Source organism: Trachemys scripta, chromosome 4 (genome assembly GCF_013100865.1).
Source record: "Trachemys scripta elegans isolate TJP31775 chromosome 4, CAS_Tse_1.0, whole genome shotgun sequence".
NCBI classification, from domain to species: domain Eukaryota; kingdom Metazoa; phylum Chordata; order Testudines; family Emydidae; genus Trachemys; species Trachemys scripta.
The window spans coordinates 25102712-25246890 of NC_048301.1; the positions used below are offsets into that span (position 1 = coordinate 25102712).

At 41.1% G+C, this 144179-nt stretch overlaps 1 protein-coding gene across 5 annotated transcripts; it reads left to right on the forward strand.

The window, feature by feature from the left end:
• Positions 1-13581: 13581 nt before the first annotated feature.
• BCL11B (BAF chromatin remodeling complex subunit BCL11B) lies at positions 13582-113876 on the forward strand. 5 transcript variants are annotated; one of them, XM_034768745.1, is made up of 4 exons: positions 13582-14391; positions 28183-28551; positions 59634-59849; positions 109081-113876. In XM_034768745.1, the coding sequence occupies exons 1-4, from the start codon at positions 14334-14336 to the stop codon at positions 111090-111092; spliced, it is 2655 nt and encodes an 884-aa protein (XP_034624636.1). In that variant the 5' UTR covers positions 13582-14333; the 3' UTR covers positions 111093-113876. The 5 variants fall into 5 exon arrangements, with proteins under 5 accessions (XP_034624636.1, XP_034624637.1, XP_034624639.1 ...); XM_034768746.1 differs by having other exon boundaries at positions 28186-28551; XM_034768747.1 differs by lacking the exon at positions 13582-14391 and adding an exon at positions 15949-16005 and having other exon boundaries at positions 28186-28551.
• The last annotated feature ends 30303 nt before the right edge of the window (positions 113877-144179 follow it).

Genomic DNA, 144179 nt, shown 5'->3' on the forward strand with positions numbered 1-144179 from the left:
ACTGCCATGGACGAAGCATGTACTCCATGCTGTGCAGTGCCAGCTATCACAGCTAGTGAAGAGAGGAAGGAATAGACTGTGCCATATCTAATCCCTATACCTATCTTCCGTACCCCTGACCAGTTTCATGTGATCGGGGTCAGGAAATAAAATGTTAGCCTTCTGCCAGCACTCCTACGTGTCACACCTTCATTATACGCAGCCCTCAAGGGAAGCTGGCACTAGCTTGGAACAGTCCTTGCACTCAGGGACTGCTGTTGTGCCTGGTTCCTGCAGAGGAAGCTTTTTGTGCCCTCCCTTCCCCATTGTGCACCTGCACATTGCCAGGCGTGACTCAGCCCGCAATGGCATGGTGGCTGCTCTTTGTCAGCCAAAGCCCTAAGCTCAGCTGCCTGCGGTGACAATGGCTGGTGGCTCATTTTTGCAGTGTTATTATGCTAAATGACAAGCTGAAGCATGTCAAGCAAGCAAACTGTGGTACTGGCAACTGTGAGCACTCAAAAATCGTGAATTTGGCTGCCCAAAATCATGGGATTGGATTAAAAATCATGAGATGTTTTAAAATAATAAAAGTTGGATTCTTTTTTTTTTTTTTGCCTTCTGGTTGCTGAGCCTTAAGGATGCACTTGGATCACTTTCTCAAGCTTTTCTCTGCTAGAAACTTAACTTTATTTTAATTAAAACTGAGATTAACATGTAATCACATGAATCTGGGAGCTGGAGCTTTCAGAAAACTACCAAATATCACAAGACTTTCAATATAATCCTGAGAGTTGGCAGCACTGAAACAGTGGCTAGCCCAAGGGCATGGCTTATAGTCTCATTGAAAGTGCTGATGTGTACTTTTGAGAGCTAGGGGCTATCATATGGGAGTGGAGCATTTGTACCTGGTCTGTGGAAAGCTAGTGTGCAGCAGATGCTTTTGTAAGGGATGATACTGCTGTCTTTGAACTTTTATTCCCCTAGGTCCAGAGTTATTATTGTTTCAGTCCAGAGAGACACAATTTTTTCACCCTTAAAAAAGTCAGTACATCAGTACATCAGTCATCACAGTGACAAACAGCAGGGACATACTCTACCTCGGCTTCGAGTTCTGAAGTCTCTCGGTGTGTTGGAGCTGCTACTATTGTTATAAATGCTGTTGCTGCTGCTGGCCTTGAATTTTGTTATTTGAGGTCTAGAGGGATGCCCACCTCTTGGTGCACTGGTGTTGCAGTTCCTCCTGCATAACAGGTAAACAGAAGAACAGAGAAGTTACATCACCCCACAACCAGCGAGTGGCTGAATCCAGCTATAAAACCTGGTGACCATGAAAATGAGGGTATGAGCAAAGCAACAGATGCTGCCATAGCATCATTATTGACTACTAGCCTGTCAACCCCACTGGGGGATTTCTCGCTGGCTGGGCAAAGTTTAGGCATGTCACCATATGTCGAGCTGGTGTAATGATATTGGTGGTGGCATCGGCTGGAGAACTGAGAAAGCTGCTGGAGAAGTGAAAGAAGGGTGGGAATGGGCTGGTAGCAGCTGCAGAATAGTTAAGTACTCTAGTGAGCTATGAAAGTGTGCATGGAGCTCTGTCTAGCTATCAGTAGTGGAGTGACTGATACTTCCAAGCCCTCCCATAAGCACATCCTTGAGAAGTTTTGAAACATTTCCTTCCAGACTGCCGGATAAATGAAAAGCATGGCAGCACAGCACTTTTCCAGAGTAGGTGAAGCTCAAGGGGATAATATATCTCTGGTGTGGAACATCCATCAGCTGCCTAAAGCCTGTGTCTACCTCCTCCACCAGTAACAAAAAAGGCTGCAGACTCAGTGCCATCACCTCTCCCGTTAGCTGTGTGACAATCAACACCACAGCAGTGGGAGAAGAAAGAGCTCTCCTTGGTCTTGACCTGAAAGGACTGCATCATGGGGGGATTATTAGGCAGGGACTGGCAGGCTCTAATGCTGCTCCTACTGCTCCTGCTGCTACAGTACTGTGCCTCATCAGAGGGGATGCAGAGGCGTAGCAGGAGAGCAGCAGGAGAGTAGGATGCCACATGGCGAGGGGGAGGAAAAGAAAGAGGTGGAGGAGGAGGCAGACCGGAGATACAGTTTAATGTGTCACGCCAGGCCTCCACTGCTGCTTTCGTCTCTCACGCACGTTCATTATGCACTTAATTGGTGGGAGTGGGGTGGAGGAATGTTGTTAGCATTATTGTGTTGTTACGTTGTGAATTCATATATAGGGTAAGCATTGACAGCATGCTCAGCACTGTACCTAAAGGAAAACATGGTCCTTGCCCTGAGGAGTTTACATTAAAGGCCACAATTCTCCCAACACATGAGTGATTTTATGCCCAAGGGATCCCACAGTGCGACTACCCATGTATATAAAGTTACTCATGCTTTTGTCTTCACCTCAGAAGGGATTGTTTTTATATCATGGCAGCTCACTCAAGCTAATGGAGACAAAGGGCACTGTAGATTTTACTTCAGGGTAGCTAGTTGAGGTAAACCCCATGTGGGGGGCGGGGTACAGCATTGAACTCATCTGTAGCTACACTGAGGTAAAAACTATGGTGCCTGTCTTCACTGGGATTTTACATCAAGATGCACTTTTTTGCACTGAAGATGTAGTGTTTGCAGAGTAGGGCTCCAAATGGCAGTTAACAGCAGACACCAGGAGGATGTTTCCATTTGTGAGGAGAAGAGAAGCATTTATGGGTATCACGGAGAGAGCTACTCATTGGTTTGGGAGGGTTGTGGGACAATTGTTCATTTGCCTAGGGTTATTAATATACTCATTTAAAAATTATATTTGGGAAAAATGTGGGTCCAATCTTAGAGTGATTTATACTCAAAAAACTCTTTGGTTTCCTCCCATTTGGGGGATTGATTTTGAATTTTGGGGGAGTTGGGATTGGGGTCAGTTTTTAAAAAAAAAATTATTGTTTTAAAAAAAAAATTTGAAAACGTAACCCTGGCACTTGCTGCAATGGTCATCGCCTTTAGCAGAAGTTTCCTGGTCTTGGTAGCTGCAATAGCATCACACAAAATCTACCTACCATTCAAAAGCAGCCCTTAAACTTGGACCAAAAGTTTGTTTTAGGTGTATGCTTTTAAAGGCTGCTTTTGATGAATGGATCTGAATTTTTCAGCTCCCTGCCATTCATTACATGCTGCTGTTGACCCCTACCTACCTTTAACTTTAGAACTTAGTTTTCATTTCCATTTATTTTGTATGGGGGCTGGTGATGAGAATTTTATTTTTAAAACCAACTGCTGTGTGCTATTGCACTGTGGCTGACCCCCTGCCTACCTTATGTTTCCTGCCATAAGTGTTTCCAGATTCAAATATTCCTCCATATCTACTGAAAAGTAGGGAACTTGAACCCGTATATCTTGAAAATCGGAGACTTAGGAGACTGGGGTTCAAATCTCTGCTCCATAACAAATATCCTGTATGACCTAGCACATGTTATTTAGTCTCTTTGTACTTCATTTCCTCAGCTGTAGAACGGGGATAATAGCCCTCCCCTACTTCACTGGGGTGTTCTGAAGATAAATCATTAAAAGATGGTGAGGTGATCAAATACCATGGTAATTGGGGCCATGTAAGTCCCTAAGATATCTGAATATTGAGGTATTCACCCATCTTCAACAAGCCAGTCCAAATGCATGCACGTATCCAAACTTTCTGCAGTTGTCTGACTCTCCATCTCACACATCTCATTCTTCTTGCCAACACTTTTAGGCCTTATCTGCACAGCTAAAAAGGTACATTTTTACTATGGGGATAACTAACACACATGAGCTATCCTGATATAAAAATTCAGTGAAGACAGGCACTTTAGTTTTACTATGAGATAAGCAGACCTCTATCCCCTCCAGGTGTTGACCTTGGTGAATTTACCTCAGGGTAAAACTATAGTGCCTGGTCTTCACTGTGTTTTTACCTCAGGATGGCTCACATGTGTTAGTTACCCTAAGGTAAAAAATAGACATTCTTTTAGCAGTGAAGACAAGGCCTCAGATACTTCTTTATACTGCTCTTTTCCTTCACACAATTGCTACCCCACTGAGCCCCAGACCTGTTTCCTTCCTCTTTCCCCTAACTGTGGTTGGTTTCCTGTCTAACCCCACTGGCTTGGACTTAAAAGTCCACATTGTCAGTTCAGCCCCCCCCCCCCCCCCACACACATACACACCTCTTTTCATTCTCTCTGTCTCTCTCCCAACCAAGTCTGATCTGACCCTCTGATTCCTCTAGTTTCTTGATATTCCCTCAGGGCCATTGGAAGGTCCTCACAAAAAGTTTCAGTAGTCCAGGAGGCTGGATGCAGCATTGCATGCTTCAGGGCATCCTCAGACGGAAGGATTTCTAAGGGCAAGTCTACCCTACAGCACTACATCAGAACAGCTGCACTGATGCAGCTGTGTCGCTGTAAGCACGTCTGGTGAAGATGCGCCATGCTGACAGGAGAGTGCTCTCCCATTGGCATAATTACTCCACCTCCTCAAGAGGCGGAAGGTATGTTGGCAGGAGTGTCTCCTGCCGACATATCACTTGTGTGGACAGCCCTTAGGCCATGGTAACTTCAGATGCTTAGGGAGGTGTCTTTCTCAAATCCCTGAGTGATGTAAGTTACATCGACATAAGTGGTAGTGCCCTGACCTGCAGTAATGGCAACGGAGGCAGATGTAAAGACAGCAATTGGCCAAGCAGAGCCTTCCAGACCAGATGAGACCTCACAATGGGCACCAGCAAAAACAGAATAAGCTGAAGGAAGAACAGACCTTGGGTGCAGGGTGTGTGTGTAGCTTGGGAGAACGTACCTGAATCAGCTTGTGTCATTGAGAATGTTCGCATTAACTTCCCTCATGGAAGGGTTGAAGTTTAAGCCAGTTCTTATTACTTGTCAACCAGTTTGCCCATTCATAGATCCTGACTGTATTATTCGTAATAGGAGATATAATGATAGTGGAGATAAAAATTAATTGCATATCATCGGGCAATAAAACAGCAATTCAACTGCCATTGTTTAAAAGGAAGGCTCATCATGATGCCACTGAGAAATAGGATTATTGATTAGAGCAGTGGTTCTCAATCAGGGGTATATATACCCATGAGGGTATTCAGAGGTCTTTCAAGGGGTACATCAACTCTTCTAGATATTTGCCTAGTTTTACAACAGGCTACATAAACAAACTAAAATTTCATACATATAATGACTTATTTATACTATCCTATGTATTATACAATGAAATGAGAGTACAGTATTTATATTCCAGTTGAGTTATTTTATAATTATATGGTAAAAATGAGACAGTAAGCAGTTTTTCAGTATTAATGTGCTGTGACACTTTTGTATTTTTATGTCTGATTTTGTAACCAAGTAGTTTTTTAGTGAGGTGAAACTTGGGGATACGCAAGAGAAATCAGACTCCTGAAGGGGCACAGTAGTCTGGAAAGGTTGAGAGCCACTGGATTAGCATACAGGACTTGGCCTAAATAGTCCTGGCCTAAATAATCACAATTCTGCCACAGACTAGCTATGTGGCCTTGCCCAGGTTACTTACTCTCTTTATGCCTCATTTTTCTCACCTGAAAAGCAAGTATTTCAATCCATAACCACACTTGTAAAACACTTGGAGAGGAGAGTGATATATAAGTACACAATAATAATATTATGTCTTATTACTGTTATTTCCAGTGGAATCATTATGTACTTGCCACAAAGTAACACGTATGGTTTCATATTAACTATGTAATAATTTCCTTGTGTCGTGACTGTAGGTAGGACACAGACCCCGCTCTTCAATAATGTCTCTCTTGTCTTTAATTAAAGGTGAATGCTTTGTGTTGGAACTTATTCAGTGAATGCACATGTTTACAGTCTTCCAAGTAATTTACCATTCAACACTAATGCAAATCAATGGCCTCAAACAACTTATTTATTTTGTCCTGTACATGCTTGCACCTCTCGCTTTTAATTTCCAGTTTCTAGTTTTACAAACTAAAGTGTTGAATTAAATATGTTCAGAAATATTTGCTCCAACCATCTCTCCTTTTGATCTAGGGACACGTACCCATCTATCTCTATGTCCTTCCCTGGAACAGTAACCCTGGGGGATACAATAGAGCATAGAGACGATACAATTTAATAAAGTCACAATAAAACATCCAAGGCCTTTCATACTTTTTCACTTTCTTTAACTCAATTTATTTTTCATTTCATGGATAGAGATTTAGTCCTGGTATTAGTTTATGATTTTGCTGAGAGAATTACTCAACACATACAAAAGGAAATATTATTTTTATTATTTATTTTGTGCCATGTATACCATAGGAAAAAAAACAGAGTTGAAATCACTTCAGTACCGCTGTGTTTTTCATTACAGAGTTATTACATATAGAAATTACTCCAAATTATCTGAAATGAATGGAAATTATGAGGTTTAAATTCCCCAGGTTACTGCAAGCACAGCACTGGAAATTTATTTTGTCATCTTGCTGAACATAATTGCTACAACAAAATTTCTTCCATTTTACTACCACAGCATAACTTATTTATACTAGTGTTGTTGTAATTTTACATCAATACGATGCATGGGAAGGAGTACACAGGTGGTAATTGAAAACAATAATTTGTAGTGTGGTCCAGGTGGAACAGTTGGCTCAAAAAAGACTTCAGTTGCTGTTCTGTAAAAGCTTTGCATCACTGTGGCCTTTTACCATGATATTATCAAACCTCTGGTCCATCAGGCAGGGAGGTTGCCTAATCATCCTAAATTACATTTCAAAGTGTCAGCTGAGGTGAGGGGAACATGGGAGCTATCATTATGGCATTGACCTGCAGACCACAAGCAGGAGGCAAAAGCAATGTGTTTGGGGACATTGTAAAACTGGAACCAGAAAAGCCATAGACCTGATCCAGAAATCAGCAGGGACTCTGGTAAGTCAATGGAGTTACCCAGGTGGAAAACTGCAGTAAAGGGAGATCAGAATCCAGCACCACATGAAAAAAATGGTGACAGCCAATCGCAGACACTGCTCCTTATTTTCCTAAAATATTTTCCTACCACTTCCTATTAGCATGAAAAATGCCTGCTTTTTGGTTGTGAAAGGAAGTACTATTATTTGATCAGTTTCAATTAAGAAACACAAACTCTATGTTAAAGTGTTAAACGCATCGATGTTTCCTACATCGCTCCACTCCTTACCAACACGAATGTGCAGTTTGGGTGCAATATACAATCACTCCCAGGCCAGACATGCTCACTTTTAAGTTCCCTAATTGTTGATAGGAATAATGAAGCTGCAGATGTTTATACTAAATCTAGAGACTGATGAATTTGCCAGTTTGAGTTCAGTTGCCCAAGTTAAAAAAAAAAGATAAAAGAATTACCATAAATCTGCCCTATTTAAAGACCACAAAGCAGGGAGATTTTAGAGAATAGGAGAAAGACAAACGAGATGTCTTTCTTTTGTGATGTCCAGATTCATATTTTCATGATCCTTGAGAGACAGGCTGAAATGTTTTTTGTCATAAGTTTAAGTGGAAGATTTTATTGCCACATCGATATCCTAGAGGCCTTTGTTATTTCAAACAATTCCAAGTAGTTTAAATCCCCGTGAAATCATGGCTGGGGGAAGCTGATTGAAACCAACATTAGAAAGCAGAGGATGACAGGATCATCGCTCTGTTTCCCAAATTTCAGGATTTGTCAGTGCTGGATTGAGGAGTGATTTCCCCCTCCCTCTCCCCATGCAAATTGAGTCCCGAGATAATGTTCCGATATAGTTACACCATGGGACAACTTTTTTAAACGGGCTCTCACCAGGAAGATACCAGCCCGTCTCTAATAGCGTCCCAACTTTTCGCACAGTTGTGCCAGCAGCGGGACCTCACAGCGTATCTGTCCTCGGTCTATTCCATGGAGCCATCCATGGCACTTAATGCACAGCGTTTTGCAAAGATGCAAGCAGCAATCCCTGCCTTGCATTCATTAGCAATAGCGAGCACGCCAGCCCTGCTGATAAAGGCCCCCTCACACCCCCAAAACAATGGAGAACTTTACCGGTCCCCCTCTTCTTTGGGTTTCAGTTAGATTCGGAAACCCGGGTGTTTATTTCATGGCATGAAAGAACCCAAGTGGCATCTTCTCGTGATTCACGCACTGAGTCCCTTTCACTGGAGGGAGGGGGTTGATAAAGTGCCCCCCCCCACACACACACTCCCTGTAGTTCATCCGATTGTCTTGCTTTTGCCTGGAAAGTGGTACAGCAAAAAACAAACACACAAACAAAAACCCTAAGTAGGAGAGACAGAAAAGGAGCTGCCTTCTGGTTAGCAAGAGAGGCGCTCGGGTCACAAATGCCCTACCCCCTTTGAAGTCAATGGAAGTTTTGCCACTGCCCTCACGGGGGGCAGCCTCGACCATTTAGTGCTTGGGTCCAAGATACAAACAGGCTGCCTTTGTGTCTGCAGGGACCTGTCTCCCACAGACGCGGAGGGCCCGATCCTGCATGGCTGACTTAAAGCAACGCTCCCGTCTGCTCCAGACTTAGATGGGTGGGTTTTTCTTTGTTGGAGGTTTGTTTGGGGTTGTGTGGCTTCCCCCCTCCTCCTTGATGCGGGAGGGTGGCAGGATCAGGCCCCCATATTTCAGCTGTCACTCAGTGAATGTTTGGAACGAGGATGGAGGCACAGAATTCAGCTGGAAAGGCAGAAGATTCCCAAGGAGCAGAGCACTGGGGATAAGCGTTGGGGATGTCAATGTTGCCGGGATGTTGCTTCCCAAATCCGGTCCCGAAGACGTCAGCAAATGACAGAGACAAAAAGTGGGACAACCCCAAGTCTAAAGAAAGAGCGAACTTTGCATCCCTTGTGGCTCTGTCAAGAGGTCTGGGGAGTGGTAGCAGATAATGTGTTATCCCCCTCAGCTTTCATTTGACTGACAGCCTGAAATACGCCAGTGTTCTCATTTAAGGCTCATCCTACCTCACTCATGACAAAGAAAATAAGGTGTCTTAGCGATGCTCTCTCCCTGTCTCATATTAATGGCTATCAAAGCCACAAATGAAAGAGACCCACCAAACTGTTCCTCTGATTGATGTTTTGCAGCCCCATTTACTGCTACAAAGTGATTTGCTACAAAAAATACACATTTTGAGTTATTATATCACACACAAATTTGGTGCTACAACTATATAATTTTCAGAAATGATGTAAAATCATTGCAGACAAATATACAAGGAAGCCCCAAAGACCTCTTTTTATCTTTTTCTGTAATGGATCTGAAATGAGAGCTCATGGAGATACTTGTACAATATGTGAAGGCAGAACTGCCACCACGGGAGCTTTATGTAAATATGATCTAGTTAGATCCTGTGTTTCTATATCTCCTCGCAAGGCAGAGCGGATAAATAAGCCGATCGGACCAATGCCCTGTGTTTATACTCCTGTTCACAAACACCACAACTTAAAGATTCAAAGGGAACAGGAACGAGTAGACTTGTTTAAGCTAAGGTTGATTTCTCGCCCACTCTGCCCAGATCTCTGTAAAAAAACATTTACTTCTAACTTAGCACGAGCTTTTCGAGTGAAGCATGTGAAGAAACCTAAAGTCACATCAGACAGACTTATTTGCAGAAATTCTTATTCTGCTGAAAAGTTGTTTGGCCAAAAGGGAGAGCGTGGAGACGGATTTAAAATGCGTTCAAGTGACAGATTCATCTCATCCTCTTGCAAGAATATTGGGAGTTCCTCTTTTACATTGAAGTTACAGTTATTTATACCCACGCCAAATTTCATCAGAAGACATCACATGCTTAAAAAAAAGCGGGGGCTGGAGGGCAGGGGACTCAGGAGCTAAACCACGTCTGCATGTCGAAAGCTCTTGACTCGCCATGCCTTGTTGCATATAGAATAAAATCGAATATTTAAAACTGTATTGGTTTGTTTTCCCTTAAGGAAGACGTTACTGGGTGAGAGTGATTTGTTATGATCCGTGTTATAGTATGAACAGAATGATCAGCACGTTGGGGCAGGGTTTTTGTTTTGCTTTGTTTCTCCTTTAAAATAAAGAAACTAAAATCTGTAAAGCCTGTACAAAGACAGCGCTTCTTTTTTAATGTTATTTTTCTTGTTCCTTTTTGTTAAGTGGCAAGCTGCCTTTTCTAGCTTTAATGTTCGCGTGTGTGTTTTTGTTATGTGTTAAAACAGTGCGATGGGGGGGGGAGAGAGAACAGAAAAGGAACTTGGACAAAGCAGTAAAATAATCAGTGGGACAGAAATCCTCTGACCATAGAGCTATTGTGGCTGGCCGCCTGGGGGAGGGAGAACTGGGGGGGGGGAAGTTCAGCTAGCCCCCAGAGAGAAGCAAGCCCCTCTTGTTTGTCTGCTGTCACCGATTGTGACTTGGATATCGACAGAGTGGGAAAACAAAACAGTGGGCCAGCTGCAGATGGAGGCGGGGTCGAGGGATAGGTCAAGGTTAGAAAGAGACTGCTATTGATCTGGCTTTGAACGCGAGACAGGGAGAGCAAAGAGACTAAAGGGGGAGCTGTGAGACAAGACATTAACAGCTTTCAGTGCTAATGATCACAAGTGCCAGACAAGGGAGAAAAGAGGAGACTGAAAAATCACTTTGGAATTTCCCCCCCATTGGGATATATTTTAGAAGGAGGAGGAAGAGAAGGCAGGCTTTACAAAAATGGTTCAGAGAAGCGATGTGTAAGGCAATGCCAGCTCTTACACTAGACCTGATCGTACTTCAAAGGGAGAAAGACCGCGTCCATCCCAGGCTGAACCATTAGAGGCAATAAGGGAACGCAGCATGGTCAATCATTTATGTGTCCTTATCTTTGATTTGAATGGCCACTGTAAGACAGTGGTGAATCAACAAATGATGCCCAGGAACTTCCTGATAAGGGTTGCTTCAGGTACGTGCAGGTTCCTGCAACGATCTGAAACCGTCCAAAGTAATGCGAGATGGACTTTGCACCCACCCCGCTCCCCTGGCTGCCAGCAACGCCATTCGCGCTGCACCTTTAAACCAGGAGCAGCCAGTGGGTTTGCAAATGCCTCCCCCAGAATCGCGAGACACATTTTGTATGAGAGTCACACACACAAAGCCTGTTTGCCACGCCAAGCAAAGTGCAAGGAAATGGGGGGTGGAGAGCATGGAGGGACCAAGAAAGAAAGAAAGACAGACAGACAGACAGAAACTCTTCTTGGAATGAATGAAAGCGAACCCTTATAGGAAATGGCTGTAGAAATATGACTCAAGTATCTAGAAACGCATGAAGTGCAGTATGTGTGTGTGTGTGTGAGAGAGAGAGAGAGAGAGAGTCGGTAGAAATATTTTAAACTTTTTTTTTCTTTTTCTTTTTTGTATTTTCTTTGGACTTTCAGCTGCATTCCTGGAAAGGCTACAACCGACCCCTGTGGCATCCATCATGTTGACACCAGGTGGGGCTGGTGCTTTTCAAGCTTTAGGTAAAACGGGGGTGGAGCTGCAGGAAGAATGGTTCAGCAAAAGATCCACTGAAAGGCACGGGAGGGGACATTGCTGCTCCCCCAGCCCAGGTTCCGCTGAAGGCGTTTTTCCTCCCCTCCTCCAGCTGCAGGCTACCTCGGATCTTTCTCCACCTCTGGCCCTTGCTGTGCCCCCCTTTTCTCACCCGATTGTTTGCACAACTTTTTGACAGGGCTCCGTGTGTGTTGGGGTGTGTGTATTTAAAGCAGCCGCGGATCTCTGAATTCCCGCCCAGCTGCTGCGAGTTGTGTTACCACCACACTGTTCATTTTCTTTGTAGGACCCTGTTAAGCAAAACAAACAAACGCCAGGAAGAATCTAGGCAGCGTGCTAGGAGCTGAACTGGCTTTTCCATAGTTAATTACTATACTATTAAGGGAGAACGATGGCTGAGCAGGGAGAAGAGGACATGGCAAGGTTGGCCCTGTGCCCGCCAACAAAACCCATCCCCAGGCCTGGTGGTGGGATTTCCTTGACTTCCCCATGTGAAATCCCCAAGTCAGAACCAGGATCTATGGAGAGAGTGGGGCTGACGAAGTAGAACTCATACATCTGAGAGGGTCTCGCTCTCTGTAGGGGGAGGCAGATTTCCCGACAGTTGCTGGAGGAGGCGAGTGTAGCTGGTTAGCCAAATTCTGCTCAAAGCAGATTAAGGGCACGGAGATGACTTTTGGTCCCCCAAGGCTCCCCTGCGACTTCACATACAGAAATATTAATTCAACGTAGAAAGCGAATGACACGAATGCGGAATGTCTTGCCCAGCGTGTTCAGGGTGAAGGCTGATGATTTTTATTGGATTTCACTGCAGCCCCCATATCTGGCTTCAAAGTCCTCCCCCCCACACACACACTTCCCTCGCTCTGTCCAGACCTAGTGCTGAAAAGCACTTCGCAAAGAACAGTTTGCTTTTCGGGGGGGAGGGGAGAGGGAAAATACAGGGGGGTGGGAAGAAGGAGAGGGCGGGGAAAGGAAAGTTTTGTTTCCAAGAATCTTAAAGTTAGAAGCGCACTCAGCCGGGCATTTACCTGCCTGTGAAATCGAATGAAAAGTACATGCAGTGTCTTGTTCCGCCGTGATCTAAATGCCTCTGGATTCTCCCTGTCTTGGGTGAGTGCCACTAACTCACACAAAGATCTTCCCTGTCAGGAATTTTCACACGAACAACCACCATCACCACCACCAAAGGTCCAAGAGGTGTGCGTGTGTGAGAGACACAAAAAGAGTCTCCCGGTAGCATCACTCATAGATTAGGGAGAGAAAAATCTTTCCCCAGCCCACACAGATATTTATGTTAGTGCAAAACTGTTTGAAATACACTGGGGATGTGCCTGCAGCTGAGTACCTGGGGTGCCGTCTGAAGGAAAGAAGCCCGCCCCAGCCCTTCACGCCAGTGATCCTAGAAATGGACCACAACGAAGCAAGACCCAGAGTCGAGCCCGGACCATGGAGATCCTATGCCATCATTAATAACAGAGCGGAGCGATCACTCTGCCAGGACCCCCGCCTCAGTCCCGCCGCCTGCGTCGCCCTGAGCTGTCCACTCCGATCCTGACCCCTCTTAGCCCGGGCGGCGGTGCCACGCTGCCTGGCATAACCCCCTGGCCGATTTAAGTCCAATCGAGGCACTTTGCCCCAGGGAGATCCCCAAGTCACTCCCCTAGTGAGTCCCCGGCCGGGGTGAACGACCCGCTAGAGCTGGTCTCAGCACGGACAGGACACTTAGAACAGGGTAGGGGGAAGTTTAGTTTGCATGATTATTATTTATCACGATGGTGATTATTGATCATTATTATTTCGCTGGCACTCGGAGTGCCGGGGAAGGAGGCAATGCACAAAGCCCGGAGCTGCTCCCGATCCATGCATGTGCTTTAGTTTGTGTGTGTGTATGTGTGTTTCTTGTTCTCTTGCAGGGTACAATGTTAAAAAGCCACCGCTAGTCGCCCCCAGTGCTCCTACTCTCTGGGTCTTTTTGTCTCTAGTGCAGATTAAACGTCACGTCCGCACTTGAACTTGAATTTTATCCCATTGTACAGAGGCAGCCCCAGCCATAGAGAGACAGAGCGCTCCCAGAGAACCAGGACTCCGCCATCTTCACATTGCAATATATAATAGTAATAGCCAGCACCAACCCAGCTGCACTGGGGGCTTCCTTCCTTCCAGTCCCAGTGCCAGGCGAGGGGGAGCAGTGCAAAGTGGTGCAGAGGCATTGGCAATCCAAAAGCACTAGGGCAAAGCAGTGCCACTTGAACTGGGAAAGAGGAGACACAGTTTTGGCTACCCCTTTAAAAAAACCCAGCAAGGGTCAATTTCTGAAAAAAATATTTTTGGGGGCATTTTTGTGTGTGTGGGCAATCCCCATTCTGTACTTTAAAAAAAAAATCCTGATTTTTTACCCTCCTGGTGGAAGAAGTGCACTTGCCAATTTGCCAAGCACTCTGGAGAGAGAGAGGAAAAGTGTCACTGTTGGTGCAAATCCTCCTAAGTTCAAGAAGAGATTTGGAAGTCCAAGTGACAGAAGCAGTGGAGAAAAGACAGTGAGAGAGAGAGAGAGAGAAAAAAGAAAGAGCTTTTCCTGATGATGTTTTTTTAATTCAGGGGGATATCCCACCTGGTGCACCAGAACAACAAAAAAAGAGGGGGTTTCTTGTCTCCATTTTATTTTATTTTTTAAAAAGAAGAAGAAATCAATAAAGAAGACGACGAAAGAGTGAACGAAAAAAAGAGGAGGAAGATCCGCCCCCCCACACATCCCCCCCAACCCAGTACAGCTCTCCGGGCGATGCCAGTGTAAATGCCAGGGCAATGTCCCGTCGCAAGCAGGGAAACCCGCAGCACTTGTCACAAAGAGAGATTATCACACGTAAGTTTGAACTTGAAATAAGAACGATCAGAAATCAAGGCTCAAAAGGGGGGAAAAGTCCAGGAAAAGCCAAGTCTAGTAAGTCACTTTAGAGACAGAGAGAGAAGGGGGGGGGGGGAGAAAGAAGAGAAGGGAATTAAAGGGGGGAGGGTGTGTGTGGATGGGAGGAGGGGGGACTCGAGAAAACCAAAGTTTGCAGTGAATTTGCAGGCTGTGGCGGCGCGGGAGGGAGGCGGCAGGCGGCGTGGGGCAGAGAAGGGGCCGGGGAAGGAGCTGGCGGTGGGGTCTCGGTGTTTTGGTTTGCAAAGCGCGCGTGCTGGCTGCAGTGGGAAGAGCCGGGGAAAGTTGGCGAGCACACGCGGCGGGGTGACAGCCGGCCGGGGGAAATGCGGGGAAGGGGAGCCGGGGGGGGGGGGAAGGCGGGCAGTGGAGGAGAGCGGCGGGAGGACGGAGTGGAGGAGGGGGGGACCCACGGAGAGGGAGCTGCCGCCGGGGAGCCCCTCTCGGCCAGCGCGCTCCGGGAGGAAAGGAGGCGAAGCCGGGACGGTCCCCGGCACCATGCGGGCAGGGGGATGGGGGAAGATCGCCGGCTGGGGGGGCTGAGATCCGGGCAGCCCTTGGGATGCGGGCGGGGGGAGGCGAAGTCGGTGAGGGAGAGCAGCGGGAGCCCGGAACGCTTGTCAGGCTCCAGGTAGCTGGGAAGGCGGCTGCCTCCCCTAGCCCCCTACGGAAGGACCTGCCCAGGTGCCAAGGCACAAGAGGGGGCTCCTGCCCTTCTACCGGCCACCGACCCAGGCATGGCAGCGAGCGGGCCGGCGTGTTCCGCTGCGAGCCAGGACCCAGTTTGCAAGGGGGTGGGGGTGGGGGTGGGGGTGGGGAGAATTACCCCACGAGGGATCAGCTGCAGCAAATAATACTAATACTGCTAATAATCACAATCACAATAAAGCAACTAGGCAGGAGCCTTAGATCCACGCTGGGAACCCCTCCCCCCCCCAAAAAAAAAGCCAGGGCAGGAGTGGGAGCTGCACTTTGCAAAAGCGCCCATTGTAAAAGAAAGAAAAGGTAATTAGATGTAACATCTCTACGAAGATCCGGGGGACAGTGCAGTTGTGTGTGCGTGTGTGTGTGTGTGTGCGCGCGTGCTACAGAAGCGGCTGCAATTGCACCTTCTCTGTGCACGTTCCCTCCCCTCCCACCCCTGTTTTTAGCGTTTATTTCCCTAATTCGCCATGCACAATTTTAGTGCAGTAAAAATCAAACCTCTTCTATGCAATGAAGATTGCAGGCAGGTTTTTCCCTTGCATGGCTCTCCGAAATCCCACCATCTGATGTGGAGGAAAAAATGTAGCCAAATAACAAGCAAACAGCAACAACAACAAAATAAGTCCCGAACTTGCTTTTAAAGGAGTGTTGCGCATGGAGCAAGCCAAGGGCTGAGTCTCAAACGCTGCAAATCCGAATATTTATGTTATATTTTAAAAAATTTAAATAAATAAATATATAAATATATACGAGAGTCTCCCCTCCCCTGAAAACCAAGAATAGAAGCCATCTGCCAGGAGCATTTGGTGGTTGCGATCTCTCCTTTGTTACAGCTGATAAATTTTGTTTGTAAGAATTTGTTGGAAATACTTTTTTTTATTAGATATCTTGGGTGGCGTTTGCCTTCTGAAATTTCAATTTCTTTTTTTTTTTTAGCTCATCTGGTTACTTCGTTTTTTTACTCCCATTTTTCCCCCCAACCAGCACCTGGTGCAACAAAATGAAGATGCATCTGATATTTGACTCTTTTTTTGGGCGGGGGTGTTTTTTATTCATTGTTATTTTGCAACCAGATTTGCATGCCCATTTAAAAAAAGGTGACTCTCCTCCCATCCTTTTGTTATTTGCATTATTTTTTTTTTAAAAATCTGGTTTGGAAATTGCATTTTCCTTTTCCTTTTTTGTGCGTGTGTGTAGGGGGAGGGTGATTGTTGATTTTTAAAAAACATCTGCATCATCAATTGCAATTTATACTACTTATTTTCCGTCTCATTTGCAAGGAGATACTTGGTTTTGAAAGGGGCCGTGGATTGTGTGGATAATCTGGTTTGTTGCGCACGTTTGAATTTGTTTAAAAGGGAGAAACATATTTTTTGGGGGAGGGAGGGGAGCCAGGTAGGTTCGTTCTTCAATTTCATCTTGTTTTCATATCGCCTTATTTGAAAGGATATAATGAGACAGGGAATCATTAATAAGGGTTCCAAGAAGCAGCGGGCACAATGGGTTTGGAGGGGAGCCTGTGAGGAATGGAAGGCAAAGCTGCATGCAGTTTCCCTCCCTCCCTTCTTGTATTTATCTATCTCTCCATCCTGAGGAAGCTGGCGGAGAAATCAGGATGCATACTGAATAGTGGCAGAAAAAAATAAAGGTATCAATTGGGGGGGGAGAGGGGGAAAGCAGGAAATGCGGGCATTTTAGCACACATACACTGAGCCTAAGCTGCAGACTTTCAGAAGGGTGTTTTGCCAGACAGGAGTAGTCCTACCAGTTTTCAGGAGGCTTTAATTCATTATTAAAGAGCCAGTGTTTGTCCTGTGAAAAGGAGAGTTTGGAGAGTAGCTGGGGGGGAAAAAAGCCTAAACTAATAACCAAAACAACAACCCGGAATGAATTTGATATTGTTTCCTGAGATGCATATATTTGATGTTTACCTCTGCCTTTTTGGCATCTGTCTGGAGAAGTGCTTTGCAGGGTGGATAGGAGTTCTGTGCAAGGTGCAAAAAAAAAAAAAAAAGGTTTTCTGACTCTGTTCCACTGATATTTATTGGGTTTCAGGTTGGTGTTCAAAGAAACATTTAGATAGTGAATGTGAAACAAGCAAGCAGGCTGCAATATATATATAATATATTTGTTCCAAAATTGGAACAATTATTATTATTTATAATCTGCAAAATTGAGTGGCCTATTTGCTTCACTCTAGGTTCCTCATACAGTGTTGCAATAGATATACTTGCAATGCAAAAAAGAGAAAAGAAATTTAAAACAAAAGTCTTGACCTTTATCCAGTGTTGGAGACAAAAACTTGTACCTGAGCTAGTTAAATTTATAGACAAAGTGAAAAAAGGTCTTATACAGAAGAGATGATGGTATGCTGTAGAACTGCTCCATACCAAGAAAGATTATTTTGGTTTGATTAAAATTGCTTATTTTCCAATTTAACAATTTTTTAAACTAGAGAAATGTGTTTTAAAACTAGAATTATTTTTTGGAGTTGAAGGAAATGTGAAAGAGAATCCATGTAAAAAGCCTGCTTCTACCAGTTTTGCAGAATAAGGCAAAATAAGCAAAATTAATAAAACAGTAGAAAATATGGAGGAAAAAAGCACAGTAAAATGATAAAATTCCAGATAGAGAACTAGAGTTCCCCAGCGAGATTTCTTTCATAACTGGTCAACAGGTTCCCTAAGAAGATTAATAATTTACCCTATTAATTCGTATATGTACAAAGTAATTTAAGTAAAAGAAAAAACTAATAACATTTCTAGTACATAAAAGTTTTGCAAATTGCTTCTAAGTGCAAAGAACTCCACTTAAAATGCATTTAGATTTGCTGCAATTAATGCGCTTTTTGCCTTCAAAGAAAACAATTTCACCTAGTGTTACACATTGAGAATGTAAGATATTACTAAAAAATTAGCTAGGAAATGATTTTTGGAGATGGCTGTGTTTTTCTTAATACACGCATAGCTGTGCATACAAAAGCATAATGTGTTTTTTAAAGACATGTTACATGACAGCTTTAAGTAAGGCAATACAAAAGATGTGTTCTTTATCACTCTCTGGGATGCATTTTATTTACATTTATTTGTAATTTACTCATGAGATAAAAACAGCTCATTTTCATAACCTTCCTGGCTTTAAAAAATAGCATATTTTAAAAAGCCAACACGTTGTGGCTGTGTATTATGAATCTGTATTGCTTCCTAGTTTTTGCTTGATTTGCTTAGTGATTTAAATAGCTGTACGATGGATAAGAAAGCGTTTCACGTTGTTTCGTTGGTAGACAAATACAGAGAATATTTTGTCAAGCCTATTTAAACATTTAGCAAACAAGTCTAAGATTTTCCTATGTGGCTGTGTTTAATAGTAATGGTTTGTTGAATCCTTGTCTAGTGCAAAATGTATCTTGCTATGTTGAACAAAGGGATGTCTAGTGGCATATTTGACAATAATTATGACTTAGATGAGTGTGTGCTAGGTAAAATAGTACAAATTATAGATATCAGTGACTGACTTCCATTGACACCTATTCTGTTGTTTTTATCAGAACTGAGTTTGCTTTTAGCATAATCTTTTTGTTTAAAAATGCTTTGTACAAGGCATTTATTTCCCTTTCACATTTCCTATCTAGATTGCTTTGCGCTGTGGATTGTTTGTTGATATAAAATACTTTCCAAAATAAACTTTGCTGGCTTTTAGTTGAATTGCAAGTCTCAATTGTGCCCTCTGGCTTTAAGTGACATGTGTTGACAACTAGGGGGAGCTCATAGTCTGTATCATAGTAGATTATGGTTTGAATCATCCAGTACTGTAGTACTGGTGGGTGGGATACAATGGCTTGGGAAATAATAGCTGTATCTGAGGCAGTTTATGTTGCTGCAAAATATTTTAAGTGTAAAGTTGAAGTATTGATTTTCATGCAAAGATCTATATAGTACTAGATGAGTGGGATTGCAAGTTAGATAAATCTATTTTTAAACAAATCATGACCGATTAACAGACTCCTGCAGTTAGAAGTTTTTAATTAAAATTAGTTTTTAACCGTGTCTTTTATCATCAATATATAATTTTTAAATTCTCAGTTTGTTGTTGTCAGATAAGGCTGATGATAGCCATAGGTATGGATTCATCGTAAAAAGACATGTGCATCTATTTATCTGCTTCCAGCGTATGTATAAACATACAGCAAATATTAGATAGAGAAGAAGATTGTGTACACTAAAAATGAACATGCACATTCATACAATTGTATGTGCTTACATTTCAGAAAGCTTGAAATCCCACTCGATTGTATCAAATTTTGGATAGCTTGTATTGCTTTTGATCCTTGAGTCCTTTTAACATACAGGCCGCAGTTCCTGTAAATAAAAATACGTCTTTCCCTAAAGAAATAAACACAAATCATATACAACGTGTAAAACTTTCCGTGGAATGAGCGATAGGCTAATATACAGGCTTCTACCATTCACTGTTTTAGTTTGCCCCTGTGCATTGTTGATAGACTTTAGTGGGACACTTTCTTGCCCAAACGTATAATTTAATGGCATACACATAGAAAGCTTTGATCACTGGATGTTAGGATATAATGTTTACCTCCCCAAGTCCGAGAAATTCATCAAGTTATAGTTTTGTTAACATAGCAATGACTTATTCTTATTTTAGGGCACAATATGTGGGTGGAGGTTATCCCGTGACAGGAAAGAGTGTTTTATTCTAACCTGAAAGAGAAATAAATTAGGTCAGACAAAAGATCAGGGCTGTCATCAACTGTAGAAAAAGCCTTCACTCTTGAGTACAGAGGGCCAGCAATTTATCTGATGATTTCTCTACTTCATTTAATGTTTGAATTGAGCTAGTTGGAAGCATATAGACAGCAGCCAGCTCATTTGACAGACCTGGAAGATGAAGAGCACAGTGGCTCAAACGCTGATGATGCTAACATTCTCCAGCTATGGGAAAACCTTTTCTGCAGAAACCTCAAACTTTGCTGATTGTGGCTTTGCTTCAATTCCACGACTGTAAATTTTGACTAAGAGACATAATACCTCCCCTCCCCCATACATTATAGTTGGGTAGAAACCCCCTGAGATTGAAACACGTTTTAAAAAGTCTCGCTGAAGAGACTTACTACAACCAAAATGGCTCTCCACTTCCGCTGAACATTTTCTTCTTTTGGTGGTTGTTCCGCAGCGCAGCAGTCTTCTTTGGTTCTCCACGCCCAACACATTGTGTTAGAATTGTCTGTAGAATTTGGTCTTTCAAGGTTAAGAGACAGGTAGCCTCAGAGACGGCTAGAGGAAAAGTAAGCTGCCTTTTGGGTCTGAATCATGACGCATAGTAAAGTTACGGGTGCCAGAAAAGCGCCTTGCGAAGTGTGTACCGCTGTTATATGCAGATAGATTTATATATATCTTTGTAATGAGGGGGGAAAAAGACATCAATAACAGCGGGAAGCATTGATAAATGTATGATTCATTCAGCTGCTGCTACCACAGCACCTTCCTCTTTCATGTTTATTTACTTTCATAAAATGTGTCTATGCAGGCTGCACACTACGCACTGTTCCTTTGCACCCTCAAAGGCAGTTGTGTATTCAGAGTAAGTTACAGCTTCTAAACATCAGTTAAATTTGCTCACTGCTTTCCTCCCTAAAAAGCTGTTGCCTAGCCTATACCGTATCCCCTCGCTAGAGCTCTAAGCAGCAGTAGCTTTCCCCAAGGAATATATAAAAAATGCCTAAAGCAGGCTATTCGAAAACAAATTAAAGCAGAGGGACGCACTTCACGCATCGCAGGCACGCGCCAATGGAGGGGGTTAGAAGAATACCATCATTTTACTGGCAAAAGTGACACCAGATCGGGGATTTGATTAATGGTATGGCATTCACAGGGACTGAGTTCTGTATTTTTGACATATGCAAGTCTTTTGTGTAGTTGCCTCAATGGAAGAAATTCAATTTTTTTTGTCTGAAGCAGCTGATAATTTGTGTGTGTGTGCTGTTATGTGACCAGGGTACTTTCCAGAGACTCAGTACTAGACAGCAGATTATAAAAAGGGAATCCAAAGTTAAGGGGGAGAAAAAAAAAATCACTAGTTTACTTAACTTTTTTATGACCCCTTCCACTAAGCCACTGGCATAAGCCATAAATTCATTGAATGTTATAATGAATATGCTTCAATGAAAGTCGAAAAAATGGCTCGAGAAAGTTGTATACGAGTAACAGTGATTTATGCCTCATTCAGAACAGAACCTCTTTGGAGACTGAAATTTTAAAAAACAATATAGCTGTGTGTTTAAATCCACACGAGAAACAAAATACCTAATTTCCATCATGCTTTTTAAATATTTTGTTAAGCGTCTGTAATTCAGGGATTCTTTCCCAATACAGTTAAAAGCTTGTACCTCAGTACAGTTTTTTTTTTCTTTTCTTTTTGTGTATCCAGTATCTTTTCTGTATGTGTGTTTAGTTTTAAATAAAACAAATCTATTCACTTGGGAACAAAGAATGCTTTTATATCACATCATCACAATCCCTGTTTTATCTGTGAAGATTTACAGCTTTTGTGGTCTATAAAAGAACCGATGCATTTTAGGCTCTCAATAGCAGTAAATCTTTATTTTTTTTTCAAGAGCATCTAGTTTATTTAGGAAAGCATACATCACCCCTTTCTGTAACATTGTGTGTGTGTAGCTTCTGATTAAATTACATCTGAGACATGCCCAAGATTCAAGTACACATTTGGATATGCCTGGCTTTTGTTTTGTTTGGTATTTACATTGTTATTACTATTTCATTTCCGTTTGCATTTTTCTTATACTGTAATCCTTATTGCATTTTCTGCAGTGGCAGAGAGGTTTGTTCTGTCTCAGGTGTGGACTGAGGGTTAAACTGCGCTCTGAGAGGTTCAGGATACTTCTGAAATAGGTGTTTGATGTACTGTGTTGCAGAAGAGCCCTGAAACTCACAGCTGTGTGTTCTGTTTGCTAATGCATTAGATCTAAATGGGTTATTCCCCTCTCCCCTCCCTGCATACTAGTCCCTGTGCTGTCTAGTGATCGAAAATCATTAACATCTGAAGGCTGTGCAGTGGGCTATATGAAGCAGTGATCTCTGTCCAGTACCTAGTGGACAGGTGTTCACATCATAGCAAAAAACGCCCCTCTCTACCACAGTTGGAACTAATTGGCATGCTTGTGTGACTGTCTTAGCAGACTGAATGGGCCAAAGAGACTGAACTGTCCTCTACACCCACAGATTGTCCCCATAGGTCAAGGTTGAGGCACATTGGCCGGGCAGCTTGGGGAAGCTCATACAGCTGCTGCCTGTGCTGTTCTGTGGATAAGTGGAGAATCTGAATCTCTTGGGCTGTCATCATGCGCTTTTCACAGGCATGAGGTTCACTTAAAAGTAATACAGAAATATGAGTCTCTCTGTCAGTAGAGCTTTATTCCCTGTTGCTGCTGTTTTTCTCTTTACTAATCCATCCCCAGCTTTCTTTTTATGAAGAATTGATTTTTAATCATGTGGATCAGAAAAATTAAATATTGATGGCAGCTAAAACCGGCCATTGCTGCTGAGTGTGATGTTGGTGCAATTTAGACATAATACAATATCTAAACACTGCAATTCACAGCTGCGAAGATGAAAAGAATCTGTATGCAGGTTATTGCTAGACTTTGGATGGTGAGGAGATGAAGCCTTTGGTTTCCAAAGTATTAGTTGTAAGCAGGTAAAATCATGACACTGGGTGCTTCCGATAACCTAGCCACAGCGTGTGTTGTCTGTGCTATTTCAATAATTCAATTTTACAATAAGTGTGACATGCAGGTGTTGTCAGTGGGACATCATTCTAAAGTCTAGTTTGTGGGTAACACCTTAAGGCAGTGGTTTTCAACCTTATTTCATTTGCTGACCTCTAAAAAAATGTCGAATGGAGGTGCGGATGGAAATCTTAGACATAGTCTGCGGACTCCCAGGGGTCCGTGGTCCACAGGCGGTGAACCACTGTTCGATAGTTATGACTACCTTTCTCGGATCTCTTAGACATAGTCTGTGGACCCCAGGTTGAAATCCACTTCCCTGAGGGCCCAGTCTTTCCTTTGTGCCTTTTTACCAGGACAATGGGTAAAACATTAAAAGTAGGGATTTGGTTTCAAGGCACTGTAGAGTTTCCTGTGTTTCAGTGCAGTGACTGTCACATGAATCATGCAGCTGGTAACTCCACGTACATGGGGCATAGGCAGGAGGGAGCGTTTGCCATACCCTTGAAGGTAGAATGTCCCTGTAGATGGGGTGCAGCTGGCAAATGCCGCAAGATTTATCAGTTCATCATTACAAGTCGCAGTCAGATCTGGTTAATCTGAGCTCTGCTCATCTGGGACTGTGGAAGATTTACATGGTAACCGATCTCACAGTACCCATGGCAATTGGGGCACCCGCTAGCGCCTCTATAGTGAAGGCTGTGGCAGTGTTTCCATCAACCTCTGCTTTTATGGATTTGCTACTCAGCTGTAGAAACGGTTCATGGAGAAGAAATTTGACATGCAGGACCTTGTTCTGCAATCAGTTTTTTCTCTCCCACTTCTTTAAACAAAATAAAATATATTAACATTTCTTGTATTTTATGCTGTACGATAAGGGAGGGAAAATAAGAAAGAGGGCAGTGTATTGCTTTTGAGTTCTTTTGTATTTTTAGTATTTAAATACAACTAAAATATAGAAAGAAATGTAACACTCCCTATTATAGGACTCATCCAAAGCCCAGTGGGAGTCTTTAAATTGAGTTCCAAAGCCTTTGGATCAGGCCCAAGGTGTAGTAGCTGAAACTCTCTTGGTATTATGAATGAGCTTGAAGCATCTGAAAGTCAGAAACCATTGCAGGTGTAGTAATTTTAATATGGTGTGTTGGATAATATACACATGTGCATAAATGCTGTAATGGTGCCACCAGGCTAAGAATTGTAATGTCAATGGTATTGTGATAGAGCCGTTACAGTCTTGGATGAAAAAGCACTTTATTTTTAATGCAGATTGGTGCGATAGATAGTAACAGTGCTTAGAGATGCCGCTAGGAGTCTGACAAATACAGTGCTGTGAATGAACATTGTTTAAATACATTCACATGAAACCATTGAATGACACCAGTTTCAGAGGGTTCCCACTTTGGACACCATCTCTGCTCCATGGATCGCAATATTCCCTGTGAGCGATTACTGACGGGTTACTTGGAGAATGCATCGGGGTGTGGTGAGAGGCTGGGCACACCTTAACCCACCTGGCTGGAAGCAACTAGTTTTCACTTTGCCCTTTTCCATGTGAGGGCAGCTGGTGTTTTTTAGTTCCTTTCTTTTTTTTTGTGGTTCAGCTTTTCCTCCTTTTTAACATTCTGTTTTCAATAAATAATAATTAGAAAAAAACCTAAGTAATGGTGAAACCCAGCAGCCCAGCAACAGAAATGAAACCACAGAAAGCAAAGTTCAAATAATGCGAAGGAGCATCTCATTTTAAACCCACAAGCAGAGTCAGAGTTTTTGTTCAGAGTCTGGCCTAAACTGCCCAGTTGAAACTGCAGGGATCTTAAATGGTGGAGGACTTAACTTATGGTGTTATCCAAGCTTGGCACATGAGTTAAGGCTGGACGTTTAGCCTTTTCTGTCCTTACCTTTGTGAGTTTGTCTGTCCTGTAATGCTATTTGAATGTAGGTTTTTAGTGGCTTATCTTTGTTGAGAGGGAGCTTTTTTTGTTCTTTTCTGAGTCAAAAATGAATATGCAAATTGATATGGATAAAATGCATTTGAAGATATAGTCAGTGTTTTGCCTGACATTATTTTATAACCATTTCCAGGCCCCAGAGAAAGCCGTGTGTGTATCTTACATCGCTTTGGATTGATAGCTATCAGACCGATCTTGTTCTGGATGATTTGTTAAACTAAAATAAAAAATACAGTGGCGTGAAAATTATTGAATACTTTGGAACCCAGTTACTACCGATCACGAGGGCTTAGTGCACCCAGAAAATGAAAAGCTGATTTTCTGTAATGTGAAGACTGCCAAAATACGAAAGAATACCAGATGTTATTTTAAAAAATACTAGTGCAGAATCCTTGGAAAAAGAGAGAGAGTATAAATGAGCAGACATATGTGGACGTAACTAATATTCAGATTAGTTGTAGAATTGAAAAGCAGGAATTTTGAACAATTTTAGCAGCTAACAACTAAAAGATACTTCATATTTTCCACCCAGGCATAGTCAGAACCCTTATCAAATGAAGGGGTTTTGCTACATTTTCTGAAACAACAGGGGGAAAAAATCCTATACATCAAAAAGATAATAAAGTTGAGATCCATATGTGTTTTTATTTATCAGTAACATATACCAGGGTTAAACCTTTGTAATTTGAGAGACATATTTAATCTGAAAGCTGAACAGTGATGTTATATGAACCTGGTAACAGGCATTTTTCCCCCTCCGTACCACTTTTCCTTAGTTCAGTTCAGTTCTCATTTTTATTTTGTCTTTTGCAGGTCTTTGTCCCATCTCCCTTTAGTTTGTGTTTTAATATTTTGACACTCTGCTCCCACTTAATAAGAATTCTAGCCAGAAATGGTGCACATATTTCTTAAAGACCTTTTTCACAGTCCTTTTCGTTTGGCTCTAAAATTATGTATATACAATTGGTAATTAAAGGTGCAATCTTTCTTCAATATAAACAATATTGTTCAATGTTAGATCATTAATGGGAACAGAAGCACTAAATAATTACCTTTTGCATTCTGACACACTGTTCACAGAAATTCACTCTCTCCCCAGCAATCTTTGTTCAGCACAGGGTTATGATTACATATTCACTATGGCATAGCATCTTTTCAGAAAATAAATTGGTAAATTAATTATGTAGCATTGTCTTCAAACTCCTTTTAAACTTAGATTAGGGGGGAGGAAGTAATTAATCGTTTTCAGAAGGTGTATTATGCCTAGAGTTTAGTTACCTTGTAGATTTATTTTGTTATAAGTTAGTAAATTCAAAGCCCTATAGTATATATCTTCCGTCGATAGGATGTGACTTGCTCAGACATTTGTTTCATAGGATGCTAGTCCTATTCTTATTACCGTAGATATATGAAGCATAGTATTTTTTCTCACTTTGCATACTCTAAGCCAGTGGCTTTCAACCTTTTCAGACTACTGTATCCCTTTCAGGAGTCAGATTTGTCTTGCGTACCCCCAAGTTACACCTTATTTAAAAACTACTTGCTTACAAAATCAGTCATAAAAATACAAAAGTGTCACAGCACACTATTACTGAAAAATTGCTTACTTTTTCATTTTTACCATAATCTTAAAGTAAATCAATTGGAATATAAATATTGTACTAACATTTCAGTATATAGTATATAGAGCAGTATAAAAAATCATTGTATGAAATTTTAGTTTGTACCGACTTCGCTAGTGATTTTTATGTAGCCTGTTGAAAAACTAGGGCAATATCTAGATGAGTTGATGTGCCCTACCCTGGTTGAGAACCACTGCTCTAAGCTGGTAGTGAATCCTGATGCAACTTGCGATACAGCTGGTGGAGGTACTAATCAGCAATTTATCTTGTAAGGGGAAGGCAGGGGAGAAGCCTCCTCTAAACTTTTTCTGTGGCTCAGAATGTTTAGTAACTTCCTAGATATAAAGCATATTTCTCCCATTTCTCCATCCCTTTTTGTATACTTTTTCTGCAGTTTGCTATATATCTGGGCAAAACTCCCATTGACTTCAAGGGAGGAGGATCCAATTCTATATTACGACATGCTGTTTACCCACTGCTTTAAGAGATTTGCACGTCTTCCCTTCTCCAGGAAACTGAAAAACAAAGCACTGATGCTAATGTAGAACTTTCCCCCTACTATTCCCTACTCCAGATTCAATAGTGTTGTCTCTCTACTTGCTGATTTACATACTGCTAGTTATCTATGTACTGTTTGGGCCAAATCCTGTACTCCTTTCTTAGGTAAAACTCCCTCAGGTAAAAGTCAATGGAGATTTTTGCCTGAGTAAAGACTAAGGTTTGTGAGTTTTGTCAGTTCGGCTGTAGAACAAAACAAAACATTTTGCTCTAGAAGAGGCTTGTCAACTACAATTATTTTAGATGTATTAATTAGCTTAGAATACTTAGTGATTGATTATGAAACTAATAGAAATTACATGTTCCTTCGAAACTGACTTGGGTGATCGGATAAAGAAATATTTTTTGAGGCTGAAGGTTTTAAGGTAATTATTTGAAACTCACACACTTTAATTCTCTATCAACTTAATACGAAAATGTTCTGTAAGTTGTAGAACTGTACTGAAATTTGGTGGTAGTAATAATGAGCAGAAAATTTAAAGTCCAGCTAATATTCCTACATGGAAATAAGTGAGTCTCTCTCTCTCTCTCTCTGCATAGGCTTTTGAAAAGTCCCTGACTTCTCACCACAGGCCATATCACCTTACTCACTTGAGTAGGTTAATGTAACTAATGCTGTTTGGCTGCCACTTAGCCTTGCTGCTGTCTATGTGTTTGGATAAGAGTGTGCTATAGGGAGCTCAGCCGTGCATTCCTCAAAGCACCCAAAACACCCATGGTAGTCAAGTGAGAGTTTTGAGTGTATAAGGATTGCTGGAGTGGGTCTGTGCTGGTTGGCAGGGAGATGCAGTAGGAATGAGAAGATGGGACAAAAAAGTAACCCTTTCAGAACGAAACTTGAGCATTGCAAAATGGCTCTTTGCTGATATTATTGCAGTGCTGGCAGCAGTTAGAAGGAGCTGTCAGGAAAGCTAGGCCAGGTCAGTCTATCATTTTGTTTCACAGACAGTCTTGGTTGCAAAATGTATTGAAATCATTATGGGGCGGGGAGGAAGACATGGAAAAGAAAAGAAAGATACAATCAGGCTGTTTTGGCTGACCTCATGGGGCATCATTCAGATTCTATGAACATTCAAACCAATCTCTCTCTCCTCCCCACCCCCTTTCCCTCTTTCTTCTTGTCCATGTAAAGCAGAGGCTGACCATGTGGAAACGGTGCTTGCTGACGAAGATGAGAGCCTGGCAATAGCGGAGCCGGGTGGCATCAGCATCGCCCCAGGTGGGACAGACCCCGATTTGTTAACCTGTGGACAGTGTCAGATGAACTTCCCCCTGGGAGACATCTTGGTTTTTATAGAGCACAAGAAGAAACAGTGCAATGGCACTGGTGGTGTCTGCTATGAAAAGAGCCTGGATAAGAGCAGCCCTCCCCCCTCCTCCCGCTCCGAGCTCAGGAAAGTGTCAGAGCCAGTGGAAATCGGGATCCAAGTCACACCCGATGAAGAAGACCGTCTTCTCACGCCTACAAAAGGAATTTGCCCCAAGCAGGAGAACATTGCAGGTACAGCATGTTTTACACTCAATCAGCTACCTAGGTAATCTTTTAAAGCAAGCCCTCTAGAAAGTGCTATGAAACGAAGTCTTCAATAGCAGGTCTTTATAGAGCCATTTGCCTGTAGCAACCTCACTAGTCAGGGCTGCAGAAATAATATTGACCAATTTTTAATATGGCAATAGCTTTCTGTGAAGGGCCAGCTGTCAGTGAGACACGACTGTTTTCAGTGTTTGAAGTTGGTCTTCTGGGATAGCTGTAGATACAGCCTGTACACACAAATAAAGTTCAAGGCCCAGGGTCAGAGAGGCCATTTTGGTGGTGTCTTCCCCAAGTCGGAAGGCAAATAGTTCCGCTGGCCCAGAAAGACAACAGAACATTACACACTCGGGAGATTCATCCCAGTGCAGAGGCCTTATGCAACACTTAAAGCCTGCGGAAAGGGCCAAATCCTGATGCCATTGAAATCAATGGCAATATTCCCATTGATTTTAATGGGAGGAGGATTTGGTCCTGAGGAATAAAGTGGGGCTTACCTGGTGTATAGGGCCTTCCTCACTCCTTCTGCAATGGGGTGAATTTCAGTCTCATTATCCAAATGACATGTTGATGGGGCTGTGTTTACCAATGCCCTGTAAATCCTGGATTTTCATAGATGTAGGCGGAAAGGAAGGGAGCTATTCAAAAGCATGCCCCAAAAGGAGTTTTTGAAAGTAGAGACAAGCACGCGCTGGCCTGGGAGAGCAGATTACAGGCATTTCCTTTTCTAAAATGCTTGGATTTCTTGGAGAAATTGGATGGGTAGGTTAAAGCTGCCCCAAGGCCAGCACTTATTCAGCAGATCACCAGTGGTCTCACTGACCAGGACGTTACAGGGGACAGTATCCACCTGGATGAGCTGTTCTGAAACCTTTTCTGCAGCGTACACGGCATGGAAAAGCTTTTCTATATCATCAAGTATATAGTGCGTTCCTTTGCTCTGCACCTATGCTTTCCTCGGTTACTAAGCACACACTGCTTATGACAGTTATGTGACTTGCTCTCTCTCTTAGTGTGCGGGTTTCCTGTACTATCAGAGCATGGGATCTTGAGTCAAACTTGTCTTCTTTGTGGAGTCCACTTTCTCCATCCAGTACCGAAGAGCAACAGGATGTAGTTATTGCTTTCAGTATGCTGGCTTCCATAGGAATTGCCATACTGGATCAGATCCGCTGGCCCAGTATCCCTTCTCCGCTAGTGACCACAGCACAACCCCAGTGGGGTCAGTGAGTATTACGTGTCCTCAGCAGGGCTTGAGCGACAGAAAATGTGTGTCGGTTACATCCGCTAGCTATAGCGGCTGTCTGTTTACTTTGAGCTACAGAGACTTATGCTGTTAACAGTGGAGGCTGCTGGTTCAAGCCCTGGTGTCTGCTGTTACATAAGTGGGATTTGAACTAGTGTGGGCATCAGATGCTCCAGATGAGCTTCCTCTGTTGAGAGGAAGTATGTAACCACTGCTGGTGTGTGCTATGCCGCCCGCCCTGTGATAGCTGCTATCTTGGCTGACACTGGAGAGTGAATCGGGGAACCTCCAAAGCTAAACACATGAGTCTCTATCAGATGATCTGAAGAGCCAGGCTCTGTAGCTAGGCACTGTAACAGACACACGTCTTCCCCTCAGTTAATGCACTTAGCCCCCAAGTTAGATCTTGAGCAGGTACTTTTCTGTCTTTCCCATTGGAATGTGATTAGTCAGAACATGCTGTCCCCCCATTTCCTCACAAGAGTGCATTAGCTTTTGAAGTGGAGCATGTGAATGTGGCAGTTTTTTGGGCATCAGAAGTAGCAGCATCATGAGCAGGTTGCACTATGGTAGTTCTCCCACCCGTTTCCCATGATTCCAAGAGGGCCTTGTGAATGCATTTCCTGGCAGATAGGGCTTCTTTGTGGTCTAATACCTTATTAAAGGGCCAGATCCCATTGAAATCAGTTGATTCAGGCATTGACTTTGATGGGAGCAAGAGAGAGCTCAAAGTGTGCCCTTGGCACCTGATTTTGCAGCCACTGAACCCATATTGCAAGGTACTGAGCACTCTCAACAACCATCGACCTCCATGGGAGTTGAAGGCATTTGGCACCTTGGAGGAGGTGCATAGTGCCTGACAGGATTGGGCCTAGAGTCTTTTCTGACGTTGCCAAACGTCATGCCCAAATGTAATCCATCGTGAAAACACACCGTTGGCCAATCCCAGACCAGAACCTAGTGCACCATTTCATGATGCTTTGGCTATTCTTTGGGTCAGACTCAGGGCAGCCAGGGCACTGCCACATGGAAGATTTGCAGAGGGAAAAAATGCTCACACATAAGTAAAAGGAATAAAAAAAAAAAGAAGCAAGCCAATCCAGAGCTCCTTATCTCTTTCACACTAACCTGAAGATCAAATGGAAATGTGTATGGGATATTCTGAATTTACAAAAATAAAAGGGGTTTATAGATTGATTGGGATTTTCTCTACACTGCACTCAGATAGGGACTCACCACTAAATACTGCAGTAATAATGCTTTCTCAATTAGGAACTGAACTCTCAGATAAAAAGGTGGTGTCCTTCTATTTTTTTTAATAGCAGAGGATAGTTTTCAATGGTAGGATAAAAGCCTCACATTACAGCCATGGAGGGTAGCCATGAAAAACCCACAGAAGTCATTCACTGGAAAGGCTTTAGTGGGATATACCAGGCCCCTTATTTATATTTCAATAGAAAGGCTTTCTGCATTAGCCAAGAAAATCAGAATCTGCATTTAACATTAAAGGTATTTCCCAGTGAGAGGCTGTAGAGCATTGTTGTTAGATTTGTTAAAAAAAGAGGCTAAATACGATTTCATAAAAGGGAAACTTAATCTCTAAGGCAGCTTTCCCCTACCCCTGCCCCCTCCCTTTAGTTTTTTTTTTATTTTTTTGGTAATAATGCAGCAAGCCTACAGTATTTTTACTTTATATGTGACGAAAGATATTCTTAGCCCTTCTGCACTGTGACAGGAAGAATGGATTTTTTTATTCCACCAAGAAATATGTAAAATAATCCCTTAGAAGTATGGGGAGATATGTTTGTTCAAAGCATTTAAAATGCTATTTTAATCAAAGGCACAAAACACTCTACATGCTGTGTCAGCTAAAGGAGACCATTACATTTTAACAGCAAATCATGCTCCTTTTTTTCCCCTCTTAACCAACCCCCCTCCGCACACACTTTGAAACAAACTTTTTTTTTTATTAAATAAAAAGGAAAAGATTAAAGAATAAAAACTTCAGTGGCTCAAATGTATAAAGTAATTTATTATGGCGGAAGCATTAATTATTTTAGCTTAATTGAATTCTGAGGACTGCAGTAGTTGCATTTTTGTAGACAAGCTCTGTTTATTATTTCTGTGTGTAGATTAACAGTAAAGGAAACATAGATAACTTTCAGTTATTTATTGTAAAATAAACGTGTCAATTCATGTGTAAAGCAAGCTGTTCAAAGATAATTGAGTCTTTATATTTGAAGAGAGAAACCAGAAATCACCCACTTGCCACTCCGGCTCCCTGAAATATGCTGCCACCGCTGCTGCCCTCAAATAGGTTTCAGCTACTCTCCTTGATCCTGTGTTGTTTTCGTAGACCTTCTTGTTCAGGCGAAATGATTTGTGTGGCCTTCTGCTGCGTGACTTAAGCTGCACGACATTACAGCCCTCCGTGGCTGAGCGTAGCCAAGGTAAGTCAAGCACCGAGCTTGGCTGAGCCACAGAACCCTCTTACTCTCTGCGTACGTGGGTGTTTCCTCCGGAGTGCCGGGAGGCAGCACATTGTAAAACTTTAATTCCAATTCAGGGTGCTCTGTAGTTGTGAGATTTTTTCTTTTTTGGAATGGTTGGGTTACAAGGTTCCATATTGCAAATTTCCAGCTGGATTCACGGCCTCAACCTGCCGAAGCCCTGAATTTTGTTCTTTAACATTCCATGATTTAGCCAAGTTCTTCTTTCTTTGATAGACCAATGGATAGCTTTCTTTCGTTCTTCCTTTCTTCACAGCCTTCATCTGAAGCCAGGTGTGACTCCACTTAATATGCTCAATGAATCCTACTTGACCACATCACTGGTGGCTTCACAATACTTGCATAGCTAACAAGAGACAAGTGGATCCTGAGGATCTGCAGGAGAGTGTGTGTGCGTGTGTGTGTGCGTATGTGTGTGTATAACACAAATCCAGAACTTTTGGACTGCCGTAACTTTGTCTCCTGAATCAGGATTAGATTTTAAAGACCTTTTGATATTGAAGTCTGTAGTGTTCTCTTAACTTGTAATTTGCTAGGCCGAACTTTGTTTGATCAAAGAGCTTTCTTTTTGTTATCACGAAAGCTGTCTATAAGATATGCTTTTGAGTGTTACATGGCCAATGTAAAATCATGACTTGACTACAGGCGGTTTATTCTGCAAAAATTTTTTTTATTTTAAACTAGCTAACCTGTTTGGAAACCCGTTCTCGCTCTCCTGCAGAAAGCACTGTATTAACAGATGCTTCAGATTGTTCCACAACAAAATGAAGCCAGGCCAGTGAATTAGCTAGGAGTTGTCAATCACGGCATGTATTTTATAAATGTCAGTTGTTTTAGAAGAAGTACGAGAAATACAGTGGTGTTTTGTAGCTTGTCTTGCCTTCCTTGGATAGGTTCTGTGGTGTTTGTCTCTAGTTCACAAGTGTAGACCAGGAGCCATATATTTCCAAGCAGGGTGACCAAAACAACAGCAGAAATTCATTAGGACAGTGGAGTTAATTTCTGCAAAGACAGTGCTGGGAGTAGGAGTTAATTTGAATTCCTTGTCCATCCAGTTCAGGCTACCAGTACTGGGTTCCATCCATTATGGACTCGAACTAGATGTGTAAGGTGAAAAAAAAACAAAACCCTCCCTGTCAAATGTGGGATTTAACTGCAACCCCTGCTCCATGAATGTGCATTTCAGGCTTTTAAATGGTAAAACTGCCTGTAGAGAAACTAAATAACCGGCATGTGCTGGAAGCCAGAGATAAACACTGCCGCAGGTTGCCATGAAATAGGCTATTTGATATATTTAGAATTGTTATTTTTCTCCAAATTAAGATTAGTTAAATCCATGTGTGTTGTGTGAGTGATTGTTAACTCAATGGCATGGATTATCCTTTTTTCAAATCATGACAGCTAATTATTATTGCTGTCTAGTCTGAGACATTTACTTACAATGTACCATTATGGGCCCGTGCACCCATATTAACTATAGGACTCAGTCAGCCGTCACCATGCCTTCGTACGCCAGCAAAGGAAAATGCAAGCTGAGAAATCCTAGTTTGATCGCCCGTGATGTCAGACAGGTTGGGAACAGGTGGTCTGAGCAACACTGAGCTGGCATACGGCGCTGGAAACCAGTCAGCATTGGCTGATCTTCTCTTTAGGAAGTCTGCTGTGGCACCTGATCCCACCACCAGTAGCTCTTCAATACAGTAGCTGTAGCATGGATAATTTACCAGAGCAAGGAAAGCTGATGGCTAGAAACTGTTAAACAGGAAGAAAAGGCTTCCGAAAATAACTGATATGAGGGCCTAAGAAAACCAGCTTACTGTAGGAGCTTTTTCCTTAGGCTTCTAGAGAAAACATTACGGGCTTGATTCTCCTCTCATTTTTGCCATTTTCCTCTGGTGTAACTCCAATGATGTCACTGGAGTTACCTTGATCTACCCTGCTGTGAGACCAGAATCAGGCGCTGTGATTTTATCAGACGTTTATCAATATATTTTGCTAATTTGCATATCTAACATTGGAAAACAGAACCCCCCACCCCCAAGAAACAACAAAACACCCCAGCCATATCAGCCCCAAACCTGATGAGAGCAGCGGGTGCAGTGTTGCAATGGTTTAAAGAGCAAGACTTTTGCCTCCGGAGACCTCGGTGGAGGCCCTGACTTGGGTCACAAGGGGAAAAACAAGTTGGATGATCTCATCCTTGTTTGTGCACATCACCAAATGAGTGCAAAATAAAGCATGTTGAGGAGTCTCTCTAGTCCAGAATGAAGAAGAGAAAATCAGTCCTGAGGTACATTCGTACAGCAAAGTGAGAACAATTGCACTGTGCCTGCCTGCATCATTCCTGGCTCTCTCCAGTGCCATAACTATGGTTCCACTCATCTGTAAGCTGTACACACTAATTCTGGGAGGGGAATTTCTCCAGTAGCAACTGCAGAAATATACTACAGCATTAAGGGTTTAAACCAATTTCTAACTGTGAGAGACCAGAATCAGACCTATGTGAGAGGGCAGATTATCCCACATCTGCCTGTTGCGGGGTTCTTACACTTTCCTCTGCAGTCTGGTGGTGGCCACTGTCAGAGACAGGACACTGTCTGATCTGATCCAGTATGGCAAGTCTTGTGTTCCTAGAATAGATTTCTTATTGGTTCCTCTTTGGCAGGTTAGCTGCTCAATAGTATAAAACCTTTGCCTGGTTCAGTTTCCACTGCCATTGGCTTAGTCAGGAATTGTAACTCTTCTGATGGATGAGTTTCCACTTCTAAACACAATGCAGAAGTTGTCCCTGGAGGGGACAGGAAAGCTAATGGGGGAAGTTCAGAGATACTCTTGAGCTACGTTCTGCTATTGAAGTGGAATAGGCTGCAACGGGAAAGCTTATGGCTGGTAACCACAGTCATGGTAGTGCTTATAGGGTAGGAGTGCACTATAACTTGTGTTGAGGGTCAGAGACCGGGTGATGAGAGGATGCAGAGAGTGAAAGGTGGACTTAGAACTGGACCAGGAAAGGGGAAAACATGCGTGAAAAATAAAAATATTAACCTAGTGCCCGTTAATCCTAAACCTGCGAAGAACTACACATACAGATACACATTTAACACTTAGCTAGACACACACATGTGCAGTTGTATGGCATAGTGCCTTGGGCAGGTGTTTGAGGAGACACATGCACAGAGCTCCAGCACAGATAATCACAGAAATAACGGCTCTCATTTATTTGTCAGTATACAAAGTGTCCTGCAAAGGCACAACAGCAAATGTAGGAATCCTGGGAAGAGTTAAAGGTGAGAAACCCGCTTATTATGAAACCTTTTCTTTTCTCCTTTCTTGAACTTCTCCGCACCCGTTTGACACTTCTGATGTAGTCTTTGATGGTTGTTTTTCAACTATCCCATGGACAGACTAGACACCCTCTGCCCTGTGAATTGTGCTCGGTGTCAGGGGTTTCAGTGGCACTTTAACTTGTGTTTTTGCCAGTAGTCCATCCGATCAAAGCAAGCAAGGAAGCCAAATCCTGCTCTCCTTACTCTGTCGACAACTCCTCTTGATTTCAGTAGGGGCTACTGCTGAGAAAGATGAGAAGGATTTAGCCTGGATGGTGCAACATTTCTCCCAAAGTGGCTGAAATTTTGCTATTTAGATATTTTGGAAGAAACATTTTTTTAAAAAGAATGCTGCTGTCTATCAATTTGAAATCTAGACAAAATAAATAAAAGTAATTTCAGGTAAAACACCCACCTCAGATTCTCCCTGCCAATTTTTGTGGTTTTATAATCACATTTTCTTATATTTCATAAATGTTTTTGTCTCCTATTGCATCATGATAGACCCACACAAACAACAGGGGAAAGTGGCTGTCTGACTGACTGGTCAGGAGGAATAGTGAAAATGATTACTCACAAAGGGCAGGTACATCACTGCATTACTCCACTTTCACAACAGGGTAACTCCCTTGAAACCAGTGATGTTACACTGAACTGAGTGGGATAACGGAGCAGTGATTCAAGCCCAGCAAGCTGTCAAATGCACAAAGTAAAAAAACTGAAAAAATAGGAACAAATATAATTTTTCCCTCTAATCTCTTTCAGTTACAGTCATCTTGTGACAATACTAGGTAAAACTTTTTCAGACAGAAATGTGATTTTTTTTTTTCAAGTTGGAAGAAGGTCGTACAGTACTGGAGGTCAAATTCTCTTCTGATACCAATATAAATCTTGAGTAAATCCTCTGTGATGCTGGTGTCAGAGCAGAGTTTGCACATTTTTTTAAAAAGAAGTGGGTTTGAATCCCCCTCATTTACATCAGCTTTACACTGGTATTACTCTTTTGATTTCAGTGGCATGACTCCTGATTTGCCCAGGACTAAGCAAAATCAAAATCTCCCCCATTAAAATGTTTCTCTGCCTTCATTGGGACCTCTGTTGCAGTTATATAGGGCGTGTGTGTGAGATGAGTGAGCATGTCTGATAATTATTACTACTGACAGGTTGATAGATTTTTAATGACAATATGATGGCAAAAGATGAACAAGTGCTGGTCATCCAATCATAAGTCATTTTCCTGATGTTCTTGCAAAAAAACAGTCCATTGCAAAATAAAGACATGCCCAGTAATTATAAAAACCTGCTATGGCGTTTGTTACTGCATGGAAAATAATAATAAAAATACTTTGTATGATTAGTGGAGTATTGACTGTAGGAGTGAGTTTGCTGAGGATTTAGAGGCTGCGCTGAAACCCTAGTTGGAAAGGACATTTACATGCACACCTTGTATTGTAGAAAAGCCAGCCTGTGAGTACAAATTATTGGATTGTTTGAGAATGATGGATGATCAATAAAAGCCACGGTTATGGTTTTACGATAAATAAGTAAATAAAAATAGATGCTCCTTTGCCTTTGCGGGACAGGACTGCCGTACCACAAGAGTGGGCTCCCATCATGTCTTGTGGAAGACTGTAGTGATTTCTCGGTCCATGTTTGAACCTATGCTGCCTAAACACACTGTGACCAAATCAGCTGTGACACAGGTTGCCCTTTCCCAGGGAGTCTGAGATTGGAACATTTTTCTATTGTAGCTAAAAATCATGAAATAATCATACATTTTGTACTAGAAAGACTTAGATTTCTCTGTCATGTCATCTCCTATCACTCAGAGGGCATTGATTTTAGGTTGAATTTCAGACCTGTGAACATGTAGACGAGAGAAGGGAGTTGGGGGCAGGGAGAGCAAGAAGCAGAAGGAAAAAAAAGTCATATATGTGAAATGGTGTTGCTTAATTGACAAAGCTGGAAATAAATCCAGAGCCCCAGAGAAACTGGGTAGTTCGCAGTTTGAGAGACGGACACATTGATTTCAGCAAAAGCATCTGTCTTTAGAATCACTTCTTGTCCCCATTCCCTCCCACCTTGGTAATTGGTGGGCTGTGCTGTATAAATCTTTAGAAAAAGTGGGTGGGGTATCTGGGGACTTAGTGTCTAAGCTCAGGAGCTAAGCCGGAAATCCCAGAGATGTAATGAAAACAAAACGGACTTTTCACTCGCGCTGTGGCATTCTGGCAGTGAGAACGCTTTCGTGAGCCAATGTTTTCATTGTAGGTTTTCTCGAGAGAAGTAGTGGAAACGAATCGTTAACCCCTTAACAGGAATAAATGTGGTTGCAGCAGAAGCAAAGCATTCTTGCTCTCAGTTGGCATGTTGGAGGGCTCTGGGTGGGTGAAGAAGTTGGGAGGAGACGCCACTTGTAAGAAATTGAATAATCTTAATGGCAGATATGAAGTGGTTTCTTGGTGGTTGCTATTGTTTTCTTTTTGCATTTTGCATGTTTGCCTTTGCAGAATATTCGAGCAAGCTCAGCACTAACCACTGTTGAGTCCAACATCTCAGGACCTTCAGTATTGTGTTCTTGTGCTCGTTAGTGTATTTCTTGAGCGAGAAAGGGGGGACACGCTGCTTGTTTGTCTTTCAGCAGGGTCATGAAAGTCACAGATGGAGAAGACCAAGTTGTTGACCCTTGTCCTCTTTGCAAGAGCAGGGTATCTCTATCTATTGCATCCTTGACAAGATTACAGGACCAAGCACTTTCATAAGGACACATTAGCAAAAAGAAGATTTTTTTCTCCCAGTAATTAAGCTAATTTACTTTAGCAGCTGGTTTTTGTGAAGAAATCATTCCCCCCTCTCAGCTGATTATACGCATTTTATTTTGATATTTTCTTTCACCTTTTGATCACGGGTGGCACTTACCATACCGCTCTCTCTCTCCAGTCTCTCATTAGGGTCTTTTATCTGCATTTATTCTTGCAAACAGTGTGGAGCATCAGACCCTTTTCTAGCTAGAGAGCATCTAATCTAGCCTTTAGAAACTTGCAGAGCAATTAAAATCATTAGACACCTCATTCCTGCTGTCCTAGATCCTCCTGTCCAACCTCGCCATGCTGGTTCTTGGAAGTGCAGTGCCATGCATAATTTGGGCATAATTGCACAGCTGCTGCAAGGGGGCTGTGTCTCTGCAGCTGACCCTGGTCAGTGAGTCTGGCCTCTGAATAGATGTTCGCCTTCTTTCTTTCCACTTTGACAGCTTTCCCCCCCTTCTCCTCGCCACCCTCTTCCCCAGCCCACTCCTTGTCTGTTCTCATTCTATAAACACCAAAGTGGAAAGGTATTCGTGAAGAAAACTGCCGTTGCAATGCACAAGGGCGGCTGGCGGATGGAGAGTTCCAGCTTGCTCTCTCTCTATGTACTTCCCTTTGGAACATTTAAAAAAAGAATAAATGTTGTTATTTAATAAATGACTCATCTGGATTTTTACACCAAGCCAATGTTTTTTACTGGTCATTTAAACAGGGCGGGGTGATGGGAGGAGCGGATACAGTAAGACAGCAAACAGGGATTAAACTGCCAGTCTCCTTTTAAGACATTTATTATTTTCAGAGTCAAACCCGTAGCTGGCTAATATAACTGTAAAAGTTGCTATTTGAATTATTGGCTAGAAATCCTGAAGTATTTTATTATAGCTGCTATTATTCTGCGCAAACAAATCCAGATTAGAATTTAGCATTTACTTGTTTTATTTATTAAAAAGACTCTCTGCTAATTTTTTCCCTCTTAACCCCTCCTCCCATTTTCTAGAGTGCCCTGTTACTAGCTCATAAAAAGAGTTTGAAACTGAAGCAAAGTTTCCTGAGTAAGATTTTCTTTTTCTTTCTGCCCCCCCGCCCCATGGTGGTAGCTAGACTTGGCCCAGTGCCAACCTGTCTTTCATCAAGTAAAGAGCCATTCCAAGTTGAAATTTATAGAGCAGAGTCCAGGTTCAAGGGCTGAAGCCCGCCAACCGCTCCAGCCTCTTTGTTACTGATTAATTCTGCAAGCAGTTCAGCTGGTTTGCTCACTTTTGCCTCCTCTTCACAGCGCTGCTGCATTGCTTCCTAGGCAGCAAGCGGTGGCTGCTGCTGCTTCCCCCCCACCCCCCTTTTCAGCAGCGATTCCCCCTTCTCTGCTTCGTTGTTTTAACCACTTGAGGGCTGAGTTGTGCAACAATGTCTTTACATTAAAAAACCAAAATTCTCTGCCGCCTCTTATTTTACCACAGCTAGTTGTAAGTGTCTGGGGCTTCTTTCACATCAACTCCCATTAAGGATTGCTTCTTGGCAGCGTTTGGACCCAAAGTTCCCATGTTTTAATTAGTTTATTCAGACGCATGCAGCGGGGTGAAATAGTTTCTTTCAGCTTTACCTGCAAAGGATGTTTCCTGTCACAGCGAGCGGTTTCCTGCATGGTGGGGTCTTAAAGAGGGGCCTCGAGGGGGGAAAGGGGCATAGGTCAAAATAGCAGCAACAGAAGGACAACTGCAGAAAGGTAGCTTAAAATGGGTATGGCCCTAATCCTGCAACGACGTTAGTGTGAAAACCTGACCCTCGTGAAGTCAATGGGAGCTTTGCCATCAGCTCCAGTGGGGCCTCAGTTTCATCCTTAGCGTGCACTTAGCTTTCTGAATGTGATCAGCGTCATTGAATTCACTGGGATTACTTGTGCATAAAGCTAAGCACGTCCATTAAGTGTTGGCAGGATTTCTGGCCTGCGTTCGTATTTTCAGCCCAAGTGGACTGTGTGTGGGAAATGCATAAGGGTAGATAAGGAAGGTGTAGCGGGGCCGCCATGTTTAAGTGCCCTTGGGAAAAACCTGTAGAGCTATTACAAATATCCAAGGACTAATGTGTTGCGAATTGTGACACGATTAAGTTCTTAAAAGTATCCCAAGAAAATAAAAGACCAGTATGAATGGCTGGAAATTCATACCTGTTTTTCACTTCTTTTTATCTTTTACATTAATCAGAAATAAAATGGAGTGTAGGTGGTCATTTTGTTGTGGGCCTTTATTACCTCCAGGTACAAAGGAAAAAAAAGTCTACTTTAAAATAGTTATTTAAGGAACTCAAAAGTCCTTAAAGAACCCCCCCCACCCCTCCCCCAACCCCAAAACAGTAGTTTCTGAATCCCCTGTATGCATCCTTACAATGAAGCTCTTAATTTCTTGTTTACACATTTCTCCAAAGCTGTTCCTTAGGAAATAAAAAGGTACACTGTTTGCCTATAGCAGATTAAAAGTTTACCTTTAATGAGACCGCTTCTTAAGTCTAGTGTCGGAAGCATGTCTCTATTTTATGATATTGTGAAGCAGGTCTGGACCAGACACAATGCATTTAACTAAGAGAGAACAAGGTAGAATTTGTATTTGTTTTATTTTTATTTTTATGGGGTATAATCAGAGATCTTTTCTGTGTCTGTCTGTCTCTTAAAACTTTTAAGTTTACAAATGGCAAGCACATGTAAACTACACTCAAAAATGTATTAACAAACAGTTAACCTTAAAAATCTAAAGTTCGGCAAAACTGAACTTTTTTTAGTCTAAGGACTGCTCTCTTTAATGACCTGGCAGAGAAATCTGAAGATGGCTTTTTTTTCTTTATAAAACATTTATAATTTCAGCACTGGAAAGTCAAACACACACAAACTCTAAGAAAGCTTTCACATCTGTCTCAGCCTGTGTGCTGATTCCCTGGGGTCCCATTTATAACAATCTAACAAGATAGAATCTGCCTTTGAATATCAGTAAATATGGCTAAAGATCACAAAACTGTACTCATAATTGTTCGAGACTAAAAGGCAGAATATAGTGTTTGATTAATGTTTATGGTACAGGGCTTCTTTGCAGAAAAAGATAAATCACTTAACCAACTTCCCCTCCCCCACCTCCCTTCCCCCAGCCTCCACCGCAGAAACCCTACCCCATTTTTGCAGCGTTCATCGTTTAGGGAGATGTGCTTTATTTTAGATTTTCAAGTTGATCAAAGGTGCCTAATTGTATGGGGGAATTTTTCTTGAAAGAGAGGCATTATGTGATTTCACTGATACTGTACAGGATCTGGTTTATTTACTGGGATTTATTTACCACCAAAATTACCATCAGTGTTCCCTCTAAGTCAGGGTACGTTGGCAGAGGAAGTCTGGCCTGATGCTGTCCTTGCTGGATCTTCCCTGTGGACTTCAGTCTCAGGAGCTCTGGATCAGACCCCTAAAATTCACTAAAAATATTCATTAGGGGGAAAAATGCACAGAAATGGTTATAAGAGGTCATGAACAAGGACACTTGTTTATGTTTGAAGGGTTAGTGTTTGTCATCTAAGTGCTTATATTGTTGCAGCCTGTACAGCTGTTATCAAAGGTTCCGATTTGTTCAAAGGGATCGAGAACTATAGCATTAGTTATGTGGGGGTGGTATTGTACAATCTTGCATTTAGTTTTTTTCAGTGCCTCTCTAGGGATATTTGGGAACGGATTCCCATTGTCTCCACTGCTCATCTGGAATGCTGTATTATTTAGGGGAGAAATGCAAACTCTATCTATCTATCTATCTATCTATCTATCTATCTATCTATCTATCTATCTATCTATCTAATCTCTGCTAGTTAGCTCTTCTGAAAATCTTCTTAAAATGGTAACTCGGACTTTAAAATAATACATTTATTGGTGTTTAAAATTTTTGGCATTTCACAGAGGGGATGAGGAGAGGACTCAGAACTCTGCTCCATTATAAATGCTGCTCTAGATTCCCTTGAACTGATTTGATGAAGTGGCAAAGATGGTTTGCCCTCCAGAGATGCTGTGTATGCAAAGAGGGGGATAGATTTGTGCAACAGCATGTACTAATGTATATTCAGTGCTGTTCTGCCTGTGCAAACACAGGCTCTGGCCCTACCAGCAAAAAGTCTGCCTGGAGGAGTTGGGGGTTGTAGTCTAGAAAAGGCTAGAGGCCGCCTGTGCAGTCCAGGAAGTGGGAGGGGCCTGTTGTAGATGGGGTGTGGCTAGGATACCCAGCAAATGAGCTGGCTGATCCATGGTGAATTTAACAAAGAGAAAGGAGTGTGCTAGGGAATTAGGGTTAAAGAGGTAAAGCCTGCAGGGCAAGAGATGCGTATTTCCCAGAAAAGATTGTTTTTTATTGGAGAGAACAATGTGACTCTTCTGGGTGAAATGGTAACTAATATGCAGAGCGCCTTCATAGCAGAAACACCTTCCCCAGTATGCAATTAGGTAGGAACCTTTGCACTTTGAAAATCATTCCTGAATATCGCTGTTTAGCACTTGCAGCCAATAGGATATATTTGCCGATTTTCCCCACTGTGGCTACGACCCAGGCAGTTCCACCAGTAGTAGCAGTGATGGAAGCTCTAGTGTAGAGGTCTCCATACAACTCCCAGCAGTTTAAGCTCAGAGCAGGATTACATGGCTTTATGCTTTAAAACACCGGAGGCCATTGGTCCTTTCTCTGCACTAGAACTGTCCCTGGTCCATGGAGCAAGGGTGGGACGTTTCTGTTAACATCTAGTGAGCACCAGAGTTTATGGTGCTTCTTCCCTTCCATCTCTTTAGAAACATCAACAAATCATGATGCCTATGTGAGGAAAGTATTTGCATCCCCATTTTATAGACGAGACCGAAAGATGGTAATGGCTTGACGTTCAGAGGTGCCCCCACATGGAGTGAAATTCAGTGGGAGCTGCAGGTACTCAATACCAAAAGTGACATGTCCAAAGCCACGGAAGGCAATGGGTGTCAGACAGGATTAGACCTCAAGAGTTCCTGGCCTTCAGTTCTGTGCTCACATTGCTAGACCACTCTGCATGTTTTGCTATTTTGAGCAGCAAGACCATATCCCTCCAGGTTTTAGTGCTGTTATTGTGAAAACATAATATTCCCCCCTCCACACACACACCTCCCCAGCACATGTGAACACAGGTGAAATAACAGACTGAAGTTTAGGACCCTTTCTCTCCTTCCCCCCCTTTCAGCCCCTCCGCTGGTTACATGTATAGGGTGAATGCTGGAGGGGGCTTGATGTGTCACTTCTCAGTGGCACAGCATCGTTGCTGCTGTGGGCTCAAAGCCAAAAGATGGTTGCTGCTACGTAATTGAATAAGGATCTAAGTAAATTTTCACTCGGCACCTTCTGCAGTCAAAGAAAAAAGGAATACTTTGCCCACACACAATAATTTTTCTTGTAGCCATGGGCTACATCCTGCTTCTATTGAAAACATTGGGAATCTAGCCATTAAGTTCAGCAGGTGCAGGATGGGATTCTCACCTCAACCACGTACACTGGTCCAAAGCTTGAGTCAGGATTCCTGCACTGTAGATACCCACAATTCATGTGCTAAGGGAGAAAGGGGGAAAAAAAAAGAAAAGATCTGTGGTAAAATCGTGCGACGCCCACGTAAATATTGTTTGTATGAATTGGGTCCTTCATCTTTTGTTAGCAGCAGCTTGTTAATTAACAGCAGATTAGTGCTGCTTTCTTCTGACACATGAATATATTTTGGGTTAGAAAATACTTGTACTCAATAAAACTGTGTGACTGAACAATTCAGAAAGTACTAGCGAAGCTCTGTAATGGATTCTCTTTTTATGCCTCCACAACCGCCCCCCCCCCTTCCTTCTTTAAATGCAAGCAGATTTCTGCAGTCTAGTGCAGAAGAGACACGTTAAACACACCTAAATAAATCATGTTTACTCTTGGCGTTCTTGGTAGTGAAAAACCTATTGGCTGTTTTTACTTCCTTATTTCTCAGCATTTGCTTCCTACCTGTTTTTGAGTGAGTGCCCAGAAATAGTAGTTTTGTCAAAGGAGTGGATTATGCCAACCAGCAGTTTGCTCTGCCAAGTAAGCTGCTGGATTGCAAAACCCAGTGACTTTTTTTTCCCCAGTGACACTGAGCTACCTCCTGCCCAAAGAAATTAGGATGTAGAATATGGGTATTAAAACCTGCAGTATGGGGAGATGTAACTAGATACTAGTAGTTTGTGAGATCAGTTTAAGAAAATCAGAACATATATTACAGAAGCTTTTTTTTTTTTTTTTTTTTATTAATCAAACTATTTGTGATTGTGAAGGAGGAAGGATTGGAGATAGCAGTAATAGGAACCAGACATTTTTCTCTTCTCTTAGTCATTCCCTGACCCCCATCAGAATAGGTATGGATATAATTTCAGTGTTTTTTTTCTCCTCCAGATACCCTCTCAGATGTGAGGAAAAAGTGACTAAGCCTTTATTTTAACTGAGTTTTGACTCCATCCTCTCCTCAAATGCTCTGCTGTTGTGAAGAAAGTGGGTTGTTTTTCTTTTTGTTATTGTGCCTGTTAGGTTTATGATGGGGACTGCCATTCCATTTCCTGTTGGATTCCAAATGGCAGGCTTGATCCTGCAGTCTGTCTTTACTTAGGCAACACTTCCACTGATTTTGACAGGGGTTTCACCTGCGTACGGACTACAGGATGGGGTCTGGGCTCACACCCTAGAAGTGGAAGGAAAGTCCCTTTTCCACAAAGACATACAGGGCCATATTCATCTGTGGTGCTGCTCCGTTGTAGTCAGTGAACTACGTCCTGTAGAGATGCCCAAACATGCCTGGAACTCCAGACTGTGGGCCAAATGCTGCATGATCGATTCAGGCAAAACTCCCACTGATTTGGAATTGAGATTATTTTAACTGTAGGACATTATCCTGCAGTCCTTTATGCCAGCAAAGTTACTGTTGAAACCAATGGGAGCTTCACATGAGTCAGCGCCCTCGTGAGTTTACTCAGGCTAGGTCTCTGCTACAAAACGTATGTTGGTATAATTATGTTGTTCAGGGGTGTGAAAGATCCACACCCCCGAGCGATGCAGTTATACTGACCTAACCCTGGTATAGACAGTGCTGTATTGACGGGAGAGCTTCTCCTGTCGACATAGCTACTGCCTCTCCAGGATGGTGGATTAACTACGCTGTTGGGAGAAGCGCTCCCATCAGCGTAGTAGTGTCTTCACTGAAGCACCACAGTGGTGCAGCTGTGTTAAGTGTAGACCTACCCTCAGTTTGATTGAAAAGCTAGAAAAATACTCCTTTCCTTCCCGCCAAGGCCTCAATTGCGATTCTTTGGTCACATTGGACGGGTCTGTCCCTTCCCCCATGGGAGCCAGTGGAAATTTTACCTTCGATTTCAGTGGGAGAGGGATCAGGCCCTCGACGAAAATAGGAATTTCTGTGGCGTACCTAAAAATCCATCATTGTATATTCACCCCAGGGTGGAGGCTGCTTTGAGGCCCTTTCTACCTGGCGAGCTTTTTGGGGTGAGAGCATAAGGTGAGTGGCCACTCCGAGGGGCGTCCATTTCCTGCACATTCTTTTGGTGCATGCTGCATAGTAACTCTGAACAGGTTGGTGCAGAATAGGGGTGATTCTGTGAGCAAGCTGAAGTCAATGGCTGTGCTCTGTCCATTGCTGGGAGATGGTGAATTCCATATCCCCAGTCCCAACTCAGTTCCCTGCACAGAACTCAGGCTTTGTTCTTACACCTTAACTGAGCTTATTATTCGCAGTAGATTAATACTGTAAACAACCACATGTCCTGAGAAGCCAAATTAATTTCTTCCTTTGCTTTACTAAGTCCAGAAATGCCTGATCAGTTTCAGAACGGGAGGAAAAATAAAACAGAATCAAAGTTTGTATGTTATGATTCCTTTAAATTTCTGGTGGGAATACTCTGCGATCAAAATGATATTTCCATGGAGGCTTTTGCTGCCAGTTTGTTTAATTACATTAAACAGTGGTATAAACCTCAGCAGAACAGAAACCTCTCTTACAGCCAGTCAGTAGAATATTAAATCATAAGGAATAATGATACTAGTGTTAACGGGTTATAACATTCTTTATCAAATTAGTGCTCCAAGGTGTTACTTTGTTTTACCAGTTCTGATATGCATACACATTTTGCCTGATCACCTGCTAAAAGACTGGAAAACGGATTGAATTCTATTACAGAAAAATCAAGAAGTTGTTTTGAGTGATACATCAGAACACTGTGATTTCGCAGTCTTGATTCCACTCATCCTTTAAGGAAAGGTTCACAATATGTATATTGAAATGCCATCTACATCCAGAAAATCAGGGTTAAAAGGACTACTTTGTTGAAACTAATTACAGGGCGATTCAATTTTTTTAGTCAGTGACATTTCAGAAATTTGGCTTGAAACCTAAGAGGCCATAGAAAGATTTTGTTACAGTGTGATATAAAGCAGTAAGCTCCATTTTGAGTGTATAGACACTTCCATCAAAAACAAAACAAAAAAATCCACTGGCATTTATTTGACTAGGATAATAAAGATGAATTGACTATAACTTCCTTATGTTGAACATGGCTAAAATGGTTGTCTTTTGCTTGCCCTCTGATGGTGCAGTACTTCCGTCTTGTTCTCAACTTGGTTTTATGTTTTTAAACATCTTTTTTGATTCAGTAAATCAGTTTGGCTTCAGTTTCAGACAGACATACTAAGAAAGGGCCTGATTTGGCTGTATTCACAGTGGGACTATTTGCGGAGTAAGATACTACTCAGTATGAGTAAATGAGGTAGAATCAGGCCCAAAGAGAATATAATTACAGCGGTATGTCCTGTGGTGAAATGGTTCTCGTTTTCTTGAGGCTGAATTTGCTGTTATCCATCTGCCCTGGTTGTGAGGAACAAGGGGTTGTTTCTTGATTGTGCTAGTCTTTTACCTTCCCAGATGGAATTTGATCATCCAGTCTTCATCTAGTCAACATTCCTAAAGAGCCTGCAGCTGCTCTGATTGAAGCACTGGGCAAAACTATAATTGATTAATTTATCTAACACCAGGATTGGGTCCAAAATTTGTAACACATGGCTTCCTTTTGCAAATAAAATTTGATTCATTCCTCAATTATTTCACCTTTTAAAACTCCTATAATACCCTTTTCCTGCTTTTTTTGTCCACCTTAGATGGCTAATCAAAACCAATCTGCTTGGTTAATTTTCTTTTCATGTATCAATACTTTCTATTCATGTATCATTTTGTTATTTATTCAGATTTGTTGGCTGACCATTGAATTGAGAATTAAGCTTTTGACTTTTAAAATCCTCAGCACTCTTATAGCTTTGTGGATTGTATCAAATTTGCTGTTGGTCACTTTACCCACTTCATTTGTACATTCAAGATATCAAACTTTGGCACATTTTAAGTCCTCACTAGTGGAGTTTTCTCCCCAGAGAGAAATCAAAGTCCACCCTTATTTTTTAAATCTATATTGAATATTCCCCCCCCCCCCAACTACTTGCCACTCTTTGCTATGTTTTAGTTTGCTTATGTGAAATGTCAGGGTGATTGTGAATAGCACTATATACACGGGGGGGGGGGGGAGAGTGAGGGGGAAATTGTGGTTACAAATTTGTATGTAAAAAGTCAGGAAAAGCAAAAGTGAAATTGCTCGTAGTATAATTAACTCATCCACATTGTACGTGTATGCAATTTTTGATGACTAGAGGGACTATAAAATGTATAGCTTAATGCCCACATTATAAATACTGGATAAGTTAACATTGCTATCAGCAGGAGACTGGAAAAAGAAATATGTGGTACTCTCACAAACTTTGCTCACAAACCAAGCCCTGCTAAGTTGCAGCCTCTGTAGATATCACTTACAGAAGATAGCACGGATCTTCTTGTGCATGTGCTCTGCATACAGTGATATGAGCTGATCATCCTCCCTCCACTTTCTTGAGTTAACAGTGAAACAGTTGACATTGTTGATATTTAAATTGTTGTCATTAGTCTTCAGAGTTAACAGCTGCTGAGCTGAATTGGGGCAGTTCGCAGCTCTCAGAGCTAGTGTTTCAAAATGTCTGTAGCCTCTGACAAACAGCACTTCATTGATTTACATCCCATTCAGAGCAGAAAGTTCCATCCTAGCCATGAGCACCTTAACATTTCCATTTCATTTGTGCCCATTCTTGGCTTTAACATTGCATCGAAGGGTTAAACATTACATTCGCTTGGTTTCTTTTAAGACAAAAAGAAGGAAAAGAAAGGAGGAGGGGCAGAAAAAAGAGACAGAATACCATAACTTTCTGCTCTTGTTCATTCCCTTCATTCTTTTGTTGGTCCTCTCTTCTCTCTTTGCCTCTCCCTTCTCTCTCCAGCCTTCCTTTCTCCTTAGTCTCGCGCTCTCTGTGCGTTTCACACCACCACATTTCTTGTTCCTTAGATCTCCTGAGATTCGCCATAATAAGAAAACCACTTTTGAGACCAGAGAGCTGCTTAAGCCCCACTACAGTCTAATTCTGCCACCAGGTTTTTTCATTGGTGAGGGGTGATTTGTGGGGGACAGATGGAAAAAGAGGGGGGTAGAGGAGAAAGGAAAAAAGGGGTGAGGAGAATGGTATGGGGACAAATTTAGGGGCAGTTGGGGGAAGGAACTTGTCCAAGCCGCAAATTCCTTCTGCTTTCTTCTTTAAGGGCCAAATTCTTGTGTGCATTGAAATATGAGCAGCTGAGAACAAAATTTGGTACCAAATGGACAAGTTCAGAAGCCAAATGGTCAGCATAATTGACCACTGGTTAGTCCAGGCTCCTGCCCTGCTTACTCATGTCCCTTCATTTTTGCATTTTAAAATAAGATCTATCTATCGATCTATCTATTGTGTGTGTGTGAGTGTATGTTTGTATCTTTGCCCACATGCAGCCCTGATTTCACCCCCTAATTCCCTCCATTAATTCCAGGATCTGTTAAATTGCTCTGATCACCTATTGGGGCGATTATATGTTTTAATTATGATTATATCAAGAATATTTGCTGAATATTCAGGACTAAAAATGTAAATCCCCACAAGGATTTGTATAACTATTGAAACTCCTCAGGATTTAATTATGAGAGCCAGGGAATGAAATCAGGGGAAAATTCATGCACTGTTTATTGTCAATCCTGTATTTAAAAAAAAAAAACCGTCCACAATCAGAGTGATTATTATTATTTATTACTTTATTTCAGTAGCACCTAGAGGCGCCAGCTGAGATCAGGGCGCCATTGTGCTAGACACTGTACGTGCACGTAGTAAGAGACCCCGAAGAGGTTACAGTCTGAATAGACAAGACAGACAAAGGATGGGAGGGGAAACAGAAGCAGAGAGAGGTGAAGTGACTTGCCCAAGGTCACAGGAGGTTAGTGGTAGAACTGGGAGTAGATCCCCACTATCCTGACTCCCAGTCCAATGCTTGCTTTACTAGACCACACTAGCTCAAATGAGAAATGGTTTTGATGTCCTGTTTGTTAATGCTAGACACTTTAGGCCTGATTCTGCCCTCACTTACCCTCCCTTCTCTTCCTCCTGTCACTCCCTGATATTTAATACACCCTTATAGAAATGTAGGCAGCTACCAATGATGCAAACACTCTTGTCTTGAGGAGGAGAGAGCATGGTTTAATTTGGACCATAATAGCTTTGGGTTTTGGTGAGTAATTCTTTTCATATATTTAATGGGGGGGGATTTAAAATAGCAAATATTTCTTAATTATTTTGCATTTTAACTGTGAGTGATAAAAAAATAACAAAGATAAATGAGCAGGTTTGGTTCAGTGATCCAGCTGTGACATTAGACAAAGTAGAATGTAAAGTCTTTGACCTGGTTCTCTAGCCAGGTCTATTGACTAGGTACAAGAGCCCCTGCATGAGATCCAGAGTGTGTTTTATATGGCTACTGATGAGTGGCATACAAAATACGCACTGTGACATCAGTTGTTGCCAAATAGTGGGACAAATAAAAATGAACATACCTGTCTTCTAAAGGGCAGGGTTTGGCACTCGATAAGCAATCTTCAGGGATATTAGGGGTCATCTGTGAAAATTCAGATGGTTTGTCGGGTAAGTAAAAATATCTTCATCCTACTCTTTAAACATGAAAACCCAAAATAGGACACACAATTATATGGATGATCAAAAACATAGAGATGTACTCACAAAGAGGATTTGCATGCACAAAACGGATATTTAGGCCTTTAGTAACCTCACGTGGGGTGTTTTAAGCTCAGTTTATTTATGTTTGTAAAGTGCTTCCAGAGCCCTGTATGGAAGGCATTAGTGAAATGAAAGTTGTTTATTATTAATTATTATTATTTGTATTACTGTTATTATTATTTATTTTATTATAGCATCTGACTACTACTAGGACCCTACAACTTGCATGCACAATTTGGGGCCGTTAAATTTAGAGAGTGATTTATAAAAACGTGACCCTCATACTTTTCACATTGACTCCTTGTACTGAATGTGTATTCAGCTGATCCACTGAAAGATCATTTTCTGTCTAGAAGTGAGTAAATAGGATGCCTTTTAAAGACAGCTTAAGTAAATCTTTACCTTACATATAAATATGTGTTCTTATGATAGAGCATAAAATCTCCGAAGACAGAGCTGCAAAGGAACTGACTGTGTGAGCTGTTAGTTGCTTCCATGGCATTTAAAAAAAAAATACTACTATTAAAACAAAACCAAGGAATTGCATAGACAAAAGACAATGTTTACATTGTGTTAAGGCTCTGACATAAACTAACAAAAGTCAGGAAGTATAAAGTTGAGGTCACATTCACTCTTTTTAACCAGCTCTGTTGTGCTTAACCACTGCAGCATATATGTTATGTAACGTAATACTTCAGACTCCTACAAATGCTTAGACACAACAGGGCATGTTAGGAAGAGCTTGGCATTGTTCAGAAGACAAAGTCTCAGCTATAACTTTGCATTTCCTGAATGATGATGTTTAATCTTAACTTTATTTACATTTAGGCTTTTTTCCCCTTTACAGTGCTTAAATAATAGATATTTTTTTGTCTTTCTAAAAATGGATCAGCTATGGGAGAAAATCCCATCAGATCCATTCTGCTTTTTTAGAAAGGCTTCGTCTGTGGTGATTTTATGCAATTTGTGGCTTCATCCTTGTTCTTTTAAAAAAAAATAGCATTGAAATGATACATTCTGAAGAAATCAGATAATTCTTTAATGATTCCTAGAATATGTTTTTTAGATTTTAAAATATGGGAATAATTAACCAGATTGTAAAAATCTGCAGAAAAGTCAAACAGGCCTGTGCAGCCCTGGGATCTAATAACAAAGAAGGTGAGTCCGATTTCCGCTGTCTTAAGAGAGACCCACGGAATGATGACCTACATGCCTTGGTCCCTTGAGCAGCAGGTTAGAGCTCAGCTATCTGGTGCTCAGTTAAGGTGGCACTCAACTTATCTGGTATTGGAAATTTCAAAACAGTGGATGTTGTCTGCTGTTAATTAGATGTATTTTAACTGCAAAATGATTTTGGCAGCTAATACTGCTGTTATGTGCTTCAGTGTGAATCCTTAGTGGAACTATTAAAGTGTGAGAGCCTGAACTTACCAGACATTTTGTAAAACTGCTGGATTTTTGTAGCATTGTTCAGAAACCCTGTCGGGAGGGGAGTCCCTTTCTCACTTGGAGAATGTTGTATGCACATTTCCAACCAACTAATCAGTTGGTTGGGACCTTCTTGAATTCCTCTTTGCCACCGGGCTTCCAAGGATGCTCACTACTCCTTACCTGGTACGTTTTTTTGTTTCCAGACTATGGCCACACCCAAGGATGGACTTTGTAGCGTAGGGACCACACATACTACTATAGAGCTTGATCTGCTTAGTGCAAAGCACCCTCGACTCCTGCCTGAGTCACATACAATACGTTGAGGACTTTCAACATTTTTGTAGCTCTGACTTCTAGTCCGTACCTCACTATGCAAGAGAATTATGCAAGAACAGACACCTAAAAAGCAATGCCCCAGAACAGACAGGGGAGTTATTCTGTATTTTCTTATCAATTTGTAACCAGGAAACTCCCAACCTTTTCCAGGGTAGATTTGACAAAAATGACTCGCACTTAATAAGCAAACAGTACATTTAATTATGGGGATATTTCTCCCCCCCCCAGTCTTACTATATAGTTGTTTTCCCCCTTATAATTTAAAATAAAGTGGCTGGTACAATATTGAACCAATGAAAAGAAACTGGATTTGATTTTTTTTCTTTATTTGCTTGAATTTGAATTGGGTTATCTGCCTATCTTGTTTATGAAATTTTGTGCTGTCTTTGCTGCACAGACTGTGACTCCCAAATCTTCCACAGCTCCATTTCCATATTCCTGCGTGCTTGTTCTTTGTTAATCACTTGGCAAGCGCTTATTTGAATATTAAAAATTTCTTTAATCATCAAAGGCAGGAGCACAGCTTCATGAATATTCATATTTTTTTCCTCCTCAGACTGGATTCTAGTTCATTACCCTGCAGTAAAGCCAAACAGTCATCAATCGCGCTCATTACAGCCGCTGGCGTTTTGATTGGCTGCCTGCTGCTGGTAGCTTTCTCCCTCCCCCTGCCCCCCACCTCTCCCCTTCCCTTCTCTGTGAGCTGTCGTGTACCTGCCAACAACAACAACAAAAAAATATCAACAGTGCAAGAATAAATTTCTCTGGTTGAAAAACAACTTTGCAAACTTGTCAAACAGTCCTCGTCACTTTTTTCTGTTTTACCTAAAAAAATAAAATAAAAAAAAATTAGAAGGGAGAAACTTGAGCTTTAGAGATGAATATTTGTCAAGAGAGTTGACGTAAGTTTCATTTGCATAATGACTTTGTACTTCTGCATTAATAAAATTTGCATATGAAGCCATGTTAATTACTCCTGATCATGCTTTTTGCATTCATGCATAGTAATTTTCTCCGACTTGTGAGAATTAATGTCTTGGCATGGGGGGGGGAGAGAAGGGGGGGAAGTTAGGGTACTGTCAAGTTTCTGTGCCAGTGTCCCTCACTCACACTCTTTCTTCTTCATACTCACAACGTCGCAGTTATTCTATGACTCATTTATGCATTATCAGTTGGAATCCTTGGGATAAAGAAACATATCTATTCAAAGGGAAGCCTCGTTTGCCAAAAAAAACCCCAAATGCCAAACAGAACACCCCTTCCTTACAACATTGCATTTCATATTTGTAGATAAAGTTTAGCTGGAGAAAGAACAGTATAAATCAGGCAGTGTGTGAGTCTGAAAAATCACAAATAGTTGTGCGTGCTTCGGCTTGTAAGGTGTCATCGCTGCGGTGTCCGTACCTCTGAGTGTTTGTGTGCGATCATGCCTCTGTGTGTGTATACGCATGCACGCATGTATATGTTTTATGTGTGTATCTGCATATGCTCCTCTGTGTGTGTGAGAAAGGGGTATTTGGCTCTCCGTGTGTACATGCCATGGTATGTGTGTTACCACTGAAAACGGTTAGAGCCTCTATGAAAAATTCAGTACTGTACGTACTCAGTGTGTGTGTGTGCTTGCTTCCGTGTGCCTGTGTGTGTCCCTATGCCTGTGTGTGTGCCACTATGCATATGTGTGCCTGACTTTGACATCTCTGTGTGTGTGTATGTGTGTGAGAGAGAAAATCCATGGTGAAGAGATTATAATAGTAGGTGGAAAAGGTTCGTATTGTAATATGTAACATAGATGAAACAATTCGTTTTAGGAAAGGCTTTCAGATCAGCGGGAGAGATTATCAAATAGATGCTCATTGCACTGTCGGATGTGTCTGACTCATGGCTGCAGCACGGTAAATACAGAATACCAGACTTCTCAGAAATAGCTGCAGGAGTGTACCTGAACACAATGGGATGGTGCAAGGATGGGTTTGCAACCTATACCCTGAATTTCCTGCTTGGGACTGATATCTGCCATTATTTTAAGAGCTATTTTATATAATGTAACTGAATCTGTCTGTCTGCCTATCTAGCTGTCTACCTGGACACGTGGGCAGAGAAGCAAGTATGTACATACAAAGGCACACATGCATTTGGAAGAGAGGCTTAAACAAATGTACACACACACAAACATACAGGCAAATACACAATTTCTGTATTCCGAGAAAGGAATACAAAAATACACACATATATACATGCACATTGGTCACAGTATAATACATAAAACAAGATCTCTTTTAATCTGGTGTCTGTCTTAAAAACTCTGATACATTACGTTCCAAGGATAGGCTACAATTCCACCCTTGTACCACTCTGTTGTGCTTAGGTACTGTTCTGTAGATGTGTCTGAGAGGATTATTTTTTTTTCATATACAATACAATATGTCCAGCCATGCCTAGGCAAGGTGAGAAGGACAATGAAAGGATAACATTTATGCTTGGATTGTGACTTTCCAGGGTTTTATCATTGTCAGCAAGATTCTTACACTCATTTCAATTTTGGGGGATTATATTTAATTTATCTTAATTTCTTAGACTCATAGACTCAAAGGTCAGAAGGGACCATCATGATTATCTAGTCTGACCTCCTGCACATGGCAGGCCACAGACCCTCACCCGCCCGCTCCTGTAATGGACCGCTAACCTCTGGCTGAGTTACTGAAATCCTCAAATCATGATAAAAAAACTTGAAGTTACAGAGAATCCACCATTTACACTAATTTAAACCTGCCCCATGCTGCAGAGGAAGGCGAAAACCCTCCAGGGTCTCTGCCAATCTGACCTTGGGGAAAATTCCTTCCTAACCCCAAATATGGTGATCAGTTAAACCCTGAACATGTGGGCAAGACGCACCAGCCAGATACCTGGGAAAATTATCTGTAGTAATTCTTTGTAAGTGTAAAAATAGTGGGGAACAAAAATGACTCTCAGATGTATCTGGGAGTCAGTTCAGCTGTGATGTATATGCAATATAGAGCCTTTTTAAAGTGTAAGGAAAAATGTCTCCTCTCCCATATGCATCGGACATCTTTTATCCAGACTGTGATCTCTCTAGGCCTGCTTCACACTATTCTACCTGCAAAACTCCCATTGACATCAATGGGAGCTACATATGCAGAATGAGTAGAAAATATGCAATAGAGATCTGCAGTGCAGGTGAGTGATTCTCCCATACTGACAGCAGAGGAGAATTAGGCCTCAAACATCTATCTATCTATACTATATACTATAGATCGATAGATATAAAATACACTAAAACAATTAGATCAATGTTTCTAAAGTAGCTTCTAAAATTGCACCCACCTTTTCTTTACATCCAGGCTTCCTTGAGCCGAGACTGTGCAGGCTGGGCGTCTAGATTTCTGAGTATCTGATTTTCATGTGTAAATGTGATTTCCTCATCCTGGTTTGAGTTTTTTATATGTACAAAACTTGGATGTGAAGAAGCATGGACACAGTTTGACAGGCCAGTTATGGACTGGGCACTTGTCAAATTTTAGTCCCAGAGCCTGCAAACCTACACGTTAGTGTGATTGGGCCATTCTGGAAGTCTTTACTTTGTTTCCACTCTGTCCCTATTCTGGCAAAATCTTGCTGTGATGAATGAGACAGTTCTAGCTCTTAGTTACGCTAGTGTCAATCCAGAGTAACTCCAAGCCATTCATTGGGGCTACTCCAGAATTATAGTAGTGTGATTGGGAGCAGAATTTATCTCAGTGGGAGATCTGCTGAAGTAAAGAATGGGTAAATGCTGAGTATCTGATCTTTTGAATTAGGAGGGAGTTCATATATTTTTAAGGCCAGAAGGGACCATTTTGATCATCCAATCTGAGCTCCTGGATAACACTGGCCATAGAATTCAAGCCAGCGATTCCTGCATCGAGACCCGTAACTTATGGCTGAGTTGAGAATGATCAGTATCTCACATCACTGTCTTAAAAGGGCAGATTTCTGCTTTTCTTGCATATGTCTGTACTTAAACTGATGAGGCGTTACCCTACCTTTGTTTTCATCTTTAAAACACTCTTTGGGCTAGGGCTGCCTGGTACCCACTGAAAATGGGTTGGATGTGCAAAACCCAGACACATCCTTAATGTACACACCCTTATTGAGGTGCTGCTGGGCACCAGCGCTGCAATTTATACAACCAGAAGGAAGCTTTGTTTGTTTAAAAAAATGCCCTAATTTTCTCTGGCCACTTCCCTTGAACCCAGTGGATGAGGTTTCGCTGCGAGTTTATTTTCCAGGCACTTTGCATTTGCCAAGGTGCCACCTTGTCTGACCCTCAGATGCTTCAGAACGTTATTAAAAATGAAGGGAGAAATGAGAAAAAAGAAGGCACCGCCTGGTCTGTAACTGCTGACAGAGGAAGGCATGGCCTTGTGCTGGTCTGTAAGCCCTGGGAGTTTTCCTCTCTCACAGCACCAATCCATGCAGTTGTGGCATTGAAGACCTGCCAAAGTTGTGTTTTATTGTTTATTGCTTCTCCCTTCTTTTCCTGCTCTTTGCCCCACTTTTGCTTTTTCCCCTGTTAGGAGTGTCCTTTTTGATACTTCATTTCCTTCCCTGACTAGAGCAGGACACCTTGGATTAGAATTTGGACCTGAGGGCTGTATTGCATCTTTTTATGATCCTGAGGGCTGTGGCTAAATGGAGCAGCTTGTAGCTACCCTGATCCTTAACACAGAGTTGTGGTCCGTTGAGATTTTAGGAAAGACTACTGTGCTTCATTTTGATCCTGACATTTGGGTCATGCTGCATGCTGGGATCTGTGCTCCTTGCAGGCCTCACCTCTGTATTAAAGCTGAGTTCACCCACAGGTAGTATAGAATTCTGTAGGCCCCTAGGCAGAACTTTGGCCACCCCTAGACTCCATTGTAAGCTTTGGTTCTATTGAAAGGTGTAAGTGACTGGAGTCATGAGACCTGTACTCCTTCTGTATGTCCCAGTCTGTCTCTTAGAAACATTATGGTGCAAACATTGTGGTGCCGCACATGGCTAGTTGGAGATCTGACTCTGATTGCCGTATAATTTTGAATATTAATGCCCAATAGCCACCGTGTGTACTCGGATATCAAGCTCACAACTCTTCTCACAACACACAAGTTCCCCAGTAACCAGGTGGCTGAACCAAGCCAGCAGAGTGCCAACCTAATTCATTATACTATTTTTTAAAAATAAAAGTGCAATTATTCAATAGCTTTAGGATGCCTTCCCCCATTCTTAGGTCTTTATTGCTCTATAAAAATACTTCTCTTATTATTGTACTTTAAAATTACAATGAAGTGGCCTCTATATGTATACGTCTGACATCTGTTTCTTTTTGCCTGGCAAACAGTCATACTCAGAATGTAGTACAGATACAGTCCAGTTAATGGTTATCTTTACCTGTTTTTGAAGCATTTGCAGTGAGATCAAACAGTTCCAAAAAAAAATGCCCCATGAGCCACAGAGATGGCTTCTATTTAAAAGCAGTCCTTGCAAAAGAGCACAAATTTTATCCTTGATGCTTGGAGCTCAAGTATTTACACAGGGAATTTAGATTCTTCACTTGTGGTTTTGGCAAAAGCTTCACACAAATGTTTTGCACTGGTGGTCTCTTAGCCATTTAAGATAAACGACAAAATCAAATGCAGTCCTTGCAGACTAACGCTCTGGATGCTGTGCCAAGGATGAAGTATCCCTATTTGCCTCACATGTGTAACTGTCAGATCAACATGTAGCCATAGTTTTCGAACTGGGACTCTTGAGATGGAGAGGATGCATTATAACATGCTGCTTCTAATGTCATAGGGCTTATGGCAAAATAGTTCTTGATGCCCGGGTGTGTATATGTTTATGCACGCACATGCATGCACAGACAGAGTTGTCACCATTAAAACGAAATAGCAACAGCGTTTGCCAAAAGATACCCCACAATTAACACACTTATTTCCTGATCTAAATGTAGGGGAAAACCTGTGGTTTCCGAGGTACCACTGTGAGGTAATTGTTGGCAAATGCCAGCTTTTGAATGGTGACCACTGCACCACATAGGTTTATTTAGAAGCTACCCTGGATTAGTTACAACTCCTTGTTGAGTAATTAAATAAAAGTTATGGCTTTAAATAAACATATAGTACCAGATCTTCTGTTGAAATACATTTGTGTAGTTCCATTGACTTCAGTGGAATTGTGCTGATTTACAATATTGTGTGTGTGTGTGTGTGTGTGTGTGAGTCTGCATGTGCATTTGTGCATAGGTATGTGTGTGTATACACATATTTTAAGATTTATATTCTTTTTTAAGTCATAGGCTCCTTTCTGACTAGTGCCTGGAGAAGAGAGGGTTTCCAGAGAAGCAGGAGAGGATTCTAAACACAGCTTAAATAGCAGAAGATTTCTAGCTGCGTTAAAAATAAATAACACAGTTTGAGGCTACAATATCATTTTTCAGCTATTAGGAAAAAGGTTGTTGCATTCTTTATAGGCTTGATAGGGAAACAGAATATACAAATGGGGCATGCAAAATGCGTAACTGGCTGCAGCTCAAATGGGAAGGAAGCACAGTGGCCCATGAATGCTTTATTCTGGGAGCTTGATTTCTGGCACCTATGTGAAGCCATTTGAGCTGTAAGTCGCTGCACTTTGTCTGCGCTGGTGGGTTGATCCTGTTTCAGCAGCAGCTCGGCAGAAAGCCTACCCAGTTTTGTGTCAGTTAAATGCATTAACACGCCATAAAACAAGATTCCCCCTTTTGATTCAGTCCCTAAGCACGTGCTGGTGGGTCTGATAACTGCCTCCAGTTCTCATCTGCACCATCTTTGACCTTCTCTAGCTTCCCTCACCGGCCACCTCATCCCCTTTCCACGTCCCCCTCCCTTGGGCCCCTCCAGTCTGAGTTTGCTTCCAGAAAATTGCCTGTAGCAATCTGTGGTTTTGTAGTTCTTCAGGTCTCTTGCCTGCCCATCCCCCCCGGCCTGGCTTCTCCTCCCCGGCTTTCCAACGAGCCACACCAGTCTCAGCCTGACATATAAATTAGTTAAATAAAAATATGTAGCGAGTTAGGCCTAGTTGCCCTCCACCCCTCCTGTTTTCCCTGATGATGCCTGCTCTATCCCTTCAAACTTAGATCCGACTGACAGTTTTTTCTATTGTTTTTTCTCCAGGGCCGTCCAGGCCTGCAAAGCTGCTGGGGGCTCCCATAGCTGCCTCCTCCCACCCTCACACATCAGTGATCACGTCACCTCTCCGCGCATTGGCCTCTCTCCCGCCCTGCCTTAGCCTGCCCTGCTGTGGTGCCCGTGCAGTCTCAGTTGGCGGGACTCAGACTGAGACTCAGACTGAGACTTCAGGCACATTTGGATGTCATTGTCAGTTGTCAGGTAATAGAAACATTTTTTTTTTTTTTTTTTTTTGCTATCTGAAGGTCAGTAGTGCTGCCAAGTGATGTCATTGTTACTGTGGGAGAGTGGTCTTCGCTGGGTTGTGTGGGGGAGGCAGTGAAAACGTAAACATTCCTTCATCACTGAGGACGGGGAGTGGGAAAAGGGGTGTGAGTCCATTCCTTCCCCCCCCCCATCTACCCACTTTCAGATGTCACCGCCAGCCACTGCTGGTCTGTTGATGCCACATTGTGAGCAAATGTCTGAGAATCCTCACATAATGTGATACCCTGGTATCAAGATTTCATCTCTGGGCTGTTTATTTTAAGCTTAATTGGATAACATTTAACATCTGAGGTCTTTTTTTCCTAATCATTTGTATTAAGGGCTTTCCTCAGAGTCCATGTGCATGCAGGATGTATGTGCTCCATGCACTTTTCTCCCCGGCTTTTGAGAAAATGTTCCTCATTAACTTTTTTTTGTCTTCATTTTTTAAACCCTGACTCTTGTCACTGCCATGAAGGAAAGGCGATGTGGATTAGTGAAACCCAGGTAGCCAGGGAGGACCCTGACATGTGACTGACTAAAGAGTTGATGCCTGATCCTGCCATTTCAGACACAGGGATCTCTTTGACATCAATGGGTGTTCTGAGTGCAGCTTAGTTGAAGGATCAGGTCTGTAGTGAATTTAGGGGGTTAGAGGTGAAAATGGGAAGGGCCTAAAAGAAAATTCAGCTAAAGCAAAATCCTAAAGTGCTTACACAGGCAAAACTCCCATGTGTGCCAAATTCTGCAGTCCCTATTTGGGCAAACAGAATAATGCTGAGTAAATATTGCATATGGACTGCAGAATTTGGACAGTCAGGAAGGACTTAGCAGAGTGAGAAGTGAGTAAAGCCTTAAGGAGTTGGCCCTGATGACCTCTTGGGAGGGCCAGCATAAGCTTGTTCGCATACAGTTTTTCATTGTAGCATGTGCAGATAGAACCCTACCACAGTATAACAGTGACTATATATCAAGACAGTCCCTATGATTCAGTTTCTTTGGAAAATACCTGATTGTATTTCCTTAAATGTCTGCGGTCTTTCACTGGGGGATACTGGGGCTGAGGGAGAAAGTTAGGAACTTCAGATTTAATGTGATGAACAGAGATCGAAAGTTTTGCAAGTACAGTATTTTAAACCTTGAGTCTTGAAGGACGAAGAATTCTCAAGAGGAGGTTTAAAAAGACACAACAGAACCTCCTAGAGCCTGATCCAAAGCTTGAAGTCCACAGAAAGACTCCAGTTGACTTCAGTGGATGCTGGATTGGGCCCACAGTGCAGTCAGTTTTCATACACCAACTTTTCTCTAAGCACAAACTCTTTATATCCAGCATGACATTGCACAATGCAAAGAATTCAAATAATGTCTGCCAGCGATACGTGAAGTTGCACTATATCCAAGTTCCCTATAAGCAGGTTGCTTTCTCGTTGGGGTTGATTCTCCACTCTGTTAATCTGGCTTCACTTCATTGGCTTCAGTGGATTGACATTGCCATAAAACTAATATAATCAAGCCCTTATAAACCATTAACACAGTGTGTGAAGGTAGGCAGTTTTCCCCCCGTAACCAGTAAAACATACTGGAGGCAAGCTCATATTTTCTGTTCCCCTCTCTTTTTTTTTTTTGATATAGAAGAGACCCGGTGTCTTTGATATGTAGGTAGTTGTAACAATGAACTGATACTCTTATTCCCTATTGCTTCTAAAACAAACATAGACAGTTAATGGCGAGAGAAGAAAGTAAAACTAAAAATAGAAAAGGAAGGAAGAACTAACTCATTACAGCACGTTGGAACACAAGGCTTTTCTATTTTACGTACTTTCATTTTATAGTTGAGCACTGCTAGTGTTTGGAATGATCTATTTGCTAAAAGAGTGATGCCAGCTTTGTGGGGAGATAGACCTATTATCATGGCTTTCTATAATTACTGCTACAGTCTATGGCACTTAGAGAATAGGTTATATCAAAGCACATGCTAAGTGTTTATGACAGTAGTTGGTCAAGTTCTGCTTGAAAGAAACATTTTCTCTCCTTGGAAAGGAGACTCATATCTACTTAACCCTTTATTGTCTTCCATGTATAACATTGAGAACATAGAACAAGGTCTTTCTTACACCCAAAATGTTTTGTGGAAATGAAACAAAAAGAACCTCTTTGTGTTGGCTATATAATAATACCAGTGATCATCTCAATGTTGTTTTCTTTCCTCTTCATATAATTATTTACACTGGAGAGTCACTTACTCCAGCTTTAGGGATCTGCTTGTGTCCCTGACTCGATTAGCTCTTTATTCTGTCAGGCTTGTTCCTGTTTCTGAGGAATTGTTTCATTCTTTGAACAAAAGCCATTAACATTACCCTCCTCTCTTCTCCCCACTCCATTTCTTACCTTTTTTATTTTTCAGCTCTTGCTTAAATGCTTAGTAAGGACCTCACATTTTTCAGTGTAGCCTCAACCTCTCTAAATCTGAGGGCAAGCAATTGCAGATGCATCTGTGGGCATCTAGTATCTCTGATTGTCACTCACAAATCAGGTCCTTAGGAGTCTGTGCAATTTGTGGCGGCAACAACCTGAGTTGTTGGCTGCATATGGGCGCCCACATGTCAAAGCTGCTGTTGAAAATTTGGTCCTGGATATGATTTGTCTTGTATACAACACACTGTTAAGTTGTGCAAATGGGAATTCATCCTGCATCATCTTGGGCTGTTTGTGGTCTTTAGAAATTTTGATGCTGATAATATTCAGTGTAGTCGATAATAACCACAACAAATGGATGCCATGGAAGTTCTGCTGTGGTGTGTGCTAGGCTACTTTTTGGTTGCTAGTTGCATATTCTGTTATGCTTTTGTTAATTTCTTTGTGTATAAGTAAACACAGGATGTAGAATTAGCAAGTTAGAGTTTACATATTAAAATATTATTATTTTACTATCTACACATATCACTGTTGCAGTGTCTTTTGTCCCTCAGAAGCTTCTGTCTGTTGAATTGGGCTCTCTTGTTTTAAACGTTTTTAGTGCCTATTTAATTAGAAGTTGGAACAGAGTCATGAAATTCACGGGGTTGTGTAGCTTGGATCTAAAATATAAATGGGCACAAAATTCACTTTGCTTTGTGTCTTGCCAGATCAGAGTGCTTTTTTAATCTTCTTTTTTATTTTGTTTAAATTAATTCTGACAGCTTAGCTTAACTGTAAAATACATAACAAAGACATGCAAACGATTATTGAGTGACATAATTATATGTAAAATTATATGTATGTTTGTGTATACAGACACACTGGAAAACTTTCACTGAAGCCATTTTTCACAATACATCTTCACTATAAATACAGGCTGCTTTTTCAAGATCTGATTTATTAATATTGTACATTGAGGCTGAGATTTTCAAAGTGGCCTACGAAACCTGGATGCTCAATTCCCATTAAAATAAAAGAGAAATGGGCTATGAAAATCTCAGCCCAAGAGTACATGGCATTTTATGACATACTGTACAAACACAAAAAGTCTCTGCCCTGAAGATGGTACAATCCAAAGGTGCAATAAATGGAATTGCAGTTGGTACATTGCAATGCATATTGAAACAACATTCGTCTTTAATTTACCCATTATACTTGTATTCCTATGGGCTTGATCTAAATCCATTGGCACTGGCCCTATGAGCATGGGTTTTATATACATATATAAAAATAATTAAATCTATCTAACATACATATATCTAATCAATCAGTGAAACAGCTTCCTTCCCACACAGACATATCTATAAGGAGGCAGAAAGCTATTGTAATACTTCAGTTGCATATTTAAAAGCAGCAAGTGGGCATTGACAGCAGTGATTAATGGGCAGGACTGTGAGGTTCAGGATCTAACACAGAGGAGCCATGGGGCCCTAGATCACATGGTAAGAACAATTTTCCTTTAATTCAAGGAATTGGCCATATTCGTTATTAAGACATTCTAATAATTACCCAATAATCTTGTAAAGTTAACATCAATTTATTTTGCTACTAAAATTTTGCTTACTGTATTATTTAACTAGTCCGGTGTTTTCTTGGCATGGATTAAAGTGACAATAAAGTTAAAAGAAATACCTGTAAGTAAATAATAGGTTTTAACAGTAGAATATTTGTCCTCCTTTAGTTATATCACACTATTCATTTTGTGTTGGTTTATAACCTGAGTCAGCCAATGAGAAACGCTAGAAAAGACCACCCTGCTGTAAAAAGCTTGATGCAATTAATACAGTCTGTCTAGAAAGCAATATTATTTCAAAAACTTTTATGTTAATGATATGGTATGTGTTCTGCACATTTCATACTAGAACAAGAAGCAAGCTTTTGTTTCATATCAGACTGGGTTTTATTAACACTGGAAGATCAATGGAAAACAAAACAATAATCAGAATGGAGAATGCAAACTCATCCTGCAAAAGCCTCCTCACTCATCAAGTCCCAGGACGATGGCTGATATGTTACTCCTCCCCCTCTTACTCAGTGGAATCTGAAAAAAAAAAATCCATCCAAATTAGATTTCAGATCCACTTCCCCCCCTTTTTTTGGAGAGGAGAAAGAGGAGTTGGGCAGTGTGTGTGTGTGTGTGTATGTGTGTGTGAATGCAGACAAAGAGCTACAGCTACATTAAAATCATTTGCAAATGTTTCTTCTCATTATACTGTGAAAAAAAATGATTCACGCTAGAGTAGAACTGACTAAAATTTGTGCTCAGAAGAGACGTCTCTATTAGTCACTGATTACTTATATTTATTTACTTCTTTTAATGAAATATGTAATGCATTTTGAAGAATTTACTTCATGCACAGTGTTTAAAGTATGATCTGTCGATCTATCTATCTCATATCCAGCCACAAACTAGACCTCATCATAAACTTATTTTTAATACATGGTATGTTTATCAAGAGACGAACAGGAGACTATAAAACAGCACAGAGGCAGCTAAAAGTAGGGCGCTTCACAGGGCAGCAGTGCTGGCAATATAAGTGAGGCTTAGGCTTTGTTCTAGAAAGACACCCTATCAGTATAACTTAGTAAGCCCTAATTATGTAAAGTTAAGAGCCAGCAGGGAAAAAGGGGTATTTAAAGTTTGCTTAAAACTAGATGCTTGCAATTTCGAGACATCCAAGGAAAAAGAAAGGTGCTTAATTGCAATATTAATGGGTGGAACTGGATCCAGTAGTCTCAAGACAAAGGGGTTCAAGGAAACATTGCCTACAGTAGAGACAATGACTCCAACGTTTAGAGAGTTAACTGGATTGCATACCACTACGCCAAGCCCGAGAGTCTGAATTCTTCAAACGTTCCAAATGTAGAGCTAAATCAAAGAATTCTGTTTCAAATCCATACAAGATGTTGCTGTTTTTCTCCTCTGACAGGAGAAGCATTTGGAAGTGCAGTTTCTTTCTTTTTTTATAGCTGTCTTAAAAAGGAGTTTGGATGTTTAGCACAGCTGGTGCTCATTACATTATGCACTATCAATAAAATAGCATGTGTAATTAATTTTTAATGCAGTGCTATATGCAGCGCTTTAAAGCAGTTACTGTATGGGGAGAGCTGACACCGGTCACCGACATCAGAAATATTAAAATAGAGGGCTAGATTTTTGCATTTTTAAAGGGTGTGTGTATGTATGTGTGTGTGTGTGTGTGTGTGTGTGAGTGGGGAAGGGCTAATTATTAACCAGCAGTTCTCTGGCCATGATCAAATTTAAAAATATTGGAACAAGATAGATGGAGGTGTTTTTTAATTTATTTATGGGAATGGATGAATTTCCCATTACTGAGGGGCTCAGTGTATGGTAAATGTTGGCTTGTTTAGGAAAAAAATGTTTTCAAAGCAGGTAAACACCATTAGGCTAAGCAGTAAATTTGGTGGATTTGTATTTTTTAGTGACCGGTCTTTGTTAAATCCTGACCACAGCTTGTCAGTATCAAGTGAGAAGCCTATTGAAAAAGGCAAAGTGGGATGTGAGGTTAAAAGAAACTAAAGGAGACGCATTTGAGTTTCTTCAGACCCCTTTTTTTTTAAAAGAGTGCTTTCTTGTGGCATTTCATCGGTCGCAATAAAAATAAACCCCAAATTTCTTCTCTTGAATCCTTTCATATTTGGAAGCAACGTCAATTTGAATGAGAGTAAGTAGAAGGATTAGGAAGCAGCACCGCTCATGGGGGAGTTGCTGCTGCTCTGACAAAGGACCCACTCACAAACAAACCCATTTACACTTTTGCTTTTTTTCTCTGCAAATTGGGGCTCATGCCATACTTTTCAGGAGACCCAAAATAAAAAGAGGACTCCCCCGCTAATAGGAATGTAGGTGGAGCTTAGGTGAATACATAGCTGCACACAGAAATCATATCAGGAAACACCTCCACTGCCAGTAGCAAGAGCAGACATATTTTCCTAGTTGAAATATTGTGCACATTCTTACTCAACAAAGAAGAAGGGATCCACTTTATTTTGCAGCAGGAGCAACAGGGTAACTACCGCGGATAATTTGTGCAGTAAGATCAACCGTTTGATTGCACTACCTTCTACCTGCCTCTCCACTCTTTCCCTAAATGCAGCCAGTCTCTTCGTAAACACTTCATAAAAAATATTAAAAACATGAAGAGGGGAAGGCTTGTGTGAAACAATAATCTGTTAGGAAATGAAGGACCAAATTAGGATTCGCACTGCCTCTCTGCAATCACTGGGCTTGCCTTTTGGCTGTGCAGTGCACGGGGTTTGTTTTTTTTGGTATTTTTTTTAGCACTGAGATTTTTAGACACACAGACACACAATATGTAGATGTTTGCAATTATTCTTTATTTCCCTCAGTAAAATCCCATTCATTTGTATGTAGCATATGCCAAACTGTTTGCTTGCATTGCTTCACCTGGCATGTGTAGTACTGAGTTATTCTGTCCCTTCAGAAATGATTTCTGTCATTGCTTTTCTTGGCACTTTCGATTTGGGGTGTGTGTGTGTGTGTGTGTGTGTGTGTGTGTAAGGAAATGTGCTAACTAGGCTTTTCAGACTCAGTGAGGAGGATTAGTGTCCTGCATGTAGACATATCTCTCACAATCAAGGGCAAGTAGTCTAATGTATGAAATATCATTTAGATGTTATCAAGCCTGCGCGTTTGGCAGTGTGAAAAGCATTGGTAAGTGTACATTTCTTTGTAAACCTTTTAGTTTTTTAGAGGAACTGTGCCAGGTTCCCCACTGCAGTACCACAGCATAACTCCATTGAAGTCAAAGGAACTTACTGAGGTACCCATGGCACTTCTTTTGATAGGTAAATGACTGTGTACATATTTGGAGCATACATTTTCGTTTTCTTCTTTATTTGCTCTGTCGTTTCCATACATTTTTGTAACATATAAGTGTATCTAGTGCACTGGAGTGTGGCATGTCCCTTATGTAATCCTCTTCTTTCTGCCCTGTGGATGTTGTTGTTGTTCTTGTTTTGTTTTGTTTTTTTTAACCAATGTCCTTGGTACTAAAGACAAGGCCATTCACCATAGCAAGGATTGGGGAAGGAAGGTCTAATGAATCAGTAAAATGTGTACTTGGAAAGAAACAGGCAAAAATCCCACTTAGAGAAGGCTTACATTTTTTATGAATTCAGCTGTAAGAGTCAGAGGTCCTGGGACTTTTGGAATGAGGTTAATGCAGGCGCTGAATGAATATCTGACGAGACACGGGTATTTGGAATCTTTCCATAAAATTGTACTTTTATAATTATTCTTTGCTAATAAGAACCTAAGGAATCCGTGGGTAGAGAGAAGTCAATGTATACAACACACCTGCATCCTTTAGGTTTGTTTAAACACCACTTCCTTATTTTGGGCCATATCCCACTTGATTACTCACATAAACGGTCCTGGTGGAGTGTAAGGGGAGCGGCATTGGGCCCTTTTTCTTTTTGTCCTTCAATCCCACTCCTTCTGTATGGGTGGTTGACTCTTTAATTTTCATAATATTGACAGATTATTTTGTTTTCTTTGTGTCTTGAATTGCTTGCTTTGAGCAGTTATAATTCTTTCAGAACACAAATGGTCCATTTTAGCATAGAGCTGTTCCTTTAACCTATTTTTGTAAAACACTCCAAAGATGATTCAGTGCTCACAAAAGCATACCCATGGCTTTTGTTTATTTCCTGGGTTTCAGTAAGCCTCTAAGTCATTCAGCTTCAGGAGGATTTTGGGTAATTTTTGAGTACCCACTTTCATGCCCTAACACTGAGCCATGCAGTAGCCTCCATGAGCCAGCAGAACAATGATCATACAGTGCCATCAGTCTTGTTGACAACAGGGGGAGCACATGTGGTACTTAGTCCTGTGAGTGTGTCTTCCTGAGAGGTGCTTTTCACTTCCATCAACTTCAGTGGTGTTACACCCGTTTATACGAGCTGTGAATTTCGCCTATACAGCCCAGGAAAGTATATAGCTTTAAATGAGAACCAATATATGGTTAGGAAGGATCTGTCATTTAAAAAATATTAACAATAAGTTATGTAAGAAATAAAAATTAACAGAACTGAATAGGATCTTAAAATAGCAGTAAACTTGCTTACATATAATCCATCTTTAAAAGAACTACTGTTATTTTAGTTCACATCTTCTAAAAGGTCTTTCTGTTTTTTTTTTCCCTCCAGTAGAACAGGGAGCGAATAAGTGCACGTATTATGACCTAGCACTGTTTAACATTTAAAGGGTGTCTAAAAATTAGGTCTGAGTGTTTACAGATTAATTAATCCAAATCCTTTATAAAAATATGTGTACCATTGATTGAGTTGGGAACAGGATATTTGTGGTTTTGCCTATACTGAGGACAACATTAAAATAAGTAACTTTACCCTTATGCAGAAGTCCTATAGAATTTAATAGAAAATAAACCCATTCTATAAATTTTTAAACCTTTTCATTTAATTAAAATAATATCCCTGTTATAAAATTCTGTAGTATGGTTATAAAAGCCCTATAGCATGGATATAACTTTCTATTACATTCAGTAGGTTTGTAGAATAATTTTGATAGAACCCTATTAAATTTCTGTAGAAACTTACTGGCTTCATCCTTATACATTCTGCAGGGCTTTGCCATAACAGGTAGGGTAAAAGATGCTATTGAAATGAGAGGCAATAGAGCTCTCTTATTCCTTCTCTTCACCATCATTGTCAAAGATCATTAGGATAAAGTCAATACATTCTTAAAAGCACAATCTCTTGAAACATTCAGTGGCCACTGGCCAGCAAGTCTGCTTTTCAAGGAGCAGGCAGATGATCCGGGTTGGGAATGGGCAGTGGAGGGTAGTTTTTTTTGTGATTATAGAATGGTACAACATAGCGTGATCCAAATCTTTGAGGGAAAATGAAGATGTACTGGGAAAAAAGCCATTGCCTTTTAATGTCGGGTTGAAGGCTGCCTTGTATAATTTTCTCTGTCCTTTCCCAGTAAGCTTGCCAGGACCATTGCACATCCCTCTGAGATGATAATCAATGATTAATTTTTTTTATTACACCAGAATTGGCAAAACCAAATACATCTTTTGTCTTGTTTATATTGTTGGTAGCTCTTTTTCTCCACCCCCTCCCTTTCTTCAGAGATTCCTGTTGTCTCTGGTTAAACAATCTGGTCTACTGAGATTGTTAGAGGAAGGTGGCCCATGTGATTGTATTCCCCTGGGGATAGCACCACACACCCTGCTTCTCTGTAGTTCTCTTGGGAATGCTGGAGCATTTTGCACACAGACAGACAGACACCCCTCCTCCCCAACAACTCATCGTGAGTCAATATTTTGGTTGCTTTGATATGTAATTAGAACAAGCTCTTCTGTCCGTGGCCTGCTTGACTTGTGGTGAATGACCACACACTTAATCCACACCTAATTTTTATCCTGGAATTTCCTATTTTGGGAACCTATTTTAGTATTTTTAAAAATAATTATTCCCTTCACTTTCTTTGATTTCTTTCACCTTAGGAAAATTTCTCTTTATTTACCCTCCCCGCATTATTTTTAAACACATTTTTCAGAACCTCCTCTACAAAAGTCAATCCCAAAGTGAAATTATTGTAATTTTTTTTAAATGGAAGTATCAACTGAAAGAAAACACAGCTCACAACATGCAGATTTATTGAGCTAGCATGAGCTTCTTTAATAAGATTTTTTTTTTTTAAACTGGAATAAGAGCACTGTCCCTTTAAATCTGAACTCAAACTTTACTGGATATTTTACAGAGCCTGGTTTCATTTATAGTGGAGCCAGACTTGCTGTGTGAGAGCCGTCCGCATGCTGGAATTAGTCTTAAGCTTGCTTCTGTGGCGTTGCCAAATTCCATGTTTGTGTTTTATTTAGAATTCTTTTCACGGCCAGTCGAATCTGTTCAGGCACACACAGGCGCTGTTGCGCCCCATGGAGAAAATAAGCAAGCTTGCGTTTTCTTTGGCATAGGCCATGGCCACAAAAGACTGCGGTCTAAAAAAACATTTTTTAAAAGCTATTTTAACCCATAACAGATGTATAAAGTAGGCACACGCATGCCAGTTTCCTTAGTTTTAATTAAAAAATAATTACAGCTTTAATGGGATGCTAGTGACAAATTTGGATGAATGGTGGGTGACATTATCTCAAGGCTCACTTCAACTTATAAATTAGTGTATTTCTCTTGGCCGATGGTACAGATGAAATTAAACGAAGAAACAGATTAATATTTTTTAAAGTCACATTTAACCAAAAGAAAAAAAATACGGACTCCAGTACCACATACTCTCATGAGGTTGCAGTATATGGGGAAAACATTTTCCCCCTGCTGATGAATGGTTGGAATGGATTTGGGCTCTGCTTTGCAAGTTACCTGTACCTTTCATAATTTCACTGGTAGTCATGTTGCCAAATTATTGTGATTAATGTCAGCAGGCGATTCTATTTATAGCTACATCTAACTAGCTGATACAGTTTCTCCAATACAGGGAATTTTAAACATAAAACCATACGTGAATTCTGTATGTTGCAGTGGCAATCCCTAGATACGTCTGCTCATATGCTGGCCTTTTGGATAGTATTGCTTTAATTCTTCATAACTTGAGGCTATTTTCAATTTGGGGCTTTTAAGAATTACCAGAGACAGTGCTGGACTTGTGTGCAGATACCAATGATTTTTATTTATGAAGAAATAAACAAGGGAGCAATAAATATTAGATGGGCTAACCCCAAATCTTATTCCAGTTGTTATTACAGACAGGTGTATGCCGAGCTAGGAAAGCAGGAGGAAAGAATTGTTATGGGAGGTGACTGGACTGGTAGATACTTAAGGAAGATGAGAGGATGGACTGCTTAATTCAAAAGGGTATATTCTCCCCTCCCTGCACAAGCCCAGCTCTGTATGGGCACTGATAAGAAAGAAGACTCCAGCGTCAGCAAATTTCTTTATAGGAGAGGGCAAAATTCCATTTCCACACTCGCATAGCACATGGGTTTTCCTCCAATATTGTGCTCCGCTGGGTAAAACTTTCCAGATACGTGCACTTTCCAAACGGGAACAGGAGATCAGAATCATGATCCACTGGGTGGATCTGTGAGGGTAGTTTTGCCCATAGAGGACCAAATCATGCTTGCAGAACTCATAAGCATTCCCACTGTCTATAGTGGAATGGCTTGGGTGCATAAGATTTGGCCTCCAATGTAAAGGCAACTAAGAGTTGTTGAGGTACATATTAGTACAGGTAATAGGAGCTCATAACAGTAGCTTATCTTAGCTCAGAAATGTCCCTCTTTCTGTAACGTTTCCTTAAAAATATATCTATTGCGTTTTTCCTGGTTAAAAAATCAGCAGATTTCATTTATGAGTTTTTTATTAGCTCATCGTGACTGGCAAGCAACTTCATGCCTGACATTGGATTGAATTGGGCACCATCCTATTCCTGTTGAAATCATGAAAGTTTAGATGTTTATTTCCAAGGGAGCAGGGTGGGGTCTCCCATGTTACCTGCTGACAGTAGGCTGCTATATCAGGCAAGACAAACACAGCAGTAGGAAGTCGTATTGTCTGGCCTGCTTGAAGAAGTTTAAATTCATTACTGTGATCTATCCTGCTTGATTTTTCCATTCTAATAAAAGCAGATCCTCTCTTGTTGGTGTCCATTACCTGAATCTAAGCCAAGCCAGATTCTCCAAAGATGTGACTCCTAGGGTTTAACCACAGTAAAAGAGAGATTTTCCTTTGTCAATTGAACGAGTATTTCTGAGGCAATGTTTCCCTAAACCTGAATTCCTCAGAAGTAAAAATTAAGTTCCAGTATTAAGAACATGAGTCATACCAGTGCAGATGAGAGTCATTTCAGCATTCCTGGAATTTTTGGAAGGGAAACATTACATTCAAGTTAATCCTTTCAATTATACCTTATTGCTAAAATAATCCACCAGGCATTCTGCAATAGAACCCCTCTGCTATTTGATTACAGTTCAGGCTTTGAAAATAGCACCTGAAAATTTTCAGACTCCTGAGATTCAATGTCTTAATTTTCTTTTTGTGTTGCTACACACAGGATGGTCTATTGCCTTCTTTATTCACTTCTTAGGATTTTTTTTTTAATAAATAGGGCTAATTTAATTTGTTCTGATGTGTCTCAAGTATCTAATTGCTGCTGTTGAGAATGATTAATGTCCAGTTGAAAGGATTCCACATCCATAAATGAGAATTGAAAACAGATGCTAGTTTGATGAAAGTGTGCTCCCCATTCCTTGTCTGCAGAGGCTCACAGAGCTGGCTGCTGAGATATAGCTATCTATCAGTAGATAGATGTTAGATGCAAAATACAGTTCATAGTCACAAACACATACACATTAAAAGCTGAGCGACCAGATAACAGCAAACAGTTTATCGAGGGACTTTAGCGCGAGCTGTAAACGAATATCCTCAGATTGTCATTCAGAAGTACTTGACAGACTTTGTCATTTTAAAAAAAACCTCCCTGGATTGATTGCAAATAGTTCTGTGTGAGGATTTGATCTTCAGTATTCATCAGTTGAGCTGTGCTGGTTAGTTGTCAAAAGTCAGATGAGTCACACAGAGCCTGATTTTCGGAGGCGCTCAGTCCTCAGGTTTAAGTCAATGCAAGCCGTGAGAACTCATGGGAAATTGGGCTCATGTTGTTGGGATTTTACTGGTGGGTTGGCAAGTGCACAAGCACTTTTCGCACAGGAAGTCATGCACATCTCAAAGTCGGTTTCTACAAATGAATGTGCCTGTGATTTTGCAATTTGCTAGTAAAACTTGATTGCATGCAAATTTGTGGAAAGGGGCAGATTCCAGGACAATTTTTTATAGTATCCAACCAGCTTTGACATGCGCACGCACACACACACACAACACGTGCAGAAAGAGACAGATTTTATATAGCAATAACTACAGACAGTACCTATTCTGTAATACTTTTCACTTCAAGAGTATCTCAGCTTTATAAATTATATACACGGCAGATTCTCTTCACCCATCTAATACAGCCATCTCTGAGGTATCAGCCAGGTATATCTCAGGGTGAGGGAGGAGAAATTTTGGCCAAGAACAAAAGGGCAGAGGCTTTTGAAAACTGGTAGGATCACCAGTGTTCACAAAGAGCAGACAGGATTTGTTTTTTAAAGTCACAGTAAAAAGATATGTGATGTGCTGTTAAAATGTTCTAGAGGGTGACTGAAAAAAAGTCTAATTTAATAGATAATTAGCAATTTGGAATTTATTCTTGAAATGGGCTTTACATTTATATTTTAGATTAAATCATCATTTATATAATGCATTTAGTTGAAAAGCTATATCACAGATCGCCAAAAGTAAAAAGTTAAATGCATGGCAGGCTATTGTCTGTGTGGCGGGGGGTTCACATGTGTGCATGAGGGAGAAAAAGAGACGGGCAGAGAGAGAGCCTTAAGGACAGTGTGGGTATTAGCCTCTTCAATGCTCATCCTCTACCAGCTTCTGTGCTGCTGCAGCAGCATAAAAGTTGCAAAAAATGAACAAGACTTCCATGGTGACCTTCCATTTACCTTGTATACGCATGGCAATGTAAGTATATTTCCAGGTATGTGAGAGCAGTGGAGAGATTTCTTTTGCATTTGTTTGTGTTGTAATATTAATGTTACTTAAATGTATTTTTTAAAAATACCTTTGTTTCTTGTAACTCTTGTAGTTGTAAGGAACTGAGCAGCAAAGAACAGCAGAGCTGCATTCTTACCATGTGGAGTTAGGGTTACCACCCCTTCTGGGGACAAAATTCACCCTTTCAGTTTGTCCCCGGCCATTATGTGCCACTTAATTCCACTCAACTATGCTGTAATCTCAACTGTTCCCCACCAATATACCCCAGGCTTAAAGTGGACTAAAATAAATGCTAGGCCTTCCACTGTCTAATAATAGCTTCCTGTTAGTTTAAAACAAAAATTTCTTTTCATCTCCCCTCTGTCCTCCTTTCCCTTTCTCCCTCTTCTAAGATCTCCTTTCTTGACATGGAAATACATTCAACTGTGGATGTTGTGAACACAATTACTACTCATGAGACTCAATAGTGAGTTACATGTCTGTGAACTTTACTGGTTATGTCTGCAGTGTATAGGAGGAGCGCTCACTAAACGTCCAGGGTGAAATCTTGGCTGCATCAAAGTCAATACCAAAACTCCCACTGACTTTAATGGGACCGGAATTTTACTGTCAGAGTCCTGGCATAGTGTCCACTGCACTGGGTGGATTCTCTTAAGGGCAGTATTGTGCTTGGTTGTCTGGTTTGGAATCCAAGTGAGATGCTCTCAGGTGACTATAGTAGGAGCATGGAGATTTAGATGATTTAGATGAAGATGATTTAGTTGGGGTTGGTCCTGCTTTGAGCAGGGGGTCGGACAAGATGACCTCCTGAGGTCTCTTCCAACCCTAATCTCTGATTCTATGATTCTATGAAAGAAAATTACCTCTTTGAGTTTGGCAGCTGCTCACTGTTCTGTTGGGCCAAACCAAATCACCAGACACAAACGATCTTTGAGGAGTTCCTTGTTTGGATTTTCAAATTTGGATCTGGATTTTGCAGTGCAGGGCCCATTGCTGGTTTGCATACAGTTCCTGAATGTGGTCAGTTGACTGGGTACCAGTGTACTAATAAATCAGAATCTTTTTGTTCCATCTCTTGTTTTATTGCTCTCCAAGGCTTTCCTATGAATAGTGTATATGACCCTCAGTGAATGCTGGAACTCCACACTGGTGGCAGTGTGACTGGTGTGGAGGCATCGAGAACTGTATATAAGCACATAGTATATCCAGAATTAGTGGTTTAGCATCAGAAAGCTCAAATCTTGTCTTCACTGGGAATCCACTAAGGGCAGAATTCTGTTCTTAGATTTGTATGGTGAATCATGACTCTTTTATATTCTGTTCTCGTCATACGTCATATCAGTGAGTTTGGAAGAGGATGACAATGGGATCAGACACCCAGAAAAGCAGTACACCCTGAGACCCAATCCATGGGAAAGGCAGCCTTAGCAAACCAGCAACTGTCCTTTAAAGCTGGGAGGAAGGAAAACTCTCCTTTCCAGAGGACCCCAATGGAAGAACCAAACCAGGTATTTAGTGAGAGCAGAATAACTGCACCAAGAACTATCATGGATGGATTTGAAAATTTGGACCTGACTTTAATTGGTGAATAATGGAAGGTGTTAAAAAACAGATGAATGGTTTCTGCATTGTATTCTCTATTCCCTAGGATTTGGGACACCCAGATTAAGGTCCCTGTGCCTCCACATGTTTCCTGTGTGACCTTGCGAAAGTCATGTAGAGTTTGTGCCTCAGTTACCCATCTTAAAATGGAGATAATAGCACTTCCCTACCCCACAGGAGGCCTGTTTCAATAAATACATTACGGATTGTGTGGTACCCAGATACTGCGGTGATGGAGGTCATCTAAGTACTTAAGACAGACATGGAGAATATAGTTAGTTTGTAGATACTGCTCTTTCTGTGCTCTATTGGATGTCATGGAAACAAGACTCAAGGTTATTGATGAGACTGATTGGGATTGATATTTGTCTGACTATTGTTTTATAATCTTCACAAGCATAAAAGAATTACAGCTGTTAGTCCCCTCTTTGTGACAACAGTGGATCAGATTCTGCTCTCAGATATAACAGCACAATCACCTTGCAAATGAAGTTCATTGGAAATCAGTGGGGTTACACGGTTGTAACTGAGACCAGAATTTGGCTTGACATTGCACTGGGTTTTCTTTGTTAATTCTAGCTTCTAAACCTGGAAGAAATGGCTTTTTTATTACAGCAGTCCTTTAAGAGACCCCAGGAAAGCAAGGTGGAAATAGTTGAAGCTGCCAATGGCTAGTGGCAGTTTCGGCCTAATAAACTGCAAGTAAATAACTTGGTGATTAGCTGGAATTGGCAGGCCACTTAAACACAGTGCTGAGTAGGTAGATGGTTTTCCCTGTCTACACCTTAATACTATATAACAGCATGGATAGATGCCTGGAAGACATGTGAGCCTCACTAGGGGCAGTCACCCAAAACTTGTTCTGCAACTACTGTGACATCTCTATTTGAGAATTATAATAATAATAAAAACAATATGCATTTATTGTAGCACCTTTTGTCCCAAGGAGCCCCGAGCACTTTCTGATTGAAGTGGGTGTAAACAATAAGCTTGAATTAGTCATTATGAGAGAGACATTTTTGCAGCTGAGAGACAGAACTGGAAGTGGAATTGGGTTCTCTTCTCATTTCTGCTACACATTCTCTGCATGAGCTTGGCCAAGTCATTTCACCTCCGTGTCTCTCCGTTTGTACAGCTATAGTGGGGAAAGCGCAAGGTAATAACACCTGTCTCACAGGAAGTGTCGTGAGGCTGAATTCAAGATGCTCAGATGCTGCGGCAGTGAGAGCAGCGTATAGAACAGAATGAACTAATATTCATAAAGTGCTTTGAGATTTGGATGCAAAAAGTGTTGCTAACAACCGTGTGTACGGGATACAAAGCATGATTGAAATGGTGAAAAAAGTAACTCTTAGGGCATGGTCCAAAGCCCACTGAAATGGTCAGAAACTCTTCCATTGATTTCACTGGGCTTTGGATCAGGCCCCTAATCCATTTGTAGTTCAGCAAACTTCATTTTTTTTTTTTTTTTTGGTGGAGCAGATTCTGTTCAGTGTTTTAATTTCATTCTCTGCCTTTCCCCCATTCCTCTCCTCTGTGCTCCCTTACATCTCTGTCCATAATGACAGCTGTCCTGAGCAGTGAGACGGAGAGGACTCTGCTGTAATTCTCTTTACAGCTTCTGTCAGTTGACGCCATTTCTTTGGCAGCATGTGCATTAGGCTCCGTTGGACAAACTTGTTCTATATCCCTCCCTCTGTTGCGATTGGTTTTTTTTTTTGCTCTTGATGCCTTTCCCTCAGGGAGATTGCTGCTTCAAGGAGCAATTCCCCCCCTCCCCTATGTAGTAAACTGAGATTGAGAAATGCTAATTACCAGAGCGGATTGGTGTTGTATTCCCGAAGAAACATGAGGCATAAAGAGCAGAAAACATTATCAGGCTCCCTAACAAGAATAATACTTCCCAGTAATGTGTTGCCTCTCTGGCAGCCACAGAGTGTAGTTCACCCGTTCTTCTTAGTCATTTCATTAGTAAATATTTTTGGTAATGTGTGGTGTGATTTTTGTTAGTTTGGAAAGCACCCTGGACCAGTGTATTATACATGTATATTGGACTGGTTTAGTATTCATAAATAATCAGCATCCTGTTGGTCTGTGAAGTCTTTTGAAATTAAGTGCAGGGTGACTGGGGGGATAGTGGTTTTTGTTGGCCCCATTTCTTTATTCTTTTCATCTTTGAAATGTGGTCTTTCGGCTGCTCAGAAACGGGATCGTGTCTCTTTAAAACCTCACAACTTTTGTGAAAATATACAGGCAGGTCATCTTTGCTGATTCTGTATAATCAACCCTCACAACACCCTGGTGAGATGGGTAAGTAGGTTTATCACCATTTTACAGGCAGGGAAAAAGAGGTGAAAACTGATGTAAGTGACTTGCTCAGAGGCACAGACTTAGTAAATAGCAGAGCTGGGCACAGAACTGAAGAATTCCCAGCTTGCAGGCCTCTGATCAGACCACCTCTCTCTCTGTAGTAAACTACACACATGGCAAAATATACAGAAGCAGAAACTGTTCCTGTGCCAGCATGTGTGCGAGATACAACAATTTCTGCTTCAGCGGGTTAAAAAAAAGGAAATAAATAACATTATGTTCTACAGATGTGTTTCTAGTGGCGTTTATAGTCAAATCATGGGATCCATTCAGCTTTTATTCTGACTGACTAAATGAGTCAGTAAAAAAGGCCATTAAAGGTTTAAGTAGAGCTAGTTTTGCCTTGCTGACACTGAGAACTAGCGAACTTGCACTTGTTGGGGAAGCAGCGTCTATGGGTTGGATCTATGGTGTGTATACCAGTGATTGTTGAGAGATCAGTAATCCAGAACTATTGCTTTGTTTGGTGTTTCTGTGCAGAACTGAGAAAGAGGTTCCAACCCAATTCTGCAATACTTATCCCACAGTGGGTATCACTTTTTGAAGCGATTAGTTGCATTGCGGGAACTATGAGTAATGTTACTCATCTTGAGTAAGGGTTGCAAAATCAGGACCTTTGTGTAATGCATAAACCTAGTAACCTAGCCACTGACTTATCCTTACTAATATTTGGGCTTATTTCCCATGGGCATTTCCACTCACTTGGTGACTATCACTCACTTCCATGCTACTCTTCCAATCCATAATTGCATCTGACTGCCCTAAAGTAACAACTGTCCCTGATGCTCTCTAGTCTTCACCACACCTTCAGGATCAGGCAATGTGGGCACTCTTTCACCTGCACTCAGTCAGGGTTTGTTTGTAGTCTGTTGAGACTGCCCACTCTCTTTGCCTTGAAGAAATAGGGAGTGGCAATTCAACCACAGCACTTGTTACTCGGAAATGGGTGATCTGTAATGCTGATGTCCCCGTCCTGGGAAGCGCACTGGAAAGGGATGATCCATGCTCAGAAATAAATAACCAAATAATCCAAACATTGGGTGTTTCCAAGTTCTTTGTTCTGTAGCGAGAAAAAATTTAAGACTGTTAGAAATACAGATTTTCTTTTTCCCCGTTTATCATGTACTTCTATTAAAGTACGGATATACCTCCCTTTTGACTTCCAGCTGGGGGAAACTGGACATCATAATGGTGGGAAATTTGAATGGTTCAGAAAAACAGTCCAGTTTGGAGAAGCATGCCATGATTAATCCTTATTGTTCATTATTTATATAGTGGCCGTACTGTAGACCCCAGTCAGGGTAAGTACCCTGTTGTGCTGGAGACTGTTCAAACAACAATAGAAGACACAATATCTGCCCTAAAGAGTTTACAGTCAAAGTTTATCCAAATTGCCTGAACTGTCAACTCTGCAGAATTGAGCTTAAAATTGTCGGTGAGCTTTCTTCTATTTTCTGGTACCAGTAGAGGTAGAGAGAGTTTTCTCATAGTATCTCAATATTTCCACGTCTGACCCTGGCCAGGCCCAGAAAGTTTGGAGGTTTAGGAGGAAAAATCATTTTAGCTTCAAGAAAAGGTTTAATCAATTCAAGTTTTGGGGGCTCCTGCTGGGTCATATTTTAACCATTCCCAGTTGCCTGCAAAAATGGAGTATGGAAGCAAAACTTGATGTAGCCCAAAGTCATCAAAGATATCCAAGGGTTAGAAGAACGTTTTTTTTTAATTCATTGCAGAGGAAGGAAGGTGCATACACATATAAAAATCTACTGATGAAAAGCACTATATAAGTTAGGTATTGTGATTATTATTTTTATTCCCATTACCCTTCTCAACAAACAAACAAAAAACAATTGCCAAATTTGCTCTTGAAATTACCCCATGGTACTCATGCTTGGCACTTGTAGAATGTACTTATAATATGCTTTAAGGTAATATTGTACCTTGTCAGTGCACCTTTTATCCTAAAGCACTTCACCAAATGTAAATATGCCACACTACTGAAATGTAGCTACCACTGGGGTGGAGGCCAATATTTTACACAGCACTGTATACAGTCCAGTGAGAGGAGATGCAATTTTGGCTAAGGACATCTGGGCGAACCTCATTCATTCTGAAAGATGCCATGGGAGCTTGTGTCAATCATGAGCACAATCATACCTGATTTTTTAAATACATCATCTGAACCCCCAGTTAAGAATAAAGTTATCTTCCTCTGAAAGAGCAGGGAGTGACTCAAACTGATCTGGATTTGAATCTGTGGCTCCAGGCATTCCTCATGTTCATCCATCTTAAACCAGTCATCTTCTCTGCTACTAAAAGCGTTGGGCCCAAATTACAAATCAGTGATCAGTTAAGATCTTTTAGTCTTGTGAACTGTCCCATGGAAATGTATGTGTAACTCCTCCTAAAGGCAGCAGTAGCGACAGACATCCAAGCGCTATTCCTTAATTATTTGCCTCCTCAGTACTAAACATTAGAACAAATAATTGAAGGTGATCTGAATTTTCTTTTATTTAGATAAAATACTTTTAAGATCTCACATCACTAACGCAATATCTGTGAAGGTTTGAACAATGCAAATACGAAGATTTAAAAAAAAAAAAACCAAGTCATTTGCAAAATATTTCCTCTTCTAGTTACTTGCCAATGCCTGAGTTCAAGATTTGGGTTTCCCCTGCAACATTTGATGTCACCGTTGGCACATAAACCAGGAATTCAGCTCCTTCCACTGGTTCAGGTGTTCATGATGGAATTGACTGCTGCAGAGAAACACAGAAGCCAGGGGTGCAATTTTGGGCCCACTGAAAACAATCCCTTTGATTTCATTTGGGTCAGGATTTCACGCCAGGACTTTGGTCCTAGTGGGTAAGGAGGAGAGGGGACTGGAGAGACAGTATTTTTGTTTCACAGCAACTTTTGGAAATTTGAGCAGAGTTTTTTCATCCCAGAACACAATGAAGGAGTCAAAGCAGGGGTTTGAACCTTACCTGTGTTTCCTACATCCCAGTTCAGTGCGAAAGCCTCTTTCCTGCTCACAAAATCTTCAAACCAATATGTCTCTGAAAGACATTTTAGCTTTGGCAACAATGAAATTGCATCAAACATGTTCCGACCAGCTCTAGTAAGGAGCTTTCAAGTTCACCTTTAAATAAAACCATTCATTTAAAACACACACGTCAGGATCTTTGTGTACAATAGAATGTAATAAAAGCTAGAAATGTATGAAGATTGTATTGCTTGGGTGATACAGTTGCCCTGAAATAGCCTTTTTAATGTGCTAAAAACAAGAAAAACATGCCATTTACCTCCCCCATGTCCTGCACATTTTAGCCAGATTCCAAATAGGATCTGAAAGTCCAGAACATGGGCCATTCAGCCCTGAGCTGCTAAGGATGCCCTCTCAAACCTGGGAGGGAAATAGTGGAAACATACCTTGTAGAATGAATGCACTTGTCTGTTGGAGAGATGTAACTTCATTTGTCAGCTCTCACAAAACACACACTCATTTTATTTCCATTGCTGCACTTTTGGCTAGAACTGTTCAAACCCTGCAGGGTTCCATTCACAATGGTGTACGCAGAGCAAACTCTGCTCTCAGGTTCATGAGGGGTTGATGGTGAACCAGACCCTTCAGGTTTGCCTGGAGGTTCAAGTCTGATAAATTTAGAACTTCAGACCTCTTCATCCCTCCTAGCCCCAACTTAGCCCCTGGATTTCTTACTTAGGATTTGTTGTCTTCAAGGAGTTCCTGGTAATATTCTTTCCTATCCTTCTACTTTTTGGGGTTGGAGGGGGAAGAAAGAGGGGTTAGCTGTTCCTCATATCTTCTGTTCTTGATGGGACTTCAGTGAGGTTGCATGAAGCTTAATTCATTAGTGTTTGTAAAGTGCTTCTAGAGCCTTGGATACTGTAGATGGTGCTACAGAAGTACAGTCATCAATTGTCATCATTATTGTTATATAGTAAGTTCAGAACCTGATACCCAGCCCCAAAATTTAAATTATATAATTGCAGATCTGGTTCTCCCTAGATAACACAATTTGAAATAAAAATTTAGAAACTACACCCCCCCAGGTCTGTCTTCTCTCTTTCACTCTGTACGTTACGAAGTTCATCAGTAGTTGTAATTTAAAACTTGTGGAAAAAATTAAATAGGGATCCAGCAAGGGCCACACTACAGAGAACAAACATTGAAGTAGTCCATAGGTGACAATGTTGCGATCTGTAAACCATCTCAGCCACCTTCACATACACGGCTCCAAGAAAACCAAATGGCAGAATCTTGTCCATGCTCCACTGCCTTGACCTCACATTTCCAAGGATCTGGCAATAATTTGAAATCCTCTGTGTGAAAGGGCGGACTCAAGCCTCATAACAGTATCCCGACCAGTTTCCTCTGCTTGAATGACTTTGAGAGGTAATTCCTTTCTCAGCTGCACACTGTCGGCCATATTCTGCTCTGACTTGCACCCTGTTGACTTCAGTGGGAAGTACACCCATGGAGCTGAGTGTCCTATTAGGGCCGAGATAATAAAAGTACATAATTTTGTGAACATTGCTGACTTCCTTTGTGACTAATTTTCACTTCGGCTTTAGGGATACTTTAAAATGTCTCCCAGACTTGGCACAAAGCGGCTCCTCTCCTCCCTGCTGCCCGAAGGCATCATAAGAAAAAATGATAAAAAGCTGTGAATGATTGAGCAGAGCAGTCTCTCTCCTTAGTTTTCCCACAGTGACAATATCATTTCTCCATTAAAGTGCAATGTGGAATATGTGGCTTGATTTGGTGCAAGCCAAACACACTTTCTCTCCCCCGATGTTAAAAACGACAAGAAGTCGAAATATTCTGGTACGGGTCTAATTGAATTTGAAGTGCATGTGCCTCGTGTGTTGTTATCGTTGCAGAAAAGAATCCCCCATCCTTGATATATTTTTTGGTGTTTCTGTTAACACACAAAAATGAAAAAGTAAGGGGGAGCTCTTCCACAACAAATATAACCACATGCCATGGGATCTTTTGGAAACAAAATCTTTTTTTTTGAATTTCTCTTCCAACTGTCCTTATTAAGATATTCATTCTTATAAGGGATGTTAAATAATTAAGCCTATGGAGGGGGCAACATCAACAAACGCTGGAATATATTTAAATAATGAAGAACTTCTTTAATTTGTACATGTAAAATAATTGCAGGCCGGTGGCAGGTTAAGCATTCATATTTATTAAAATGTACTTTCCTCCCTATTTAGAAGAGGAAGATTGTCTTTTCTTTTACTCTGCACAAGCCCCCATCACTTCAAGGCTTCCTTCTTTTCAGTCAAAAATCAATTATGCTTTGTGGTTGCTTTCCAAAAAAACACTTTGGTTGTCTGATTTTATTTCAGCTGAGAGTGCTCCAGTCATTCTCCTGGAAGCAGGAGAGAGGGTTGTAAAAAAAAAAAAAATACTGGGTCTGCTACCAAATATCTGGTGCTTCAGTATAGATTCCAAGCGATTCAGTATATTGACAGCAATCAGGATTCTCAAGCTGTTGAAACTTCCCCTCTAATTGAACTGGGAAAGGTAAACCAGTTTCAGTGCTCTGCACGCTGTAATTGCAATAATTTAATTTAGCTATTTAACCTGTAATTCAGTGGTATTTATTAAAGAGCATAGGAGAAAATGAGGCCATTAGGAGCCAGAGATGAATACATTGAAATGAAAATGAACACTTCTAACTGCTAGTTGACCTTCGTTTTGTAGCAGTTTTTATTAGGCTGGTCACGGTAATTACCGGGACGTGAATCATGGAGAAAAGTGAATAATTCTGTAATGAACATTTTTATTCATTATCTCACATTTTCAGGAACCAGGAAAGTATCGTGTAAAAGTATCTGCGATGTTCTCCTTTTGTTTGTTTTTCGACAAATAATGGTTTGTGGACAATAGCCCAGTGCAAAACATCATTCCACTGAGCGAATTTGTGTCATGCTAAATTGATGGGCCAGTGGTGTTCAGTATGCAGTGCACAGGGCTTCATGGTACACTTAGGGAGACAGAGTTGTTTGTAAATTGAATGGGAAAAACAATAGTAAACACAGGGCAATCAAGTTGCATATATTCAAAGCCAGAATAGGACATTTTTTGGACATGATTTATCAGATTAAAAGTTTGAGTGACTCATGTTGAATGAGGAGAGCAGTTCCTATAGGGCCTGATGCCATCACCTTGGCTGATGCTGAGTAGTTCCTTTCTTTATGAATAGTCCCACTGAGATCTGTGGGACTGCTTGTGGAGTAAACTACTACACAGCATCAGTAGAGGTGGCAGAATTGGTCTTGTGGGGATAGATTGGGCCTTCATCTAACACAACCTGGCAGGGAAGTAGGAGGGGAGCAACGTATCCTCCGTGCAGTTCACATTAAAGCTGCCAAAGCTACAGTGGTTTTGGGGAGCATAGATGTTTTCCCTGGGAGCAACTGGGTGAGGAGTGGGGGGGGGAAGGGGAGTCATGGCTCTGACTTGTCCACTGGTCAGGGGAGTTGGTGGCTCTGCACGGTGGAAGTCAAGGAGAAAGGAAGTATTGTGCACCCTATAAAGAAATGTTGCAAATTACTCCTCCATCCCTAGGAGCCTATGCACTGCCCTTTACTATAGCCTGTGTGCTAAATGTACAGTATAATCTACCAAGCATCCTACTCATGTCATCCTTTCGAGCCATAATGTTTCATTAAATCCTCTCTTTATATTGCAGCAAATTATTCAGGCCTTTAGCTTGAATAAGGATGAAAACTTGACACAATTTTGTCATTTGTGCTGTGATTTATATTTTGTTCATTGTTCTTGCAAACTCTGGTTGCTCTGTATATCTCCCTCTTGTTTTCTTGCCATCCCATTGCTATTTATCCAACTGAACTCCACTAGGAACTAGCCTACTTCACTTGCCATAGTTCACAAGATTTTTAAAATTATTATTATCTGCTGTGACAAAGGGTAATCAATGCGTTACGTGTTATGGGGACAGTTACTATTTGAAAGGCTGATAAGCTGTTGAAATTTCTCCAGCATATCTGCATTACTTGTGGCTACAATAATTCTAACTGTGATGGAGAGCTTATTCTTAATAATATTAATAGCAATTATGCACACAGGTATGATTGCTAACTTTTTCAAACACGAATCAGTGCACCCAATAGATGGTCCCTGCTAAACACCATTGAATCTACTTAATTGTGACCACAAAACCCATACTAGATACCATGATGATGAACCTCAGTTGTGCTGACTTCTCATTTCCTGCATTATATTTATTTATTGGAGTTTTACGTAGTTCATATGCTGACTTTTAAAAGAAATAGGGATGTGAGTGTGCTTTAAAAACCCCAAGCAATGCACACTCCTGATATAATTTCCCTAATTTCTCTCATTGTCTTTATTTTGAGCAACATCCTGGTCCCACCAAAGTCACTGACCAGTCTCCCATTGACTTTGCTGGGGCTGCAATTTGCCATCCTGTGCACTATAGGTATCTTACGAACAATTACTGTTACGCTGTGGGCCACATGCTAAGATAAGAACTACAAGTGGTGTCAGACATCAAAAACTGGTGTAAGTGTTAAAGTAGCATAACTTGGAGAGTTTTGTCATTCACTTGGGCATGGAAAATGAGTGTAACTTAAATGCTGAGGAGGCTGGAGGAGAGTTCATATGGAATAGCAATCAAGAAGATGGTGTAAGATAAAGGTTTAGCTGACATTCTGCAGTTAGCTGCTTTCCCCTTTTGATGTGTAATCTGCACTCATTCTGCACAACCTAGTATGCCAGCTTCGTGAAAACTAGGCCACTTACACCCACTTTCTCATCCAGCTATGTCTGATACGTGATTTAACCCTCTGGTTACCTCAGCAAAGAATATGGTCCAGAGACTTCCATGGGAGCTGAAGTCACCACTGCCAGTTTGGGATTAGGCCCTCTGAGTTTAAAGTGCCTTGTCAGGGCTTTCCTGTGAGCATTAGTTGTCTTTGACTCAAAGGATAACTTTTTTTAGGATAACAACACATTCTGTTGATTCCTTATAGTTGAACAGAGATGTACCAATGCATATTACCCTCGCCGCCTGCCCTCCCCCGATTTCAGTGATCAGCCAGAGAATTTCACTTCACTCCAACCTCACAGTTTCTCGTTGTATTATTAGCATTTTTCTACTGTGGTGGCCAATTAACTACTAAATGTAATATGTTAATGGTGACTTCATATTGTCTGGGTAGTCGTGGATCTTAGAATGTTTAATATAACTCAGTATTCAAACAGTGGAACAGACACTGGTCTGTATTTCAAAGCTCATTTAGTCAATTTGGCTTTATTGATCCAAATTAGTAAGAATGAAACCTTTTGTGGTCTTAGGTATCTATCTATCTATCTATCTATCTAAATGTGCGTATTAAAATGTTTTATAATTTTTCTACATATACATACACAAATATTACAGTTATGAGAGCCACATAAGTACTTATATTGAAAGAGACATAAAATAAACACACACACATGCAATATATTTCTCTCTCTCCATATATATATATATATATATATATATATATATATATAGTTTGACCAATAAAAAGATTTTGTAAACACATGCCAGTATGGGATAACTATATACTTTGCTAGCAGAGGATCTCTTAAGCAATAGCCCCTGCTCCTGGGGACTGTACTGTGAGATAATTGACCTCCAGGGGAGTTATGCGTCTTGAGTTGAAAACAAGGGTGCTCGTAGTGGCATCAAGCTCAGTCATCTCACAGTCAATCCCCAGTGGAGAGGGCTGTTACAGTTAGAACAGGCCATCGGAAGAAATGTAGTTGTTTTAAGATGTGTTAGGATACTCAATCTTTAAAAATCATGTTCCTATATTGTGCAAACAAATATTGGCGGGGGAGTAAGCTATGCTAAATATTCTGAACATTCCCAGGCACTTCTAATATAAGTGCTAACTAGCAAATTGGTGGGGATACCTGGGGCGGTTCCATTGCTGCCATGGAGCTGACTGGCAAGTGGGTACAACTCTACTTCACTAGTGGATGTCATGCACCTGTATATGTCAGGGAACAACAAAGATAATGAATATAGGTTTTAAGGACAGAGAACCAAATTCTACCTTTGCATCCCATGCAAACCCGCCAGGGTTGAATTAGGCTTAGAGCATGAGCCAAGGCTCTCAGTGTGTGTGAATGGATTTAACTCAGAAAATGGGCATGGCCCCTCTAGTCAGATCCTGATCACCCAAATGATAATAAGCTAAGCTGTCATGTGCTGGAACTTTGAAACTCTTCATCTGTCCGGTTGCTTGGTTACAGAATCATTTGTCATGTATTCTGGTAAAAGGGCGGGAGGTGTGGGGGGAGAAGATTACATGTGCTGTTGAAAATGCAATGAGCACATTCGATCATATCTAATTCCCATTTATATTACTGTGGACACCCCTACTGCCCAGCTGCCCTCTCAAAGACTCAGAGCTATGGGATTTTTTGACGCATGAATGAAGACTGGGAAGTGGGCCAGAACTCTGTTCATAGGCTTCTTCATCATTTATTACCTTCTAGTTTTAATTGTTTTCCTGCTTCTTTCCAGATATTTATCGGGGAAGAACTGTACTATGCATTGCAGATGCACGAGGTGGCAATTGGAGAGTGCTTGTTTGCTCAGAACACTATACAATAGATGAATCTTAAAAAATAGGGGAGACTATTTACATTAAAGGAAGAGGCCCATTTGTAAACCTTTTAGTACTTAAAGTGCACAAGTTTGACTTCTGCCTGTCCATTACAAGGGGGTAGAATATATAATAATCACCATATAACTGCCACCTGCATCCTTACAGCCATTGAAAACTGTTATTTCCTCGTGCCACCATTTCACAAATCCTATTGTAAATGGAGGGCTAAATTTATCCCTGGTGTAAACCTACAGTTGGTTTAGACCAGGGCAGAATTTGGTCCATTCTGCTTATGATGCCAACTGGGGTGGAAGTAAAATAAACAAAAGGCATCCAGAAAGACCCTGATTACAGGAAGTAAAATAAAGAAGTAGTTGTGTAATGGGCGGGGTGGGAATGACATTTTGCTTAAAATTATGTAGGAAACCCCGAACGGAATATGTTTGTTATAGATTTGTGCTTGAAATCTGCTCCATCCACTTGGATTTCCATGCACTTTTCTCAGAAAAATACATAGTGTGCTCCCCAATTTCCATTAATTTAAATGGGAATCAGGTATCCAAATCCCCTAGACAAATTTGAAATCTCACCTCTGTCTCTTTTGGATTCTCTGTTCACCCCATGATCATTTTTTCACTCAGGCAAAACCAGCCAATCATGTTACACAATTTTCATGCAGTTTTCTGGCTCAACTCTCTTCTGATGTGTTTCAGCATCATATAGGACTGCTTTTCCCCTCTAAAGGAATGTCCTAGATGAGGATGCAAGGTCTTTGGCAGGGCAGCAAGAGAACTTTAATTGTATCAACCAGCTTCCAGCTCCTACTGTTGACCCAAACAGTAGGTAGAACCCAGACGTGAAGGGATGGAATTGTGTGAAATGCAGCTCCAGCTTTCACTGGTTATACTGTTTGGCTTTCAGAGCTTTTATACTGTGAAGAAGATGTGAGAAGACTCTCAGAATCTTAAAGGGAGGTCAGGGTAGTTGACTGAACTAGGATTGACCACTTTGGTTTAAGTCCTCTTTGATTTGATGAAAAGATACAAGACTACTTTTATTTCTGCTTAGAGGGCTGGAGAATTAGGGGATCTTTCATGCCACAGTCCCATTATAGTTTTCAGGAAGACAAGGTAGTTTTCTGCATGAAAACTAGTTTCTTCCCTCAAATATGAGTGCCAGAGTACATTGAGAATATTTGTGCATACATTAAGAGGCCTACAAAGTGGAAGAGATTTCTTATCATTTTAGAATTAAAGACCATTAGATCTAGGTGATCTTGTCCACCTCCTGGGCAGAAGGGTTGGCTTAGGGATGGCATTTTCCAATTTCTGTAACCCAGAAATTAGTCCATTATTTCTCCCAACATTACACTGACTTTTAGTGTTTGGCTCGTACCTTGGAGTGTTCATCATCAGGATTAGTCCATGTAGTCCACAAAAAGGGTAGTGACTTAGCTGTAAATTTAGCTTCTGAGACCCAGATTTACTTACACATCAGCGGCCTGATCTAAAGCCCAGTGAAGTCAGTGGGAATATTTTCATTTACTTCAATTGGTGTTGGATCAGGCCCTTGGAGACACTGGATTGTTCTACTGCATTATTGAGAATGGATTCCTTGTGAAGAGCAGAGTCCATGGTGCACAGATCAGTATAAGTAGACATTGCGCCAGATTCATCCACCTGAAGTTACATCGGGGATAAATTTTGGCCCAGTGAACAAAAAACCTCCTCACATCCACTATGGATGGATCCAAATCACTGTAACCAAATTTACAGGTAAGAAATTACATTGCCTGCAGATATGAAATGGAATAATTCAGTAAATCTGTGAGTTATAGAACACCTGCCTTGAGAAAAATGTATGCCAGTTGATTTTATATAGTCGGTATATTTTTAAACATAATCATCAGTTTATGTGAATCAGCTTATTTGATTTAAAAATGCAAAAAATTGTCAAAATATCCAAATAGTAAATCTGTGCTTATATGTTGGAGAGAAGGGATGTCTGGCTCAAGTGAAGAATGCATTATTTTCATTTCTCTCCTGAGCTCCTATTGATTGTTACTGGTAAGCAGCATTTATATAGTACCATAAAGGCTCTCCCATTGACTTCAGTGGAGCTGTGATTTCACTGTGATTTTCAGAGTGCCCCTGAGACAAAGTAGCTCTGCTCTGCCCTTTGCTCTGGGCTTTGCCTAAAAGGCACAGTGTTGTTCAGAGACCTCATTCAGCAAAGTACTTAAGCATGTTCTTAACTTTAAGCAGGTGAATAGTTCCATTGACTCTAATGGGTTCAATGGGATTACTCTGGTGCTTAATCTTAGGCACATGCTTAAATTTGTGAATCAGGTCCATAAGTACGAAGATGGAAAATACCTAGGGAATTATGCTGCCCACCTTCTGACAGTGTAAGATTGTTGCCTACAGTGTACTCCCCCCCCCAGTTTTGTTTTAAATGACACAAGTGATAGGAATTTCATCAGTTCCCTTGAGAGGTTTATAGATCTTACTGTTAGGAAATATTTTCCTGATAATCAGCCTGTCCTGTCCTTGGCACAATTTTAGCCCATTACTTCTAGTTGAACCCCCTTGGATCACCCGAAACAGTTCCTTACCATTCTTGCTATCTACCCCATTCAGATACTTGTGGGTACTTACCACCTCACCTTCCACAGTTGTCACCTAGCCAAGCTTTGTGGTTAAAACAGGCATGTTTTTCACACTTAGGCCTGGTTCCTGCTTGCTTCCGGGTTCTTCTTGCAGCTGCCTGCCTCTTACGTCCATTCGTTTTATCTTTGTGACTCTGCTATGCTATTGCGTCTTAGATAGAAAATAACTTCTTGCTGTAGGATCATGTAGAGTTAAGCAATTGGTTCAAACTGACAATGGCAAGGCAATCCAGAGTCAAGGTTGCCACTTAATCCTCCCTTCACTCTGTTGGGTTTAGCTGTTTCAAGGGTCTTAAAAGAGTGATCTCTCTTGATCACTGCTTGATCCAGGAACAAAGGGGTTGAGTTATGGACAGTACTCCTACCTCTGAATTTACATGCTTCTGTCAGCCTTAGTTACACACTTTGGGCCAGAGTCTGCTCTCAGTTACACCATGGTAAATGTTACTGAGATCTGAATCTGATCCATGGTGTTACTTTAAACGTTATTTCAGCATTTCATTCTCTTTGGGCTTTGTTTAAAGTGAGTTTGAAAAAATAATGATTCAACATAGTGTATAATTCTGAGCATCTTGATACTGGAAAGATGTTGGTAAATGGGAGGGAATTCAGAGAACAACAGCAGAATTGATTAAAGGGCTGGTGGGCTTGATTCACTAGGAATGATAAAAAGAATGAAGTATGTATATACAAGTAGTATTACTATAAAGTGGCTGTGGGGAGGGTGGATGGGAATATGATACAAGCATTTGAGGAGCATTCTGCCAATAGCATTGTGGGAGAAGAACATTGGAGGGTGGTCCAAGGGCATAAAAGCCCCAGTTCAGGAAGCCCTTGCTATTCAGAAAGGGCACTTAAAGTCAATGGGATTAAACCACATGTTTCAAGTTCAGCATGTGCTTAAGTGCTTTCCTGAATGGGGCTCATAACCATGAGTAAAGGATAAAACGAAGAAATGAGAAATTTCGGCTCAATATTAACCATGACTTACATTAGGATTTGGACGATTCTTCCAAGTAGACGTGGTTGAAAAAAATTCTAGTTTCGACAATTTTTGAACAAACAAAAATTCTGATCAACTCCCTCTCAATGGATGGTGACGAAAGCCCCATTGCTCGGGACATTTAAAACTAGCCAGGGAAGAGCTCCAGAAGCCACACAGTATCTTTCAGGGGCAAAGGGCTGGACAAAACAATGTAAATAGGCTTTTTTTCCATTTCTAATTTCTGTGGGTCAAACTCTCAAGCCTTTTCTTACTCTGACAAAACTCCCATAGAATTCAGTAGGAGATTTGCCTGAGTAAGTTCTTGGTAAAAACGGAGGGTCTGATCCTGTCACCTGTACTTTGAATAATATAGTACTCTGATTCTGCCGCCTTTTCTTATGTTGAATAGTTCTTAACTGCACAAGCACTCTCGTTGAAGGCAACATGAATGAGCATAGCAGAATCTCACTGATTTCAATCCTGCCCTGAGTAGGGCTTGAGGATTTGGCCAATGATTCCATTATATCTCATAGTAACGTTGTCAGTGGAAATTAATGAAATACTCAGGCCTGGCCTACACACAAAGTTGCATTGGTTTAACTAAAGATGTATTCCAACTGATCTAGTGCAGCTATGGGTATGTCTACACTACCTGCCGGATCGGCGGGCAGCGATTGATCCAGCGGGGATCGATTTATCGCGTCTAGTCTAGACGCGATAAATCGACCCCTAAGCGCTCTCCCGTCGACTACTGTACTCCACCACCGCGAGAGGCGCAGGCAGAGTTGACGGGGGAGCGGCAGCAGTCGACTCACCGCGGTGAAGACACCACGGTAAGTTGATCTAAGTACGTCGACTTCAGCTATGTTAGTCACGTAGCTGAAGTTGCGTAACTTAGATCAATCCCCCATCCCCCCCCAGTGTAGACCAGGCCTTTGTGTGTGGACACTCTTAAATCGATGCAAACCTGGCTTACACTGGTTAAGTTAGCCGCTGTGACAAGCTATAGAGACAGAACCAGTTTTAAGTTGATGTGTCCACACAGGGATTTGCACTGGTTTAACTAAACACGTTTCATTAAACTAGTGCATATTTGTGTGTAGACAAATCCTCTCTTTCTCCTGACAATCATATTAGGCTGGTGAGTCCTTTAGACCCGATCTAATATAAATGGAATTTTTACCATGCAAATCTTATTACCTAACGTGCCAATGAAACTAATGGGATTTGGAGTAGAAAAAATCCTCTGGATGTGACATGGAGTTTGGAATATAAACACACAGCAAAAAAATTAAGGAACTGGAGCTGCTATTGCATAGGCTTAGTTTTGACTTAAGCGAGAGCCAGGTCCTGTGAACCCTGATTTCAATAGTAACAGAGGGATGCTCAGTACGAGGTGAGAGATACTGAGTACCACACAGGCTGCAGACATACCAATACTTGTCTCATTTGTTTCAAAATGCATTTGGGGGGAAAAGCAGGAATAAAAAATACACCAAATGCGCCACTTCAAGGACAAACATCCAGAGGAATTTATATTTTTCCAAAGGGAACCATTTTTGCTGTGGAAGTCGGCAGAAAGCATCAGGAACACAAGATACATTTGGATGTGTTTTGACAATCTCTAGATCAAAAATGGCTGAACCTATTCAGATGAAATTTTGTTAAAATAAATAAAAAAAAAAAAACCCAAAACCCCATGGCTCCAGGCTGTGAACCTGTGTGGCGTGTGTTGGGCTAAGGACACTGCAGATAGATGCGTTGTCAACCCCTGCAAAGCAAGGTTAGCAACAGAAATACTGCAGTTCTTTTAACTATATCAGTGCTACAGATGTGGATGTAACACAGCACAAGCCACAGAGGGTCCAATCTCACTGTCCTTACACAGGCAAAATTCCCATTGACTTTGCTGGGAGTTTGGCTTGTGGAAAGCTGGGTGGGGATTAGGCCTAAATCACATTTTTGAAAAACCCAATACATTAAGCTCTTTTTATGGTTCTGACTGTTATTTGGTTTCCTGTCACCCTGGAAGTCCAGGTATAATAAATAATACCATTTTTTAAATTAAATTAAATGAAACAATAAAAGACACTTCAGAAAAGTGGAGGAAAGAGGAGGAGGTCAGAGAGAAACAACTGAAATTCGATGTTCATTTTTGTGGAGTTGATGGTTATTATTCCCAAAGAAAATAACGTCCTTTTTTTATTTGCTTTTAACATTCTGCCCTTGGCATCTGTTCCATCCATTGTGGACTAACCTAGATCGTGTTCTGACAATGGGCTAAAGCAAGCACTTATTGAAGAGCATTCTCTACTTAATTACTTTTCTTTCTTCTGGAAGCTATTTTTTTATAATCACATGTTAATTGTGTATTAGCAGGCCTTTCTGATTAGTTGAAAACATAATGAAACCTTTGTAAACAACAGAGAGAATGAGAGAGAGAGGGGGATAGAGAAAGAGAAGAGAGAGAGGTGTGCAGTGGAGGCAGTGCTGCTGGAGGGGGAGTTTTTAAAGCCAGAAATAATATTAGGTGTCTAGATGCCATACAGTTTTGTACCTGGAAATTTGTCCTTTGAGTGACATCTTTCCTTGCTCAAATTAATCAGTTTACCTTACAAGAGATTAAATGCATGGTGATGCAAATTGCTGCCAATCTCCAACAGCAAGGCAGCAAATACAGCAAGTTGGAAAGTTGTATAGGACTGCAGCTGTTCCCTAACAAGTCAGTGCTATTCCTAAAGTGCATTCAGAATCCCTGCTTGTTTTTTTGTTCTTTTGTTTTTCCTTCTTCCAACCTTAAGTGGAAATATAGTGGTTGAGTTTCTTACTGATCTTTCAGTGATGTAGATTTCTTCCTCTTTTACATTTTATGCCCATTTGCTTTCAACAGCTTGGTTCTACTTCCCTGGTGCCCTCAAATCTCCCTCAGGTCAATGGAAATGTTGGTTGCGCAAGGAATGCAGGATTGGACATCAGATCTGTAGCAGGCTAGGAGATATCAGGGACCACTGTATGGTCTGTGCTGTCAGAAGAAGATCAGTCTTAGTGCCTGATCCTGGTAGTTGCTGAGCATACCCAACTTTTATTGACTTTGGTGAATCAGCAGAATCAGGCCTTTTCACTGAGTTGTTGTCTCTTTCTCTCTCTCTCTCTCATTCTCTCTCTCTCTCTCTCTAATTGTTTTCCAGAAAAACTGCATCTTAAACATAATTCACATTGGTTGTTTTTAAAGAGACCATCCTCCATTTGCAGTGCTCAGTTTTGAAGGGGCAGAAATTCCTCCCCCCTCCCTTTCTGGTGTTGCTTTAAAGCACCATGCTTACCGGGATTTTGCAGCTCTCCGCGTGTTATTAGAGAACGTGTGGCTGGGACAGTTAAAATGGGAGTGCTACTGTGTGCAAGAGCAATATTCACTGTAAGCTATCCAAGGAAATCCTGCCAAGGCAGTATATGAACAGCAGCCAAACAAAACACAGGCACCTTTCCAGTGAAAACCAGCACACTTCTGCAAATAGAGGAAAAATTGACTTTCTGATTTGGAGTGTTTCTACAACTAAGAAGAATTACTACAGTGATTGTTCTAAAAATATTTTTAGGCAGCACATTCTCAGAGGGTTTGGGATACTTAGCATTCTTTAATTGTGATTCTCTTAGGTGATCAATCTGGATTGTATAGAAATAAAATATGACGTTTGTAGGGTTTGGAGGTTTTTTTAAGCCTGAATGGGCATTTTTTTCTGCAGTGTTGTAACAGCATAAAACAGCAGTTTTAAGGAGCAGAAATTGTATTTTTTATCTTTGCACTTCAGGAAATATATTTGTCTATTAATCTTTTGCAGCTACGCTCACATAGATCACATCTAAACTGCCTGATCTAGAGCAGCCCCCAAAATCCCTGCCTCTGTGGCTGAACCTTTTTGTAGTTTGTAGTATTTTATAGCATTTTCCCCTTAATATTTATACTTCTCATGTTTCTCCTCATTCTGCTTCTCTGTTCATTCAGCCTGGGCTTTTCCTTTAGAGGACTTAGAATCTTATCGGATCAACTTTACTATAAGATGCGACCGTAGGCATTCTGGCATTCAAATAATTTCCATAATGATGGAAATTGACTGGGATTCCACAAGTTTGTTTATTGCCAAGAATAAATAATGTATGTGCTCTTTTTTTTAACTGTTTTGCTAGCCTCAGCTACAGTTCCTGCAAAGAAGTCTTAATAATGGCACTTAAAAGTGGAGTCAATTTATCTAAACTGGGCAAAAGAACTAAGAGAGACCTGGAGAGCACTTTTTCTCCCTTCAACCCCTTCCCCTCCCCCCCCATTATAGTGTAGTAAAAAAAAGACAGCAAAATTTGTCAGGGACTGATATTCAGCTAGTGCATTTCCTGTTTTTCAATGTGTGCATTTACTGAAGAAACAAAAAGTACTTAACAGAGATGATCCAAATTAACCCTTAGTGTAATGTCAACTGACGTCTTTGGGCTTTTTGCTGGGATGAACTAGGTCCTGTATTCTTAACTAACTGCCATGCAGCAGGCCAGATTTATCCCTGCATTGAAAACGATGGCCTGAGAATAGCAAATCCCAGTAAGCAAAAAGCCTAATCCAAAGCCTGTTGAATCAAAGGAAAGACTCTAATTGGCTTTAGTGGACAGTGGATCAGGCACTTAAAAATAAACAATTTTTTTGGCCCTTTGAAATTAACTAATTGAATTTAGGGTAGTATTTTTATTCTTAACAAACATTAATTTATCCAAGTTTCCCTGGCAAAGCTCACAAAATAAACTTTCTACCACTAGACAGCTCGATCCTGAAATCCTTACTTGGGCAAAACTTCCTCTGGAGTGAATGGACAGGGTATAGACTGCAGGATCAGACCCCACATGTTTGAAAGGTAATAGAAAAGGCTAAGGAGGCCCTTCTAGTTCCTTGTGCTTTTCATCATCCCCCCTTTGGGAGTATTGCAACCGTGTTCACAGTGAGAAAAATGAAGATTAAAAAGTCATCGTTCCAACCATGAATATAAGGATTGCTACCCACTGTGTTCAAATTAGAACATTTAATTTGTGTGACATATGCCATATCTAGTCACAGCAATAGCGTTCTGCATCTTTAAACCTTGACTCATAACAGTGGAACCAGGTGAGGTCTGGCCCCAGGTGCTGGCTTGTGCATGCATTGCTGAACAATTTTCAAGGCATGTAGATTGGATGGTTGTAGAAGAGAAGAAAAAAACAGAGCTTTCCCCCCCTAAATGTTTGGGTGGGTTTATCACAAGAGTGGGAAGCAGACAGATAGCACATCAATGTAATTCAGTTCTGACCTGGATCCCCTTTCTGACCTTCCTGAACTGGGCCTCCTTTTTGTACAGAGCCCCAGTTCTTCCAACCCTGGGGGATGGTTTGGTGCTATAGACAGTTGAGACCATGGATCTCATTTGACTTGTGTCCCTTCCATATTGAAAACCCGAGTTAAGTATCATTCATGGAGAAGGCCCCAGTAGACTTGCTGAGGTAAAGAGTAAGGACTGAGGAATGGGAATTTGTGGGCACAATTCCCAGTATCACTTTCCACTTCTACACAACTAGTCCATATATTGTTATGAAAAAATCACCAAATAGTGAAGGGTGTGCACTAATCCTTTCCAATATAAAACCAAAGATTTCATTTAACTATTTCACCTTCAAAACCCATGGGCAAGCATATTTGTGCCCCCTACTGTTTTTTTTTCCATCATTTTTCCACCACATTTTTTCTGCCCCCGTGACTTTACGCCCTTGGTGGCTACCCCACTCGCCCCACCCGGGTTACGGCTCTGTCCTGGCGCACTCCTATTTAAGTCAATAGGGTTGCATGAGGGTAAATTAGAAGAGAATTTGGCCTGTGATCTGAGCTGAAGGTGTGTGGTTTCTAATTCCAGTCAGAACAGTTTGATATAGTAAAAATTACCAATACACGAGGAGGGTTTTATTCAGAGACATCTGTAGGTTGGCAGCTGTGCCAGTCATGTCAATTCTTTTAAATAACTGAAGCTATGAACTCGAGAATGTTAGCGTTTTTGTTGGTGACAGCATTGTGAATATTGGTGCACTATGACAGATTTATTTTTTTCCCAAGTGGATTTGGGGGGTGTAACACACGCACGTGTGGAGGGTTAGAGGGAGGGCTAGTCTCTCTTTTTTTTTTTTTTTTTTTTTTAAAACACCTCCTTAGCATTTTGCATATATCAGCATCCTAACAGAGTGGCTTGCTAATCACACTAGAAGATCCACTTTAAATTCAGGAATACTGCAACTTTGAAACTGTAACATTTTGACTGGCGAGAATGACCAGTCTTCTTTTCTATTTTGCAGTGAGCTAGTTGAAGGAAGCTGGCATTGTCACACAGTGAAAGCTCTGCAGAAGTGCCGCAGGTTTTTCATATGGAAATGTGAAATAATGGGGTGATTAAATAGAGCTGTATATTAAAGTACATCTGACATTAGAATTAGCATAATGTGCTCTAGCCCTAGGCTGAGTACTTTATTTGCCATCTGCGTCGGACCAAAATCCCCTGGGGAAGCGCTAAAATATTCTGAATAAACTCAGCCCGAGTTCTTATTGAGAGTAAAATACCATTTGTGGCACGTCGTATTGATTCGTCTTAATTGCGGTGCAGAAAAGAACATTCAGTTGCTGATGACTTTTGTACTCTGTGACAAGTCGGCTGGAGTTATTCTAACACTGCAGTTGGTTAACCTGAACAGACTGTCATGCTCGGAGAAGGAGAAAACCTTATTTTCAGCAGCATAAACCGCAATATCATCTCTCTGCTTTACTCCTTCTTATCTTGATGCATCATCCCTTTTTATTTTTAAGAGTACAGCCATCAACTAAAAAAAAATGGGACTTAGTTCAATTAGTCCAAGGAAATTCAAATTCTTACCCCCCCACACATCCTCTTTAAAAAAAAATATATCCAGAAACATCTGACCAGCTTTCATCTAAGCGAGTGAAAATCAGTGGAACTTGTCCTTGAGGATACATCTCCGGAACCATTAGTTCAAGAGATTTATTATGTATATTTTGTAAAAGCCAAGGTTTCTCCTGTGCTTAAGCCCACGGTCTTAGTCTGTTGTAGTGGTTTGATTTTTGTTAACTCTCCACTCAAATAGGTTGCTGAATACCTTTGAAAAAGTGCTTATAGCATGCACAAAAGATAAATATTTCATCTGAAGGAAAATACTTTGATGCTTCATGCAATTCTGTAACATTCATAAGGTCCAGTTTTTACCCTATAATTGCCTATCATTATACACAATTTACATATTCAAACATTCTCTACAAACCTTAGTCTAGCATGTTTTTATTACAAATTCAGATCAAGGGAATAACCTTTAACTTCAGAGACAAATGAGACAAATTTACAAGTGCATGTCTGCTGTTTTCTTGTGTTTTATAAATCCCTGTAGACCTGAACACTTTTGCTATAACGCCACTCAGAACAATATACATATATTACTACTTGTTTGTAGTGCTTCAGTAATGAGTCCCCTTTGTATTAGATAACCTATATAATTCAGCATCTAGGCTCTCCATAACGTCAATTATCTCCTCATAGCTAAATGTACATTCCATTAAAACAAGATTTACAGCCCTTATAATACTTCTTAGGATTGAACATGGAAATTTTGTGGATTTAAAGAAGCAGAGATGGGAGTTAGCATTTGTTAAAGAAGTAATGAATTAAAACAAAAGTGCTATTTCATTTACTAGCTATGAATAGATACCTAATACCCTAAAGAGATAGTTGCAATAAAACAGACACAAGCACTGAAAGAAAAAAAAATGTAAAATTTGTTTTCACCCTTTGGCTTATTTTATTGTCTCCTAATTTACTCTTTATTTTTCCATTAAATGACATGGACAATTTCCTTTATGTCTCCCTTCAAGTTCCTGTTCAGGTTTCTGGCCTCACAATTGCTGCCTGAAAGATCAGAAAATGGCACCTCAGAAAAGTCTGCTGGGCAAAAAAAAAAAAAGCGCTTGCCAGTTTTCCAACAAAGCTACTGTATAGGAAACAGATTTAAAGGGAAGCTGCTGGCATATTTCATATGTTGTAAAAAAGACTGACATTATTTCAAATGTATTTGAATGCCTTATGCAAAGAAAAGCCCTAAAAATGTCCTTGAGAAGTACAGTGGTTTTTCATGAATGCTATAAATGGGATCCTATATATAAACCGCCATACCATAGATACGTCCAATAGCCTTTTCATCTCACTAATGGGTACATTTTTCCACCCAATATTAAGGTACTGATGATTTTCACTATTTTATAGGCCACGTTTCTAATGCATCCATCCATCCATCCATCCACTCTCTGCTAACTGGTGTATAAGGTTCATAGAACCTACCTAAAAGAAGCAAATCTATTTAGATGCTGTGTATATGGAGTCAGTTGAAACTGTTGTATCACAAAGGGCTAATTTAAAAGTTAGCTCATTCACTATTGATCTCTCACTATTGATTTTCCTGTCCTCTCCTTACCTTTCGCACCTCTCCCTTTCTCTCTTTTATAAATTGCTTTGTATTTTAGAGTTTAACACCAATTAGAAGAATGTGTCCAGAGATGACTAACTTGTTCTCCTCTTCTATTTTATGCAGTGATTTCCATTCAGGGAACATAGTATTATGAGGTGCAATTTTTGCTATGCATGTTTTCTTTTTTCCCACTACATCGGAGGGGGAAGGTGTTTCTTTCTTTTAAAAGTGCTGAGCATCCACCTTCTGTGAACCTCAGGCCCCTCCAAGGTGTGCACCCAGAAACTGAGGCTTCCAAAATCACAGGTCACTTTTGAAATTGGAGATCTGGATGTACAACACTGCTATAATGTGCTGTGATAAAAATTAAGCTGCAATGTACAGCTAATGGCTTAGTGTACTGGCCCCTGGGTGTGCAAGCTTGAAGTTTGATTAGGGCACAACTGAAAATGAGTTGTTGGACATGCAGCCCTGTCTATATCTACCAAGAAACATCTTGCACCAACCCATATTACACATGGCTCTAGACTGAGCTGTTAGCCACTGATTTTTTTATGAGTGTTAAATTTCATCAAACATATTCAACAGTTTTTGGGGGAAAAAGTTAAATGAACAAAATCAACAACACTGTTCGTTTGTTCACTCTGGGCCAGATTCTCATCCGTGTCATGTCGGTGTAACTTAGCCTCTGTGATGGAGGCAAATGGAATTACTTTGGATTTATATCCCTGTAATCGAAAGCGGATACTGGCTCCATGTACGCTAGTGTACAGTAAGCTTTACATCACTAGTTCTCCCTAGGATTCGTGCACTCTGTTCCTATTGACTTCAGCAGGAGATGCACATGGGTATCTGAGCATAACTTGGCCCAAAGTGACAGCTATGGTGTGTGATTGGCAGTTGGTCTTTTTGTTTTTCCCTGTGTTGGGTAAAAGAGTGTATTTGGCAAGAAGATAATGTTTATTATTGATTGCAATACTGATGCTTTGGTGTCTCGTTGAACATTTGCTCAGTGTGGGCCTGACCCAATGCCTTTTGAAATCAGTGGAGAACTCCAGTTGACTTCAATGAGCATAAAGAGCTGTCCCTATTTGTGGACCAGCTCGTAACCCTGCTGAAGACAATATTTTGCCACTGGCTTCAGTGTGGCAAGGATTTGGCGATACATAAAAATATTAGTATATTGGAGCAATAAGTCATGAAATCAGTTAGTGCTATTGTAAATTTTCCACCTGGGAGAAACAAATTCTCTTCTGAGTATTTTCTTATTAATTAAAGGCCATGTTGGAGAAGGGGAAGCCTTGACAGAGTTGGAGAAATACTCAGAAAGTATGAAAGCTTATCTGAAGCCTTTCCAATCACAGCAGAGCAATTATTATTATTAGTCATGTTTATTAGGGCAGTGCCTAAGGACCAACCAATAATGGGGCCCTGTTTGTGCTAGGCGCTGTACACAGAGTAGTAAACTAGGCAAGACAGATGCTGGATGAGAAAAAGGAGTATAATATGCACAAGCAGAATGAACAATGTCATAGCAGCAAATGTCATGTTAGTTCCATTTTTTTTTTAGAAGGAGGGATTTAAGTAGGATGGCAGAAACTAATGGAAAGAAAAAGACAAGTGAAGGAAGAGGGGATATAGAAGGGAAGGGAGGTGAGGACAGGACAAGGATATTAAAGGTTGGAGGGTAAGTGTGGAGTGAAGTTGAAGTAAAGAGACTGAGATGGATGGGGATGGAGAGCAAACTGCCCTTGCCCTCTTTCTACACACATTCCCATTATTTCCCCTCCCACCTTCCAAATTAATCTGATCCTTCTCCATCCCCAATTCTTCCCTTCACCTGACCACATTCCAAAATTCCCCCTCCCCAGATTCCAGCAGGATCCTTGGACACTCATTCCTGCTCTCTTTCGCCTTTACCTTCAATTCCTTCTCTCTGACCTTCCAGCAGGCACCTGTTTAAATCCCTACGTGCAGTGGATTTATCAAAACCAGCCAGTGTAATCTCTTCAAGCCCCCATCCCCCCAGGTGTTGAGGCTACCCTGTGACAGTGACATCCCAGAATCCATGTCCTCCTCCTCTTAATCCAAGGTCTCCCATGATTGAAGACAGCTACTGGCTCAGGAGAATGCTAAATCTGATGTGCTCTAAGGTGGATTTTAGCAAAGCAGGTAGGTTAGTCGGCAGTCAGGAGAGGGAATGAATATTTATCTGAGTTGGGAACTGAGTGGTTCAGGAAAGTAATAATCAGGTCTGGAGACATTCTACCGAAGTCAAAAGAGGCCAACATTTTTTGCCATCTGATGGCTGATTTGTGGTCTGTGTGAAATGCATTGGTAGTCTTAATCCTGTTTTCAATAGACAAGTGTCATTTTCACAGGACACATCAGTGCTCAATAGTCATTGCAAGATTTGAATGGACATGAAGACTATTGTCTAGTAATACCCAATGAGCCATCACTTCAGAACAAGGCTGACATTGGCTGGCTTATATAGGGAAGTATGCACTCTACTAGTCGTCTTTGAATGGACCGAAGATTTAGGGGTTGTGTCACTTTGTCAGCTTTCACTGGCATCAAACTGAGCTATTATTAAAGAAATGTAAAAGTCAATGGTTCAGTCTTCGTTTGGGGTTCAGGTTAAAGCACTGGGTTGGCGATGCTTTGGAATTGGAGATCTAGGTCCAAGTCTTGGCTTACCCACATACCACATCTCGGACATTAAAAAAAACCTCCCTCAGTTGTCCTTCTGTAAAACAGAGATTAAAATACTTCCCTACCTCACAGGGATATTGTGGGAAGAAATTAATTAATGTTTGTGAGGTGCTAACATATTATGGCGATAAGGTCAAAGAAGTAAGTAGATAAATATTCTAGCTTGCTTTGGAGAGCTCAATTAACGGCACAGTTTGTGAAACCATTTCTGGGAGAAAAGACACTAGGGGCAAAATTGTGCTCTTGGATCCATATCACAGATCTCTTCGGAATGCTCCATAGAGCTGGCATGTGGGCGATGCAAGAGAGATTCCCACTGTGGATTCCTGGGAAGGATTTGGTCCCAGCCTGGATGTGCTTTCAAATGTTATTTACCCATAGATCTTGTTCACCATGAAACACTAAATCTTTTTAATGTCCTTCTCTTTAATGTCAGCTGGTCTTATGAGGAGACTTGTTAAACCAGTGCTTTCAATTATGGCGTTTTAATTTAATAATAATTCAATTAAAGGTGTGTTTTTATTGAGAATCTACGCTACCTTTATAGGTATTATTAGAGTAACCAGCATAATAAGAAGGAGTAATTATTTAAATGCTCATTAAAAAATCAAGTGGAAGAGGGCAAGAGTAACACTGGTGGAATGATAGTAGGAACGGGATACATGTCTGTTCCTGAGTGTTACAGTTAATGGGGTCCTTTCTTTAAAGCTTGCAAGTTTCTACTTTTCCTGAACTTCTAAAGCTGCAGTAAAGCAGCATTAAAATTCCTTACGTCATAACTTTGTAAAGCATACCAGAAACATTACCTAGAATGTATTGCTAGAGGTAAAGAATGACAGTAGTTATATGGACCCAACTTTGTGTATGCCACAGTCCTAGTGAGGGTCATGCGTGTCTGATTAAAGGGGGGAGTTTATTCTCTTGTTACAGCTAATGGAATTATTCAGTCCTGCTGAGAAGAGGGTTCGTAAGGCAGAGAATGTTTCTGTAACCCAAACAGAAAACAATGAATTCTCTCAAGTTTTGGTCACACTATGATTATTGTTTAATATGGCACCGAATATCTTACAGCGTTTAGGGGGAAATTCACTCTGCTGCTGAAGGCTCAAGGTTGAGCCTACAAAGGGAGGGTGTGAACTGATTGCAAGGGGAGGGCTCTGCATCACAAAACAGAGTTGTGCATTGGTCACAAATAGGCCTGCAGAGCGCCGGTCGGGGGTCCATAATTATGCATATGCATTGGAGCAGCTGACCCACAAAATCTAGTATCAGGGGGTAGCCGTGTTAGTCTGTATCTACAAAAACAACAAGGAGTCTGGTGGCATCTTAAAGACTAACAGATTTATTTGGGCATAAGCTTTCAGGTTTTTACTCACGAAAGCTTATGCCCAAATAAATCTGTTAGTCTTTAAGGTGCCACCAGACTCCTTGTTGTTTCCACAAAATCTAGTTGCTCTAGCATTGAGCTGGGCTTTAAGCAGAAGTTCGGTTGGGTGGAATTTACTCCACCGACCTGTCTGCTAGGTGCCCAACATAAAACCAGAATTTTATGGGTGGGCAAGGGGAGAGGAAGCTGAATTTAGCTTTGTTTTGTACCATTTATTAAAAAGAAAAAAAAGTCTTGTTATTGTTTTGACATTTTGAATCAAACTTAATCAATCACATAGCAAGGGAGGGAAAAAAATGTTAATATTTCTGGCAAAGACCACCTTTAGCTATTATATGCAGAAAAGACAGAAGTGTTCAATAAATTCACGGTCTATAATTACCTACTCAGGGGAGGGGATATCTGATACTAGAGAGCTCTTTAATCTAACAGACAAAGGCATAACAAGATCCAGTGGCTGGAAATTGAACTCAGCAAAGTTCAAACTGGAAATAAGATACAGTTTTTTAATAGAGGGGATAATCAACATTTGGAACAGACTACCAAGGGAATTGGTAGATTCTGCATCACTTGGAGTCTTTAAATCAAAATTGGCTGTCCTTCTAAAAGATATGATCTAGTTCAACCATAAATTGTTGGACTAGCACTGAACTCCATGGCCTTATGCATGAGGTCAGACTGGATGATCATAGCAGTCCCTTTTGGCCTTAAAATCTATATATCTGTGAATCTGTAAACATATGTCCCCGGTCATTTTACGTTCTGTAGGTGCCCATCCTATGCTCTGGGTTCTCTTCCCACTATATAAATTACAGTATGAGGACTGGTCATCTCATCATAAATAAATACCCACCAATTAATAACAATAATAAAATAAACTCAAACCCTCCTTTGCTCCCCCAAAAGCCATTGAAATCAGAAATTTTGTCTGCTTAAAGATGATAGTATCATGCCCACATTCTTGAAATGTGTTCATTCAGGCCCCATTCAATAAAGCAACTGGCATATGCTTAACTTTAAGCACATGAGTAATCCCATGCCTGTTCAACAAAGCAGTTAAACATATGCTTAAATGTCATTGACTTCAGTGGGATTACTCATGTGGCTTAAAACTAAGCATGTGCTTAAGAGATAAAGAGAGCATGGCATAGCCACTGTAGCTAGTTGTTATAAAGTGGTTATTTAACTTCAGTGAAGTGGGCAAGAGACTGTGCCATATATCAAAAGTAGCCTTATAACAAAGAATTTTACAGTGTAGGTGCACTGCATTATTAAATATAAGAATCATTTTTGAGAAATACATGACTGTTCTTGGGCATGTTTAAAATATTTAGCAAGTTTTAGACTATAAAAATGTTCGGAGTGGATCTTCAAAGACTTTTTGACATTGTTCTGTACTTAAAAGTGAGCATCTACACTGCTCAGGGCAACTTCTAGGCAAGATAACCATGAAGTGATAATATGGAAATGAACATTTTATTTTATTTTTTTAAAAAGAGGCATCTAGGGAGAGCCTTTGAGGGTTGTGAAAGTATTAAAAAAAAAAAGAAAGAAAAAGCTGTCAGAGCCCTGCTAGCCAGGTAGCCTGCAGTCAGTTTTGCCATTGTGTAGGGGTCTCCTGAACAGAAGAGTTTAGGGGCATAAAAGCTAAATAAAACAAAAAGAAAGAATACTGTTTCTGTTATGACTGGTATCTCATAAATCTTGTCTCAGCAATAAACACTAATTTGCTCTGTTTGAAAGAAAACTAAAAAGGAGTCGGGGAGAAGGAACTTTCCTCACTTGAATTTCACAGAGGTGAAGTTTTGGAGAACAAAACAAAACATCTGAGCTTCATATAACATGTAGTAGCAAGCTCCTAGCCAGCTGCCATTTTGAGGCTAATTTTTTTAATCAGCCATTTCAGTTTTAGATTAGCCTTGATCCTGAGCCTGCCCAGGAATTCCTTTTCTTACATATGTGCCTTTTCTGAAGTAAACTTTTTTTTTTTAACCTACAGCTGATTTTTTTTGGGGGGGGGGGGTTGTTTGGATTTTGTCAGTTCTTGTACTAGATGAGCAAGCTTTTAAGAACACATACACACACACACACACGCTTGTGCACACGTGCACAAAATTAAAAATAGAATAAAATATAATGCACAGTGTGACTTTTAAAAATGAAAGAATTGAACAACTGTGGGTATTAAATTGATTAATTAGAGTGGATAAAATGGAGGTGAAGGGTGCAGAGCACTCTTTATTTGGATGATACATGACCTTGTAAGACACTGCACTTCATTTGCTATTAGATCGCACTTGAGAAAGGGCTTTATTAAAACCATTCTAGGGTGAGCTGAGGTAAAACATATTGTTAAAAAAAGCTTTTGACAGAATATGTTATATACTTCAATGTGCTTCAGTGATTTCTGTCACTTTTTATACTACACATGTTGCTGTTCAAGAAAAGTTAAAAGTCTAGACATTTTCATCATATTTCTATAAGAAACAGAAATTTAAATAGTTGAAGTAATAATGGGAGCATTTAGTGTTGCTTCGACTTCAGAGTTGACATAAAACCCTATAACTGCCTCATCGCTAAGTAGATTTTAAAGGATACTGTATCTGCTCCATTTGGTGTGTGCATGCAGCTCTTATTAATGTCAATAGGAGTTATGTATGCATGTTAAAAGGAGAATATAGCCCCCGCACTTTTATTTACAATAGCTATTGTTACAGATTAATCACAAAAGTTTAGCATATTACTCCTAATTATCTCCCCTCCGATCGCAAAATAAGAACCTGTGGGAAAAGATCATGTCAATCAAACAAAAGTGCATTCCACGTCAGGTTTGTTTTTTGTAGAAGGCCTGATTCTACCACCTTGACTCACATGAATAGGCTATTAAAATCAGTAGCAGTGCTTGTGGTGTAAGGAACTACTCCCCCCAAAATATTCTACTGAATATATAATTAAAAATAGGCCTATTCATGTGAGTCAAGGTGGTAGAATCAGATATAATTTTCTCTATTCTCCCTTTTTGTAGGGACTCAGATGCTGTGATGATAAGGCCAGATAGCTAGATGGGTAGATAGATATCCCCCATCTTCCCTCTGTCTAAGGTTTCCTGTCAGCAGCCATTTCTGGAAGCTTAGAACACTGGAATACAGTCAGTGGCAGTTATTCTTCTCATGGTGTGTTTTGGCTTAAGTTTTCTTGGTTCCCATAGGCATGTCTAAACTGCAGTTAAACACCTGCAGCTGGCCCGTGTCTGTTAACTAAGGCTCGCTGAGTTTGGGCTGTGGGGCTATAAAATTGCAGTGTAGATGTTCAGGCTCGGACTGGCACCCAGGCTCTGGGACCACATGATATGGGAGGGTCCCAGAGCCTGGGTGCCAACCTTAGCCCAAATGTCTACACTACAATTTTATAGCCCCATAGCCAGAGTCAGCTGACACAGGCCATCCACGAGTGCTTTATTGCAGTGTAGACATACCTTGTGAGTCACTTAGCTTTAAAAAGGCAGTTTTGATCGTACAGTTGATTCACCTATAAACACTTCTGTTTTCAAGCATAATGGTTGAGCAACAGGCTTCTGCATAACCTAATACCTACAACTGGAAGTGGGTTGTAAAATTTAGATCCAGAGCCAAACTCTTGCAGTTGTTGCGAGCTGGGATTTGGTTCAGTCCATTATGCATAGGGAAGGACAGGAAGCTCAGTCCCGGTTCTGAACTTCAAAAAGTTTATTGCATTTGGGGTCAGGGCTCTGGTTTAGGTCCATCATTGCTCAGAATATATTAAGTCACAGAAAGAAATCCAAGAATTCAATTTTAGTTTTTCCATAAAAGGTAGCTATTTTCAAAAAGACACATTTAAAAAAATGTCCTGAAGCGTGATTTTCAAGCTGACGTGTGTTTATGCATTTATAGGTGTTAGATTGCTGCGGGAGCACTAAAGGGGAAAAGACCACTTTTTTGAAGATAGTAAAAAGTTTATATTGTGTCCAGGGTTGGAATATTTTAGCTAGTAAAATTATGACTGTAGTGCAGACTTGTCCACACCTGTCTTTTATGTAAACTGAATCAGGGTTAAAGGAATGTTTCCCACCTTATACAGTTGTTCAAAGGAGGCTAGAAAGGCAAATAGAAAGCCATGTTTTTGGCTCTGATTACTATTTCTGCGATGGAGGGCAGGCTCAGGCTCAGAAATTCTTGGGATCCAGTTCAAGCACTGCCCGACATTTGTTACTGTTAATTGCAACTGTGCTGTCAGCTTTGATTACTGGATATTTCACTTGAGTGGCTTCTTGGTGTATTGGCAAAGAGAATGTCAAAGTGGTTTATACAGGGATATGTTTTCCAGGCTCCTGTTGACTTTAATGGGACTTGTGCAGATAAATACCCACATACTGCTTTAAAAATTTAGGGGACAGCATGATTGAAGCATGTATAAATTAAATACAGCAAAGATCTGGGGTGTCTGCTGAGTAAAGTGTATAAAAATATAAAATTAAAGACTGAACGTGATACCACAGCCTATTTAGGTACCATAAAACAGATCTACCTCCTACATCACATTTTCTTTTGACTTTATACATAGCATTAAATCCCTTTAAACAATTATTTGTACATGGAATAAATGTGTGAAGCGAGTTTGATCCCTAAATGCCAAAAATAAAATATATAGAAAAAATATATGGAGATATACCTATCTCATAGAACTGGAAGGGCCCCTGAAAGGTCATTGAGTCCAGCTCCCTGCCTTCACTAACAGGACCAAGAACTGATTTTTGCCCCAGATTCCTAAGCGGCCCCCTCAAGGATTGAGCTCACAACCCTGGGTTTAGTAGTCTAATGCTCAAACCACTGAGCTATCCCTTCCCCCCAAAAGTCCTTATGAAGGTTTTATATGATATAGTAGGTTTTATATGGTATAGTATATAAAGATATACACATAATGCAAGTATGTGTCATGTATGTCATACATATTCAGTGAATAAACATGTTGGATGAGTAAATACGCTGTGCAACATTTTATATCCATCAATAAATTGCAATTAAATCCCCCTTTCAGAAATTCCAAGAACTAAATCTGTTAACAAAATAAAGTACATGCCAATGGTATTTAAATATTCTCCACTGTATTATTTTTTGAGTGTTTTCTCTCTCTTTTTATTTTTTAGGTAAAGATGAGCCTTCAAGCTATATTTGCACAACATGCAAGCAGCCTTTTAATAGCGCTTGGTTCTTGCTTCAGCATGCCCAGAACACACATGGATTCCGCATCTACCTGGAAACCAGCCCTTCAAACAGTTCCCTTACTCCACGCATCACCATCCCTCCTCCTCTGGGACCAGAGACTGTTGCACAGTCCCCGCTGATGAATTTCCTTGGAGACAACAACCCTTTTAGTCTTTTGCGGATGACGGGCCCCATCCTACGTGATCACCCTGGGTTTGGTGAGGGTCGGCTCCCCAACACACCTCCACTGTTCAGCCCACCGCCTCGTCATCATCTGGATCCACATCGCCTTAGTGCCGAAGAAATGGGGTTAGTTGCCCAGCATCCCAGTGCCTTTGACAGAGTTATGCGTTTAAACCCCATGGCAATTGAGTCCCCAGCGATGGATTTCTCCAGAAGGCTTCGAGAACTGGCAGGAAACAATTCTACCCCTCCTCCAGTCTCACCGAATCGCACCAACCCTATGCATCGCTTGTTGAATCCTTTCCAGCCTAGCCCTAAATCACCCTTTTTGAGCACCCCGCCATTGCCACCAATGCCCCCAAGCAGCACTACGCCGCCGCAGCCTCAGGCGAAGAGTAAGTCCTGTGAATTCTGTGGGAAAACATTCAAGTTCCAGAGTAATCTTATCGTGCACCGACGCAGTCATACAGGAGAAAAGCCCTACAAATGTCAACTCTGTGATCATGCTTGCTCCCAGGCCAGCAAGCTAAAACGTCATATGAAAACACATATGCACAAAGCTGGCTCCATGACAGGCAGGTCAGATGATGGACTCTCCACCACAAGTTCTCCTGAGCCAGGCACAAGTGAGCTCACTGGAGAGGGACTAAAATCCAGTGAGACGGATTTCAGGAATGAGAGTGATCCCTCTCTGGGCCATGACAATGAAGAAGAGGAAGAAGAAGAGGAGGAGGAAGAGGAGCTTGAAAATGAGAGCAGGCCAGAGTCAAGCTTCAGCATGGACTCAGAGCTAAGTCGTAACCGAGAGAACGGTTCCAAATCGCTACCAGATGAAAAATCCCTTGTCCTTGGAAAAGTTATAGAGAATGTAAGTCTCGGTGCCATCCAGCAATACAATGACATGCTAGCTGAAAAACAGAAGAGGAGTAGCTTCATGAAAAGGTCTTCTGATCAGCGAGACCTGTGTCCTCGAGACCTCTGTCAGAGAGACACAGGCGACGAAGACTCAGTGGCAGGAGAACTTGACCGCACTGAGGAAGGGACGGTCAATGGAAGAAACTTTGGCCCAGGAGAACCCTTCCCAGGCTTGTTCCCTCGCAAGCCAACACCTATCACGAGCCCCAGTTTAAACAACTCTTCTAAAAGAATAAAAATAGAGAAAGATTTGGACTTACCACCAGCAACAATAATACCTTCTGAAAATGTTTACTCCCAGTGGCTGGTAGGGTATGCAGCATCAAGGCACTTCATGAAGGATCCGTTTCTAGGATTCACAGACTCCCGACAATCCCCCTTTGCAACTTCTTCTGAGCATTCTTCAGAGAACGGAAGCCTGCGTTTCTCCACTCCACCAGGTGACATGTTGGATGGGGGTCTCTCAGGGCGCAGTGGAACAGCGAGCGGAGGCAGCACTCCCCACATCAGTGGACCTGGTCCCGGTCGACCCAGTTCAAAGGAAGGGCGGAGGAGCGATACATGCGAGTACTGTGGCAAGGTCTTTAAGAACTGCAGCAACTTAACGGTGCACCGCCGGAGCCACACTGGAGAGCGGCCTTACAAATGCGAGCTCTGCAACTATGCATGTGCCCAGAGCAGTAAGCTGACACGTCATATGAAAACGCATGGCCAGATAGGGAAGGAGGTCTACCGCTGCGACATTTGTCAGATGCCCTTCAGTGTTTACAGCACCCTGGAGAAACACATGAAAAAGTGGCATGGAGAACATTTGCTGACAAATGACGTCAAAATTGAGCAGGCAGAAAGAAGCTAAGACCCCCACTGGGTTAAATCTGGGGTCTAGGTAACATTTAATTTGTACAGTTTAACTATTGCCAACTGAGAAAAGCTGACCTAACTTGCCTCCGTAAACATAACTTAGCATAACTATAGTAGGTGCCAGACCTTGGCACTTAAATATAACCTGTGTCTACAAAGTTCTATTAAACCTGAGGGTTGATTAAGGCAGTAAAATTGTGGAGCCTTTTAACTGTGCAATAATTTCTGTATTTATTGGGTTTTTGTAATTTTTTGGCATGTGCAGGTACTTTTTTTTTATTCTTTCTGTTTAAATTTCTTTTAAAATTTTGTTGGGTATCCCTTTTTAATTTTACCCAGTAGTAGCCTGAGATTACTTGCATTGTAGGGGGAGAGGCATATCTTTTTAAATTATAATTTTGGGGCCGCTGCTTTGTTGAAATTTAAGCTAAGCATGTGTAATTTCTTGTGAAGAAGCCAACATTTTAACGGAATTCTTTCTTTTCTTCTTCTTCTTCTTCCTTTTTTGTAAAATAACCTTGGAGATTAGGGAAAATAAAATTGTACAGCGGATAACAATCTTTAAAATTAGCACTTTCTTTTGGAATTGGATCTGATATGTAGCACTGACAATGTCGCTAAAGATAGAGGCCTTTTCTGTGTAGACTTCAACATTAAAGTTATGTCAACTAAAAAGACATGGGTGCAGGTATTTTCTGAAGGCAGCTACATTGAACAAAGCAATAACATTCTTAATTGTGGATTATTATCAGATAGTTTCTTAGCATTATTAATGATATGTACTGAGATGCCGCCATTTTGTCACTTGTTCCAGGTTCAGTAATTAAAATAACCGAAAGAATCCTCACAGTTGTAATAAAAGCTCTTTTAAGGTATTGTAGCATCCTTCTCCACCCTTGGATGAATAAAATGCCATTCTTTTAGTTTAACACACACACACACACACACACACAAATCTAAAGGCGTTTGGGATATATGTACAAACCCCTAACTTAGCTCAGTAGTATACTGCAACTAGAATCGCTGTAATTAAGGCAGTTGTAACTAGGGCTGATTGGTAGTTTCTCAATCCGCTAGAATATAATTTATAAGGTATTTGGATGGCGAGTAGAAAATATCAGGATTATCTCATATAATGCACAACGATGTTATTGTGAGGAAGGGGAAAAATTAATCATTATATGTGTAATGGGCTGATTCTACTCCCACTGAAGTCAATGAGAGTTTTCCTATTGACTTAATTGGGAGCAGGAGCAGGCCCTATATGAGCAAAGCATTGTAGGAAAAAAATGCAGCTGCTCTGTTTTCCAATTGTTTTATTTTTTAGCATATTAGGACTAATAATAACGAAGAGTGGACAATTAAGGTTAGACATTTTGATTATGTTGACCCGCACTTTAAAACTTTCGTTTGTGTTTAAGAGAAAATGGCTTCTGAACAAGAAATTACAGCATATTCGTCTCCTTGGCCCAAAGGTGGGTTAAACTGTAAGGGAACAGCTGAGATTAAGTGTCAGTGTTGCTAAGCATGGCATTCACAATACTGGCACTATAAAGAAAAATAAAATAAAAATAATTTATTGGACAGTTTTTCTACTGCCATTCAATTTGACGTGAGTGCCTTGAAAACTGATCTTCCTATCTGAGTCTCTTGAGACAAATGCAAAACGTTTTTGTGAAATGAAAAGACTTTTAAAAAAGTAAAACAAGAAAAGTACATTCTTTAAGGGGAAAAAAAAGAGCCACATTTACTTTAAAAAAATTACTGGTTGAAGATAGTGGACATGAAAATGCCATAAGACCCAATCAAATGAAGATGCATACCCAGCACAACTTCGGACATCCATTAGCTGAATTATTCTCAGCCTTTTTTTTTTCAGGACAACGCTGCTTAGGAAATGGAATGGAAATGATTTACTGCTGAATTAAAACTCATATGACACAAATTACAAGTTATCATTGAATGAGAAAAAAACAATTCAGGAACAATGGCTAATTTTTTTTAAAAGTTAAATTTAGTGCACTCTGTCTTAAAATACGTTTACAGTATTGAATACATACAAGGGTAAAAAAAATTGTGTGTATGTGTGTTTGAGCAATCTTTTTTTTTTTTTTTTCAAAGTTTGCTTAATAGGTTATTAAAAAAATGCCGTGATGGCCATGTGTATATTGTTTTCTTTTGGTGACGGGGTTTTAGTATATATTATATATATTAAAATTTCTTGATTACTGTCAAAGTGGACCAGTATTTGTAATAATGGAGAATGCTTGGGCATTTTACAAAACCAGAAAGAAAAAACAAAAAAACAAAAAAACCAGAAAAAAAAAAACCTTTTTCTTTTTTCCTTGAAAATGTTGCAGTAAAATTTAAATGGTGGGTCTATAAATTTGTTCTTGTCACTGTAACTGTAAAGTCTTGAGTTTTAGTAAATTTTTTTCTGCCTTGGGTGTTGAATTTTTATTTCAAAAAATGTATAGAAACTTGTATTTGGGGATTAAAAGGTGATTGCTACACCATGTAGAAAAAGTATGTAGAAAAAAGTGCTTAATATTGTTATTGCTTTGCAGAAAAAAATCACGTTTCTGACCTATACCTATTTTTCTCTTCCCCCTCCCCTCCCTTCTGGAATGGATATTGATATTGGTTGATTCATATGATGTAGGCACTCGCTGTATTTTTACTGAAGCTTGTAATTTTTTAACTGTACGCTTGTCCTTTTAAAGGGATTTAATGTACCTTTTTGTTAGTGAATTTGGAAATAAAAATAAAAACAAACAAACAGGCTGCCAATAATATATTTTTTTAATTTGGCAGGATAAAATATTGCAAAAAAAAAAAAATTTGTATGTTAAGTCCTTATTGTACAGGAAAAAAAAGGGGGGGGGGGGGGGGGGGGTTGTTAGACGACCTTTAAGTAAAAGAAACAAAACAAAATAATTAAGTGCTTTTTTTCATTTTATTTTATTTTATTTTGTTCACAAATGATTTTAGTTGTATATTTTTTTTTTGTCAGAAATGGCCTACAAAAAAAAGTGCTGTTCCCACAGGGCTCTAATATCGTCAAAGTTGCCTGGACCCCTTGCATCAAGGTTTTACCAGGTATGGGTGAACCAGGCTGGATGGTTATTGCCTATTCATGTTAAGGGAAATTCAGTTTTTGTAAAGATGTTTGAAGTAACATTCCACAGATTCCTCTTCTAGAGAGAGAGAGAGGAGATTTTTTCCCCTTGCAAATGATTAGCTGTTTAGAGCATCTTCTCTACCGCCACTGCCTCCCACTCACTCCCCTAACTCCTGCCCTCCAGAATAAAGTAAATTTACTCTTTAAAAGCGAGAGCTGTTGCATCTGCTTTGACATAGGTAAAGTGCCCTGCTCTTGGTACAATTGTAATTTGGATTGAAGTAAAATTGGTCCAGGCACAGCCCTTGTTTTCCCTGTCAGAACAGGACCTATTCCATGTACAGGTCTTGCCAGTCCATGTTATTATCTGCTTTGCTGCTGTACTCCTAATTGTACATTCCATAAATTTCTGAATGTTTGAGGGACTGGGATGAAATTCTGTGCCTTTTGATTTCTCTTTTCTATTCTCTCTCTCCCTTTTTTTGGTCGGGATGGGGACAAGTAGCAGAAGTGGCAATGACATTCTATTGAATATTTTAAGGTGGGAGAGAAGGAGGAAATTGCATTGTTTCAGAAAAAGGTGGTAAAAAACCACCATTCTAAATTCTTCCTTCTCTTTCATCTGTGCAATGCAGTTGAAGCCATTGGGATGGCATGGTTGTAACTGAGAGCAGAATTTGACCCAGCTATCTTGCAGATGCTGCCTTCTTGCTTGACTACATCCTATCCTAAGATTTACCTTTTGGGTGAAGTTTTGATTTCAGTTACGCTGGTGTAAATCACGATTAATTCATAAGATTCACTCCTGATTTATACCAGTGTAACTGAGATCGGAATCTGGCCCCTTAAAGGCATATACTACTTTATAGTGAAAACGCTAATCTTTGTTACACTGGTGTAAATCTGGAGTAACCTCATGGAATTCAGTGGAGTACCCCCTGAATATACACCAGTCTAATGAAGATCAGCATTGAATCCTAGGTTTCCAGTCTAAGACCAGTTCCTTGAAAGAAAAAAAAAATCAACTTTCATTTTAAAGCAAATTGCTCGGGAGCACCACTAGTCCTATTGTTTCTTACTAAGGTAGTTAAACCAGCAGTTGTCTAATCGTGTGACTTAAATCATTCATAAACCAACGGTAAGTCACCCAAAAAGCACAAGGAATGTGTTTCTACAGACTGTAGTAACAATGGAGACCCTCTTCTTCCTGTTTAGGAGAATCATACTTTACTAGGCCATAAGCACAATATTACATAGACATACAGTAGCTATTATGCTGCCATATTTATATTCACAATTCAGTTTAACATTTTATTAAGTTGAAATGTATTACTTCCAGTGCCCGCTTCTGTTTCCATTGAAGTCAATAGCAAAACTTCAGTTGACTTCTGTGGAGCAGGAGTGGGCCCGTAATCTCGTTTTTGGGAAGGAAAATATCTATATGAAAAAAAGGGGTCAAAAATCAGCATTTCATCCCAGTCCTGAGTACAAGACAGTCCAAGATTTTGTTTATCAGAAGCAAACTCATTTTTATGGTGCTCTTTGTATTTTAGAACTGCAAAGCAAAGTAATGTTGATTTAAGTTGTTTGCATTTGTACCGGCAAGGCAAAATATTTTTATTACCTTTTTCTATTACTTATTGTATGAGCTTTTGTTGTTTACTTGGAGGTTTTGTCTTTTACTACAAGTTTGGAACTATTTATTATTGCTTGGTATTTGTGCTCTGTTTAAAAAACAAGAGCACTTTTTTTTTATTATGGATAAAATGTTGAGATGGCTGGAGGTCATTTCAATATGGCTTAGTGAAATATTTATTGTTCCTTTTATTCTCTGTACAAGATTTTTGGCCTCTTTTTTCCCTTATTGTCACAATGTTGAGTTCAGCATGTGTCTACCATTTCATTTGTACGCTCGTTCAAAACAACGTTTGTTCCAGTTTCAAGTTATAAAAATAAATTGGACTTTTGACTTGATCTCCAAATCTTGTCTTTCCTGTTTATTTTAAATTTGGGAGGACCTGAAAAACTGAGGATCATTATGGTTCATTAGACTTACGGAATATCTTTGTATCAGTTCAGTTAGGTATCGATTCAGGAAAGCATCCCTATTCAGAAAGGGCACTTGAGCACTTGTTTAACTTTAAGCATGTGCTTAAATCCCACTAAAGCCAATGAGACTTAAGTGTATACTTAAAGTAAGGCATGTGCTTAAGGACATTCCTGAATTGGAGCCTTAAGCAATGCAAGCTGGAGCAATGTTTGAAACACTTAAAATGTCCCGGAACAAGTAGCTTTAAGTACTAAAAGGTAAGCGTGATTGTTTCTGTTTTTTCTGAGCTGAACTTTGCTCTCAAGCCCCCACCCAGCAAAGTACTTAAGGATATACTTCACTTTTAGCATGTGAGCAGTCCCAGCGGTTTAAGTTTGTTAGGGGCTTTGCTGGATAAGGGCATCTGTTCTCTGATGTAAATATGGAGTAATGCCATTCATTGACTTAACTGAGAGCAGAATTTGGACCACACAGTATGGGCTTCCAAGCAATATTTTACAGATACCAAAATTTACCTTTAGATACACATTTGCCTTTCTGACTGAGTGCAGGGGGAGTTACGTATATACATCTAAAGGCAGAATTAGGCTCAGTTTGGAGAGTATTGTAAAGATGGAGACAATTATAGCTCAACAGAATCTACCACCCTCTTCTTCCCTATCAAGCCAACACTTTTAACAACTGTAAGAAAACCTTGACTGGGATAATTGTATACAAAACTGCTATTAGACAATTCAGGACTTATTTGTGAAACTTTGATGGCCAGATTCTTAACTCACTTAGGTCCTGATATAGCAAAATATGTAAGTAGGTGCCATATTTCTAAGCTTGTGAGTAATCTCCTTGTCTTCAATAGGACTACTCATGCTTAAATTATGCTTTGGTCAAACACAGGTTACTGGGCTCAATACAGGTGTAACTGGGTGAAATTTAATGGCCTGTAATATACAGGAAGTCAGATGATCAGGTGGTCCCTTGTGCCCTTAATATCTATGAATCTTAAAGTTATGTGTGTGCTTATGTGCTTTGCTGAATCGGGGCTAGACTGATGTAATAGTTAAACTATTCTAACAGTTATGGTAGTGTGAGATGAGAATCAGGCTCTTTGACAATTAAATTGGATTAATGTTCATGCTCTTATAATTTCCAAAATGCCAAGTAAGGTACATCTTAAAGGCACTCTGCAACAGAAGAATTCATTTAAAGGACACTATATTTTATTTTTAAGTTTCATATATTTTTCATTTCAATGTGCATTTTCCCTAAACAATAAGGCCTGATTCTGATCTCACTTACTACTGTTTTATACCACTTTGTAGCTTCACTGACTTAAACAGAGCAACTCCTCAGATTCACTGGTGTGAATGAAAGATCAGAATTAGGCCCGTTTGTTAGACCATTAATGAAAAGCGAAACAACAAATACTAGCAAAGCAAACGTGTTCACAAATTCAAATGAATATTTGTGGAATGTTTTTGCAGTATTTACCAAGCTTTGATCGTATTCTGATTTTTCTTGTGCATGGGTATAAATCAGGAAGTACTCTATTGAAATCAGTGGAATTACACCAGTTTAGTAAAACTGTTGTGAAATCAGAATCAGGCCCCCAGTAATCAAGGTCTGATATGTGATGAACTAAAAAGTATTTTAAACTTAAAAAACAAAAATCTTTTAACTCAATTTTTCTTTTCAGAATCCCTTTAAATTACCTTTTTCTTAGCATTATTGTAATAAAGGAACATGAGGTTATAAAGCCAATTTAATTTTGAAGGGCCAGATTCTTACTTATATTAATTTGAGACCAGTGTAGCTTTATGGATTTAATAGGCTTACTCCTGATTTACATAAATATATGTGAGATCAGAATCTGAGCCAGTGAGTTTACTGGCAGGAAATTTACATAAGTTTTAGGGCCATATTGCAGAATATTAGCAGAAAATATAATAACTAATATTCACACCATACAGTGGATTCTAAGGGTTGCATTGCATTCTAAGGCCAGTCAGGGAACAGAAATGTACATGTGATCTATGTGTCCAGTCAAAATAGCTTGAAGATTGAACACTTGCAATGTGAGATTTGTGAACAGACCAAGAATTTGTTGCAGAAATCATTCAGGAAATAATTCTGAATAACAGATACATTTAAGAAAATTTGATCAATTTGTAAAACAAAAAAAGAGGCAATATTTGTCTAGTGGTTGATTTGCTATGAATTATTCTCCCAGCTCAGCTAAACACTGACCTTTAGTTATTCAATGACAACATGTATTCCATTTTCTGTCAGATGACAGACTATTCTTTCCTGGAAAGGATCACACATGTTAGAGATGGAAAAGACCCATTCGTTCGTATCGTCCATCCCTTACCAAATGCAAGATTGTTCCCTACAATACATTTCCTAGATGTTACTATAGGCAGAATAGGATAAAACATCATTTCATATTTAAATTCTAAAAATATATGATTGTTAAAAAAAAAGTGTGAACCTATTCTGTCCCTGTCACTCTTCTTGTAGGTTTTATCATGACAAGTTACAATATGGGACTACTCTGTTGGTCAAAGTAATGCACATTTTTAAGTGCATAGGTGGATAAGGGCTTTGGGATGAAAACTATTTCAGGAAAATACAGTTCTAATTATACTTTCCAATCAATTGGTGGTCAAGGGGCAAGTATGCTACATAGAGACGAAATACCCAGTACAGATTTCCTTTTCTTCACACATGTTTGGATTTAGAGGGTGTGTGTGTGTGTGTGTATGTGTGTGTGTGTGTGCGCGCGCGTACGCCTAGATGCTTGAGACTATCTCTTGCAGTAAGTTCAGATCATTTAGATATTTTCATGTGGAACTGGCAAGCTACAGCACTGGTTAAGGTTGAAGTCATTGGTATATCAGAGCACATCAAAGCTAATGAAAATGAGAAGGAAAGCAATCAGTGCAGTGATACATATATCTACACAGAGTGGCAATCAATTAAAATAACTTCAAAAATATATACAGTGCTCTTTTTAAAAAAAAGGTTTTACCATTGAGAATTATTGTTTATCAGTTTAGCCTGTGCTGTACTGTGTGTGTAGGGTGGGGGTGCTTGTGCTTGCTTATATAATATATAAAATCAGATTCCGATCTCTAGTACACTGGTGAAAATCTAAAATACTGAGTTCACTTGAGTTACTCCTGATTTCCAGTTGTGTAACTGAGATCAGATCCTAGTCCCCATACTGTAGCCCTGGTTCATTCCTGTGTTCCCCAATTTGATGCTGCTGTAACTGCACTGAAATTGATTATAACTGAATAATGCAGTGGTGAATCTCTATATATGTATTTGAAACCCCATATAGAAACCTCAGTTTGCACAATGATTGTAAGGATGTAAATCCATCCCTACTGAACTGTCCTGTGAACACCCTCAACATCCTTCAGCTGTTGATTTCTACTGGCAGAAACAGTAGTTCCAGCAAGAAGAAGTTAGGGAACAGTAGACTAATAGACCCATTTCTTAGCTCCAAAACCTAGTTACCAGCTGGAAACAGGATCCAACTGAACATTGTCAACTAGGATTCCCACTAGGGTGCAGGTATAAGGCACAGTGGTGGTGTAAGCAAAACATTCCTTCCTGTAAAACTTACATGTCAGGCTTACAACGGGGAAGCTCTTCCATGAGACTTAGTTGCTGGTTATAATGTCTTTTGTTTACTCTTGGATTTTGCACAACTCACTCATCATCTGGCCAGCACATTATCTGAAATTAACACAAAAATTCAGCCCCATAAAAAGATGTGGAAGTAGAGATTTCTGAACACCTCTGATCTGATATTCAGGGGCAGCTGTAAAACACATAGCAATGCTGCCCTTCTGTTCGTTTCTTAAAGACATAATTCTATAAATAGTTTTTTCCTAATATGCATGTAATTAAAATACATAATTAAGCGGCTATAACTATTTCATTCCTTTGGGGGAAAAGGGGGGGTTATATTTCTCTTTCACTACTTCTTGTTGATGTGAAAAGTGTATGTAAATTACTCTCTTTTCCGTACCTTTTACCAAATTTAGAAACTCATAGTTCCCCTGCTGTGTGATGCAGAGGAACAATTTACAAGTAGGTGGGAGCACAAAAACCACAGTGGGGTGAGTTATCTACTGTGGAAACCATAGAGAGCAAACTCTATTTAGTGAGAGCTCATGGCTTGGGGAGGAGACACATTTCTGGAGTGAGGCAGAGGGTCCAAGGGAGCAAACTCTTTATATGACTCCTCCCATTGTGAACCAAGGGCAATCCCACCAGCAGAGCCAGGGGAAGACGATATTGATATCAATGGCAGTTTTGCTAGTGTGAGGATGTCTGTGGTTGGCAGAAACCAAGCACTCTGCAGAAAATGCCTTGAATTTTTATTACAAATGCAACACAATGTAGCTTTATTGAGCAAAGCATCGTTCTTGCAAACTATCCCAAAATGATCTGTAGAGTGAAATAATACAATGACAGAGTTAAATCGGAAAATAAGAGCAGGGGGAGGGAGATGTTGAGATATAAGCAAAGTAGAAAATGGTTTTCACTAAGGCTGTCGATTAATTACAGTTAACTCACTCAATTAACTCAAAAAATTGCAATTAAAAAAATTAATCGTAATTCATAGCGGTTTTAATCACACTGTTAAACAATGGAATACCAATTGAAATGTATTAAATGTATGTGGATGTTTTTCTACATTTTCAAATATATTGATTTCAATTACAACACAGCATACAAAGTATACAGTGCTCACTTTATATTATCATTTTTATTACAAATATTTGCACTGTAAAAATGATAAAAGAAATATTTTTTCAATTCAGCTCATACAAGTATTGTAGTGCAATCACTATCATGAAAGTGCAACTTACAAATGAGGATTTTTTTGTTACATAACTGCACTCAAAAACAAAACAGTGTAAAACATTCAAGCCTACAAATACACTCAGTCCTACTTCTTGTTCAGCCACTTGCTAAGACAAACAAGTTTGTTTACATTTACGGGAGATAATGCTGCCCACTTCTTATTTACAATGTCATCTGACATGAGAACAGGTGTTTGCATGGCACTTTTGTAGCCAGCATAGCAAGGTATTTACATGCCAGGTATGCTAAACATTCGTATGCCCCTTCATGCTTCTATGCTGATGATGCTCATTAAAAAATAATGCATTAATTAAATTTGTGACTGAACTCGGGGTGGGGGGGGGAGAATTGTATGTCTCCTGCTATTTTACCCGCATTCTGCCATATACTTCATGTTATAGCAGTCTCAGATGATGACCAAGCACATGTTGTTCATTTTAAGAACACTTTCACTACAGATTTGACAAAATGCAAAGAAGGTACCAATGTGAGATTTCTAAAGATAGCTACAGCACTTGACCCAAGGTTTAAAAGTCTGAAGTGCCTTCCAAAATCTGAGAGGCACTAGATGTGGAGCATGCTTCCAGGAGTCTTAAAAGAGCAACACTCAGATGCGGAAACTACAGAAGCCGAACCACCAAAAAAGGAAATCAACCTTCTGCTGGTGGCATCTGACTCAGATGATGAAAATGAACATCTGTCGGTCTGCACTGCTTTGGATCGTTATTTAGCAGAACCCGTCATCAGCATGGACCCATGTCCTCTGGAAGGGTGGTTGAAGCATGAAGGGACATATGAATCCTTACCGCATCTAGCATGTAAATATCTTGCGACACCGGCTACAACAGTGCCACGTGACCACCTGTTCTCACTTTCAGGAGACATTGTATACAAGAAGTGGGCAGCATTATCTCCTGCAAATGTAAATAAACTTGTTTGCTAAGCGATTGGCTGAACAAAAAGTAGGACTGAGTGGACTTGTAGGCTCTAAAGTTTTACATTATTTTATTTTGGAATGCAGTTATTTTTTATACCTAATTCTACATTTGTAAGTTCAACATTCATGATAAACAGATTGCACTACAGTACTTGTATTAGGTGAAGTGAAAAATACTATTTCTTTTGTTTTTACAGCGCAAATATTTGTAATAAAAATAAATATTTGTATTCTGTGTTGTAACTGAAATCAATATATTTGAAAATGTAGAAAACATCCAAAAATATTTAAATAAATGGTATTCTCTTATTGTTTAATAGTGTGATTAATCGTGATTAATTTTTTTAATCGCTTGACAGCCCCAGTTTTCAGCTGAGATTTGTAACCAGATGGAGCACTGGTGAATCAAGCCTTTTAGATGGTGGGTACAATTTTCAAAAACAGCTAACTGATTTAGGAGTCTATGTCCCATTTACAAAGTGACTGAAGCCCAATGGCAGTTAGACACCTAAATATCTTTCAGGATCTAGGTCTGAAACACTTAGGCGCCTAAGTCCCATTTACTTCCACTCTGTCTCTCCCAGTGGGGGGAGAGAGAGAGAGAAAAAAGAGAGAGAGAGAGAGAGAGAGATCTCCAATGGATATAAAATACTTTAAAGTTTTTCTACTTAGTGTCCTAATCCTGCAATGAAAGATATACAGGTGGAACCCTGAGCCCACTTTGGACCAATAGCAGAACTGGTGTCTAATGGCCTGATTGCCTTCTATTTAGAGTCAATGGCAGAATTCCCATTGATTTCAGTAGCGCAGGATGAAGCCCTAAAATAGAAATCTAAATTTTCAGCCAGATTTCAGCAGTGTTCTTTTAATTTTACAGGAAGAGAGAAGCACTGAATACTACACCAGATATAAACCCCTTCAGCATTTGGGGAAGTTCAGATCTAGATCAATACTTGAGGCCAATCTCCTTAGACATCTGAGAGAATAAATTTTAGCCCTTATGGTTATGCAGAAAAGCATGAAAATGACCCAAGTGCATTCTAAAGGCTAAAAAACCAGATGGCAAATAAAAAGTACTCAAAATGTATTTTAAAATGTCTCATGATTTTAAAGACAATCTCATTGGTGGCTTGCCTCATGATTTTTTAACATTTAAGGTTGGGAGTACTGTAGGTCTTCCCCATCTCTGATTTCCATTATATTCTCAAGCAAGTTATGGAAAACTGATCCTTTCATTTCAGACAAAACACATGGATTAGATCCTCAGCTGGCATAAATCAGCAGAGCTCTGTTGTATCCAATGGGGTTAGCCTGATTTACACCAGTGGAGGATATGACCCAATAATTATAGTTAGTTTAAGATGTGCTACTCAAACTAGAGCTATGGATGTTTTAATATCTGACAGAGAAACCTGTATGGATTGTTCCAAAGGATTGATTTGGTGTAATAGCCTTCAAAGTTTCTGAAGACAGTCTGAAGTTTCCTTACATTGTTTTGTCAGTCTGAGTCCAGCTTCTCAAATAGGTTTGCTCTCAAAGGAGCAGCGGCGAATCATCAGTGCTAGGTTTGTCAGGCAGATTTTATCTATCTCCTTGAACTTCCGTGATACGTCTGGATGATCAGACTGCAGAATTAAGTAGCTTTCATGTCATTTCAGTCCAATATAATTTGCAAAGCAATTTTTACCCAAAGGTATGTTCTTGTCTTGATGTGCAAGGCTTGGCCACATGGCTCAGAGAAAATGACATGCCTATCCCCACTCTAAAAATGCAGAGGATAGTGTTTTATTTGTTACCAGCATGCAAGGACATGATTTCACATCAACCGTTTAATTCAAATGCTGAGTGATTTTTGAATGCAAAGGCAACTTGTTTTTCTTCCCCATCACGTTTTTTCTAAGCACAGCACCTTGGTCATTTCTTCCTCTAGCCAAGCAAGAACAGACTTTGCTCTCTCCTAAGCTTGTTAATGCCACTCTGTAAATCACCTAGAGGGGACTTTCTTTGTTATGATGAGGCACTCCAGACCCTTGGGTCTGGGTGTTCTGGTCCAGATTTTTAAAGATACTTAAGCAACTAAATTCCCATTGATCTCAATGGAAGTTAGCGTAAATGCCTTTAAAAATCTGGCCCTCTGCCATTACAACCCTGTCACACCATGCTGGTCTAGGGAGTTTAGGAACAGCTGAACTACATTTTCCACACACAACAGACACTGGAGCAACCTACACATGTAAATATAAAGTGTCCTTTTGTTTTAGTTTATGTCTACTAGCAATGGTTTGTATTCTAGTTCATTTGAGGTACTTCCTGCACATTCAAGGCATTCTGTGTAGTGAGCTTTCAAACTCTAAATTTTCCAAGTGCTTCAAATAGAGCTGAACCAATGGGGTATGTGAATGTAGATTCCAGGCATAGGATACTGTTTATCTGCATGTAAGGAGAAGTACACTTGACTTCATAAGCCATCTATATTCAACACACAAGACACCAAGGCCACAATGAGCAGCCTTCATCAGTAAGCAGTGACAGAACAGCTTGGATCAATGAGAAATGGGTGTCTGAACTCCATCAGAATGATCTGCTCATCCTGATGTGCAAGTAACAGCTGCCTCCAATGTTTCTTTGAAGACTAAGTATCTGGGGTGGCAAAGAATTTCTCCATGGAAGGAAGGTCATTGGCCCAAGTGCTAAAGATGATGCACTAGGATGCATTTTATATAGGACCTAATCATCAGCTGGTGCAAATCAGGTGTACATTACTCCCTCTGAGGACCAAATGCTGCTTGCCTTACTTAAGCAAGTAGTTCCATTACTGTCAGCAGCAAGCAAGATCAGGAGGATTTCAATATACAAATATTGATAAGAGGCAGTTAGCTAGTGTAATTGCAAACAGGGCAGATAGGCACTGCTGCTCAAAACAGAAAGTTGACAGCAACACAATATCTCAACTGGGTCAAGCAGAGCACTTATTTGGGGAGGAGACTGCACCTCTTCCAAACCACTTAGTGGGCATGTCCTAGCTGTAATGCAAATGCTTGGGACATGGGATAAAGGCTACGGTCTATGTCATCAGTCACATTCAAAAAGACAATTGATCTTAGTTTCTTCCAAAACAGGAATGATCCATAAAAAAAGAAAGACCCCCCAAAAAACATTTAACATTTAAACCAGGGATTTTAAAAAGAGACTAAACAGATTTGAGACGCCCAACACCCATTTAATTGCAATGGGAATTGGGTGTCTAACTCCTTGTGGTTCCTTTGAAAATCCCAGCCTAAGAGAGTTGAAATCTCAATAGAGATCTAGCAAAACAAAACCCAGCCAAAAGACAAGGGTGGGACTTCAATGCGCTGTCTAAACAGCTATTTTTAGAGTGCTATCCTGAGCCCTGCTATCCTGAGCCTGTCAACCCGGGCTGGAGGCTCGCTGTCGCGGGCTGTCTAGACGTGGCCTAAGAGTACGTCCTCCCACACATACACCATCCCACTAACACTCTGTATCAGGCACGTTTCTAAATACAATGGATGTTTTCATACTTTTGTGTCTGCCTTATTTTGCTGTGATGATATGTGTCTTTTTTGCTTAGTTCATTTAAAAATTGTCTCAGACTTGCAGGTATTCTAGCCTTTCAAGTGAGCATCGGGCTGAATGCAGATTGAATGCCATGTGTTCCAAAGGATGAATTGCATTTTGGGTCAAAAATCATACAGAATATACAAAGTGTTTGATCCACTAGTCCCAGTAGGTCATCTGAGGGGCATTCTTAATTTTGACCTCAGGTCCAGAAAGTTTTAAGGGAAAATCCTGCCCCCACCTTTCCAAGTGCAGAAAATCCCTGACAGAGGACAAAGGAACATTCTGCTGCATGGGTTAGAGTAAGGAAGAGCAAAACATCTCAGTAGGAAGCTTCATCCCTTCCTCCTGCACGTAGACCTGGCCACAGTGATACATTTATCACCTCCACTCTGGTTTATTGTAATTTACTATGTGTGAAGCTGAAGACAATGCACAGTTCCCGCTAGTACAAAATGTGGCTTCCCACCTCTTCCACGGTCTAAGTCACCGTGAGCACATGCTTAAGTCCCTCTACTGGTTCCCAATCAGTTTTAGATACCAGTTTATGGCCTGGGTCCTAATTTACAGAGCAATTAATGGCTCAAACACCAGCTACATTAAAGACCAAATTTCGATCTATGAATCACCAGGATAGCTGTGCAAACTGTATGAGAGCTGGGGACAAGCATGCTCAGTAGACAGCATCTAATATGAAACAGTCTTCAAGAGGGGATTAGGGGAATCCAGAGTCTTGTCATCTGTAGGAAACACTGCAAAACCTTCCTCTTTGAAAGTGCCTTTCCCCTATAGCAGGAATTACATTCACAACACAGACCCCCCACCTACCCACTGGCTGGATGGTGTGTTATAGGCATCAAAGCAAAGGTTGGTCTTGAAGAGGGATTTGAAGGAGAAGAAGACCTTATGGATTAATTCAGGGAGGATATTCTATACATAAGGGCAGCGTGAAAGATGGCATAGAGACAGTTGGGGAAGAGGCTGAAAAATGGGGCATGAAGCTGCCATTATTGACAGACCAGAGCAGGTGCAGAGGGAGGGAGGGGTGACAAGCTGGGAGACAAAAGAGAGGGAAAGGCCAATTTGTGAGGTGCCTTGAAGCTTCAACTTGCTGTGGTGAAAGGCGCTGAGCCTGTTGGGGGAGGGGATCGGAGGGACATGGAAGGAAGATGATCCTTGTACAGCGGTTCTCAAACTTCGTTGCACTGTGACCCCCTTCTGATAACAAAAATTACTACATGACCCCAGGAGCGGGGACCGAAGCCTGAGCCTGCCTGAACCCCAGATGCCCTGGGTGAGGGGGCCAAAGACAAAGCCGAGGCCGAACAGCAGCTTCAGCCCTAGCCAGGGGGCTTGTAACCTGAGCCCTGGGTGGTGGGGCTTGGGCTTTGTTTTCTGCCCTGAACCCCAGCAAGTCTAATGCCAGCCCTGACAACCCCATGACCCTCTTTGGGGACCCAAACCACAGTTTGAGAACTGCTGTCCTAGTATATTTTCCAAGTTAATACCTACTATGTCTTTACCATGCTATTGTAAAGTCACCAGACAAGTAACACTCAGCAGTGATCACAGCTGTGTATTTTGCAAATAACCAACACATTTGAACAGCCTATTGTCTATGAATCGTGACCTTTCAGTGATGTATTGTTTTTTCCTGAGATGTGGAGCTTCTTTGTCATCTGAGCTTGATTCGTAGTTTAGGTTTTTCAGAAAGCCAATGGGCTGTATAACACCTCTCAGGGGCCAGCCTAGTGCAATTTAGGGTTGTTTTAGTTACAGACAATATTTTAAATTTAGGTTATAAAAGAGATGTAGGGCCACTGCATTTTTGTATATTTCTCCAGCCTCAAATCCACACATCTCTAAGCTGACATTTTCTACTCAGTGGTTTTTAATGTTATATGGGTTTTTAAGAAGTATAATTTATGCCAGCTCCATTTAATGATGCACCTTTAACCAAAGATGAAACACTACCCGTGTTGCTTTTGATTTAGCCCTTTTGGCCTGGTTGCTGCAGATCATTTTAGCAAGGAAAAGGTTGTCTGCAGTATGAATCCCCCAACCAGTGAAACTACTTTGTCTTAATTACCTCAGGACGAGAGAGTGCCCCTGAAGCAATCATCTTTGTTTGTTAACACACCCTATCTGCTGCACTGTTCCCCATAAATAAAACATGACCAAGATTACAATGTCATGTTCCTGTGGACTCCAGACCCTAGTAACTGCTCAAGTAGAATGCACAAAAGCATCCCACAGCAACCTGGTGCATATCAGAGGGCATCAAGGAATGTTTTTCATTCCTAAGCAACCACATGCGTACTGCTTTCTAATATTAAACACAATGTTTGCTCAAATGCTAACGGAAAGTACAGGAAATATACTTTGTTTCTCCTTTGTCACTGGTAAACTACGGATCACAGGCCAGCTCTTTGGCTGGTGAACTCAGCAGAGCTCCAAAATCTGTTGCAAGTTTTTACCGCCTCAAATTGTCTAATTACAGTTCATACCTACAGTATTAGTAATTACTGCAAAATTTGCAGGAGCGTGTTACAGGTAAGGTTAGTAGAGGGTTTATGAATTTACAAGCATTTTTTGTCACTATAAATGGATCCGATCATTAAGGCTGTGCCAGTGTTGTTGTGTTCTCCGGGTGGAAGCTTGGCACTCCAGCGCTTAGTCTGGGAACAAATTTGCTCACATAATCTGCTTTCAAACGCACCATTTGGCCTTTTAAAAAGTAATGGGGTGGAGTGAGAAAGCACCTGTTGTGAAATATTCCACACTGGCTTTGCTTCTTAAAAGGAAATTGGGCAGGTCGGGCCAGATTGTGCCATCCGTATGCATCCTGAGTAATGCAGTGGGGATTGCAGAGACAAGAACTACTTAATAGGAATATGCGTAGCAGCATCGGCTCCTTAGTGAATGACTTAAGGCTAGATCATATCTGTTGGGCACAGCCCAGAGTAAGGGGCTGGGTGGAGCTGCCTGGCCCTGGGGTAGCTTGGAAATACTTCACTGAGCTTTTTGGTACATTATGAGGGATGTGTATGCTACTATACCCCTTCAGGGGGTGTAGCTTAGTCTTCGCCCGCATGCTGGTCTTGTTCTGTGGGTTACTGTAGAAGAGGGGTGGGATGGTGGGCCTGCACCTCCTCTTTGCCCCTCTATGCCCCATTAGGGCACCATGCACCCCCCAAAGGATTAGCACAAAGCTGTCCCTGTGCTCCTGCCTGGACCTTATACTGACGGTGCAAGTTCCCTCCCTCCTACTCCTTAAGCCCCTCATTGCACACTTGCAGAAGGACCAAGAACGATCTGGCACTAAGCAAGTCATTTCCAGGCTCCTCCCTCCCTCTCATCCTGACCTCTCCAACCCCCCTCATAAAGCAAAACAAAAACAAACCCAAAATGTCAGTGCACTTAGTGCTACTGGAAGATGCCACATTGGCTGCTCTGAAAAAGGAAGCCACCTTCCATTTGTCCATAGAGTAGGTACAATCCAGGCAGTACATGCTTCCTCACACGGCTCACCAAAGTACCTCAACCCTGGCCCGGGGAGACCATCGTTAGGGGTGAAAGCATAGTGTAGTTTCCATGTTCATTCATCCCTGGAGTGTATCTTAGTCCCTGTGTCTCTTCATTACGTGAGGTAGTCCTTGTCCTGTCTGTTTAAAGAACCAATTCGTACCAACTGTGCTGATTTTTGTGAGATAGACAAACTTCCTTTGGGGACTGGGACCAACAACTCCTCTTACAGAAGACACCAAACATGCATCAGAAGAGGTTCTCTACTATCAATTGAATGTTCTATAGAACATGGAAGGCAGCTCCTGATGCTTGGTGTAGGCCATATAGTTTATTCAGTTGTGATTTCAGATGTGCTTTTTTTCTGACAGCCTTTGGCACTAAACACAGGACTCTAACTCTCCATAGAATTTTTCAGTCTTTTTAATGATTTTTGCCCTGTCATTGATTCAGTTCCGTTATTTTTCTGGCACTGTAATAAAATGGTATGTCTCTTTCTTGTGCTTTTTTCCTACTACTGTATTTTCAAGTTTTTGTTTTGTTTGTTCATTGTTGTCTTGAGAAGTTCAATATGTTCTTCCTGGTTTCCTCTCTCATCTTTGCTTTTATAGCTTTATACAGATTTACAAAAATCTGCCTCGTTTCTCGTGTTTAAATCTCTTTATATTTCACTCCTTATCTGTAGCACTTTCCTTGTTTCCTCAGATACAACCTTGGCTTTTATCTGGCATCTTCGTTTCAGCCTCTCTTGGCAACTGTCTGCAAAACCTCTGCTATTTCTTCATTCATGGCACTGATATTGGGATTAGTCTGAGCTTGCGATTTCCTGGCTTTTGCCAGTTAGCATCACAGCCTTAATATTATGTACACATAATGTTTTGTATTTAAAACAGATCTGGTCAAAATGTAGAATAAGGAGAGGAAAAAAAAAAAAGGACTGCCAAAGTAATAGCTTCCTCGCCAGAGTTTTATGCCCTAAACATCTGCTGGACAATGGCTTCACTCTTGAAAATAAATATGAAAATCTTTGGGCCAAATCCACTTCCTGGTGTAAACTGGCATAGCTCCATTGACTTTAATGGAAATATGTTGACTTATCCCAGCTGAGGATCTGGGTCTTGTTAATTTGATTTCCCTTATTCAAAGCCATTATGCGTAGAACATTTCAGTCAATTTTAAAGCAGGGAAGGGAAATCTTACAGGACTAGAGGGTGACTTGGACTCTACATGCCCATGCAAGTGGGCCAAAACCCTCTTCATATCTCTCCATGGGGTCCTTTGAGGCATTGGGTTCAGGCATGCAGGAGTAGGTGGGAGCTGTGCATCAGTTATGTTATAGGAATCTGGTTATTATGTGTCTGTCAAAATGGTGAATGACCCACCACTTTAAAAACATAAATCATTTTGTGTCATTGGTTTTTAAATAGGTCTACCCAGTGTAATCAGTGGGGAATTCTGCTCTTAAACTGATGTCAGTGATGTGCCACAATGATACCTAAGGGCAAGACTAAGTATCAGATCCTCACCTGATCTAAATCAACATTGTTGGATCCCTGCTGATTTACACTAGCTGTGCATCTGACCTTGAGACATTACGTGTTGCCCGGAGTAAGGGCCAGTGTATAGTTGTGCCACTCCATCTGGAAATCTAGCCCACAGGCTTTGAGATGTGCAGTCAGAGTATAGGGCATGCAGAAGGGAATAATGGGAGGTGAGTTCTAGATTTGCAGAGCCTTAAGGCCTTGTCTACACTACGAGAGTAGTTCGATTTTACTTAAATCGAATATTTGGAATCGATATTGCAAAGTCGAACGTGTGTGTCCACACTAAGGACAGTAATTCGACTTTGTGAGTCCACACTAACGGGGAAAGCGTCGACATTGGAAGCGGTGCACTGTGGGTAGCTATCCCATAGTTCCCGGAGTCCCCGCCGCCCATTGGAATTCTGGGTGGAGCCGCAAATGCCTTCTGGGTAAAAAAAAAAGGGGCCAGGGTGCTTTTGGGTAACTGTCGTCATCCGTCCATCACTCCCGCCCTCCCTCCCTCCCTGAAAGCGCCGGCGGGAAATCATTTCGCGCACTTTTCCAGTCATTGACAGCGCGGACGCCACAGCACTGTGAGCATGGAGCCCGCTGCAACCATCGCTGCAGTTGTGGCCGCTCTCAACGCCTCACAGCTTATCATACAGGTTGCCCTGAGGCAGATGCAGAAAAGTCAGGCGAGGAGGCTACGGCACCGCGGTGATGGCCTGAAGTCTGAGAGTAGCACAGACCTCTCAGAAAGCACGGGACCCAGCGCCGAGGACATCACGGTGGCAATGGGTCATGTTGATGCCGTGGAACGGCGATTCTGGGCACGGGAAACAAGCACTGAGTGGTGGGACCGCATAGTGCTGCAGGTCTGGGATGAATCACAGTGGCTGCGAAACTTCCACATGCGGAAGGGAACTTTCCTTGAACTTTGTGAGTTGCTGTCCCCTGCCCTGAAGCGCAATGACACCCGGATGCGAGCAGCCCTGACTGTCCAGAAGCGAGTGGCCATAGCCCTCTGGAAGCTTGCAACGCCAGACAGCTACCGGTCAGTCGCGAACCAGTTTGGGGTGGGCAAATCTACCGTGGGGGTTGTTGTGATGCAAGTAGCCAAGGCAATCGTTGATGTACTGCTGCCAAAGGTAGTGACCCTGGGAAACTTGGAGGCGATCATAGATGGCTTCGCAGCGATGGGATTCCCAAACTGCGGTGGGGCCATAGATGGAACTCACATCCCTATCCTGGCACCGGAACACCAGGCCAGCCAGTACATTAACAGAAAGGGCTACTTTTCCATGGTGCTGCAAGCACTGGTGGACCACAGGGGACGTTTTACCAACATCTACGTGGGATGGCCGGGCAAGGTTCATGACGCTCGTGTTTTCAGGAACTCTGGTCTGTTTAGACGGCTGCAGCAAGGTATTTACTTCCCGGACCACAAAATAACTGTTGGGGATGTGGAGATGCCTATAGTCATCCTCGGGGACCCAGCCTACCCGCTAATGCCCTGGCTCATGAAGCCCTACACAGGTGCCCTGGACACTGAAAAAGAACTCTTCAACTACCGGCTGAGCAAGTGCAGAATGGTGGTGGAGTGTGCTTTTGGACGTCTCAAGGGGAGATGGAGAAGCTTGCTGACTCGCTGTGATCTCAGCGAAACCAATATCCCCATTGTTATAGCAGCTTGCTGTGTGCTCCACAATCTCTGTGAGAGCAAGGGGGAGACCTTTATGGCGGGGTGGGAGGTTGAGGAAAATAGCCTGGCTGCTGATTACTCACAACCAGACAGCCGGGCGATTAGAAGAGACCAGCGGGAAGCGCTGTGCATCCGGGAGGCTTTGAAAGCAAAGTTCCTGAGTGAGCAGGGTAACCTGTGACTTTAAAGTTTGTGTACAGAGAAGCCGAACCTGCCCCCGTTTCTTTACCCAGTTCATGTTGACTATCCTATCCAGTTACATACCCCCTTCACCCCACTTCCAACACACGTTTCAAAATAAAAATAGTTCTACTTTGTTAAAGCACACCGTTTTCTTTAATACTGTTTTCGCGGGAATTTTTTAAAACTGGGACGCAGACTGTGGTGCGGAGCGGGTGTAGTGTAGTCGCGCGAATGCAGCTTCTAAACTCAAGGACTGACAGGCTCCGCTGCGGTGGGATGGTTGTTTCAACGGAGCCTGTCACCCCTCCTGATAGGGACTGTGTGTATGGGGGGTCTATGTGACTTAGTGGCAGGGGGAGGACGGTTACAGATCCCCTGCTGTGTGGCTCTGTGATCCTGCCTAAGGACCGCCGCTTAAGATCTCTAACTGCCCTCCCCTGCCACAAAGTCACAGAGCAACCCACCCCCCACCACATAACATGAAAACAACCTCCCAGACTAACCAGGGTAAGTAGTCACTGCATCACTGCACTATGTATGTGCCCTGCTGCTGTGCCTGCCCCCGACTATGTACCCTGCCAAAGGTGACTGTCCTGTCCAATTACCAACCCCCTTTCCCCCCCTCCTCCAAAAGAACATGATGGAAACAGTAGTTAACAGAAACATATTTTTTATTATCAACTACACATGGAACTGGGAAGTGAAACTTGGACGGGGGCTTGTGTCAGGCGGGAAGGAAAGAACTTGTCAAACTTTGGGGAATGAGAGCCTTCTGCTGCTCGAGCTCTCTGCAGGGGTGGAGTGAGAGTTAGCAGGGACTCTGCCGCCTCTCCTTCTGTGCACTTTGGGTGAGGGGAGTATGGGACTTGGTGGCGGGGGAGGGCGGTTAGAGATGGACTGCAGCGGGGCTCTGTCCTCCTGCCTCCGTTCCTGCAGAACATCCACAAGGCGCCGGAGCGTGTCCGTTTGCTCCCTCAGTAGTCCAAGCAGGGTTTGAGTCGCCTGCTGGTCTTCCTGACGCCACCTCTCCTCCCGATCCATGTTGGCTTGGTGCATTCGGGTCAAGTTCTCCCGCCACTGGGTCTGCTGTGCTGCCTGGGCTCTGGAGCAGGCTATAAGCTCTGAGAACATGTCCTCCCGTGTCCTCTTCTTCTTACGCCTAATCCTCCCTAGCCTCTGGGAGTGTGATGACAGGCTAGGTTGTGAGACAGTCGCAGATGGGGCTGTGGGAATGGGAAAAAGGGAGTGAATTCCTCAGAAAGATAAATGTAGTTGTGAACAAAGAACATAGTCTTTCTCTGTGAACAGGACCATGCACAGCACCTATCACATGCGCACTCAGCACAAGGTCGAATTCTCGGCCTTCGCATTCAGTGTCTGGGGTTTTGCAGAGCACATTTGAGAACCGTGTCAGGACAACGGAATTTCTCTTGCACGCAGACATGGTAAGCCGTAGATTCGTGGCAGCTTAAAACTTTAATATTAGCAATGGCCTCATTTCACATTGAAATCAATGTCGGTCCCTGCTGCCAGCAATCCGGCAAGCAGGAAGTCTGCTCCTGTCCCACACCCTCGCGGCTGTCCCCGGGAACGATCCCTTTCGGCTGCCCCTCTCCCGCCTCCACTGCGTGGCTGCAAACCAGCGGTTACAGTTCTGTAAAGGAACGGTAAAGAAGTCCCAACACTAACATTCCCCTACCTCATTCAAAGCAGGTCATCATGAGCGACATCACCCTCATGAGGATCTCTGAGAGCGACAGACAGAGAATGCTCCGGGAAAGCCTCCAAAGACCAGGGCCGTATGCCGCCCTGCTGTGCAGAGCAATGATTCCCGAGTACTTGCTAGTCTCGTGGCGCGGCAACGTGTCCTACTACGGAGGACCCAATAAGGCCGCTCTCCCCAAGAACCTAATGCAGCGGATTTCAAATTACCTGCAGGAGAGCTTCCTTGAGATGTCCCAGGAGGATTTCTGCTCCATCCCCGGACATATAGACCGCATGTTACTGTAGCTGCAGTAGCAGGGACTAAACAGTAGAGCGGCTTGGGCAGGACAATCATGCAAAACCGGACATTGCTAGATTTTTTTTCAATAGTTGCACTGCCCATGACTGAACCGTAAAGTTAATCAAACTAATCATGAGAAACCCATTTTTTAAATTGTTAATATTCATGTTCTGTTACAAATAAATGTTTAGATGTTTACAACACTTACTGGATGATCCTTCACCAGATTCTGTGTCCGGGGTAACGGCTGGGGAGGGTTGGTAGGGGATCTCTGTAAGGGTGATGAAGAGATCCTGGCTGTCGGGGAAATCAGCGTTGTGAGCGCTGTCGACTGCCTCGTCCTCCTCATCTCCTTCCTCATCTTCCCCGTCCGGTAACATGTGCGAGGATCCGGCCGTGGACACTATCCCATCCTCAGAGTCCACAGTCAGTGGTGGGGTAGTGGTGGCGGCCGCACCGAGGATGGAATGCAGTGCCTCGTAGAAACGGGATGTCTGGGGATGGGATCCGGAGCGTCCGTTTGCCTCTTTGGTCTTCTGGTAGCCTTGCCTCAGCTCCTTGATTTTCACGCGGCACTGCGTTACATCCCGGCTGTATCCTCTCTCTGCCATGTCTTTAGAGATCTTCTCATAGATCTTTGCATTCCGTCTTTTGGATCGCAGCTCGGAAAGCACGGACTCATCGCCCCACACAGCGATGAGATCCAAGACTTCCCGATCAGTCCATGCTGGGGCCCTCTTTCTATTCTGAGATTGCACTGCCATCAGTGCTGGAGAGCTCTGCATCGTTGCCAGTGCTGCTGAGCTCGCCACGATGTCCAGACAGGAAATGAGATTCAAACTGGCCAGACAGGAAAAGGAATTCAAATTCAAATTTTCCCGGGGCTTTTCCTGTGTGGCAGTTCAGAACATCCGAGCTCTTACTGCTGTCCAGAGCGTCAACAGAGTGGTGCACTGTGGGATAGCTCCTGGAGCTATTAGCGTCGATTTCCATCCACACCTAGCCTAATTCGACATGGCCATGTCGAATTTAGCGTTACTCCCCTCGTCGGGGAGGAGTACAGAAGTCGAATTAAAGAGACCTCTATGTCGAACTAAATACCTTCGCGGTGTGGACGGGTGCAGGGTTAATTCGATGTAACGGCGCTAACTTCGACATAAACGCCTAGTGTAGACCAGGCCTAAGACTGGAGACTATAAACTTTATGCAGAAAGAGAGAAGGATCCAGTGAAGGGACTTGAAGAGATGGGTGACATACATAGCAAGAGTAAAGGTCTGTTCTAGCTGTTGAATATGGGATAGATGACTGAAGGAGAGGGGAGACTCAGGAAGGCTGGAGACGAAGAGGATTATAGTAATCCAGTGAGAGAGACTGTGGTGTGAGCCAGGCTTTTGGCAGAGAGAAAAGTTTTTAGAAAGAATAAAATGTTGTGAGAACCCAGATTTGAGAATGCTGTACCCAATTCAATATTGTTGCCACTGTAGTGATGCACGCCAGTCTTTGCCAACATAGCATAGTACTCAATCTCTGATTTTCTCAAAGCAGGACAGTTGTTGGCTAGGATGACCAACTTGGCTTTGCCCTGCCGAATCATTTTCAGAGTCTGTTTGTACCCTAGCACATATTTACCACTTTTCATAACCAGTTGAAGCCTTGAGTTTATGGACTCTAGCGACTTTTTCGTTTTCTTCGTGGCCACCATGTTGCTGCCTCGTGTCGGGTCCGGCGGTAGCCAAGACGCGCCTCCAAGATGGCCGGGGGGAGTTAAAGCTGTGAGCTTTAGGGGGAAACTGGAAAGGGAAGAAGCATCTGGAGGAAATATTTGAAGTTCAGTTATTGGCATGTTTAGTTTAAGGAAGCAATGGGGCACCCACTAGGAGGCACTGGAGAGACAGGAGGTGAAGTGAGCCTGAACAGCGGACTAGAGGTCAGGATTGACAAGGTGAATTTGAGAGTTTACATCACAAAGATGGTAACAGACAGGATGTTGATTGAACAGGTAATTATTCTAGTTTCACAGACTTACAGGGAATTTTCTAAACTGAAAAGAGGTTCATAGAGATGCAGTCCATTGAAAATAAGTGGATGATCTCATTCCATTATTTTTAACTCCATACCCCATTGATAATTAATTTGTCTGACACCATATTGATTTTCTGTCTCTTGTTTTATTGTCAATGTTTTGTTTGTAATATATAACTGGTAAGGTTCCAATTAACCCCTATTGCCCTGTCCAAACAACATCTACACACATTTTGCAGCACAACATAAATATGATGCTTTGAACTGATCTTCCTTGTAATGTATAGCAAAGAGCTTGCACCTGTACTAATGAAAAATGCAGGGCAGATGGTTTCACTGATAATGCAACAACTATAAAAGATACTAGACCGAGTCCTTATTTGGGGAACATGTGTTATATCATCAAACTATCCCTGTTTTGTCCAGATCTAGGAAAATATTCTTTGTAGATCTTCAGCTATCCCATTAGCATTTCTAAAGGAAAATTTGTGTATGAGGAAAATGAGGTTACTTTATATTTCTTGATAGAATTTCCCTTCTGATAACATTAAAAACCTTGATATGCATGCTACAAATCTTATTCAGTATTGTACTGCCATGGCCTGACATTGTTTTCATTGTCTTAATTGTCAGCTTTCTTGATTCAAATTCAAGGAGGTCCACAAAGGAATTAATAGGATAATTTAAAAAAAAACCTATTCCTCCAATTCTCTTACTTAACTGCTCTCATAATAATACATTGGCAACACTACACTGGGTGCCTCAGCCATCGGAATCTTCAAATATATTAGTCACTTGGGGTAACTGGCAAAAGAATAGAAAAGAAGCAAAGCAAAAACAAACCAAGATGCCTTCATGCCATATAGCCACAGGCTCCAGTGCTGTACCTGTAAATGATGGATTGTCTCTGTCTGTTCTTTAACCATTAAAATACCTATGGTAGATGGGTATATTCCCTCATAATCTCATCTCCAGCCATGACAAGCATTTTCACAATCCCCTTTTTTCCCCCAACTGGCTCAGTCTCCCACATGGAGCCACTGTTTAATCCACCTGCAATTTTCCTGATGAATATTCAAACCTGTCCTCCTTCCTTCCTGCTAACCTCTCTGATTGCACCCGGGACAAGCACTTGGACACCACTCCTCATTTTCTGTATGTCCGACTACTTATTTCCCACCCTCTCCTTCCCTCAAGTAGATGCCACAATTTAGCCCAGGCTCTCAGCTTCCTAATGCTCACAATTTTAAGACGTCATCCCTCTGGATTTTACATAGTGTTCTGGTCCTGATGCAGCAAAGCATGATCCTAACTTTAAGCACCATGAGTAACCCCACTGACTTCAATGTAGCTACTTACAGGGTCTATTGAACCCTGATTAGAAATGGTCCTGAAACAAAACTCAGTCTGAATTCTCCTTGGGGAAATTCAGATGTCCATCTTAGCTTTGCAGTGTGGGGCAGGGGAAAGACATTGCTGATTTTACACAAATAACATTGTGAGTACTTAGGGGTTATGACAGGTTTGCTCCTCTGGCTCAGTGGAACTTTCTACAATGAGGGTAATGCTTGTTTGGGCAGGAGACAGCACCTCTGGGGGAACTGGGCCGAGACTGCGGAAGGAAGTCTTCCAGGAATTGAGAACCATCATAAACCATGCCACCTTCCACTGCAAGTGCAAAGCACATTTGTTTGACCTTGCCTTTTTTGACATAAATACATAGCAACATGTGTATAAAAAAAGTTTCAAATCCTAAACCCTACCAAGCAAGAAACTCCACTACACACTTCTCCCCTGGGGAAAAGGATGAAAGAATGAACAACATGGGACAGATTTTAGTCAAGTCACTTAAAGCACTACCAGAAGGTGTTCAGATACTATGGTGATAAGCATCGTATAAGAACACAAATAGAATAGAATGAAGTTTCCTGCAATACCTGCATTCATGAGGCTACCGTGGAAAGTAAAGATGTTGGGGGCGTAAACAAGTGTCATTTTACTGGGCTTGCATGGAATGTTCATGGATCACCAAAGTGGCTAGTATAGACATGTATTCCTCTGGACATGTCATAGCATTCCTTGCTTTATTAAAATAATGTGTTTTGCTGTTGTCCTAAGTTGACTGCTGGTCTGCTGGCTAATTTCCAGGAAAACTGTTTTGCAACCGTTGGCCCAAGTTCCTCAACATTTGCTCATAGACTATCATAGTTCAAATCCTGCCTGTAATCATGTAAAGGAGATGGCATGTTTTTAGCTTACATAGTGAGGCTGAACCAGCAAGTGTTATTTTCCCTGCAGGGAAAGCTGTAGATTGCCTGCATATTCTCTTCAACCGGTGTGACTGCTCACCAGTGGGAGATGAGATTCTCATACAAGGATAATAATAATCAATTTAAATACTTCCTGAAATATGGAACTCGTTTTGGAGAAGAGCAACAAACTTAGTGAGTTTGAAAAAAATCCATCAAAAATAAAATAAACCCCAAATAACCCAATATCCATCATTTAATTCAGGATTCCATCACTGCAAAAGCAACTGTGGGAGAACTCAAAGGATAAAGGATATTTGGATTTTCCGAGCAATTGCCACAATAAACACTGGGTCAGATCTAATGTAAATGGTGGATTCTCTGTAACTTGAAGTCTTTAAATCATGATTTGAGGACTTCAGTAACTCAGCCAAAGGTAAGGGAGTCTATTACAGGAGTGGATGGGTTAGGGTTCTGTGGCCTGCAGCATTCAGGAGGTCAGACAAGGTGATCATAATGGTCCTTTCTGGCCTTAAAGTTTATGAGCCTATGAGATCCTGAGCGGGTATAGACAAGCATAGCTTCAATAAAGCGATACTGATTTATAGCAGCTGAGAATCAGGTCCACTGAGTTTTAAAGAGAATATAGGAGAGATGTGCTTGTTGAAATGAAGATGATTTTGACAAATACATTGGAAAAATCTGTGAAAAAATTTCACCCTTTCAGCATTGCCTCAGTCAGCTAGGTCTGGGATGATCTGTAACATAAGTGCCTGTCAGACTTATTAGCTAGAATAAGAGCTGCTTCTGGGTTCCTTTTACTTATTTATCTGATTTTCCCCTAGATTGAAATTGTTTTAAAGAAACAGAACCAAAATTCAGACTGTGGGTGCGGATGGCCAGCTCCCATTTGAGTGTATGTCAATCAGATGTCCTGCATGCAGTAGGTGAGATGGGGCAAATTCCAATCTCCAGATGTACACAGCTGGCTCCCTTTGTCCATTCATTGCCCTACATGACCATTGCCATTTCACTGTTCTGTATCTGCATCAGAGGCCCTGCACTCAGTCATTCTGGCACTCTCCTCATGTCATGCATAACAGAATTTGGCCCACTGTGTTTACCTTGCTACTTTGGTTTGGGTCTTCCACACATTTATTTTTAATCTATTTAGCCCCCTGGAACAAGTATACCTCTCTTGCATGAAATGGTAAGTTTTCTGAGAAGTACCCCTGCATTCTAGCAGAGCAAATGTCACTTTGAATGAAAGAAGCTGTTGTGGCACCAGTTTGTTATTCAAATTATGTGACAGTCACAGACATGCAGGTAAGGGTAGTAAATGTGTAAGAGCAAAGAGCCATGATGCATGCTACTAGGTGCACTTTGCTGCTGCTGTGAAAGTGAATACCATGTAATCCTGGCTAACGTTGTCTGCCAACTACATTGTGCACAGACTCTGGCACTTAGCCAGCAGATCATGGCACACTAGTGGGCATTGGGGACAGCCACCCCCTCCTCCCTCCCATCACTCTCAGGATTTAGGCAGTAACCTGGCCCACTACTGCATGAATGTACTGGGAGGGGGAACTGTTTCATTAGTAATAAATGATATAGCAGGTAGAGTTCTAGGAAAGGGATCTTTATTAAATATGCTGTGCTATATGAATGGCTTAAGGCACTACAGTTGGAGAATGGGCAGTCTGCACTCATTTTAAATTCCTGATCCCCATGGTGCCCTAACAAACTAGGTCCCATCTGCAACCTGACCTTCTTTCTCCAGTTCCTATCCTCCTATTACAGGGACAAAGGCTTTGGCCACTGCCTCCCCAGCAATGACAAAAATGCAAAAGTTCTATCAAAAGCTACCATGGGGTCCACCTAGAGAGGAACCTTCAATTCAGTAGGAATTCAGTGAGTGTTAGGAGAACTCAATATTGCAACAAGCACCTTGTAGGATCAGGCCTTGGGTGTAACATATATGTTCACACACCAGGCAGGATTTGACCCTCACTTTGTCAAAGTGATTCAAAATATCAAAAGTCTTAGTCCATTGTGCATAATCAGAAATGGAAGGATTAAACTATTGGATCATTGTGAACGAGAACTATGGGATAAAAGGATGTGCATTGTCCCTGTAGATAATAACAAAATGAAGGAGGAGAAGGAGGAAAACAAAACAAAACCCCTCAGAAGCCAAGGAAACTTTTAAAGAAAAATGTGAAACACGTAAAAAAAGAAAGAAATTAAGTCAGCATGGCACTAACTAGTAGCATATAAGGTGAAAGGTAACAGGTTTCTTCAGAACCCCAGACAATGCCTGCTCCTTCACAGTTGTTGTCACTTCATTTGAAAGACATTAGTAACTTCACTCTTACTGTACTCATGGGAAGAAATGAGAAGAGGCAATACCTAGAAATGATTCTTCTCTGAATGTAAGTGTTAGAGGTTATAGGATAAGTTGAAGCAGGCACACTAAAAGTGAAATGATGTCCTTGGTGTTAAAATGAGAGAGAGCCAAGCCAGAACAATATTCAGGCTTTATTCCTTCCTCCATATATACTGTCCTCTCTCTTCAAGCATTTCCTGAAAGAAGAGTACTCTTAAGTTTCTAGACATTACCTGATACATAAGCATATTGTCATACTATAACGCTCCCTATTGGGAAGCCATCTTTCGTAACAACCCTTTTGTCAAATTTGAAATAGAAAAATTAAACATGAATACCGTAACCAGCTTACATATTTAACGTTCTATTACATTCCCTTAAAATCTATTTTACCATATATATTAACTTAACGCTACTTAACACCAGATTATTATTAGTTTTTTTTTAAACTAACACTTAACCTTCTTGGGAACCAAGGTATTTTCCTCTGGGCTTGGAAGGATTTTTCTTTCATGACATAATATTGTACGAAGTCTTCTGTGTGCCTTGCAGGTGGTTTGAGGTAGGAGCGAGTGCAAGTCTTTCTCATGATGAAAGCAGACTGTCCGGCACTTGGTTCTTCTGGTGGGTGGTGGTATTTTGTGAGTCTATTCTGACAGCTATTGGTTGCTTATTGGTCTATGGTCTTTCCATGTCCTGTGGATCAAGTCTCAGCAGAGTGCAAATCTTACCATCCTCCATGTCCATGTTTATGTCTTGTGTTCCTAATGGGCAATGTATTTGTGAGTTTTATGAAATATATGCCAGCCTATGTTATATGAATGAGGATTTATCTGCTCAACACATATAGCTCTGCAATTTATCAACTTCCTTCTTGAATTGTGAGCACCAAAACTGGACACAGTATTCCAGCAACAGTCACACCAGTGCCAAATATGGAGATGAAATAACCTCTCTACTCCTTCCCTAGATTCCCCTGTTTATGCATCCCAGGATTGTATTAGCTCTTTTGGCCACAGCATCACTTTGGGAGATCATGTTCAGCTGATTATTCACCACAACTCTCCAAATATTTTTCAGTGTCACTGCTTCCCAGGATAGTGTCACCCATCCTGTCAATATCGCCTATATTCTTTGTTCCCAGGTGTATACATCTACATTTAGGCATATTAAAATGCATATTGTTTGCTTGTGTACAGTTTACCAAGCAATCTCAATGATCTGATCTCTTTGTTATTTATCACTCCCCCAAGTTTTGTGTCATCTGTAAACTTTATCAGTGACGATTTTATATTTTCTTTCAGGTCATTGATAAAGATGTTAAATAGCATAGGGTCGAGATCTGATCCTTGCCAGACCCCACTGGAAACAGACCTGCTTGATGATGATTCCCCATTTATAGTTACATGTTGAGACCTATCAGTTGGCTCTTGGGAGGTCAGCAGGCATCCCATGAAGGCATCTTCATTCAACTACAATTTCATCTTGTTTTTATTCAATTTTAGATTTATTTCCCTGAATCATTCTAGCACACAGATGATGTGGTCCTGATCTTCCACAGCTTCTACCATATCTCTCTGCATCTGTGCATCAGAATGTCATCAGTTACGATGCTGATCCCTGTGAATCTTGTTAGTACATCTTGCTGGCAGCACTGATAGTCTTCCGCTGCAGGTTTGATCCCAAATGGCATACTCCACCATCTGTATCTGTATGTGTGTCCAGAATATGGTGAGGTAGCTGCTTTTCTTATACAATAGCACTTGCCAATAGTTTCATGTGGCATCAGGTACTGATAATATTTTTGCTTTTTCCAAGTCAGGTAGTATTTTTCAGTTGTAGACATTTGGTAGTTATCTTGTTTTAGTGCCTTGTTTAAATTGCTTCGGTCTATCCAACCGCACAGTTTATCTGGTTTCTTAATGGAATTATATTTTCTTTTAATGCAGTGGGTATTCTGAGAAGCAGGCAATGTATAGACTGAATTGTTTTTATCTATTTCCAGAAGTAAAATGACTATTTTTTGATTGTGTGTCTAGTTTATGAATTGTTTGTCTCAGGGTCAGTGTCACTAATTTGTTTTTGCTGAAAGTCTGTATACTCTTCCTTGGTATTTTGCTTATAATTGACATTGGCCTAGTAATATTATAATTTATTTTTGCTATTTTGTACTTCATTAATGTCATAGACATGCAAATTTTCATACTTTGAGTCCCTTCCCTACTTGTTATCATAGCATAATGTCCCATATTGGGAAGCTATTTATAACAACACTTGGGCAGATTAAGAGAGGTGTACACCACATTGATGGGGCAAAGTGGCCCTAAAGCAAATGTAACTGACTAAACACACTTGTAGGACACAGCCCTCCCTATTACTGGCACAGGGGATGTGGCAGAGGCTCCATTATTCCCTCACAATTTCAGTTGCTTACCTCTTATTCCATAAATCTCAATGCACTTTATGAAGGAAGCTAAGTACCATTATCTCAATTTATAGATAAGAAAACTGATGCATAGGGAGATTACATGCCCATGGTCAGAGCCAGAGCCAGGAGCAGAACTCAGGCTTCCTGATGACAAAGCTAATGCTCTGTTCATTGGACCAAGTTATGAATGGCTCCTTGGCTTTGTATCCCCCACCTTCCCAACTATGGGAAGCTCAGCTGCATCTCAGGATTGGGATCAGAACAAGATCACAAAATGAGAGAAAAACTGAAAAGAATAAATCTCTGAGTTACTGTCTAGGCCCCTCCTCTAGAATCCCAAAAGGAACTGCTGGGATTCCACCGAGCAAGGGTATACTGGATGGAAGGGAGGTGAGTCACACAGGGACATGCACTCCTGGACACGTGGAGTCCATGGTGCTGGGAAGTGGTGTGGGGAGAGGGGTTGTGGGAGCTGGGCCCAGGCCAGAAGGTG

What these genes read in the sequence shown, in the direction of transcription:
- BCL11B (XM_034768745.1), top strand. Translation starts at nt 14,334, where the DNA reads ATGTCCCGTCGCAAGCAGGGAAACCCGCAGCACTTGTCACAAAGAGAG. An exon ending in ACAAAGAGAGATTATCACAC is followed by an intron (nt 14,392 to 28,182) that starts GTAAGTTTGAAC and finishes GTCCATGTAAAG; the next exon opens with CAGAGGCTGACCATGTGGAA. An exon ending in ATGTCATTGTCAGTTGTCAG is followed by an intron (nt 59,850 to 109,080) that starts GTAATAGAAACA and finishes TTTATTTTTTAG; the next exon opens with GTAAAGATGAGCCTTCAAGC.